Source organism: Paroedura picta, chromosome 10, assembly GCF_049243985.1.
Source record: "Paroedura picta isolate Pp20150507F chromosome 10, Ppicta_v3.0, whole genome shotgun sequence".
In the NCBI taxonomy this organism is placed as follows: domain Eukaryota; kingdom Metazoa; phylum Chordata; class Lepidosauria; order Squamata; family Gekkonidae; genus Paroedura; species Paroedura picta.
In genome coordinates, this window is record NC_135378.1 from 87,049,030 (window position 1) to 87,180,436 (window position 131,407).

General features: G+C 50.6%; 4 protein-coding genes across 19 annotated transcripts in view; all 4 read left to right on the forward strand.

Annotated features, from left to right (window-relative positions):
* Positions 1-1,057: 1,057 nt before the first annotated feature.
* Positions 1,058-56,128, forward strand: LOC143819562 (uncharacterized). 3 transcript variants are annotated; one of them, XM_077301327.1, is made up of 32 exons: positions 1,058-1,211; positions 3,310-4,729; positions 5,320-5,381; positions 14,233-14,274; positions 16,295-16,581; positions 19,040-19,285; positions 19,569-19,724; positions 20,020-20,160; positions 20,469-20,621; positions 20,949-21,047; positions 21,311-21,463; positions 22,220-22,375; positions 22,653-22,796; positions 24,166-25,060; positions 26,690-26,976; positions 28,043-28,149; positions 30,354-30,485; positions 31,123-31,251; positions 32,218-32,259; positions 32,440-32,580; positions 35,174-35,299; positions 37,490-37,621; positions 37,838-37,966; positions 39,071-39,112; positions 40,359-40,499; positions 41,592-41,717; positions 44,481-44,530; positions 47,311-48,652; positions 49,138-49,191; positions 50,395-53,773; positions 54,847-54,965; positions 55,854-56,128. In XM_077301327.1, exons 2-32 carry the CDS (start codon positions 3,704-3,706, stop codon positions 55,929-55,931), a joined length of 10,116 nt encoding a protein of 3,371 aa, XP_077157442.1. In that variant the 5' UTR covers positions 1,058-1,211; positions 3,310-3,703; the 3' UTR covers positions 55,932-56,128. The 3 variants fall into 3 exon arrangements, with proteins under 3 accessions (XP_077157442.1, XP_077157443.1, XP_077157444.1); XM_077301328.1 differs by having other exon boundaries at positions 20,475-20,621; XM_077301329.1 differs by lacking the exons at positions 1,058-1,211; positions 3,310-4,729; positions 5,320-5,381 and adding an exon at positions 12,458-12,520.
* LOC143819564 (uncharacterized) lies at positions 5,395-11,275 on the forward strand. The gene is made up of 2 exons (XM_077301339.1): positions 5,395-8,004; positions 11,115-11,275. Exon 1 carries the CDS (start codon positions 6,200-6,202, stop codon positions 7,961-7,963), a length of 1,764 nt encoding a protein of 587 aa, XP_077157454.1. The 5' UTR covers positions 5,395-6,199; the 3' UTR covers positions 7,964-8,004; positions 11,115-11,275.
* Positions 56,129-57,653: 1,525 nt separating the features above from the next.
* Positions 57,654-87,530, forward strand: LOC143819563 (uncharacterized). 8 transcript variants are annotated; one of them, XM_077301331.1, is made up of 23 exons: positions 57,654-57,776; positions 58,803-60,255; positions 60,890-60,951; positions 62,695-62,736; positions 64,649-65,310; positions 66,336-67,376; positions 72,394-72,534; positions 73,107-73,253; positions 73,508-73,666; positions 74,050-74,229; positions 74,534-74,671; positions 75,130-75,270; positions 75,586-75,720; positions 76,501-77,355; positions 78,699-79,583; positions 79,800-80,705; positions 82,108-82,263; positions 82,792-82,947; positions 83,104-83,259; positions 83,720-83,875; positions 84,034-84,189; positions 84,527-84,670; positions 85,747-87,530. In XM_077301331.1, the coding sequence occupies exons 2-23, from the start codon at positions 59,200-59,202 to the stop codon at positions 86,322-86,324; spliced, it is 8,052 nt and encodes a 2,683-aa protein (XP_077157446.1). In that variant the 5' UTR covers positions 57,654-57,776; positions 58,803-59,199; the 3' UTR covers positions 86,325-87,530. The 8 variants fall into 8 exon arrangements, with proteins under 8 accessions (XP_077157446.1, XP_077157448.1, XP_077157449.1 ...); XM_077301333.1 differs by having other exon boundaries at positions 75,589-75,720; XM_077301334.1 differs by having other exon boundaries at positions 74,068-74,229.
* Positions 87,531-95,857: 8,327 nt separating this feature from the next.
* Positions 95,858-131,407, forward strand: part of DYSF (dysferlin) — a 111,213-nt gene continuing 75,663 nt past the window's right edge. For 2 of the 7 annotated variants that reach the window (XM_077301343.1, XM_077301341.1), the window contains exons 1-23: positions 95,866-96,224; positions 100,511-100,566; positions 102,532-102,623; positions 107,349-107,454; positions 109,625-109,739; positions 110,006-110,193; positions 111,258-111,386; positions 112,247-112,309; positions 113,312-113,362; positions 113,881-113,911; positions 114,793-114,908; positions 115,195-115,321; positions 115,768-115,871; positions 116,547-116,615; positions 116,898-116,941; positions 117,719-117,801; positions 118,170-118,211; positions 120,088-120,203; positions 121,223-121,336; positions 121,627-121,804; positions 122,613-122,737; positions 124,027-124,133; positions 128,593-128,785. In XM_077301343.1, the coding sequence (XP_077157458.1) occupies positions 96,131-96,224; positions 100,511-100,566; positions 102,532-102,623; positions 107,349-107,454; positions 109,625-109,739; positions 110,006-110,193; positions 111,258-111,386; positions 112,247-112,309; positions 113,312-113,362; positions 113,881-113,911; positions 114,793-114,908; positions 115,195-115,321; positions 115,768-115,871; positions 116,547-116,615; positions 116,898-116,941; positions 117,719-117,801; positions 118,170-118,211; positions 120,088-120,203; positions 121,223-121,336; positions 121,627-121,804; positions 122,613-122,737; positions 124,027-124,133; positions 128,593-128,785 (2,343 nt within the window). In that variant the 5' untranslated portion in view covers positions 95,866-96,130. Of the gene's footprint in view, positions 96,225-98,361; positions 98,989-100,510; positions 100,567-102,531; positions 102,624-107,262; positions 107,455-109,624; positions 109,740-110,005; positions 110,194-111,257; positions 111,387-112,246; positions 112,310-113,311; positions 113,363-113,880; positions 113,912-114,792; positions 114,909-115,194; positions 115,322-115,767; positions 115,872-116,546; positions 116,616-116,897; positions 116,942-117,718; positions 117,802-118,169; positions 118,212-120,087; positions 120,204-121,222; positions 121,337-121,626; positions 121,805-122,612; positions 122,738-124,026; positions 124,134-128,592; positions 128,786-131,407 lie in introns of all 7 variants that reach the window. The other 5 variants (XM_077301345.1, XR_013225005.1, XM_077301340.1 and 2 more) reach the window with 5 other exon arrangements.

Consider the following 131,407-nt stretch of genomic DNA (forward strand, 5'->3'; position numbering starts at 1 on the left):
CTGGTACACGAGGAGGGGAGAGGCAGCCCTTTTCTTGCTTACTGGGAGCCCCCTCGGTTAATGATAGTGACTCCAATGTCCTGGCTCCAGAGCAGATTTCTTCAAGAGTGAATATGCAACTGTGCATTTCAAGGCCTTGTGACCACAAAGAGGCATAAACACAGGGTAAAGTTTAATACCCAAGCGGAGATGAAGCAACAGATATAAGGCCGGACCATGTTATCTCATTCTGGAACATAAGACCGATTGAGTAGGAAGCAAATACAATATCTGCTGTGTGTAAGTCAACACTTCATCTTGGTGGGATACAAGCGTTCCTGGGAGCTGATCAGCAGTGGGAAAAAAACAGCCTGTACCCGACTAGGGACTCCCTTCACATTGGACCGATGACCTCCACCCCCATCCCAGCAACCCACTCCCTCTGAAAGCCCGCTTTTATGATGGTCAGACTGACGAAGAGTGCTTGCACTCAAAGGCTGACTCCCTGAATAAATCTGTGTTGGTCTTAAAGGTGCCTGACTGGACTCTGATTTTGTTGTGCTACTTCAGACCAACATGGCTACGCATTTGAATCTATCCTTACCTGTCTTGTTGAGCTAAGTTCACGAATGCTGAATGAGCCCACCAATGTAAGGCGATTTGCTAAAAGCATCAAGACACTTCCCCTCCCCACCCCCACCCCCCCATACATGGAGCCGAAAGGACTAAGGGGATTGCTAGACGGGGAGGCGGCAGAGATGCTCAATAACTTTTTTGCTTCGGTCTTCACCGGGACAGAGAGCCTTAAGAACGGGACCCAGGTGAGGTGGCCGGAGATGGAGTGGCCAAGCTGTGGCTCTGCAGCGGTCCTGTCCACAGAATGCAATTCCCTCGAGCCTCTCCTGGGGCACCTAAAAGCGGGAGGGTGTTCTTTCTCCATCCAAGGGCGGGACAGGTTCAGGCCACCCCTCGCGCTGCATTCAGCAGCAGACGGAGGCTCTCCCCGGGACCGCGGCGGAGCAGGCAAGCCTTTCTCTTTGCGCATGCGCACGGAACCTCCTGCCGTCGCCGGGCAGCCGCAAGCGTCGCGCGAAGCCCACTCTCGGGTCCTCCTTGCCCCTACGGCTTCCCCGCTCCGCCTGCGCGTGCGCTGGGGGGCAAGCGACCAACCCTCCTCGCGCGTGCGCAGAGCCGTTGCGCTCTTCGGCTCTTTCCTGAGGGGGCGGCCTGAGGTAACTGGCGCGGGAACGGGGGCGCAAGAGGCCTGCCCTGCAGGGGGGTTGTGAGATGGGGGGTGGTGGTCTGCGGCGCGGGCCTGGCCCTGAGGTGGCCTCCTGGCGGTGTGCCGGGGGGGGGGGTGGGGATGTGGGGTTGACTGCCACTGGCCATGGAGGCTCCTCTCGCCCCCGGGCAGCCCCCCACCCCCGCGCCAGCGGCAGAAACTGAGAGGGGGAGGAGTGGACGGAGAGGACTATTGCAGGCCAGGCGTGGCCAATCAGGGGCTCTCCAGAGGCCCATGGACTACAATTCCCATGAGCCCGGGGGCTCATGGGAATTGTAGTCCATGGACCTCTGGAGAGCCCCTGATTGGCCACGCCTGGCACATCCTGTGGAGTTGCTGAGCCCTGCCCCGGGTTCATCCTTAGGAGACTTGCTGCTGGAGGCTCTAGGAATGAGATAAATGCACGGAGGGAGGACTAGTCTCTTAGTGGCTACTCTTGACCTTTGCTTTATTTAAGCTCCAGTAGTCATATACCGCCCTCCCTTGTGGCTCGGGGCGGTTTGCGGTGAAAGCCTTGGTAACTTGGTACAATGTCACATTTTGATTTGCAATGTGTTAACATTTTTCTGGCACCCCTGGAAATGCCCTCTTGGTGTAGAGTTAGGCGGAAGCTGAGAGTGGGGGCCTCGGATAATACGTATTTTAGAAGGTGGGCTCCGAATCCGATACTTTAGAAACGCTAGTTGGAGATACACTCAACCGGTTTTTCTTTGCCACCCAGCAAGCCTGTAGATGCTGATCTTGCACAAAAGAGCATTTCACACAGTCATTTGACCTCCGAGGAAGACCCCCGGGGGTCCAAATGCATCTGGTCTGTTCTGTCATGCACAGTTAGGAATATGTCGTTCTACTTTGGTTTTAATACATTGTATCAGTGCAGTTTGTTTAATAAATATTTGTAATGATTTTTTAATATTGTTTTGCATCTCAGCTTTTGGGTTCCTGAAAAACAGTTTAGAACAGTGAGAAGTTATAACATAATACAGCATAGGACGTCTTGGTATTAAGGGTCTGATTTAACCATCTACAGTGAATATTTGGTTCAGTTTGGTTCAGGTGCTAGCCACGGTGACTAAAGGGAACCCCCCCTCCCTCTTCAGTCAATCTTTGAATATCAGTGCCAGGAGGCAATGTGGGGGCTTCTTGTTGGCCCTCCAGAAGAACTGTTTCGTCATGATGATGATACAGAAGCACCTTAACTTCCTGTCCCTGCTGACCTGTTAATATACTTAGCATTAATGACAGAGAAATAGTTTTCCCTCAGGATTTTGTCATTAAATTGGTATCAGTATTTAGAAGAAGGAGAGTTGTTTTTATAGCCCACTTTTCACTACCAGAAGGACTCTCAAAGCAGCTTACTATCGCTTTCCCTCTCCCCACAACAGATACCCTGTGAGGCAGGTGGGGCCAAGAGAGCTCTGAGAGACACTGCTCTGTCAGGACAAGGTCACCCAGCTGGCTGCATGTGGATGAGTGGGGAATCAAATACTTCTTGCCAGTTTGGAAGTTGCAGCTCTTAACTGCTATACCACTTTTAGGTTAAATTCCATAAAGTTGTAGTACTTTTCAACACCACATCTTGGTTGTTATAGTTGCCAGTACTGAGTAGAATGTAAGATTTGATGTTGAGGTTCATTTATTCATTCTATTTATATACCCTCCACAAAGGCTCAGGGTGGTTCACAGGAAAGAGAAGCGATGCAGATAACTCAGTTTAACAATAATACGGTGATAATGGCAAGCAACATAATACAACAGTAGGGTTAGGGTTAGGGAGAACATTAAATTAACTCATACAGTGGGTTGGGCGAAACTGCAGTGGGTGCCATAGGAGGAAGGCTCAGGTTAAAAATCTGAAGTATTTAAATATTTCTGTCAGTTATCCTTGCTGATATAAAGATCATAGTTTTGGGAAATGGAAAAAATAAATTAAGCCTTTGTTTTAAATTCTTAGTTAGTTTTCCCCAAAACAACTGGTTTATAGATCGAATTTTCCTTACAGACTGTTTCATTAAAATGTCATCTAACATTTGTGTTTTAATTTTCAGCTTTGCAATATTCTTAGAAAGAAAGCGTGCAGCTTGTAGATCCTCTGAACTGTGGCATTGCCAGAGCATGTCTGCAGGGACCTCTCCCTTTTCAGTTTTTATTCTTACTATCACGGAATTGGATGTTCATTCAGTTTACAGAAGTCTGTAGTTGAACAAGATGTCCCTGAACACTTCTAGAGGAAAGATGACTTCAGGACCAAGGAGATCCAACCTTATGAGAGTTGCTTCCAGTTCTAGTGCCAGTACCAAGTGGTCTTCAAGGATAACCCTCTCCTGATCCTCCTTATGGATTACTCCAGTGATTAATGGGAACGGAAATTAGAGCAGCATTTGAAGTGTAGATGCTTAGGTTACTCAACACAAAAGGGAACCAAGTCAGGAAAGGATAAATATGGATCAAGTGGAGGAGGAAGAGGGCCATGACTTCTGTTGGGATAATCTATTTCCAAGGGAAAGAAACAGCCAGGAACAGTCCCCTTCAGGGGAGGCTGTGGATCCTACGGCAAGCTTTCCGAGCCCTGAGCGGAAGCCCTCTCCTTTGAACCTCTTAACAACCTTTGGCTTTTCCTTTGAACACTTGGAGGAACTTAGTCACTACCCACATGATCAACTAACACCTGAAAACATGACTGTACTCCTGCAGGCTATCCAAAAACACAAACTGGCTCCTAAGCTACCTCGTTTACCTTTGAAGAGCTCAGAAAAAGAAACTGTTTCAAGTGCTGATGGCTGTGGTCCCACGGTAAAGAAAAAAGTGATTGATTATGGGCATAAAAGCAAGTACGGATACAACGAAGGCCCCATGGAAATGAATGCCTCATCCATAGCGACCGATGAGGGCGTGGAAGGATGTCCAACACAGCAGCCCGAGTCTGTGCCTGCTGTGGCCTCCAGTGTCATTAGCAGTCCAAAGAACCCCACTAAAGAACTCATGCGACAGGCAGGGTCTACCCCAAACCTTCAGGCTTCTCCCCTTGTGGCTCCTGCCAAAAAAGCACCTTTAGCAGAACTTCAGGCACCGGCAAGAGTCCCAGCCATGATGCCCCCAGCAGTGTTACCCATGCCTCAGCCTGTGATACCTCCTGTCATCTTGCCTGTCCTTATGCCAGTTTTGAGCCAGCGCCCACCCCCTTTTGCTCCTGAGTTTCTAAGTAGGCATGGCAGTTATGAGCACACACTCGTGGCTGATTCATCTAGTCATCCATGTCGGACCGTGGATATCCAGGAGAGTTTTTGGAAGGAGGCAGAAGACCCTGGCACGGTGAAAGCATCTTGGCTTCCAGATTTTTCACAAACAGATAAAGAGAAGGAGAAAAAACTGCCTACCGCACCACAGATGTGTGATTACTATGCTGTGACCCCGAGAATATTTCCTCATGTTTGTTCTCTGTGTAATGAAGACTGTATAGATAAGAAGGTGAGTTCACCCCCCCCCCCAGCAGACATTGCTACTTGATACATTCTGGACATCATGCTACTGTTATTGATAGGATTTGTGCCCTATATCTCTCTGCAAAGAGACTCAAAGGGGGTTGCAGATAGGCTCCAGAATGCAAATTACCACACTAAATGACTAATACAACAAAACGGCAGGATAAACATTTTCTGCAGTGGCCCTTGTTGCTGAGGCTCAAGATGGATTTAAAAGGGAGTTAGACAGATTCATGGGATTTTCTCATCCACCCCCCCCAAAAAAAAACAATTTTCCTGAAAAAAAAAATCAATATATTTGAGAAGCCAAAATATTTCAGCTACAGGTTTGGTTTGGGTAGATCAGAATGCACAGCCTTACTAGCAACACAATTTGAGGGGGCTTGCTAAGTCTGAGGGGGAGGGGGAAACTGATCCAGAAGTGGATCTTGCTGGGTGCAGGCAGGTGAGTTCATTAGTTATCCACGACCATTCTGTCTTCTGTTTACATTCCATGATCTAGAGAGGCCTGAGTTAAGGCAAAACTGCTGTTTGAGTTGAGTTGACTTCATCTCTGTTTGTCTTTCTCTCTTGTAGGACTGGATTCAGCACCAGAATACCCTTCTGCACATTGTGAACTGTCGTTGGCTCCTCCAGCAGTAAGGACTTTCATTTACATTGTATGCTGAAATGGGCACCATACTTTTTACAGGTGGTCCTGTGATAGCCTATATTTTATTCAGCTGAAGAGGGTCATACGGTCCTGTGTCTACGCTCTTGTGTGTCTCCAAGTTTGTCTGAGGAAAGGTTTGATCTGTCTTCCTAAACTCAAACGGTCGGTCATAGAGGAAAAATGAGTTCTGTGGTCTGTCACATTCTCCGTGTTCAGCAGGTTCTTACAGATCATTGGCTACCGGTTATCTTCTGGATCAGGTTCAAGGTTTTGGTTTTGACCTTCAAGGCCATCTGTGATCTGGGTATATGAGGGACCGCCTATCACCCTATGCCCCCCACAGGGCCTTACACTCTGCGGGTGTCAGGATTGTAGAATCTCTGTCATAAATTAGCCTGAGTTCCTCCATGTCAGTTATATTACTAGATGGGGCCCGGCGCCTGCTAGTCCCGGCCTTGTAGTTTGTAAGCAATAAAATAGAATAGTGATGTTATGTTAACCTTATCTTGTTATGGGCAGAAAGGGCTGTTTGTCACCTCTTTCAAGGATGGGAGTTTGGAATCCTGTTTTGGTTTCACATATGTCTTTTCTCACTCACCTCCCCCCCTTGGGAACTGTCAAGTTTTGGGCGGGAGAAATGTATTGATAAGCTGAGGCAAATCTGGCTTCTAGTCAGATTTGACTTTTCAGTCCATTGCGTGTAGTGCTAATCAATAAAACTATTTTTCTTTTGAATAAGTTTTGTTGTGAGTTTCCTGTGCGCTTGACATCAAGTCAAATCTCACAACTCCTTTCACCTGCAAAATGCAGGGCGAGGGACATACTTTTTCTGATCAGGGAGAGGGCCTGGATTGGGACCTCTCCCAGGCCGAAGGCGCTGGTGCGGGGCCGCACAGCTCGGCCATGATGCGGGCTGTCTCGGGGGCAACCCCGGGACCCGAGGAATTTTTGGAACGTCACATCACCCAGCGCAGGCGGTTGTCAAAATACGACCGCCCTACTGGGGATGAACGTTGGCCGGAGCACCTGGGACTGCCTAGCTACGCGCTGGAGCCTGTGGGTGAGACACAGGACTTGCAGTACAAGCTGGACAGGGTGACTAACTGGCTGCAGGACCTCTCGGGTCGGCTGGATCCGGAGGAGAGACGCCGAACACAACGCCTGCTAAAGGACGTGCTCGGTGGGGGTGCACACGATACCAGTGCACGGAGAGAGAGCGGTGGGTTTGCACTGCAGGAGCACGGCATGGCGGCCGCGCAAGCAACGGCAGAGGCGGCTGAGGCGCTGGCCAGAGCCCGGGCTCAGCTAGAGATCGAAGCCGAGGCGGAAGCACGTGCAAGGGCGCAGAGGGAGAGAGAAGACGAAGGCGAGGAACGAGAGGACGAAGGTGGCGCTGGCGGCGACGGTGCTGGTGGAGACGGCGCGGACGGAGGCGAGGACGCAGCAGCGGCGGCGGCGGCACGGGCAGCGGCGGATGTCGCGGGAGCCGAGGCGGCGGCAGCAGCGGCGGCGCGTGAAGCAGCGCGAGCGGCCGCGCGAGCAGCAGCAGCGGCGCAGGCAGCGGAGCGAGCGAGAGTGGCGGCTGGGAGAGGGAGAGGCATTGGCCGGGGTGCAAGACCCCCGGCCCCGGCCCCAGCACCGGCGGACTGGGGCCCAGGGCGCCTACCTGCCCACCTCCGTGGAGTGGAAATGCGGAACACCTATAAGTTCAAGGCAAAGTTTTCTGGGGACCCCTCCGATTTCCCCACGTTCCTGGTGCACCTCCAAGCCTACATGATGGACATGGGGTTCACTTTCCAAGACGACGCCGAACGGGTGCGTTTCGTGGGGCAAGCCCTGGAAGGCAAAGCTGCCAAATGGTTCGTGGATTTGTACCGTTACCACCCCCAAGCCACCCGCGACTACAACCATTTCATGAGGGCCCTGCGCCAGATGTACGTGGAACCGTTTGAACGGGAGACTGCGGAGAAGAAACTCCGGGCTCACCGGCAAGGAAAGTTGTCCGTGGTTGAGTACGCCAGGGAATTTAAGGAGCTGGCTTCCTCTGTACCAGACTGGACGGAGCCCCAACGTGTGCTGGCGTTTGTAGGGGGCCTCAATCCCACTCTGGCTGACAAGTGCCTCCTCCTGGAAGACCCACTCACTGTCGAAGGGTGGGTCCAGCTGGCTGGAGAAATGGAAAACCGCTTGGAACGGGCCTCAATGGTGCAAGCCCTGGCCGGGAAAACCATGGCGAAGACTTCCACCCCGGTGAAGACCAAGCCCCGAACCAAATTGGAACCGGCGGAGCGCACTCGGCGCATGGAGAAAGGGCTGTGCTTGGGATGTGGCCAAGCCGGGCATTTCCTCGCACACTGCCCAACGAAAGCGGCATCAACCCCGAAAGCTGCGAGCAGCGCCCCATCGAAAGCCACGCCTGCCAAGAAAACCACCACCAAGAAAAGCACCAAATCTCTCCTGGTTCCAGTGGCTGCCGTGCCGGCGGTGGACGACTCGGAGGAGGGAAGCGGGCTGGAGGACGAGGATCAAGCTGAGGAGCAGTCGGGAAACGAGGACGGTCTGCTGTAAAGGCGCCCCGCCAGCAGGCCGCCAACAGGGGCAAACGCGTGGTGAGTGATTCCCCCTTGCTACTCCTACGTGCCAACCTTTCTAACCCCAAGTCGGGGAAAACGGTGGGAATCCGATGTATTGTGGACTCGGGGTGCACCCAATCCCTAGTGAGCCCGGCACTGGCCGAGACTTTGGGGGTGGGGAAAGTGGCACTGAAAGAACCCTTGCCAATCACCCAGTTAGATGGGAAATGCGCTCCCGGTGGGGAAGCCACGGCAAAGACTCGCCCCATGGACTTGGACATAAAAAAACATTGGGAGCAAATCCAACCTTTGGTGGCCCCTCACTCTGCCTTCCCATGCGTGTTGGGGTTGGATTGGCTGAGGGAACATGATCCCCTTGTGAAGTGGAAGGAAGGGACTGTGGAATTTACCTCCGCCGCTTGCGAGCAGCACACGCGGCAGCAGGGTCCTCCGAGATCCGGGGTGTTGGCTGCATTGGGGGTGGGGGTGGACGCGCTCCCTCCTGAATACCGGGACTTTGGTGATGTGTTCGCGGAGGTGGAGTGCAACCAGCTTCCCCCCCACCGCAAAACTGACTGTGCCATCGAATTAAAGAAGGGAGAGCCTCTCCCCAAAGCCAAACTGTATTCCATGAGCCCGCGAGAGATGGCAGAGCTTAGAGAATTTTTGGATAAGAACCTAGCGAGGGGTTTTATTAGACCAGCCACATCTTCCTTGGCAGCCCCGGTCCTTTTCGTTAAAAAGAAGGACGGTTCGCTAAGGTTGTGCACCGACTACCGCGGGTTGAACGCGGTCTCCACCTGCAACGCCTACCCGCTTCCCCTGATAAAAGACTTGCTGGGCCACTTGGGGAAGGCGCGCGTTTTTTCGAAACTGGACTTAAGGGAAGCCTACTATCGAGTTCGGATCAAGAAGGGGCATGAATATTTAACAGCTTTTAATACGCCCCTGGGGCAGTTTGAATACACCGTAATGCCGTTCGGCCTCGCCGGCGCTCCGGGCGTGTTCATGAATATGATAAATGAAATTATGCATGATTTATTGTACCAAGGGGTGTTGGTTTACATTGATGATATTCTTGTGTATTCAGAGAATGTTGAGAGTCATACAAAGCTGGTCCGCGAAGTGCTCCGCCGCTTGCGGAAGCACCAGTTGTTTGCTAAACTGTCAAAATGTGAGTTCCACCGCGAGGCAGTGGAGTTCTTGGGTTTCCGGGTCTCCCAGGCTGGGATCGAAATGGACCCTGGCAAAGTGCGTGATTTGCTGGCATGGGAGCCTCCCCGCACCAGGAGGCAATTACAAAGTTTCTTAGGATTCGCTAATTTTTACAGGACCTTCATCCCCAACTTTGCCAAGGTTGCGCTGCCCCTCACTGACTTGTTAAAAACCAAAGGGGGGAAGACGGCAAGCCGACCTGGGGCGCCTCTCCCTTGGACTCCCTCCTGTCAGGAGGCGTTTGATAAACTAAAGCTGTTATTCACGTCTGAACCTGTGTTGGCCCATGCCGACCCCTCTAAGCAATTTACAGTACAAGTAGATTCCTCGGACGTAGCAATGGGGGCCGTGATCCTCCAAGAGGGGGGGGACGGGAAATTGCACCCCCTGGCCTATTTATCAAAGAAATTTTCAGCGGCAGAAAGAAATTGGGCAATTTGGGAAAAAGAGGCGGCTGCAGTGAAATTGGCCCTTTCCACGTGGCGGCATTGGCTGGAGGGGTCCACAATCCCGTTTGTAGTCTGGACAGATCATAAAAACCTTCAGGCCCTCAAACAGCCCCGCTCGCTTTCAGCCAAACAAATGAGATGGGCGGAGTTTTTCGCTCGTTTCAACTTCTCCCTAAAGCATCTTCCTGGCAAACTGAATTTTTTGGCTGATGCACTATCGCGCCTGCCTCAGTACAACAGCAAACGAGACCCATTGGTAGATACCGTCTTTACTCCCGCCCAACTGGGGATGGCCGCTGTGACGCGCAGCCACACAAAGACTGTTACGCCCATCCCAGGGGGCTGGGTCCAAAAGGACTTGTCAACTGACCCAGAGTTTTGTTCCCTCCGCCCTGATTTGTCTGAGAAGGGGGGGCTCTTTTTCAAAGGCGAAAGACTCTTTGTGCCTGCCGCGGCCCGGGGGAAGGTTTTGAAACTTTGCCACGATGCCAAAACCGCTGGACATTTTGGTTTTGTGAAAACTCTGCACCTGGTCAGGAGACAGTACTGGTGGCCATCCTTGCGTAAAGATGTGGAGAAATATGTGCAGGGGTGCCCCATTTGTATTGCCTCAAAGCCAATTGGGGGCAAGAGGAAAGGACTTTTGCAGCCGCAGCCCACCCCCTCACGTCCATGGACTGATGTAACTATGGACTTTATTACAGACCTTCCCCCCAGCCAAGGGAATACTGTTATATGGGTTGTAGTGGATGCTTTTTCCAAACAGGCTCATTTCATCCCCTGCACGGGCGTGCCCTCAGCACCAAAGCTGGCCTCTCTTTTTATTAAACACGTGGTACGTCTGCACGGGATCCCGACACGTGTCCTGACGGATCGGGGCCCCCAGTTCGTTTCCAAGTTTTGGAGGGAGCTTCTTAAACTATTGGGTGTGGAGCAAGCCCTCACCTCGGGCTATCACCCGGAGTCAAATGGCCAGACCGAGAGAGTAAACCAAATCCTGGAGCAGTATTTACGCTGTTTTATCAACCACCAGCAGGATGATTGGGTTTCTTTATTGCCACTTGCTGAATTCGCCTATAACAATGGGGTCCACTCCTCAACGGGGGTATCGCCCTTCAAGGTGGTGTATGGGACTGATTTAGTGTCAGCCCCCACTTGGGGACTTAGCTCCGCAGAGGTCCCTGACATAAACAAATGGGCAGCCTCCATCAGTACGGGCTGGCCAGAAATCGTTGCTAGCCTCAAGGAAGCCAAAGATGCCTATAAGGCTCAAGCTGACAAGAAGAGGGTACCTGCCCCTGATTGGAAAGTGGGTGATTTAGCCTACCTGTCTACCAAGAACTTAAGGTGCCAGCAGAAATCCAGGAAACTTGGTCCAAAGTTTGTGGGACCATTTAAAGTGGTGAAATTGATAAATGCTGTGACTGTGGAGCTAGCTCTACCAAAAACTTATAGGAATGTGCATCCGGTTTTTCATTCCAGCCTGCTGCGAAGAGCTCCAGCCCCGGACGAGTGGCACCCTCCTCCATCTATGCCTGTTCCAATTTACATCGATAAGGACACCCACTATGAAGTCAACCAAATCTTAGACTCTCGCTTGCATAAGGGTCGCCTTCAATATTTGGTCGATTGGAAGGATTTCCCCTCTGGGGATAAAGAGTGGGTTGAGGCTGGAAATGTGAAGGCACCCCGCCTTCTCCGGGCTTTCCATCGAGCATTTCCTGATTGTCCTCGCCCGGTTGATGCCGGCTAGGTGGGGGAGTGAAGTTAGTTTTAATGCGGAGGGATGTCAGGATTGTAGAATCTCTGTCATAAATTAGCCTGAGTTCCTCCATGTCAGTTATATTACTAGATGGGGCCCGGCGCCTGCTAGTCCCGGCCTTGTAGTTTGTAAGCAATAAAATAGAATAGTGATGTTATGTTAACCTTATCTTGTTATGGGCAGAAAGGGCTGTTTGTCACCTCTTTCAAGGATGGGAGTTTGGAATCCTGTTTTGGTTTCACATATGTCTTTTCTCACTCACCTCCCCCCCTTGGGAACTGTCAAGTTTTGGGCGGGAGAAATGTATTGATAAGCTGAGGCAAATCTGGCTTCTAGTCAGATTTGACTTTTCAGTCCATTGCGTGTAGTGCTAATCAATAAAACTATTTTTCTTTTGAATAAGTTTTGTTGTGAGTTTCCTGTGCGCTTGACAGCGGGGGCTAACCTATTGGTCATTCCCGGTCTCAAGGAAGCTTGCCTGGCCTCAACAAGGGCCAGGGCCTTTTTGGTCCTGGCCCCAACCTGGTGGAATGAGCTCCCGGAAGAGCTGTGGGCCCTGCGGGAATTGTCATCATTCCGTAGGGCCTGCAAGACAGAGCTCTTCCGTCAGGCTTTCGGTTGAGGCCGGGCAGCAAGAAGATCTAGGCCCCCTCACAAATGTGACGGTTGCGTCTGTCGTTTGCCTCTTCCCTTTCCATTCTTAGGGGGTGTGGAATTGGGTTAGTTATATTGAATTTTGCCGCCATTCTTGTCTTAACTTTTTAATTAATTGTATTATATTTTATTGTGCTTTATTGTTTTAGGGGATTGGTTTTTATGTGACCCACCTCAAGCCTCTGGGGGGAGGTGGGATATAAATTAAATAATAATAATAGTAATAATCATCATCATCATCATCATCATCATCATCTAGGCCAGAAACATTGCAAGTGGGAAATGGTTAGGGAAGGTAGGTTGGTGGTTGGATAGGAATAGCATGAAAAATGAAGGCCTGAGAAGAGAATACACCTTGGAGCAATGGAGAGGACACGGATCTGCCAAAGCGCTGAAATTTACCCCTGATCTTTAGGAAGGAGGAAGAGTCCTGTGTTTAAAGATGAAGAATGCCCGTCCTCTGGCTGGAGAGGTGAATGTTGCTGAAACTTTTAGGGACAGTGTATAGAATAGCTGTGGTAGTAGTAGTATTTGCTATCCTTGGTTTCTCTTCAGACTCATTGTATTTCCCAAAGTGGAAAATTGAATTCATTCAATGGGGAGGGAAGTCTTCAAAATGAGTCATTGAGCATAAGGAGAAACTGAAGGGAAGGTAAAGAAATTCCCAAGCTCCATTCAGGAAGTTCAGAGGTTACATAAAAATGTCATAATAGAATCTCATCTAGAATGTATTAAAGAAATCTAAGAGGATGTCAGTGTGGCTGAATAGCAGTGTTAAAGAACCATAAAAGGCAAGATTTCCTTTTAAAAATTCTTGTCCAAAAGAGAAGGGGGGGGGAATTCTTGCTAAAAAAATGTAAGTTGGTCAGACAACAAAAAATGAACTGGGATAGTAAACACCTAATTATTAGAAGGTATCTTGGAAATCACGTGATTGGCCAGCATAATCTTGTCCCCCATAAACTGGTAGAAAACGTGCCTTAGTTGGAAGTCCCAAACACAGAGAAGGAAAACCCTTGTTGAGACCCATCTGCTGGTCTTCCCTTGAGATTGCTGCACCTGCATTAAGAATGAGAGGGGATGCAGCCAGGCTCCTGAAGGCCAGCAGGTGCGCTGTTGAGTTCACTGACATGCAGCTGAAAGGGGGGAGTTGTAAAGTCATGATGATGAGATTTAGTCATTAGAGGCTTACAAAGTCAGGATGATGTTGTACAGAAATTGGAGATTTTCCTCTTTAAAATTTGATTTCACTAATCTGACAGGTCTTCTTTGCGTATCCCCTTTGGTGCATGTAAAACCCGGAGGGTTGGTTTTGCGAGGCTATGTTCCTCTATACCTCATGGATGCAAGGTCTCTAAGCTGCTGGAACTTCCAGTAAAAGTGCAGCTTGCTTGGAAAGAGTATAGTGGGCTGCTTTTTTTGTATTGTGGGACAAAGAAGAGTGTGGGGGAGAAGACCCAAGTGAGCAAACACAGTTTGAACCACAATGGCCTGGGAATTAGACATGTAATGTTTTTATATGAATAATCCCTTTAGACTATTGTATATAATGTTTTTATGAAATGTTACCCACCCTGAGCACAACTGGAAGGGTGGGCTAAAACTAAATTTATTATTATTATTTATTCTCTTTGGGAACAGTTTGTTTTGCAATTTGCCTTGCTCGAGAAGCATTTCATTTTAAAACAAGGAATTCAGATGGCTACATAGTGTGGGTGGGTGGGTGGGTGAGAGACAGACAGACAGACAGACAGACTTATGGCAACCCTATAAACTAATTTCCTCCCAGACTGCTTATTGTTAACAGCCATGCTCAGGTCTTGCAACCTGAGAGCTGTGGCTTCCTTTGCTGCTGAGCCAGTTTCCCTCTTTTCCTGCTGCCTTCAGCTTTTCCTAGCATGATCATCTTCTGGGTCTGGGCTTCTCATAATGTGACCAAAGCACAATAGGCTCGGTTCAGTCATTTTTGCTTCTAGTGGGAGTTCAGGTTTGATTTAATTTGGCCAGATTACTGATAGATAGGTATTAATTGCATATGGCCTTAAGGCCATTACACAGCATAACTAAAACAATAAAATACAAGAATATAACCATATTTCTCCAGTTATTAATACATAAAAACTGTGAAAATAAAACAATATATAAGCTGTCTTGAAAGTACTGACATTCCTATTCTTGACACAGGTATCCAGACTGGACTCCTGAAACTCTGTCTTCACCCAGAAGGTAATTTTAAAACTCTGTTTCCTTGATAACTCTTAAGGTGAAAGAGTATTTTTCTCTTCTCTTATACTGAAGTTCTGGTGAATCAGTGTGTGATTTGGTGGTGAAGAAAATACTGAGCATGTATTATGTGCTTCTGGGAAAGGCCCCCGAGGCCTTGCAGTGCATTGATCTTTGGAGGCCTGGCCGCTGCTTTCTTGACTGTGGGCCATTTCCCACGGCGATCTTTGTTGCAAATTGTTTGCGGAATGAAAAATCGCCATTTAAAATAGTGGAATTCGTCGTTTTGCACACCTGGCTTTGTAGTGGAATCAGTTGCGTTTTTTAGCGTTTCCCACAGGCTTCCGGTCTCGGCAGAAATCGCTAGAAAGGAAGCGCTATTGCCAAGCTTGTCCCGCCCCTGGCCGTCAAGCAGCCAATGGGCAGCCGTTAGCATGCTCCCAAACAGCCCCTTTCCCTTTAAGAAAGCTTTTTTAAAAAAAAAAACAGACCCATAGCAACGAATCTACGTAGATTCCTTGCACTGGAGAGACCCATCCAGCTGCCTAATGTGATCTATCGTTTGATTGTATGATCGTTGGCACGCTGGCTCGAGTGATAAAAAAAAATTCCCCCCCCCCCCTTCTCACGGGCTCGATTTTCGGCTGAATTTATGTGTAAAAAATAAAGGGACTTTATTTCAGCAAACGGGCTTTTATGTGGTTTGTGCTTAGTGACTAAAGGTGAAGGACTGAAGCCAGGGAAGCCTCTAAACAGAAAGAGGCTCGCCGGTGCGTTTATCCCCGCTCGCTCCGAGAAAAAAAAATGGCGATCGCTTCGCCGGAAGTTTGGAGGAGAGATCCAGGGGGAGGGACTTTGAAGAACCAGCTACAATGGTAACGCACAGGTCTTTAGCGCTACTGTTGCAGATTGGTTGCAGGAGTGTATCGCTATCCGGAGGGTGAATCCACTTTTCTGGATTCCCCTGAAAGCGCCACAACGAAGCGCTTATTGCTGATCGGTTTCAGGATTGTTGCAGATTGTTGACGACGTCGTGCGTTATGGCAAATTAGTAGCGTTTTCAATCGGCAACCATTGTGCTATTTTTAAGCCGTGGGAAATGGCCCTGTGTCTTCTGAGGCTTCTCCGTTGGACATCACCTACGTGAAAATATGACTTTTGTCCTTCTGTTCTGCCTTTGAGCTCCTCCTACGTGAATGAACATAGTTTAGCTTCAGAGGATGTTGGTCTGGGTTAGAATAGCTGGAGTCTAGTTCAGTAGTGTCTTAACAAACCAGCAAGACCTTCAGGGTCCGAGCTTGCCAGCTAGCACAGGAGAGTCCTCCTAACATCTAGCCTATGCAAGATTACAATAAGTTCTCAATCTTGATTTGTTCATCCATTGACAATTCAGGTCTGCAACAAAGTAATATGTCACCCTTTCCACCTAATTTTGCATGTCAACACCCCGACTTTATTTCTGTTGAGGGAGAAAATCTTTCTTCCATCTCTTAAGACTGATCAAGTGATTTCTTTCATAGTGAACACATTTGAGAATCAAAGGATCATAGCGCTGGAAGGGACCTCCAGGGTCATCTAGTCCGGGGGTCGTCAACCCCCGGTCTGCGGCCCGGTATTGGGCCGCGAAGGCCTTGGTAGCAGGCCGCCAGCGGCCACGCCTGCCTCTCCCCCCACACACAGCGAGAAGCTCACCAGGCTGCGAGAGGAGCGGCTGCCAAAGCGGCCACTTCGCTCGCAACCCGGCTAGCTTCTTGCACCCAGAGGGGGGGGGGAAGAGGCAGGCGCGGCCCCCAGCACGCTGGCGGACACAAACGCGCATGTGCGGAGCTGCTGGCAGCTCCGCGCGTGCGCGTTTTCACCACCAGAGGCGTTAATGTGCATGTGTGGTGCCTGGGCCGCCGGCTCTTCCTCACCCCCGGAGGCTGATCTAGTCCAATCCCCAGTGGAATGCAGGAAATTCATCCCTATCTACCCACCCACAGTGACCCCAATGCCAATATTTTGGCACCTGCTTTTCCCATAGAAACAAAGATGACAGACAGGAGATGCAGGAATCAAGGCGGCGTTGTGCCAGTCCCAGCCCAAAACGCTCAAGACGCTCAAGCTCTGGCCATGCCAGGCATCGGACTCGGTCACAGTCAAGGAGCTCTGAGCGCCACAGGACAAGTCGACCCCGAAGCCGAAGTCCAAGGTGCCTTCCCAGTCCCAGACACCGGTCAAGGTCTCCACGGCAATCTTTGCATTCTAGCAGACAGTCTCAGAGTTCGGCCAGCAAGCAGAGAAGAGCAGGAAGCTCAGCAGGACTCACAGGTAACAATGTGGATATGACTGGAGCTTGTCTGCCCAGCTAGCTCTGTGTCTGAAAACCAAGGGTCCCCAACCTTTGTGCTCCTGTGGGCACCTCCGGAATAGTGACACGAGGTGGTGGGTGCATCTGCACAATGGCTGCCTCAAGATAGAGCCGACCCCCAACTCTGTTGATGCTTATTATCAGGACGGAGTTGTAGTTTGCAGGCTCTCTCTGCAAGGTGTCTCTTTGGCACCCTCTCCCCACATCAAGATGGGCCGCAGCCCCATAGATAAGGGGTTGGGGGTTGGGGGGGGGGTGGTCTGGGTCCTGTGGAAAGGTTGGGAAGACCCCTAAAGTACCATGAGCAGAAAGAACTCAGGCCGAATCCAATGGATCGCACCGTAGAGTCCATCAGAGGGGTGATGAGGAGGCAAAGATGATGGTGAAGGAAGATTATTTTATTATTTCCTAATTTATATACTACCCTCCCATACTGGCTGAATCTCACCCAGTGAACTTATTTAAGGCGACCCAGGGCTGCCTGTTGCTTGTGCCCAGCACTCTTGGTTTTGCTTTGAGGGTTTTCTGGTCTGAATTAGATGGTAGGTTTAAAAGGAAGGGGTATTTGAGTTCGAACTCTTTTCCAAGTTCTGTGGAGGATCTCAAGCGTGTTTCCCTGAATGCTGTTGACAGTGCCTTGGGATTGTGGAAGCCACTTCCTTCATGTTGAATCCTTGTCTGTGGTGGCAAAACCCTGCTGGGGAGGTGAAAGAGCATGTGGAGAAGACTCTTAAAACGTCCCACTTACAAGTGATGCCTTTCACCAATTTCAGTTTCACTCAAGGCTGGAATTTGGGGTGAAAGGGAGGATATTGGTTTTGACTGATGCTCTCTGGCTGCAGTTCGGTCAAGGCAGTCCATGACTGTTGATGTTTGAAGAAGAAGAAGGGTTGGTTCTTATCTGCCGCTTTTCTTTACCCAGAGGAGTCTCAAAGCAGCTTACATTCGCCTTCCCTTTCCTCTCTCCACAACAGGCACCCTGTGAGGGAGGGGAGGCTGAGAGAGCCCTGAGATTACTGCTCAGTCAGAACAGCTCTATCAGGACTGTGACTGGCTCAAGGTCACCCAGCTGGCTGCATGTGGGGAGCACGGAATCAAACACTGCTTGCCAGATTGGATGTCGGCACTCCTAACCACTACACCAAACTGGCTCTCTAGATCTGTCCCAGCATCTGATGTGGGTGTTATTTTGGTGGGTCATTTGTGATCCCTGTCAGGGCATGAATCCATATGCCCAAAGAATGCCAACAAGTCACAGAGACGCCAGAGTTCGACCCTCCCTGTAGGCAAGCCGGCCACAGAACGAGCTATTTCACTGAGGGGCATCTCTGCTTTTAGAGGCACTAGTCAGTCCTCTGAATCCCAGGCAACCTCCGGGGAAGACCAAGGCCCTTGGGCCCTGTTGTTGGCCCTGCACCCTGTGAGACAGGGTGCTGGGCTAGAGGGGCCACTGCTCTGCTCCAGGAGGACCCTTCTTATGTTCTTATGACTTATGCACCACAGTGGGCTCGCAGCTGGGCTTGGAGGAGTCAATAGCTCTGGAGTGGCATGGGCAGGAAAGCTTGACGTGGATGATGCTTGTGCCCGCAGTACAGAATCTAGCAGCTCTGGGTCAGATCCCAGATGTATTCCTCTTTCATCTGCGGGGAGACGATTTGGTACATACTATAGAGCAGTGGTCCCCAACCTTTTTTAGGCTGGGGACCAGCAGGGCAACTGCCCCGCCCGTGCATCGTGCATGCGCAGCCCGCCCGCGCATCGCGCATGAGTGGCCGCGCATGCGACATGTGCGGCCAAAATCGCGCATGCGTGCAAGTGCCATGCATGCGCGATTTTGGCCGCGCATGCGCAATGCGCCAGCACGGCCCAGATTCCCTCTCCCCCCCTCCCACAGTAAGAAGCTTCCCGGGCCACAAGCTTGCGGCCTGGGAAGTTTTTTACTGCGGGGGGGGGGTGGCGTGGAGAGGGAACCGCGGCCCAGCGCCATGGCCTTCGCAGCCCGGCACCAGGCCGCGGCCCACAGGTTGGAGACCACTGCTATAGAGTTTGGAATATTTAGTTCTGTGAAGAGAACATTGCCCCTGCTTAGGGAACTGCTCCCCCAAGTCACAGTGGTTTGGTCAGAGCTAATACCCCAGGGAATGTGGCATGAAGTCAAAAGAGGGAAGCAGAGGAGGAGACTGAACACTGCTGTGGGAGAGTCTTTCCAAACACTGGGGGGAGATGTGATTCGACACCCTAATCTTTCGCACGAAAACCCTGAGTTGTATACTGATAACGCAAACCTGTCCGATGCTGGCCTTGACATATTTTTGGATGATCTAAAGAATGGGATTCTGGCTTCCCTGCGCCAGCTTAGCAGGGCAGCAAGCGGCCAACTCCACAAAGCCATGAGGTTACCTCCACTTGCTTCTCCAGCGGCTCCCTCCGTGAGTCAGAAGGTTGCGGCACAGGCGGACCAAGCGGTCTCGTCTTCCAAGGAAGCATCACGAATGCAGACGAGCGCTGGAGAGGCTGCTGTGAGCTCCCAGCCCGTGAGCAGCAAGGCAGAGACCTCTGGGGTGGGCCGCCCAAGTCCCCGGCCAGCAACACCTGGACCCTGCAAGGCCAAGAACCGAGGCGTGAAGCAGCAGCTGGTGCTTGGGAACAGTCCACCTCGCCCAGGTGAGTAACTGGTGTGTGTGTAGATGGGGTGGGCTGTTGATGTTCCCATGGCGGGATACGTGTGGCAGGGTTTGCACTCACCCTTTTGATTATTTGCCTTCCCACTTACATCTTGGTCAATCTGATTTTAATGGGGTTTTAATGGGGCTTTTAATATGGACAGTTGTAACCCACCATGAGCCAACTTGGAAGTGGCGGGCAAGAAGTCTAAACAATAAAATAAATAAAATGTTGAACTGAATGCCACAAAGTTCATTTTTCCACTGTTTTGTTTTCCTGCCAGGATTGGCTGACGTGAGCTCCCATCTTGTGGGCAGCAAGGCAGAGACGTCTGTTGTGGCCCATCCATGGATCCAGCCAGGAACACCTGCACCCTCCAAGCTCAAGATCCGAGGTCTGAAGCAGAAGCTGATTACTGGAAGTGTTCCTCCTTGCCCAGGTGGGGAATAGTTGATGGGAGTTTTTTGTGGTGTGTTTGTAGAGGGTTAAGTTGTTGATGTACGCGTGTCAGGTTTTCCACTCACCCTTTCGATTATTTGCCTTCCCACTTACAAAATGGGTAACAGAGATTCAGGCCACTCTATTGGTTTTTTCTAGCTCTCACAGTTGTGGAGAGGGCATACCTGTAATTCTTATCTCCACGTAACAGTGTCAAGCAGGTTCATAGTTTTGGTCAATCTTGAGTGGAATAAAGCAAAGGAATTATTTTCCCCACTATTTTGTTTTCCTGCCAGGAGAGGCTACTGTGAGCATCAAGGCAGAAACTTCTGGGTTGGCCCATCCAAGTCCCCAGACAGCAACATCCGGGCCCTGCAAGGCCAAGATCCGAGGGGTGAAGCAGAAGCTGGTAGCTGGAAGTGTTCCTCCTCGACCAGGTGAGTAAGCCTTTGTTCTTTTTTGTAGCGTGTGTCTGTAGAGGGGTGAGTTTTAGATGTCCACGCGGAGGGACCGGCGTGTGGGGGTCTGCACGCACCCTGTTGATCATTTGCCTTCCCCCTTAGAGAGGGCTTAACAGATAGGAGGCCCTCTCTTGGTGTTCTCTAGCTCTTAATAGGCTTCACAGTGGTGGAGCAGACATACCTGTAATAATGATCTGCGGGTGACCTCTCCTAGTTAGGTTCACTGTCTTGGTCAGTATTGAACTAAATGCCACAAAGGAATTCTTTGGCTCTTTCTCTGCCAGGAGCAGCTGCTTTGAGCTCCCAGCCTGTGAGAAGCAAGGCAGAAATCTCTGGTGTGGCGCGACCCCAGGCAGCAACATCCGGACCCTCCAAGGCCAGGATCCGGGGTGTGAAGCAGAAGCAGGCAGTTCCTGGAAATGTTCCTCCTCTCCCAGGTGAGAAGGCTACAAGACCTGTGGTTGAGGCCAGTAAAACGGCTAGAATATAATTGGCATTCCCCCCTGCATCGCACCCTACCTCGAGTTCTGGGGCTCTGGCCTTTACACTTACGGTATTTAGATTTTGATCATTTGCCTTCCTCCTCATAAAATGCTTAACAGGGAAGCACTCTCTTGATGTTTTCTAGCTCTGAATAGGCTTGACAGGTGTGAAGAGAGCATGCCGGTAATTCTGATCTGCAGGTAACCTTCCTAAGGTTAATTATCCTGGTCAATATTGAACTGAGTGCCACAAAGTTCATTTTCCCACTGTTTTCCTGCCAGGAAAGGCTGTTGTGAGCAGCAAGGCAGAATCCTCTGGTGTGGAGGAGAGCCAAGGTGTGGCGCAGAAGGTGGTTCTTGGAGGTGTTCCTCCTTGCCAAAGTGAGTAATTGCTGCTGTGTTTTGTTGTTTTGCTGTGTGTGGAGGGCTGATTCGTAGGTGTCCTCAAGGAGGGGTTTGCATGTTGTGGTTGATCATTTACCTTTCCCCTTTCAAAATGTTTAACACAGAACAGCCTCTTGGTCAGTAGGCTTCACAGGTGTGATTTGCAGGTGGTATTGATCAGGTTCACTGTCTTTGGCAATGTTGAATGGATTGTTGCAAAGGAATCATTTGGTTCTTCTTTTCACTAATTTGTCTGCCAGAAGCGGCTGCTGTGAGCTCCCAGCCTGTGAGAAGCAAGGCAGAAACTTCTGGGTTGGCCCCTCCAAGTCCCCAGACAGCAACATCTGGACCCTCCAAGGCCAAGATCCAAGGTGTGAAGCAGAAAGTTCCTGGAAGTGTTCCTCCTCTCCCAGGTGAGAAGGCTGCAAGGCCTGGGGTTGAGGCCAGTAAAATAGCTAATATCTCAATTGGCCTTCCTCCTGCATCACATGGGTCCAAAGGTCCTGGAGTTCTGGCCTTCACGCCTCTAGCTTTTGGGTTTTTATCAGTTTTAGCAGTATGGTATGATATGGTATGGTATGGTATGGTATGGTATGATATATAATAATATAATATAATATAATATAATATAATATAATATAATATAATATAATATAATATAATATAATATAATATAATATAATATAATATAATATAATATAATATAATATAATATAATATAATATAATATAATATAATATAATATAATATAATATAATATAATATAATATAATATAATATAATATAATATAATATAATATAATATAAATGTTGTTGTTAGATGTGAAGTCGTGTCCGACCCATCGCGACCCCATGGACAATGATCCTCCAGGCCTTCCTGTCCTCTCCCATTCCCCGGAATATATATATTCATTGATTGATGGGTTTTGTGTGTGTGTGCTGTGTTTGTAAAGAAGGGAGCGAGAGATGTTTTTGATCATTTGCCCCCCATAACAGAGATAGGAGGCCCTCTCTTGGTGCCGTATCTCTTAATAGGCTTCACAGGTGTACCTGTAATTCTCATCTCCAGGTAAACTTCCTAGTCAGGTTCATTGCCTTGGTCAATGTTGAACTGAATGCCACAAAGGAATTATTTGATTCATTTTTCCAATGTTTGTTTTTTCTGCCAGGAAAGGCTGCTGTGTGCCCCCAGCCTGTGAGCAGCAAGGCAGAAACCTTTGGTGTGGCCCGTCCAAGTCCCCAGACAGCAACATCCAGACTCTGCAAGGCCAAGATCCGAGGTGTGAAGCAGAAGCTGGTAGATGGAAGCATTTCTTCTTGCTCAGGTGAGTAATTGAAGTGTTTCTTGTGGTGTGTGTGTAAGCATGAGTTGTAAGTGTCCTCATGCAGGGATAGGCATTTTGGGGTTTACATTTAACCCTTTTGATCATTTGCCTTATAAAATGCTTATCAGATATACAGAGCAGTCTCTTGGACAGTAGACAAGTGTGGAGAGAGTATATCTATCAGGTAGCAGGTTCACTGTCTTTGTCCATGTTGAATGGAATGCCACAAAGGAATTCTTCAGTTCTTTTTCCTCCCACTATCTTGTTTTCCTGCCAGGTGAGGCTACTGTACACTCCCAAACTCTTAGAAGTAAGGCAGAAATCTCTGGTGTGGCCTGTCCAAGTCCCCATCAAGGAACATCTGGACCCTGCAAGGCAAAGAACCAGGATGTGGTACCCGGAAGCATTCCTTCAGGCCCAGGCAAGTACATAGTATATGAAAATGTACTTTGACTTTAGTTTTAATGGTGCTAAACTGATTTTGATTTGGGTGAATCAGTTTGACCAAATCCGACCCACATGCAACCAGCTGATGACTTTGGGCTTGCCACGACACTGATAAGGCTGTTCTGACTGAGCAGTAATATTGGGGCTCTCTCAGCCTTACCCACATCACAGGGTGTCTGTTGTGGGGAGAGGAAAGGGAAGGGGGTTGGAAGCTGCTCTGAGACTCCTTCGGGTAGAGAAAAGCGGCCTATAAAAATCAACTCTTCCTTCTTCTTCTTCAGTAATATCAGGGCTCTCTCAGCCCCACCTCCCTTACAGGGTGTCTGTTGTGGGGAGAGGGAAGGGGATTGGAAGCTGCTTTGAGACTCCTTTGGGTAGAGAAAAGCAGCATATAAGAACCACATCTTGTTCTGATTTGGATTCAGCCTAAATTGATTTGGGCCAAATCCAAAATGGTCTAAACTAGCAGTGAGAGCTTTAGGTGTCCATTTGGAGGGAGAATTTTCTGTGCTAAAGATTCCCTTCAGGCCCTGCTTTTGGACAGAAGCTAAGGAGTAATGGGGGCGTTCTTGCACTCACTTGCCTTCCCCCATAGAGAATGTTTCACAGGGGTACAGAGCAGTCTCTTGATGTTGTCCAGCTCGTGCTAGGCTTGGATGGTGTGGAGGCAGCATACCTGTAATCCTGAGCTACAGGTGACAGGGTTAATCGAGTTCAGTGTTTGGATGGTTGTTGGATTGAAGGGTGCTGGTCAAGTCCCAGCCGACTTCTGGTGGCCCCTTACGGTTTCCAGGGTGGTTTGAAAGAGGTGGTTTGCCATTGCCTAACTCTGGACTTGCTGGGGGGCCTCCCATCCCGGGCTAACCAGGGCCATCCCCGTTTGACTTCCAAGGTGCGATGAGATTCTGCTAACCTGAGCCATCCAGGTGAGGACTGTGAGACTGAGGGTGGAAAGTGTCTTCAGGTCGCAGCCTACTTGTGCTAACCCTGTAAACTTTTCAAGGGACGTGTGTGGCCTTGAGCAGAGGTCTGTTGACAATCCCTGCCTCTGCGTACCAACCCTCTGGGAGCCTCCCAGGCAGATGCAAAGCAGGACTGGCCCTCCTTAGCTCCCTACATCTGATGGGACCAGGCTTGGCTGGGCCATTCAAGGCCACAGGGGAGTCGTGTGCTTCTTTGGGTCACTCTCTTGCTTTGTCTGGTCTGGTCTTTGGAGGGCACAGAGCGGTGTTCTGCATTGCCTCCGCGGGCAATGAGTCAGATGCAGGCCTGTCTGCGCCTGATTCAGAAGTTTAACCTTCCAGTATGAAGTTAATTATGTTTTCTCCCTTCATTCCCTGCAGACCTTTTCAAGCCAGCTGCTAAACCTCGAGTCTGGGTTTGTGGAGGCTCTCTGGTCGTCTCCGCCCAGAAATGGGACCTGCAAAAGAGACAGTTTGGACAATTGGACTGGCTGCAGCAGAACATCACTCTGGAGTGGCACGGGCAGGAAGACCTGACCTGGGCTCAGCTGGTGGCCACAGTCCAGAAGCTGGCGGCTCAGGGCCAGGCCCCAGATGTATTGATCCTCCATCTGGGGGAGAAGGACTTGCTGAGCACTCCATGGCCTGCGTTAAGTCAGACAATAAGAAGAGAAGTGGGCTTACTTAAGGAGGCCTTCCCCAAAGTCAGGCTGATGTGGTCAGAGATGCTGCCACAGAACATCCGCCCTGCAGGAATGGAGGCTTGTAACGTGGAAGAGCTGCTGCGGGAAGCGAACTTGGTTGTGGGGGGCTTCATCTCCGGCCTGGGGGGCATGGTGATCAAGCACGGTGAAATTGCAAACTGCGTCTTCACATTGAACCTAGAAGGAGGCGGTTTGTCTTACATAGGCCTTGACCTGTTTTTGGAGGACATAAGGAACGCAGTTCGTGCTCATGTGCTCCAGTCTAGTGGAGCAGCCGGTGGTGGACTCCAGGGAGGCAGGAATGCCTCTCCGTTTGCCTCTTTAGCTGCTTCTGCTGGCCTGGGCACCATGAGCCAGGAGGCTGCGATAGAAGGGAATCAGACGGTATCGTCTTCCAAGGAAGCATCGGAAATACTGAGAAAAAGAAAGCAAAGAAAAAGAGGGTGTGAACACAGGGGCAAATGTGACGAAGCAGACAGGAAGGTCTGCTGTGAGCTCCCAGCTGGCTTCTTGGGTCAGCCACAAGAAAAAAATGCAGAAACACATATTTGGAAGGTTTCATTCCAGTTCAAGTGAGAGTCTTTCCTTTATTCTTTTCTCTTTTTCCATAGTGGTGTTATTCATGTGCTTGTCATCACTGAATGCTGCTTGTACAATTTCCATCAGGGGCTGCTTAGGGTGATAACTGCTTAGGGTCAGGCTGTCTCTCCTTCTGGCCAGACTTTCTTGTGTGAAGGCCTCCCCTTAATTTGTAGGCCTGGAAAGTATTTTGGCTTCTCTGGTGGGAAGCAAAGCATGGTACTGGCCACCACATGTTTCTGTGTGTCTCTATGTGTCTCTGTGCCCTTCCCCCTGCAAACTGTGCAGGCCAGATGAGGTTACTGGAATGTGAAGCAAAGGACTGTATTGTTTTTATGTCATGCAAGGAGCCAACATCCTCTGTTTCCCACAAGAGAGAGCAGACAGGTAGAAAGAAGACTTGTGTTAGGCCTCAGGGATGCGTTTGTGTTTCTGAGGAGCAGACTCAAAGGAGAGAATGAAGGCCTCACTTCTTTCTCCTTCACCTTTGTGATGCACAAACTGTCAGGGTCCGCCGGGTCTTTGCCACGCTTCGGGTCCGCCACGTTGTTCGGTGAGGGAGACCCGGGACTAGAAGGCTTTATCTGTAGGAAACAACGTCTCAGAATGGAGTCGGTATTCTCTCTCCCGCTCCTGGGTTCAGGGTAGTTCCGTCACTACGCCTCCAACCCCATCTCCTCATTGACGCTTCCTTAAGTAGCCTCTCTAGCCCCTGTCTCCACCCTCCGGGCTTCTCAGGCGGACCTCGCCCTTCCGGGACTCCGCGTCTCTCCGCCACCGCCCCGCCCTGGGTTTCTCCCTTGCTCTCCCCGCTTGTACTGACTGCCCCTGTGCTACCGTTTCCCCCACCCCTGGTGAACTGATTCCCCACATCACTTTATGTAAGTTTCGTATCCAAAGAGGGTCTGCCGGGATCTCTTCCTCTGGATCTTCCTTTCTTAGGTTTCCACTCCTGTCAGCAGGCTCCTTCTCCGGACCCCCCGCGCTGCCCAAACTAGTCGTCCTCGACACAAACAAATTAATTTTAAAAATGGGAAGCAATTCCAGCAGATTATCATCCCTTGTGTCTAGTTTGTCTGGATGAAGGAATGGCTGTTTCAGGATGCCCCAGATGGGTGCAGTTTACACCAAGGCAAGAAATTCAAGAGCGTCTCTTCTTAAGGCATCTTTGGAGGAAAAGCAGGAACGGCCAACCTTTCCCTACCCCAAAGCATAATTAGTCCTATCCCCACCTGAGCCAAGCCACACCCACTGACTCAAGCTTCAGGTACTACCCGCAGCAGCCTTTGGTAGCTGGGCGTCCAATTTTGTTGTCCTCATGAGTCTCTGGCCAGTCAGTTATTCCCTAGTAATAACATTGACCAAACGTGTCAATCACTTCATTTTAGATCAAAATGGGTAGCCATGTTAGTTTGCCGGTATCAGTAGGAAAGAGAAAATAATACATTAGCACTTTAAAAATGGCAAAATTTGTGGCAGGGTGTCGTTATTTCCCTCTAATTTTGCATTTTCATACCTGAACTTTATTTCCCCTATGAGAGAAAATGTTTTCCCCATCCTTTAAGACTTATCAGATGATGTGCTTAATAGTGAATGTATTATGGTACTTGCCTGTTTCACAGACATGAAAGTGACAAACAGGGGAGGCAGGAATCAAGGCACCGTTCTGCCAGTCCCAGCCCAAGACGCTCAAGACGCTCAAGCTCCGGCCATGCCAGGCATCGGACTCGGTCACAGTCAAGGAGCTCTGAGCGCCACAGGACAAGTCGACCCCGAAGCCGAAGTCCAAGGTGCCTTCCCAGTCCCAGACACCGGTCAAGGTCTCCACGGCAATCTTTGCATTCTAGCAGACAGTCTCAGAGTTCGGCCAGCAAGCAGAGAAGAGCAGGAAGCTCAGCAGGACTCACAGGTAACCATGTGGATATGACTGGAGCTTGTCTGCCCTGCTAGCTCTGTGTCTGAAAACCAAGGGTCCCCAACCTTTGTGCTCCTGTGGGCACCTCCGGAATAGTGACACGAGGTGGTGGGTGCATCTGCACAATGGCTGCCTCAAGATAGAGCCAACCCCCAACTCTGTTGATGCTTATTATCAGGACGGAGTTGTAGTTTGCAGGCTCTCTCTGCAAGGTGTCTCTTTGGCACCCTCTCCCCACATCAAGATGGGCCGCTGCCCCATAGATAAGGGGTTGGGGGTTGGGGGGGGGGTCTGGGTCCTGTAGAAAGGTTGGGAAGACCCCTAAAGTACCATGAGCAGAAAGAACTCAGGCCGAAACCAATGGATCCCACCATAGAGTCCATCAGAGGGGTCATGAGGTGGCAAAGATGGCGGCGAAGAAGGATTCTTTTTCACAGCCAGTGAATATATTTAAGGTGACTCAGGGTGACCCATTGCCTGCACCCAGCATTGGTGGCTGGAAAATGAAAATCTAATTCCTCTGAAGCACAATAAAATCAGAGTCCAGTCAGGCATTTTTAAGACCAATAAAGATTTATTCAGGGCGTGAGCTTTGGAGTGCAAGCACTCTTCCTCAGGCTATGTAAGGAGTTCATAGTCTAACGAAGAGTGCTTGCACTCCAAAGCTCACGCCCTGAAAAAATCTTTGTTGGTCTTAAAGGTGCTACTGGACTCTGATTTTATTGTGCTGCTTCAGACCAACACGACTACTCATTTGAATCTACTCTGAAGCAGTAACAGTACTGGTAGCTACATTATAATTGCAGCCACCCAATTGCAAACACATGCTCAAACATAATGTGCTTTATGAAAGTGAAGGAATATTCCTTCAACTCCAGAGCAAAGAACAGTGAGAATGAAGTAACAAAGCTCTCAGCAGTACAGAGTAGGTGGCTGGCATTATGTATATGTTGAGTTACTTCTGCCTAAGGCCACTGATTGGAGCAACTCTGTGTAGGTTTGCACTGTTAAACTCAGGGTGAGGTTAACCACGTGTTTGTTTCTTCTGTCTTTGTTACAGAGGGACAACATGCCAAGACAACTTGTTCCAAAATAAAGCATGACGAACGGAAGCAGACCTATCGTAGCTCCGACTTAATGTCCATGATTCAGCAGGTAGCAACACAGGTATTTACAGATAAGAATCAACAACGTGAGCAAACATACCCCCGGCAAGGTAATTCTGTGGCCAGAAAGGCCAAGTTCCATAGTGTGAAGATGGATTCAAATCCCCTGCGAGGCACTGCTAAGAGCACCGAGGCTGAGCATAAGAGTCTGGGAAGTCCTTGCCCCAAGACAGGCACCTCTTTGAGTAGTAAAGCAAAGAACAAACCTGAAGCTCAGTTCATGCCAAATGCATACCCCGCTTACCACCCATGTGATGTTTCCCTTTTACACAAATAAGGGGGCATTCTTTTGCGTTAACAAGTCACACTACAACACAAACCTTTTGAGGGCAAATTAAAATTGTCAGCATTCTCTGTGTAGACCTAGGATCAGTTTCCGCGGTTGTTTCTGGGGGTTGTTGAGGATTTTTGTATTGTAAACTTGGGAATTTTTAATCGTAATCCTGAATGGTATACTGCAATCAGAATCATACAGAGCTGGGAGAGATCCCAGAGGGCCATCCAGTTCAACCCCCCACCTTCTCGAGGACTTATAAATGACACACTCCTAACAGGTGCTCATCCAATCTTCTCCTAAAAACTTCCAATGAAGGCAACTCCAGCACCCTCTGAGACAACGTATTCTATCTACAAACAGGCTGAATCTTTCCTATAATTTGAACCCATTTCTCCTGGTCCTTGTCTCCTCTGAGCCTGCACAGAAGGGCGGTATACAAATTAAATTTAAGAATTAAAATAAAAAATAAAACTGCAGAAAACAAATTGCCCCCCTCTTCAACATGTCTTCCTTTAATGTAGTTACATATCCTTGCCCTCCTCTTCTTCAGGCTACACATTCCCAACTCTGTCAGCCTTTAATTGTAAGGCATGGATTCTAACATCTCCACCATCCCGGTCTGAATCTGTTCCATTTGCCAATATCCTTCTTAAACTGCAGCACCCAGAACGGCAGGCAATATTCCAGATGAGTAACCAATGCGGGACAGAGTGGCATGATAACTTCCCTTGCTCGAGTCTAGAGGCTGTGCTCCTAGCAATGCCGCCTAATATTGCATTAGCCTTCGTAGCTGTCCTATTGCACTATTGGCTCATATTCGACTTCTTGTCCACCAGAACTCCTAAGTCCCTTTCACATGTCCTCCTATCAAGCCAGGAATTCCCCTATATTTATGCGTCACATTTGTATTACCCTAATGTAATGCACTTCTCCCTCTGGAGTAACTAGAAACCCTGGTTCAGAATAACTACTTGGGGGTATTACCCACCCTACCCAATTTAGTGTCAACTGCAAATTTGATCAATGTACCCTCTACTGTCTCATCCAAATCATTAACAAAAATATTAAACAATACCAGTCCCAGCACAGAACCCTGCGGTACATTGCTAGTCACACCCCTTGAAGACACGTCATTGATGGTTTCTGTCAGTCAGGCAATTACAAATCCATTTAATTGTGACCTTATTATACCCAGTATTTATTTATTTATTACATTTCTATACTGCCACTCCCAGCATAGCCGCTCACGACGGTTGACAAAGAATTGGCAGAGGAAATCTCAGAACCTTTAGCCATCTTTAAACAGCCCCGTGGCGCGGAGCGCTACGAACTGAATAAAGGAGTAAGGGCACTGTGGGAGGAGTTAGAGCGGGCCCTGTCCGGGATAAAAACTCGGAGGGGCCAATCAGGCAAAGCGGCTCCTGATTGGCCCCTCCAAGTGTCCATCCCGGCCCAAGCAGGCAATCGCGCGGCTCCCCATTCCCTGCTTCACCCGCACAGACAGCCACGGGTGAGTGGTGGGCCTGGAAGCCTTCTCCCGGCCGGCGGAGCTCCGCCGGCTGGGAGAAGGCTCGAGAGAGCCTCGGGGGGCGGGTGGGCCTGGCCGCCTTCTCCGGGGACTCCCGTCCGTTCTTCCGACGGAGCACCGAAAATGGCCGCCGACAGAACCGCCAGCCAGCCGAGGATGCCCCGCCGCCACCGCCACCCGCCACCGCACGCCCTCAACGACGGCTCCGGTAAGGTTCGCTCCCTTCCTGCCTGCTGCCCTGTCCTTCCCATTCTAGCGCCCATTGTATTTGGGTTACAATGGGCTCTTTTCCTAGTTATCTATAATTATCTAAAAACAATGGGATAATGACTGTACAGCAGCAATGCCCATTCTGTCGAATGAGGTGCCACACTTGCTTCACCCTGTTTATTTGTTCCAGGGAGAAGAGGAGACCTGCGTGGTGGTGATTTCTAATCTACCTGAGGCAGGGTTGTCTCTGGATGAAATTTCCAACCTTATCAAGCCTTTTGGAGGACTGAAAGATGTTTTAATATTGTCTTCACATAAGAAGGTATTACAGCAATTTTGGGGGGGCCTTTCTGTAGGAAAATGGAAATGCCTCTCTTTTCTTTTCTTTTCTTTTCTTTCCTTTCCTTTCCTTTCCTTTCCTTTCCTTTCCTTTCCTTTCCTTTCCTTTCCTTTCCTTTCCTTTCCTTTCCTTTCCTTTCCTTTCCTTTCCTTTCCTTTCCTTTTCATCTTTTCTTCTTTTCTTTTCTTTTTTCTTTTCTTTTCTATTGCCTAATGTTCTTAATAAAAATGAATCACCGCATGTTGCTTTAGCTGACCTGGTTCCAGATGCAGTAGAAAAGAACTCCTTAGTGTCTAACAAACTTTGCTGCTCCCTTCTTTGGACGGCTTATTTATTTATTTATTTATTTATTTATATTTATATTTTTATACCGCCCTTCCCTACGGCTCTGGGCGGTTTACATAAAACATTTTTCAACATTCACATAGAACACTATCAAAATCAATATCAAAATCAATATAACAATATAACAATAACAACAACATATAAACTGAAACAATTAGAACGGCACTTCAACAATAACTTGACAATCCCTCAGTCGGTTCGTTCCCTCAGTCTGGGGGGCACCTGTAGGTGTTATGGCTCAGTCGGCCCCACCTGTTTTCTTGTTTTTCAAAAGGCATACCTAGAAGTAAATCAGAAATCTGCAGACTCCTTGGTGAAGTTTTACGCTTCCATTCCAGTGTGGGTGGAAACAAGACAGCTGAGCATTAGTATGGCACCCGAATTCAAGGATCTAAAAGACGAGGTCAGTGAATTTAAACCATTTAAGAATATCATGATTTGTTTGGAGCTGCTTTTTCTTCTTTCGCCTTATGTAAACTCTTACTTTATCCAATCTATTTGGTTGCTGTTAGGTCTTTATGTAATGCCAGATGGGATGATCTGAGAGGGTGACCTCAGTGTCTCTGTCTCCTGGCTGATCTAGTAAATACTCATTGTGTTTCCATCCGAGGAATAATCCCAGACATTCTTGTAGGCTACCGGAGCCACAATAAGCAGGAGTCCACGGTCTCTGTGTGTATTGACCCCCCAATACCTCCTGTCGTTAACAGCCTTGCAGACGGATGGTGGAGTCTGTCCGTCTCATGCTGCGTCTTCCTCTTTTCCCCCTCCCGTCCACGTTTTCTAGCATGATTGTCTTTTCCAGTGACTCTTCTCATCGTGTTTTAAAGACTGATGAGATTTTATTCCAGTGTATGCTCTTATGGGATAGAGCCTGTTTCATCCAATGCTTGTAGCGGGTCCTTACTAGGCAGACCCTTAGAGGTGCAGTAGAGGTCGTGTGTGCCTGTGTTTGTTTTTTAAAGATACCATCCGAAGTAGTAATAATTATCCTTTTCTCTGTTGCTGCTTGGCCTGTTAGCATCTGCAAACAGCTGAGGCATCTCACTTTGTAAGAGCTTCATGAAGACACTGCTCCTGGATGAGCCTGTCTAATGGGGGTGCGTGTGCACACGGGAGTGTGGAAAGCCTTCTGTGGGCTGGCTGTTTAGATTTCCCAATTCAAAACGTGTAGCCGTCTGTTTGTGAAATGTAGTTGTATAACATGGATTATCTTTTATTTTGAGCCTGGAGGAGATTATGTCCCGTTATTATTTTACATACGTATTGTTAATGCATAAATACCACAATGCATGATGCATAAATACCACAACAATGAATAGACAACAGATTTAGTTCACTAACTGAATTGTTCTTGTCTATTCTGTAGGAAGCTATATTTATTTCTATGATTAAGGACGCCAATCCAAAGGTAAGTACACTTTGTTGTCTCATCTGGGTTGGTCCTGTTTACTTGTGACCCATCTAGATCCTTCTGGGGTGAGATGGGAAAGGAATAAGTGATACAGTCCTTGTTTTCATTGGGGAAATTGGGCAAAAGCCTCTAACTCGTGGAGTTGCTGACTGACATATGTGCATTTTCGTTCATCAGGCGAATGTGGAAGCTCTGCATGCACAATTTGTGCATCTTGGCAACTTGCCTGACGGTGGGTACTCTGAACTCGAAATACTGTGCATCGGGCTTCGATTTGGACGAGTGGATCACTACGTGGTGATAAGCAATAAGAGAAAGGTGAACAGAAAACTCTCCTCTTGCAGAAGGATTCTCTTGTAGCCTCTCCGGGACATCATGATGTGAATATCTTGCATTTAGGCTCTCGCCTTCTCTGATTGTATAGCAGTATGCCACCCATCAGGGAGGGGGGGGGCTGCCATGGTGGGAAAGAGCTGTGAGCCCACAGTGGCAGAAGTTTTTCGTTATGTTTTAGAGAAGAGCGTCCAACTTGTAGGACAACTTTGTTCTTGTGACCTGGCCAGCTACAGCCCTGTCTCACACCTGGCATTTCTGGGAAGGTAGTGGATACACTGGATGGAACTTCAGTCTTTCCAGTCCGGCTTCCAACCTGGCCATGGGGTGGAAATAGCACTGGTAGCCTTGGCAGAGGTCTTCGGTACCAGCTGGAACAAGGCGATTTGGTGCTGTTGATACCGTTAGACTTGTCAGCAGCATTCGATACAGTCATGAGCTTCTTGCTCACTGCCTTGCCGATTCAGGTATCCAGAGTACAGCCCTAAAATGGCTACTCTCCTTTCTCCAAGGTCAATGGCAAAAGTGGTAATTGGGGAGAACCGATCACAACCCTGTGAACTCAAATGTGGAATACCACAGGGAGCTATAATCTCCTCAGCATATTCAACACTTTCATTCGCCCTCCTGCCCTGTTGGTCTGAAGCTACAGCTTGAGTTGTCACCAATAAGCAAATGACAGCCAGCTCAATCTCCTAATGGATGGTCAGCCTGATACTCCCCAGATTGGCTGGCCAGGTGCCTGGTGGCTGTAGTAGAATGGTTTCAGCATAGTCGCGTGACACTCATCCCCTCAACGATGGAGGTTCTTTGGGCAGGCGGGAAAGGGTCAGACCAGGAAGCAAATCTCCCCAGCCTGAACCGTGCTCAACTTACAATAATGCAGTTGGTGAGGAACTGGGTGTGACCTTTGACGCTTCCTTAACAATAGAAGCTGAGATAATGGGGCTAGTGCAGCTGGCATTCTTCCATCTCCACCAAGCAAAGCTACTAGTGCCCTAACTGATCCCAGAATACCTCACCACAGTGATCCATGCTGCAGTCACCTCTAGACTGGATTACTGCAACTTGCTCTATCCAGACCTTCTCTTATCCCTGCTCCAGAAATTACAGTTGGCCCAAAATGTGGCTGCCCGACTGTTTCCCAAATACCACGGAGAGTACATCTTACACCACTCCTTCAGCACCTGCACTGGATACCAGTTGAATACTGGGTCATATTTAAGGTACTGGTGCTCACCTTCAACCTCATGTGCGGCCAGTGTCCTGCATACTTCAAGGACCGTCTGTTTGTCCATAACAGCTTTTCCCAACCTTTTTACCCTTGGGAAACCCCTGAGAGATTCTCCGGGCTTTGAGAACCCCTAGAAGCGGTATGAATTTAGGGTCGGGCGCTTTGCCATCCAAAGTGGACGTTTGCACCCGAAGCAGCCAGCGGCGCGTTGTGGGGGTGGGGGAGGGGAGGTGGTGGTGGGTGCACATGCGCAGGCACAGAGCTCTGCGCCTGCATGTGTGTGCACACTGGTGTGCCGCTGCCTGTGCCTCCCCCTCCCTCTGCACCATGGTGCTGGCTGCTTCAGGCACGGCCACTTCGGAAGCTGAAGTGCCCAACCCTAGACGTGATCGTGCAGAATATGGTTGGGAAGCATCGCTGTGAATATGCACCCCGGGGTCCCTTATACTTCCCCTCCAGGCCCACCATTGGCCATTTTGGGAGGGGTTTGATATGACCATATATGGTCATATACCTGATCTATGTTTAGAACATTAAAAAGATATATAAAAAATTATTTACCTTCCATTCATTTGGGAATCCCGGGGCCGTCAAGAAACCCCAGGGTTTCATGAAACCCTGCTTCAGAAAGCTGGTCTATATTCCCTGAAGACCGACTCGCTCTATATATTCGAACCACCTGGTAATCCCTGGCCCCAAAGAAAGCCACCTGGCCTTGACCAGAGCCAGAGCCAGAGCCTTCTCCTCCGCACGCTCAACCCAGTGGAATGAGCTCTCCAATGAGATCAAGGCCCTACTGGAACTCAGACAGTTCCGTAGAACCTGCAAAATGGATCTCTTCCACCAGGCTTTTGGATAAGACTGACAATGAGGACCCAAATCCAGGCCAACCACCAGGAAACTGCAACACCAGCAGCATCAGCAGTCCCCCACCTGTTAGCTGTCTGTTATATGCTATACCAATTATATCTCCTTTTTCAATTGAATACAGTGTATTTTTTTTCTAGTTATATGTTCCATGTACATCGGCCCAAAATGTCAAGTGAGGGGTGGCATAAAAGTCACATGAATAAATTAAATAAAAATTAAATAGACTTGATTCTAGCAGCACCTTTCAGGCCAATAAGTGTTTTGGGATATCAGTTTTCAAGAGTCAGCTCTCCTGAAAGTCTGGTTGGCCTCTAAGAAACTAACTGTTCTGCTGCAAACCAACAGGGCTGCGTGCTGAGAGTCCCCAGTGGTGGTGCTGCTGCTGCTGCTGGGCCCATGTAACTCAAATTGTGGTCTGCACAAATCCGTACTTCCACGCTAACGTTATTCATTTAAAAAAAAAAAACTTTCCAGGCGATCCTTCTGTTGGACAGCGCAAAGTCAGCTGCATCCATGTGTCGCTTTCTGAAAAACTCTCCTTACAGTCTGCGGCAATCAGAGCTGACGTTCTCACGATCACCAAAGATTGACCCTTTGCCAGTAAGTGAACTTTGCTTTTCTATGTAGGGGTTGTTCTCACTGACAAGACCTGACTGTAGGAATTGGAATTCTGTCAAGTATGACTTGTGGAGTGGGATGTTCAGGGACATTTCCAGGGCAAATTTCATGACAAAAGGGTTGCCTTGTGTCATCCTGTCCTCTTCATAAGAACATAAGAGAAGCCATAAGAGAGCCAGTTTGGTGTAGTGGTTAAGAGTGCGGACTTCTAATCTGGCATGCCGGGTTCGAATCTGCACTCCCCACATGCAGCCAGCTGGGTGACCTTGGGCTCGCCACAGATAAAGCTGTTCTGACCGGGCAGTGATATCAGGGCTCTCTCAGCCTCACCCACCCCACAGGGTGTCTGTTGTGGGGAGAGGAATGGGAAGGCGACTGTAAGCCCCTTTGAGCCTCCTTCGGGTAGGGAAAAGCGGCATATAAGAACCAACTCTTCTTCTTCTTCAGTAACATCAGGGCTCTCTCAGCCTCACCCACCTCACAGGGTGTCTGTTGTGGGGAGAGGAATGGGAAGGTGACTGTAAGCCCCTTTGAGCCTCCTTCAGGTAGGGAAAAGCGGCATATAAGAACCAACTCTTCTTCTTCTTCAGTAACATCAGGGCTCTCTCAGCCTCACCCACCTCACAGGGTGTCTGTTGTGGGGAGAGGAAAGGGAAGGCGACTGGAAGCCGCTTTGAGCCTCCTTCGGGTAGGGAAAAGCGGCATATAAGAACCAACTTCTTCTTCATATTGGATCAGTCCCTGTGTAGCACACATCCCAAATCCAGTGGGTGTCAACAGGTGGTCTCCCAGCTGGGCCAGTAGTCCTCCCAATGCTGTCCCAGGCAGAATGATCCATCTGTCCCAGGGGTGGCCAGACTGTGGGTCTCCAGATGTCCATGCACTACAAATCCCATGAGTCTGGCAGGGGCTCATGGGAATTTTTGTCCATCGATATCTGGAGAGTCAGTTTGCCCATCCCTTATGGGTAAGGACCACTGATGGACCCCTGCTCCATATGATCATCCAGTCCCCTGTTGAAGTGGTCAGTGCTTGTAGCTACCACCACTTCCTGCAGGAGTGAATGAATAATAAATATTAAATAAAGAATAATAAATGTTATTCTTATTACCTGCCTTTCCCTGGTAGGCTCAGGGCAGGCAACAGAACAATTGGAGCATTCATATACAGTTTCCAAAGTGTAAATAGAGAGGTGCCCACCCACAAAGACATGACTAACGTGGGCCTATCTAGACTAAAGTCCCCACACCAATAAGCAATAAGATCTGCACAAATCCTCCAATCACAGAATTTCAATCTAGGGAATGAATGGCTGCAGACATGGATGAAGTCAGTCCCACCTGATAACCATTACATGATAAACACCAACAAGAGGTGTTTACTTTCATGCAAAGTATGGAAGACTTTGACATTTGTTGACATTTGTGGAGACCTATTGTTTAAATGGATCTAGTACCAGGTCCAAAATGCGATTGTGGTACGGCCCCCAAACTGTTTTCCATCTATTACAGGGATGTTAGCATCGTACTTTCCGGGGAAATGTGATGGAGCTCTTGATGCTCTCCCCAGCTGTAATTGAATGGATTGAAAACTTAGATATTATTATTTAGGGGGATTGCCCAATTGGTCTACTTAACCTACTTGGCTACATATTTTATATTATTATGTGCTCCTGCCACCCTAGCTAATCTTCCGTGTAGCTGAAGATACTGGAATAGAAGTTTTAAACATTTGTGTTAATTCAGGCTCAGCTATACCAGTAGCCTTTACTCTGATCTGTGTTCCGCTTAAATAATACCCGAAGAATACCAGCAAGGTATGTCAGGTGTTCTGCAATCATAAGAAAGAGATCATGAGTTCCTCCAACATGCCATTGTTGACACCTTCAAAAAAGTACCACGTGACATTATTGATTTGCATTTATAAGCCACTTTGCAACATAAATCTTTTGAGGTGGTTCACAAATAAATCATCAGCACCAACTACGTAGAGCTAGGACCAATCTTGGATGTAGTTTCTGGGGTATACTGAAGCTTTTAATATTCAGTTAAGAAATTTGGAGGATTGTACCATCCCTGGATGAGGTGTTGGAATAATTCCTATACAACGGCACCCCCCCCCCACCCCATTGAGTGGGGTGCAGCATTTGATTGACCCTGTTTACTGTTCCAGGGAGAAGAAGAGACCTGCGTGGTGGTGATTTCTGACCTGCCTGAGGCAGGGTTGTCTCTGGATGAAATTTCCAACTTAATCAAGCCCTTTGGAGAGCTGAAAGATGTTTTAATTCTGTCTTCACATCAAAAGGTATTTCAACAATTCCTGTAGAGCAATTCCGTCGGAAAAGGAAATGGTTCCTTTTTGGCAGTGCCTAATGCTCTTTATACTCCCAGATATGCTTGGAAGGAGCCACAGGTCTAGTAGAACCTTAATATCTGACAGAATCTGTTGCAGAATGTCAGCTTCCACGAGTCACTGCTGACTTCCTCAGGTGATTTATGCCTGTTTCTTGTTTTTCAAAAGGCATACCTAGAAGTAAGTCAGAGGTCTGCAGACTCCTTGGTGAAGTTTTATGCCTGTATTCCAGTGTGGGTGAAGACAAGACAGCTGTGCATTCGTATGGTACCTGAATTCATGGATCTGAAAGACGAAGTAAGTGAATGAAAGGATTTAAGAATATCAACAGAATTGTTTGGAGCTGCTTTTTCTTCTTTCGCCTCATGTAAACTCTTAGCCAATCCATTTGGTTGTGGTTGAGTCTTGAAGCAGTAATGCCAGATGGGATGATCTGAGAGGGTGACCTCAGGGTCTCCGTGTGCTGGCTGATCTAGTAAAATACTCATTGTGTTTCCATCTGAGGAATAATCTCAGAAATTCTTGTAGGCTACCGGAGCCAAAATAAGTAGGTGTCCAGGATCTGTGTGTGTCAAGTGCTGTCAAGTCATTTTTGATTTACAGTGACCCTCTTCATTAATGATCCCCCAATACCGCCTAGAATAGAATCATAGAGTTGGAAGGGGACCTCATGGGTCATCTAGTCCAACCCCCTGCACTATGCAGGACACTCAAAACCCTATCGCTCATCCACTGTCACCTGCCACCCCTTTGAACCCTCACAGAATCAGCCTCTGGGTGGCAAGTGCCGTGCCACGCTGCCGGGGAAGGGGAGGGAGGTGTGCCTGCTGGTTTGCAGGTGCCAGCGCCCACGCCTCCCTCTCCCCCCCTACCTCGGTCCCAGGGTCTCCCTCTGCCCCCCCACCGGTCCCCAGCCTGAAAAAGTTTGGGGACCGCTGCTCTATATGGCACCCTTTTAAATACATGAAGATGGTTGTCAGATCCCCTCTCAGTCATCTCCTCACCAGGCTAAACAGACCAAGCTCCCCCAACCTTTCTTCATACGTCTTGGTCTCCAAACCCCTCACCATCTTTGTTGCCCTCTTCTGGACATGCTCCAGTTTGTCTACATCCCTCTTGAACTGGAGTGCCCAAAACTGAACACAGGACTCCAAGTGAGGCCGAACCAGAGCAAAGTAAAGCAGTACCATCACCTCCCGTGATCTGGACGCGATACTCCATTTGATTTAACCCAAAATCCCATTTGCCTTTTTAGCCTGTTGTTAACAGCCTTGCAGACTGAGGGCCTGATATTTTGTCCAGTTATTATTATTCATAAATATTGTTAATGCATAAATACTGTAAAAATAAATAGACAACAGATTTAGTTCACTAACTGAATTGTTCTGGTCCATTCTGTAGGAAGCTATATTTATTTCTATGATTAAGGACGCCAATCCAAAGGTAAGTACTCTTTGTTGTACCATCTGGGTTTGTCTTGTTTACTTGTGACCCATCTAGATCCTTCTGGGGTGAGATGGGAAAGGAATAAGTGATATAGTCCTTGTTTTCATTGGGGAAATTCAGGACTTTTTGTGTTCTTTATTCAAATTATCAGCTGTCCCTCTGTGCATCCAGTCTCTGTGTGGTGTACATCTGTTTCTGCATCAATGTTAAAATCATAATATAAAAACAGTAATAGTAAATTACAATCTTTCTCAGTGCTCTGTCTCAGTATATCTGAGGAAGCATGGCATGTTCAAGGGGGGTCGGGGATGTTGTTTGTCTGTGCAATCTGACCTGTTTGTCTTTGTATCCACCATGTGCCTGACAGAATAGCGCCATTCTACAAGCCTTGTGCTGGTTGAGGCCAGTTGCACTTCTGGGGGAGCACTGAAAAGAAATTGCTATGGAATATTTTCTCAATGAGTAAAATGCTTCTGAAGAATTTTTTTTTTAATTGTATAGTATGAAAAGTTCTCGGGGCTTTCTCAGTTTTCCCAACGGAAAAATAAGGCTCTGTGGTGGTGGATGGGGGCGGGATGGGGGGGACCTCTAATGAAATGTTTTATTTTTGAGTGAGAAAACCTTGTCTCAAAAACCTTTTCAGTCATTCCAAATATAGAGCATATATAAGAGTCTGAAGACCTTTCTTTAATGAAAATACTGGTGCATTTGAGAGAGCCTTTGCGGTGGGGATGAAGAACTCTTACCCTGTAGATGTATCCAAGATTTTTTAAAATTTGCATATAAATAAGTACAATTTTATATGCTAAGTTATCAATAATCCATTTCTTCTTGTGTAGTAAAGAGGTTTCCATTGGATAAGAAAGGAAGTATTGCATATACTCCAGTTTCGTCCCAAATTTCCATTTATGCTAGGGGGGAATTTCTACCACAGGTTCAAAATTTCCAGAACCTTTAGAGCTGTACCCTTGCCTTGACTTTAAGAATAAAAATAATGTATTCACAACAACCAACAACAGGGCTGAGGTCAGAGTTGTAGAGTTATAAGGTTGCAAAAGAGTTCCATAAGCCTCCACCGAAGAATAGGGATGAATGGCTGAGGGGTTTTCTACTGGGCTGGCTGCACAGCTGCAGCTTCAGCTGATGTGAAAATCCCTCCCAGAGGGTGAGTCCATTGAATCCTCTGCAGAAACCTCTAACCCTTGGAGGTCCTGACCGACATATGTGCATTTTTGTTCATTAGGTGAATGTGGAAGCTCTACATGCACAGCTTGTGCATCTTGGCAACCTGCCAGACAGTGGATACACGAAACTCGAAATACTGTGCATCGGGCTTCGATTTGGACGAGTGGATCACTACGTGGTGATAAGCAATAAGAGAAAGGTGAACAGAAAACTCTCCTCTTGCAGACAGATCCTAATCATGATGTGAATAACTGGCATTCAGGCCTTCTGTGACTGTGTATAGCAGTATGCCATCCACTGGGAAAAGGGGCTGCTTGGTGGAAAAGAGCTGTGAGCTGACAGCGGCAGAAGTTTTTAGTTATGTCATAGAGAAGAGCATCCAACTTGTAGGTCAAATTTGTTCTTGTGTGGTACAAATAGGTTTGAAACTACCAGCAGGATATAAACTTGCAATAGTTTATTAACGACAACAACAATCTCATTCATTCGTTCGTTCGTTCGTTCGTTCATTCATAGATTTGTTTCCTGATGCTATTGGGGAACTGTCTTGTGGTGGGTTACAATCACAGAACATGAAACCCATAATCATAAAACATAAGACCCTGAAATTAAAACCCACAATTACAATATCTTATTTATAAAAATGCATTTATATCCCGCCCTTCTGCATTGTTCAGGGTGGGTAACAATATTTAAAAACATACAAAGTTAAAATTTAAAAACTACAATTTGCCACTAGCTGAAATTTCCCAGACAGGGTTTTTTGTAAGGAGCCAATCTTCCAGCAATGAGGTCAGCCTCGTTGGCCTCTAAGGTGTTGTCAGGATTGCAGACTTGTAAATAAAACATCACTCTATTGAAAGATGGTTGTTTATTCAAGCAGATCTCCCTGGACTCACATAGACGAATCTGACGAATGCAAGACAAACCCCTGCTCTTATGCCAGCAGTTTTCTCACCTTCCCCAGACCCGTTAAGGTTCACGTTACAAGCAGATATAATAGTCAGAGATGCAGGTTAGCGGCAAGCTGTGACCGTGGAGAAGGCGCCTAACACTAACAGCCAGACAGAAGGAGAAACGGGAGTACTTTTCAAAATAGTTACATACAGGTTCAGAGTACAGTAATCAATCATGGCAGAAACCCGGGGATTCTGACAGTTGTGCTGTTAGACTTGAAACTAGCTGATATTTCTCAGTGGTGCTGCTGGGTCCACCTAACTCAAATTATGGTCTGCACAAATCAGTAATTCCAGGCTAACTTTATATCATGTGTTAAAATATACCTTTTCAGGCAATTCTTCAGTTGGACAGTGCAGAGTCAGCTGCATCCATGTGCCGCTTTCTGAAAAGCTCCCCTTACAGTCTGCGGGAGTCGGAGCTGACATTCTCACGATCCCCAAAGATTGACCCTTTGCCAGTAAGCGAACTTTCTTGAGTCCCTACTTGCTCGTTTGCCTTTCTGAGTCAGGGCAGGCGACTGAAAGGAAGCCTGAACTCCGGATATTGATGCTGCTTAGTTTCTCTTGCCCTCCTTTCTGCTGCTTTTGTTGCCGTTCTTAAGTGCTTTTCCTACCTGACTGTAGGAATTGGACTTGTGTCAAGTATGACTTGTGGAGTGGATGCTCAGGGACATTTCCAGGGCAGATTTCATGACAAAAGGGTGGCCGTATGGCATTCCGGTCTCTTCATAAGAACATAAGAGAAGCCATGTTGGATCAGGCCAATGGCCCATCTAGTCCAACAGTCTGGACAACACAGTGGCCCAAACCCAGTGGGTTCCATTGGAAGGTCCACCAACAGGGCCAGAGGTCCACTCACTGTTGCCCCCCAAGCGCCCAAGAATACAGAGCATCATTGCCCCAGACACAGTGGTCCATCTTTAAGTATTTGAAAGGTTGTCACTTGGAGGAGGGCAGGATGCTGTTCCCAATGGCTGCAGAGGAGAGGACACGCAGTAATGGGTTTAAACTTCAAGTACAACGATATAGGCTAGATATCAGGAAAAAGTTTTTCACAGTCAGAGTAGTTCAGCAGTGGAATCGGCTGCCTAAGGAGGTGGTGAGCTCCCCCTCACTGGAAGTCTTCAAGCAAAGGTTGGATACACACTTTTCTTGGATGCTTTAGGATGCTTAGGGCTGATCCTGCGTTGAGCAGGGGGTTGGACTAGATGGCCTGTGTGGCCCCTTCCAACTCTATGATTCTTTGATTCTGTCTATATATTGTGTCTAATAGCGACTGATGGCCCTTTGCCCCATGTGATTAATCAATCCCCTTTTCTGTGCATGTCGCTGCCACGACTGCCTGTGGCTGTGAATTCTACTTTTTTTTCACCCAAGGGGTAAATAATGATTTGCTTTTGTGTTCATTAATTTTATCAAGTGCCCACCAGTTCTTGTATTCTGCCTCCTCTTATCTATTTTGTTATCTTGCACATAGAATTTGGGTTCAGAAAATGGGAAATGTTGCTAAAGCACTGATATATAAGCAGTTCTGAACATGGTCTCAGAATGTGGATTTAAAAAAAATCAGCATGGATTGTTGTGGGTTTTCCCTGCTTTGTGGCTGTGGTCTGGTAGTTTTTGTTCCTGATATTTTGCCATAACTCTGGCTGGCGTCTTCAGAGGTACCATCAAATGGTACACATTTTTTGGTTCTGCCTGATTTATATTATTTCCAATTATACACATTGTTATTTTCATAATCTTTCATATCTAGAATTTCTTGAATTTACTATTCTTCGATTCTAAAAACTCATTTTCATTCAAGGAAATTAGGATTTTTTCTTTCAAATGCTTAATTTCAGATTCCAATTTTGAACTTTCAGTCATTGCTGTTTCAATTAATAGTACCATTAAACCCATGGAACATTTTTTTGAAGAAGAAGAAGAAGAAGAGTTGGTTCTTATATGCCGCTTTTCCCTACCCGAAGGAGGCTCAAAGCGGCTTACAGTCGCCTTCCCATTCCTCTCCCCACAACAGACACCCTGTGGGGTGGGTGAGGCTGAGAGAGCCCTGATATCACTGCCCGGTCAGAACAGGTTTATCTTTATCTGTGGCGAGCCCAAGGTCACCCAGCTGGCTGCCTGTGGGGGAGCGCAGAATCGAACCCGGCATGCCAGATTAGAAGTCGGCACTCCTAACCATTACACCAAACTGGCTCTGAAATTACAAACCATCTGTCCTTAAACTTATCATTATAATGAAACATATCTGCGGCTTTATTCATACAAAATCCTCTAGGTATGATTTTATTTCTGCAATAATCTCTCTGTGCCCCTTCACGTGCCTCTATCTTAATTTTTCTAAAGATAGATTCAAGTGGGTAGCCATATTGGTCTGAAGCAGCACAACAAAACAAAATCAGAGTGAGGAAGAGTGCTTGCACTTGAAAGCTCATGCCTTGAATAAATCTTTGTTGGTCTTAAAGGTGTCACTTGGCTCTCTGATTTCGTTTTGTTAATTTTTCATAAGTTAGACTTTTTGAAATCTTCTCATACATCATTTCCCCTAGGGTGCATATTTGACTCAAAAAATGTGGTTGATTAGAATATGCACCCTATATGTTAACCAATATAGCTATTTAATGTGTTACAAGCCTCATTTGTAATTGTAATTGGTAATAGTAATTTCTTATCTCCTGTTAATTCTCACAGCCACCATCATGTGAGATAGGTCAGGCTGAGAGGGAGTGACTGGTCTATGATCACCCAGTGATTATAATAAGCCAGTGAAAAGAAGGTTGGAAGGGAAAGAGGTCAAGCAGGGGTGAGGGCAGAGGTGGTGGTGCTCACCTCCCCCCCCTCCAGTCGTATGAGCTCTGTAGGGGCGGCTGAAGCAGTAATTGCATCCTCTAATCTTTCTGCTGAAGGGGAGGAGGAGTGGGGACAGGTTTCCCTCTTTACGCCCTGCCCCTTTCTAGTCAGGAGGTGACTAGCAAGCAAGACACGGTTTCTGTAGTCAGTACTCTCCAGATACAACTTATGGGCATCCTGGTGGCAAAAGGGTTGGGGAAGAAGGCTATGGAGAGTTGGAAGGGGGGATTTGGGGGTTGGCGTGCACGAGGTCACCTTCTGCAGCACATCTTGTGTGACCCTGCTTCATAGCCTTATATTTGCACCAGGAGTATTTTTTAATGCTCTTCTTGGACTTCACACTTTAAAGCTTGGATGTTTTGTTACAGGTTGAAGTCACAAGAAAGGAAGTGAAAAAACAGGAGCCAAGCAACGAGAGGTATAATTTATTAATGTCTAAAGGTAGGAGGTATACGTGTGTGTATGTGAGAGAGAGATTGAAACCCATGATCAGACCAAGTATGTGGTTAATCCCTTCCTCGCTTGCTGTTTAGGACCGCATGCTGCTGTCTTACACTTTCTGTTTTCTCCCCTTCCACATGTCCTGTTTTGGCCTTAGAATCATAGAATAATAGAGTTGGACCCCCATGGGTCATCTAGTCCAACCCCCTTTTCCAGATCTTGTCCTCTGTGATTCAGTCTTCAAGCAGACTTCTGTGTGGCCCATGGCCAAGTCCCGAGCTTGGCTATGGCTGCTGAGTTGCTTGTGTGTAGTACAGCAAACTCCAGCAAATAGAAACAACCCTTTTAGGCACAGGTGCGGCTTCAGTCTTATGCAGGATTTGACAATAACCCTTTGGTAGAGAAATATTTTCTGTTCTCAAATACGTCATTTGCAGCATAAATCTCATTTCTAGATGCTTACAAAGCTGTATAGCCTGTAGATGGACTGAAATGTATTTCAGCCAACAAGGGCCTCCTCTACAGTTAACGTTAATTCTTGCATAGAATGCTGGGGGCTACATAGAAACTCTGTGAAATACCTTCATGGCTAACAAGTGGGACCTCAATAAGAATAGGTGACTGCAGCTTACCTGGAAGAAAGTCACCTGGAAGAAAGTCATGTGGAAAGTCACCCAGAGAGACCTGCATGTTTTCTTATACAGTTCAGTGAAACTTGTTTGAAAACATACCCTTAGTTTGAAGAAGGCTTAATGCAAATCCACTTATGAGGTATCACACAGGCATCTGCTCCAGTGTTTTGCAGACCATTGCCCCAAGTCTTTTTTTCTGAAAGCAGCTGCAAGCTGCGTTTACAACAATGGGAATGTGATTACATTTTTTGTCATGATACAATTTCACATAAAGGCTTAAATTCCAATTGGGATCTAAATTGTTTTTTATCAACCAAAAAAAAAAACACATTGTCTGCATCCATGGCCCTTTAACTAAGGATATTAGTCACACCTGTACATAATTTGTGGGGTATCTGCTTATCTTTAAAATGCAGTGTTTAGCATTCTTTTAGTGGATGTGTTAGGAAATACAACCTTGGAGCAGATTCCTGTGGGATACCTTATAACTGGATTTGTATTAAGCCTTCTTCAAACTGAGGTATGTCTTGAAACAAGTTTCATTGAATTGTATAAGCTTATGAATAACATGTTCCTATGGACAAAATTGTTAATGTGAATAAATACATGTAGAGAGAATATATAGAGAGGAGTAATCACTGAAGAAATATTGGAGACTTATTTGAGAGACTTATTGAGCACATAAGAATTGATTTGTCAGCCTCCTGATTTCCTTAACTTTTTTGTGGACTTCTTCATGAGGAATCATAAGTTTGCTGAATCTGAGTACTTGCCTGTTCAAATCTGCCCCAAAAGAGGCTCCTGCCTTGTGTGTCTCAAAGAGAATGCACACAGCTATTTGTAGTCAAGAATATTGTGATCCTGACCCTTGGATTCCAGTTCCTTATATGGCAGTACGGAGATGTGCTTCATTCCAGACAGCAGCCTTTCAAATGGAAAGGGGAGGAGCTTCGTTCTCGAGTTTTGTAACTATACTACCGGCATTGCAGTCAGAAGATCCGAGGGTGTTCTTATTTTATTTTTGCTTCAAGGTGGAGAGATTTTAATTGCTTTGGTTCACTTTAGTGAACTGTGCAAGAGTTCTGGAGTGTGGTCACTCTAGTTGACTGCAGGGGGGGCCAAATTGTTGCCCTCTGATATCCTGCTCTATGTAACCATTCATCTCTTTTGCTGGTTGTGGTATGGAGGCCGTTTTTCTTCGGCTAAGAGACCATCACCCCTCTGCTGGTTTGGCTGGACATAGAGCGACGAGACATGGCCAGCCAGTCCCCCTGTTGATTGAATAAAGGCAGACGAGCACTTCTGTGGTCACATGCCTTCCACCCACCACTTCCTTTTAAAAAACCTCTTAAGCAAATGCTTTAAAAAACAACCACTCATCACTTACATACTTGTGTAATCTTTGTGTATTATCGAGTTTCTACTGTCTTGGAAGTAGTGACATCTCAGCATCCTTTCTTGGGTTGGGGGTCGCAATGGAAGCTTTGGAGGAATTTGCTATCTTCCATAGATTACTATGGAGGGTTATTCTCTTCATGGCCTGCTTGCAGCCACTGGTTGGAAACGGGGTCCTGGACTAGAGGGGCCCTCTGATTGCCTTTACCTTCTTTGTTGTAAGTCGAACATCTTTGAAGTACTGTAGTACTTGAGCAATACTGCCAGAAGGCTGAAAAACAGTCAAGGCTTTGCTAGTGCGTGTGTATGTATGGATATTTCCGCTTCCTGTGGTTGTTCCCCTTTCAGGTATATGGGCAGCAGCCTATTAAGTGCCCATGTTTCCCAGGCAGGGACTAGAGGATGGTGGCTCTCTCTCTATGTACGTGTCCAGTGTGACTTCCTAAAGTCATACGTGTAAGAATGCCCTGCCTGCTCCGGGGTCCGTAGGGCACACACCTATTTAAAGAGCATCACCTTCAAAGAAAGCATACCTCAGGTCGTGTGCTGAAATCATGCTGAAGTGGCTTAGCCACCTGTGTAGACTAAGGCTCATTTGGCTGTTAGGTTAGCAATCCCAATGCTGAGCTCTAATGCATCAGGAATCCCCACCGTTGGCGTCAAGAGGTTATTTATTACTGTGGAGTTCTCAACATAGCTTGATTTCTTCTGTTTTTTTAAATACATTTAGCCCGGACTTGAAAAAAATTCCCGAAGGATCAGGATTGGTGCACACAGCTTCCGTTCCTTCAGCAAAGCCCGCTGAGGCCAAGGAGGAGCCCATTTGTAAGTTGAAGGTTGCGACGGCAGAAGTGAAGAAGGAACCTTCTGAGAAGACGGAATGTGAAGCTCTGTCAAAGCCATCAGAGACGGCAACTTCGGAAGGCAAGTTGGCAGCACTGACCACCGAAGTAGGGGATTTGAGTTCATCTGAACTAAAATCTGAAAAACCAGTTGCTCTGGCTTCGGGCCTAGGAGAGGAAGAAAAGGTTACAGATACGGCTTTGGCTGAATTTCTGGGAAATACGTCTCCCGTTGCAACAGGGGGCAAAGATGAAGAGTCAGCTGGGCCTGCTGCTGAGCTCTCAGAAGGGTTGAAGGGCACGGCCGGAATCGGAGGGACAGGAGCAGGTCCTGCCAAGACAGAGCAAGGAGTGGAGGCAGCTCCTGCCATCTGTGAGACAGTGTCCCTGGGCTCTACAGAAGCTCCAGTGGAGGAACTGTCGGGGGAAGACCTACAATCCAACACCAGGCTGGTGCCTCCAGGACCAGGTCATGCAGATGCACCAAGGAACCTCGCTGAAATGTCTACCGGTGAGGTGGAGGGGATGGTAGACAAGGAGCCTGAGAATCCCTCATCCGCAACGGAAGGCAGCATGGAGGTGGAAGCTGAGACAGTTGTGCCTGAGCCTACAGAACCCGCGAAGGAGAAGCCTGAGCTACAGTCGGGCAAGGCTGAGGCAGCCTCAGAGAAGCAGCCCGAAGTGCTGGCATCAAATGACAAGCCAGCCCAGGAGGAGAAACTTGAAAGGAAGGCAGATGACAGAAGTCCTGAGCAAGGTTTGCCCAAGTCACAGCCAAGGAAGGAAATGGGACAAGGCCAGCTAGAGGGCTCTAGGAAAGGTGATGTGCTTGCTACGGTCTTGGCACCCAGTGCAGAAGCAACTTCCGTTAGTAAAACCATCTTGAAAGCTTTGATGTCTGTTCCAAATATATCAAAGAAAAGAACTGTGACACGAAGGAAGGAAGAGCAGAAGCCTGCCGCAAAGCCCGGAACCAGGAGCAGCACAGTTGCCGAGAAGAAACCGGTGCCAAAAGAAGCAAGTCAGCAGAGACCGACTATCAGCAGGTCAAAGTTGCCAGACAGCAAACCTAAAGTGAAACTGAGTTCTCTCGTTGTTAAGGTAGGCAATGGGAAGAGTTCATCACAGCAAGACAAAGACTCCCAAGTGGAACCTAAAGGTAGCTCAAAGCAAACTCAAGAGCAAGAGGCTCGATCATCCACCGTGAAGCTTGACAGCAACAAAGAAAAGGTGAGGAGGGCTAAGGTGCTGGCTCGTGTCTAGCTTGATAACTAATGCTGGCGCTTCTTCCAGACCATGAAACAGAGGTGCAGGCAACTAGTCTGTGCCCAGCCCCTTTCCCCCCTCCTGTCCAATGTTTCCTTTAGCAAAGCACATTCACAAAAGGGGCATGCGAGGTTGTCCGTGGCACATTTCGGAATCATCTTGTAGGTAGATGGATGGGTTTGATGGGCCAGCCACGTTGGTGCTCTGTCTCCTTGTGAGGTGATACTTCCAGTGGTGAGTCCTAAAATGCCCTGCTGCAGAGCCATGCGGAGAAGAAATGGCACACGCAGGGTAGCTGATGGATCCAAGGAGCGGTTGGCATGGTTTCAACTTGCTTACGAATATGATTGGTGTCATTTCAGGCTAAAGGCACGGCATTATGTACTGGACTTCTGGGAAGCCAATTGTTTGACTTTTGGCTCTTTGTTTTGCTTTCTCTGACTTTTCAGGTATTTCCTGGGAGAAATAGTAGAAGTTCTCACAGGTGCACAAATCCAAACGAGGTAAGGAAGCAGAGTCTTGGATTCCCGTATTGCAGTTGTGTAAGTGCATAGAGGTGTGATGGGGAAGACTCGGAGATGAGTGTGTGTGAATGAGTGAGCCTTCTTTTTCGATGTGGTCCAGATTCACTCTGGGAATAGAGCTGCTCATCCCCGCTTTGAAGGACTTGCTGGCTTGAGTTTTGCATCCAGCAGAGTCCCACAATAATGAACGTAACAGAGCTCCTAGCCAGATGTTAAAGAAGCACTGCGACGTGAAAATGGGGGCATGAGAGAACTTGATTGAGAACATCCCAGGGACGTCAGCAGTTAGGGTGCCATCAAGCATACAGCTAGAACACCCATGTTAAGATGCCAGCTTTCAGATGCCCTATATGTAAACCGCCACGAGCTGGCATTGCTGTGAGTGGTGGTATATATAAAGATAAAGATAAAATAAAGACGCACTCTATGGAGCGTGTATAACTCAGGAAGGGAGCATGGGGAGTGCATGAGGGTGCAGGAGAGGCTTGCTGCTGTGTCTCTGAGCAGTGGCTCCAATGTCCAGGGGTGCCAGTCCTCTGGTCAGCCGGGAATCTAGATTCTGCATGTGGGGTGGGGTGGGGGAGTCAAGATCCTTGAGCCAGCCAGGGACTGGAGTTGTTACACCAACATTCAGAGTTTGGAGAAGATAAGAAAGGTGTTCGGCCTTTGTTGCTGACAATGGAGGAAGAGAAAGGCATCTTAATGAGTGAAGGGGTGTGCATCCTTGATTGGTGGGAATGATCACTGTTCAGTAATGTGCGTTGTCCTATTAACATTTTCAGGCTACATATTTGGAGTGACTTTATATGCATCTCCATGTATATATCACTGATTCTGATTTTATAGTGTGCTAATTCATTTCTTAGAGGCCCAGATTCACTGCTGGGATCTCATCCTGCCCGTATCTCTCCATGATGTGAGATCAGGGTGGTTTCTCTTGGTCTGCTGACATTCTGCCTGCATTCTGCAGATTGTTCCAGACTTCCTTAGGGGTCTTCATGTGACTGGGAGAGAATTGCTGATCTTGGTCCCCCCGTAAATGGAGATAAAGATGGAATCCTGTCTGTCACTTAGGGCTGTTGTTTCTGCCTAGCGCTCTCTTTTGCATTACTGTCGCCATCCAGAAAACTGCTCCTGTTCACTGATTGGTTCCCGTTTTCTTGATTGTTTAATGTTTTCCAGGAAGAAGAGCTTTTCCCCTTTAACTTGGATGAGTTTGTTACTGTGGATGAAGTTACAGATGAAGTGGACTCTCCCTCCCAGCCTAGAAGGAACCCTCTCAGGGGTAAGAGGAAGGATGCTGCCCGTGAGCCCAGCTCCAAGCGAAGGAAGGCCAAGACCTCTGATGACCATGGAGCTGCTGGGCAGGAGCTCTCCTTTGTCACATTGGATGAGATTGGGGAGGACGAAGGTGGGATGGGCCAAGCGGCAGAACATCTGGAGGGCATGCCAGATCCCCAAGCGCTGGTCACTGTTGACGAAGTGAATGACGAGGAAGAACTCATCTCCATAGTGGCCCGGGATCCACAGTCACTTGTTACTTTGGATGAGATCTCTGAGCAAGAAGACCCTGCTGCTCATGAGACCATGAAAGAAACAGGTGGTGAGCCAGACCTTAAAGCAGAGCCCTTAGTAACGGTGGATGAAATTGGAGAAGTGGAAGAGCTACCTCTGAATGAGCTTTCACATTTGAAAACTGAGACCTCGAACAACAGGCGAGAAGAGAAGCAGGTGCTTTTAGTCCCTGGAGACCTCCTTTCTTCCCAGGCGCTAGAAGACCCAAGCACTTTGTTTACAGTGGATGAGATCCACGAGGACAGTGAGAATCAGCCTCTGGTGACGTTGGATGAAGTGACTGAAGAGGAGGATGACTTCCTGGAAGGAGAGTTTAACTTTGTTACTGTTGATGAAGTTGGCAGCAAGGATGAGGAGGAAGAAAAAGTCACTGTTATAATAACAAATATGAACAAGTTGGTTGCCACAACAGTCCTTGAAGAAGACATTCCAGCTGCAGTTGCGGAACCAACGGAGGGTTTTCTTTTGGCTGTGGATCAAGAAGAAACAGCAATTCTAGATGCGGAAGATGTTCCTGAGGAAAACAAGGTACCTGGGGCTCCGAAGGAAGCTACTGAAAAGGAGAGTGTAGTTGCAGAAGTATGCACACTGGCAACGTCTTCTGAAGAACGTGGGGTGGCTCAAGTGGCAGAATGTCTGGAGGCTATGCCAAATCCCCAGGAGTTGGTAACCACTAGTGAAGTGCATAATCATGAAGATCTCATCTCCGATGTGGCCCAAGATTCACAGATTTCTGAGCAAGAAGACCCTTCTGCTCCGGTTAAAGAAGCAGACAACAAGCCAGACCTTAAAACAGAGCCCTTAGTAACGATGGATAAAATTGGAGAACTTCTTTTGAACCAACCTTCTCATTTTAAGACTGATGCCTGGAACAACAGGCAAGAAGAAAAGCAGGTGCTTTTAGACCCTGGAGATCTCCTTTCTTCCCAGGTGCCAGAAGACCCAAGCGCTTTAGTCACGGTGGATGAGATCTATGAGGACAGCAGTGATCAGCCCCGAGTGACTTTGGATGAAGTGACTGAAGAGGACAATGGCTTCCTGGAAGGAGAGCTTAACTTTGTTATTGTTGATGAAGTGGGCAGCAAGGATGAGGAAGAAGAAAAGGTCACTGTTACAGGAGCAAATATGGACCAGCTGGTTGCCACAAGAGTCCCGGAAAAAGAGACCGCAGCTGCAGTCCCTGAACCGACAGAGAGTTTACCATTGACTCACAAGCAAGAAGCAGCAGCAATTCTAGATGAAGTCTCAAGAGGGAAAAAAGCATGTCCTGCAGCGGAGCTTCCAGAGGAAAGTAAGGCCTTTGAGGCTCTAATAGACATTGCTGAAAAGGAGAATGCTGCTGCAGAAATAGATACACAGGAAATGACCTTTGTAGAAGGTGGGGTGGCCCGAGTCCCAGGACATCTGGAAGCCATGCCAGATCTCCAGGTGTTGGTCACTGTGGATGAAGTGAGCAATGAGGAAGAGCTCACCTCTGAAGTGGCCCGGGATCCACTGTCTTTTGTAACTTTGGATGAGATCTCTGAGCAAGAAGACCCTGCTGCTCACGAAACGGACAGTGAGCCAGACCTTAAAGCAGAATCCCTGGTAGTGGTAGATGAAACTGGAGAAGTGGAAGAGCTACCTCTGAAGCAATCTTCTCATTTTAAGACTGACACCTTGAATGACAAGAGAAAAGATAAGCGGGTGCTTGAAGATCTTTGGGGTCTCCTTTCTTCCCAAGGACCAGAAGACCCAAGCACTTTTGTTGCTGTGGATGAGATCCAGGAGGACAGCAGTAATCGGCTTCTGGTGATGTTGGGTGAAGTGACCGAAGAAGACAATGAATTCTTGGGAAAAGAGTTTAACTTTGTTACTGTTGATGAAGTTGGCAGCGAGGATGAGACAGAAGAAAAGCTCACTGTTACAGGAACAAGTATGGAGGAGCTCAATGTCACAACAGTCCCAGGAAAAAAGACTGCAGTTGCTGAATCAACAGAGAGTTTACCATCAGTGGATGAGCAAGAAGAAACAGCGGTTTTAGATGAAGCCTCCCAGGGAGAGAAAGCAAGTCTTGTGGAGAATGTTCCTGAGGAAAATAAGGCACCTGGGCCTCCTATGGAAGCTGCTGAAAAGGAGAGTGCAGCTGCAGAAATATTTACACAGGGAACTTGCTCTGTGGGAGGTGGGATGGCTCAAGTGGCAGAGCGTCTGGAAGCTCTGCTAGATCATCAACAGTTGGTCACTGTTGATGAAGTTTACAATGAGGAAGAACTCTTCTCAGGAGCGGCCTGGGACCCAAAGTCACTTGTCACTTTGGATGAGATTTCTGAGCAAGAAGACCCTGCAGCTCATGAGACTGTGAAAGAAGCAGATGGCGAGCCAGACTTTAAATCAGAGACCTTGGTAAGGATGGATGAAATCAGAGAAGTAGAAGAGCTTCCTCTGAACCAACCTTTGCATTTTAAGACCAGGCGAGAAGAAAAGCAGGTGCTTTTAGACCCTGGTGACCTCCTTTTTTCCCAGGTGCCAGAAGACCCAAGCACTTTAGTCACAGTGGATGAGATCTATGAGGACAGTGATGATCAGCCCCGGGTGACTCTGGATGAAGTGACTGAAGAAGATGTTGACTTCCTGGAAGGAGAGCTTAACTTTGTCACTCTTGATGAAGTTGGCAATGAGGATGATGAAGAAGAAGAAAACGTCAGTGTTATAAAAACAAGTACAGACAAGATAGTTCTGGAAAAAGAGACTGCAGTCCATGAACCGGCAGAGGGTTCACCATCGGCTGACAAGCAAAGAAAAACAGGAAGAAATTCAGGAGAGAAAGTGTGTTCTGCTGAGAAGGTTCCTGAGGGAAATAAGGCATCTGCTGAAACGGAGAGGGTTGCTGCAGAAAGAGAGACCCAGGAACCCACCTCAGTAGAAGCTGAGAAGGGTGAAGGAGGGGAAGGTTTGGAACAAACCCTAGCGGATGGGACTGAACAAGGGGAGCCACCTTCAGCTGGTAGGTAATTAGTCTTAGTTGCCCGCAAATGAGGTGAAACCTAGGTCCTTAATCCTTTCTCTTTATCAGAAGAGCCAGCTTGGACTTACAATTAAGAGGGGAAGCCTGTAGTCTGGAGAGGCAGGTTTAATTCCCTACCCCTGTGCAGCCAGTTGGGTGACCTTGGTCACAGGGTGTCCTTTGCAAGGAGGCCAAGGGAAGGCGATTGGTAGCCGCTCGGAGAGGCCTTTGGGCAGTACTGGCTGCACCTGAGACCAGTTTGCAGTCCCCAGCTGCCACTGAAGATAACAAGTGTACTGAGAGGAATGGGCCATCAGGAGTCCCTCCTGCCTTCCTGGAGCCTTCTAGAATAATTCCAGACTCCACTGTAGGGAAGAGCAAGAGAGCAGGAGCTCTTCAAAGACTATCAAATTCGTGGTAGGGTAGAAGTTCCTTCCTTGCTGTTTTCTGCTGCTACAAACAGACTAATCCAGCTGCCCTTTTTGAACTCCACTGGGAAAACTAACTAAAATGAACATATGAACGGTCTCCCAAATCCGTTCAGCATTTGAAGGCTGGTGGAATCCCCATAGGTCACTTTTGGGGGTCTGGTATCCTTCTTTAAAGAATAAATCTCTTTTGTTTAGAAGATTTTAATGGAGAGGGGGAGATGCAGAGCATAGACAAGTGCGTTTTTTATTCCCTGTATCACTATTGAGAGTAGATAAATAACTCCCACCAATTGGCTTCATCAGGGGAATCTGTAATGTGTGATAACCACACTGTTTACATAAATACAGTTACAATTATACAAAAGATATTAAAAGTTAAAATCCAAGTCTTAAAGTACCAGTTTCAGACAAAACTGCTGGAGTGTATTCTGTCCATAAGATTGCATAAGGAAAAAAAAAGTAAGATAAGGTAAAACTTTCCAGCACCTCATTCCAATTTTTGGATATTTAACAGAGTATATTTGTAATAGATAGTTACCAAGCACCTTCTTAAAGGTAGACATGAGAATCTTTCTCCTTGTCCCTAGCAAAAGGAAGGGCTTGTGTTGCTCTTTTTAAGTCTCTTTGCACGTTTGCTTTCAGATATAGACTTCCTTGTCCCAAAAGCTGGCTTTTTCTGTCAGATTTGTTCCTGCTTCAGTGTGGATGAGCCATCTATGAAAAGCCACTGCCAGTCTGCGCTTCACCAGCAAAACAAGAAGGTCAGGGCTTTTTGTTTCCTTTGGCATCTTTTAAAGTCCTCATTTTGTTTCACTCCAGACATTTGTACCTCACCTTTTTCCTTATCCAGAGTTCAGAACAAATGAAACCTGCCAAGACAGCCCTGTTTGGCACACCATATCAATAACAATACATCCTTGGCATATGCATGGAGTGCCTCGCAGTTTGCATCCGTGGGCTCTCTGACTGCATCTTCAAGTGGGCAGGCAGTCTTTTTAGCAAAGGCCAAAAGGCGCTGTCCTCTTGCAAAGGCAACTCTTATCAATATTTTCAAAACACTTTCCCTTGTATAGCTCTTCCTTTTTCATAATGCAACTTTCCACGGGCAATTTCTCTCCAAAGGCAAAATATGCAAGGCTTATTCATGCAAAAATCAGGGGAAAAGAATCTGGTTCATTTCTTACTTTACTAAAGCATCCTTCAAAGCCTTCTTTAAAAAGAATTGTTTTCAAATGCCTCAATGGTGAAAATGAAAGACACATGAATATATTTGAGAAAATGTTGAACAAGAGTTTACAAAAAAGGGTGCCTGTTGTGGGGAGAGGAAAGGGAAGGGGAATGTGAGCCGCTTTGAGCCTCTTTCAGGTAGAGAAAAGCGGCGTATGAGAACCAACTCTTCTTCTAAAGCAGAAGGAATTTTTTATTTATTTGGAATAATAATGTGACTGACACTAGAGGTTCCTAAATTCACGTGAAAAATCTTCAGTTAAAAAAGTATGCTACAGAACACTACATTTATCTCTTATTTCCGCTTTCCAAAACACAAAAACCAGCACCACTCTTCCCAGAAAAAGCTTCTTCCCATTGGTGGTGATTCCCCTCCCACTTTTCCCTTTGTCTCAAGAGCTGTGAATGTGTCTTTTCTGCAGAAGTTCATGAACAAGAAGGCCGAAGAGGAGGAGAAAAAGGAAAGTGACGGGGACTCTGCACAAGAGAGTTCAAGGTGATGATCAAGATGTGAGCCACACAGTCTTTAGGGCCCCCATCAGATCCATGTTTAGTTTAGTTCCGTCAACTTGCAGACTTTTGTGTTGTGTATATACCAGCCTCATTATAGGGTAAGAATTGTGTGATGGCTTATGATAGCTTTGTGTAACGGCCCTGACATAATTTAAATAAACCTTACTCTGTAGACAAAGCAAAATACCTGTGGTGTGTGTGTTCTTAATAAATTTAATTTTTTTGGGGGGGGGGAAGTATAAATGATAGGTAAAACAAATAATAGATTATAGATGAATCTTGCATTGCAATATTACTTATTACATTTTCTAATATCCATTCTTATTATCAATAGTAATTATTTTGTTTCTGATGTAAACGTGCCTTAAGATACGTTCTGTCTTACCACAAATCATATAACTACCAGTTTTAAATCCAAGATATTACATAAAACATTAATTTAAAAAAAATCTTTAAAAATACTCCATCAGCCGTTAGTTATTACTTATACTTGTTAGACACACTACATAGTATAAAAGTTATGTATTACCTAGAACTTAAAAACATGTTTAATATTTCATTTATCTATTTGTTCTATATTTATACACACACACACAATTCCCTCTTCAGGGATACCAATTCAGGACAGTTCACAAGAAGTTACAAATTACAGTAAAACATAGTAAGAACAAAACAAATCTATACACTATTAGCTTTGGCTGGGATCTAGCTTCCTCCCAATTAACATGAAGCATACACACACACACACACACACACACACACACTTAAAACTTAGTTTTCAAAAATGCAATATTAAGGGTGCTTTTCCCATGTTAAAGGAAAGGAAATTACTATAGACATGGGTGTAAATAGTTTTGAGTTAATCTATTTTAAAAGGATTAATCTTAAAATGTGTTAATGTTTTTGGACATAAATGGCAGTAAATATTTCTTGCTGACCAGATGTAAGTCAATACAGAGGCTCATAAACAATAAACAAATTCTGAATAAAACTGGGTAAAGCTGGATATTTTTATGGTATTTCACTATCGATTAATATATTCCATATATTTTCCAGTATATTCCATAAAGGCATAAATCTCTACTACATTTCACTAACAAAAATTATATCAGTACTAATATATTTGTCCAAACTACAAATTAAGAATAATATATTCTTGCATTGTCCAGAAATATTTCCCTCCAACTTCTATGCTTTAATTTCATGTTTTGTACAAAGTTTTATACAATATAATTGACGTTATAAATGTTGGCATTGAAAGTTGGCAATAAAATAAAGCGTAAACCCATTCTCCATAAGGTCTTCTACTCCCAAGTGTCGCTGCCATTGATGTGAGCGCTCTCCATGCATTCACTTGATATGCCGCTTGAGTGAAATAGGGGGCGGTCCCCGCGGTGGCCAGTGGCCCCGGCCTTTGAAAAGCCACTCTGCGCCCAGCCCAGCGGGCAGCCTCATGTGGTCCGTCGCCCCTCCTTTGCTTCCCCGCCTATAAAACCAGGCGGCGGCGGCGGCAGCAGCAGCAGCGCCCACTGAATCCCCCCGGGGACCCCCTCCCGCATTCAGGACTATAATAATAATAACAACAACAGGAGCCTAATTCCAGGCTCCCTCCGCCCTCCTCCCCTCCCTCCGGGTCAGCCTGGTGGGTCTGGGGGCGCCCTGCCTGGCCCCACCCCCCAGTCGCCGGAAGTGTCGCGCGAAGCCCACTCGCGGCTCCTCTTCCCCTACGGCTTCCCCGCTCCGCCTGCGCGTGCGCCGCCGAGGTCGGCCCGCCCTCCTGGCGCGTGCGCAGAGCCGTTGCGCTCTCGGCTGGTTCTGAGCGGCGGCCTGAGGTAACCGGCGCGGGAACGGGGGCGCGGGGGGGGGGAGGCTTGCCCTGCGGGGGGGGGGGGTTGTGAGGCGGGGGGCGGCGGGAAGACCTCCAGCTCGACGCCCTCCGGAGGTCCCGCCAGCGGCAGCGCAGAAAGGCCGCTCTCCGCTGACTGCCCCTGGCCATGGAGGCTCTCCTCGGTCCCGGCCGGGAATCCCTCCTCATCCGTCTCCGTTTCGCCCCCCCCCTTCCCCCCCCCGGGGCTTGGCTGCGAAGTCGCCTTTCTGGTCCGATCTCCCCCCCCCCCCTTGGAGGCTTTTCCGACCAGGGGGGGCGGCCGTGTGGGCCTGAGTCCCGGCAGGCACTTTAAATTAATTTAACTAATTAATTAATTAAATTTATGCTCCGACCTTATGAAAAGCCTTGGGCACGGCCAGGTATATAACGTCTACTGGGTTGCTGTTGTCAGAGGACATGTCTGTTGGTAGCGACTAACCATAATAACTAAAGGGGACCTCCCCATTCAGAGGCATTCAACCCCTGAATATCAGTGTGTGTGTGTGTGGGGGGGGGATATTGTGTGTGTATGTGTGGGAAATATTGTACCCTGTTGTCAGCCCGCCAGAGGACGGCTTGGTCCTGGAGTAGTGAACGCAATGGACCACAGATCTGCCCCAGCAGGTTTCTGCCTTCAACAGACTGCATTAACAACAGAGGAGTAGCTTTTTTTGCCTAGCAGCTTCATTAAATTGCTGTCAGTATTTCAGTAGAAGTCAATAAAGTTACAGTGCTTTTCGGCTCCATACCTTCGTTGTCATGATTGTCAGTACTGAGTAGAATTTAAGGTTTTATGTTTAGGTTAAAAATCCATATTTGTGTCACTTAATTTTGCTGATATAGGAACCATGGTTTCAAGAAATGGACAAAACAAATGAAGCCCTTGGCTTAAATTCTTAGTTATTCCCCAAAACAACTAGTTTATAGATTGGATTTTCCTTACACACTGTTTCATTAAAATGTCGTCTAACATTTGTGTTTTAATTTTCAGCTATGCAATATTCTTGCAAAGAAAACTATAGCGTGTGGATCCTCTGAACAGTGACGTTGCAAGAGCATGACTGCCAGGACCTCTCCCTTTCCAGTTTTTATTCCTTCAGTTTACAGAATTCTGTAGTTGTCTTATGCCTTGTTGAACAAGATGTCCCTGGACACTTCCTTGTTTAACTCTAGAGGAAACATAACTTCAGGACCAAGGAGACCCAATCTCCTGTGAGCTGTTTATGGTTGCAGAGCCAGAACCAAGGTAGTCTTCAAGGATAACTCTCTCCTGGTCCTCCCTCGGGATTACTCCAGTGATGAATGGGAACGGAAATTAGGGCTGGATTTCAGGTGTGGATCCTTAGGTTACCACACACAGAAGGGAACTAAGACAGGAAAGGAAGAATATGGATCAAATGCAGAAGGAAGAGAGCCAGGCTTCCTGCTGGGATAAACTATTTCTAGTTGAAAGGAACAGTCAGAAACCGTCCCCTTCAGGAGAGGCTGCAGATCATAAAACAAACATTCCGAGCCCCGACCTGAAGCCCTCTCATTTGAACCTTTTGACCACCTTTGGATTATCCATTGAAGACTTGGAGGAACTTAGTCACTACCCAGATGATCAGCTGACACCTGAAAACATGCCCGTATTGTTTCTGGCTATCCAAAAGCGCAAACTGGCTTCTAAGGGACCTCCTTTACCTTTGAAGAGCACAGAAAAAGCAACCATTTCAACTGCTGATGGCCTTAATCCCACGGTAGAGAAAACAGTGATTGATTACAGGCATAAAAGCAAGTATGGATACAACGAAGGCCCCAAGGAAGGGAATGCCTCATCCATAGCGAAGGACATGAGCATGGAAGGATGTCCAACCCAGCAGCCCGAGTCTGTGCCTGCGATGGCCTCCAGTGTCATTAGCAGTCCAAAGAACCCCACTAAAGAACTCATGCGACAGGCAGGCTCTCAGGCAAGTGCACCAAACCTTCAGGCTTCTCTCCTTGTGGCTCCTGCAGAAAAGGCGCCTTTAGCAGAACATGGGGTATCGGCAGGAGTCCCATCTATGATGCTCCCAGTGGTGCCTCCCGTGCCTCCGTCTGTGATGCCTCCTGCCCTCCCATCCAACCTTATGGAAGCTATGAACCAGCGCCTGCCCCCTTTTACTCCTGAGCAAGTTGAGTTTCTAAGTAGGCATTGCAGATACGAACACGCCCCCAGGGCTGATCCACCTAATTGTCTGTATCAGACAATGGGTGGCCAGAAGACTTTTCGGAAGGCGCCAGAAGACCCCGTTAAGTCCCCTTTTGGCACGGTGAAAGCATCTTGGCTTCCAGATTTCTCACAAACAGATAAGCAGAAGGAGAAGAAATTGCCTACCGCACCACAGATGTGCGATTACTATTCTGTGACTCCGAGAATATTTCCACATTTGTGTTCTCTGTGTAATAAAGATTGTCTAGATAAGGTGAGTTAACCTCCCCCCCCCCAACATACAATTTGTACATGATATATTCTGGACATCATGCTACAGTTATTTGTTTATGGGGTTTGTGTGCACCATTTCTCAGCAAAGGATCCCAATTACATCACAGACAGGTAGACACCAGAATGCAAATTACCACATTAAATAACCAACAAATAAAACACCTTGAAGTTGTAAGCTGGAGCTCTTCCGCCAAGCTTTTTGTTGGGGCCAGTGATGCTATAGCATCTAATGGGCCCTCCCCCTTTAAAAAACATCCCCAAGTCTGCATCGTAACTTGGCAATAGGCCTATTCAAAGGGATAACACTAGAAATACTATCTAATCAATGTTGCTGTTAGATGTAGATGGTTTAAATGGTTTTAAAATGTATTATTTTAATTCTACTATTGTTTTATTTGATGTTGCATCCCTTAGCTGGCCTGCCAGGAGGGCAGTATATAAATAGATTGATTAATTAATTAACTAATTCTTAAGAGGCCGTACAACATAGGCCTCCGACTGGAAGCCACAGGATAAGGGCAAAGAGCACTTTGAATCATGCCTCTTTTCCCACGCAGGTTTTTACCCTCTTGCATTTGCGGCTGTCTGTCTGTCTGTCTGTCTGTCTCTTGTAGGACTGGACTCAGCACCTGAATTCCCTGCAGCACAAAGAGAACTGTCGTTGGCTCCTCTGGCAGTAAGGACTTTCATTTCCATTGTACACTGAAATGACTGACAATATGGTTGCTACAGTTTTTGCAGGTGATCCTGTAACACCCTGCATTTGATTCAGCTGAAGAGGGCCACATATCCTGTGTTCAAGTTTCTGCGGGTCTCCTAATGTGTCTGAGAAAAGGGTTGAGGCTGTCCTTCTCAACCTGGATGGTTGGTCGTAGGTGAAAGACGAGTTCTGCAGTCTGTCACACTCTCTGCGTTCAGCAGTTCTTGCAGATGTAGGCCAGAGACGTGGGCCTACTGAGAGTCAGCGCTGAGGAAGGGGGTTATGCAAGTGAGAAATGGTTAGGAGAAGCAGACTGGGGGTTAGATAGGGATAGTGTTGAAATGTGAAGGTTTGGGAAGAGAACACACCTTGGAGCAATGGAGAGGGCATGGATCTGCCAAAGCGCTGAAATTTACCCCTGATCTTTAGGAAGGAGGAAGAGTCTTGTGTTTAAAGATGAAGAATGCCCGTCCTCTGGGTGGAGAAGTGAATGTTGCTGAAACCTTTATGGACAGTGTATAGAATAGCTGTGGTAGTAGTAGTATTTGCTACCTGTTCTTTCTCTTCAGACTCATTGTATTTCCCAAAGTGGAAAATTGATTTGGAAATTCAGCATTCAGTTTCTGAAGAGGAAAGTCTTCAAAATGACTCGATGATCTTATGGAGAAATTGAAGGGAAGGTAAAGGAATTACTAGATGCCATTCAGGAAGTTATTTCAAAACACTCTAATAGGATCTAATCGAGAATGTATTTAAAAAGTCCAAGAGAATGTCAACATTTGTAAATAGCAGTCAGGTCAGTAAAACCACGAAAGGCAAGTTTTCTGTCCAAAGGCAAGTCCTGTCCAAAAGAGAATTCTCACAAAAGAATGTAAACCGGACAACAAAAAATGAACTGAGTCAATTGTTGAGGGCATGAAAACAGCCAAACATAACACCTAATAATTATTAGAAGGTATCTTGGAACTCATGTGATTGGCCAGCATAATCTTGTCCCCCATAAGCTGGTAGAAAACATGCCTTAGTTGGAAGTCCCAAACACATGCAGCTGAAAGGGGGAGTTGTAAAGTTATGATGATGAGATTTAGTCATTAGAGGCTTACAAAGTCAGGATGATGTACAGAAATTGAAGATTTTCTTCCTTAAAATTTGATTTCACTAATCTGACAGGTCTTCTTTGCGTATCCCCTTTGGTGCATGTAAAACCCGGAGGGTTGGTTTTGTGAGGCTATGTTCCTCTATACCTCATGGATGCAAGGTCTCTAAGCTGCTGGAACTCCAGGCCGCTTGACTTGGTAAAGGTGCAGCTTGCTTGGAAAGAGTATAGTGGGCTGCAAAGAAGAGTGTGTGGGAGAGGCTCCAGGAGAACAAACACTGCTTGAACCACAGTAGCCTGGGAATCCTCTTGGGAACAGTTTCTAAACCCTATGAACTAATTTCTACCCAGACAGCTTATTGTTAACAACCATGTTCAGGTCTTGCAACCTGAGAGCTGTGGCTTCCTTTATTGCTGAGCCAGTCCACCTCCTGTTGGGTTTCCCTCTTTTCCTGCTGCCTTCAGCTTTTCCTAGCATGATCGCCTTCTCCAGTGGGTCTGGTTTTCACAAAACTGAAGCTCAGTTCAGTCATTTTTGTTTCTAGGGAGAGAGCAGGTTTGATTTGATTTAGCTGGGTTGATTAGATTTGGCTACATTACTGACATTTCTATTCTTGAAACAGGTATCCAGACTGGACTCCTAAAATTCCCACTTCACCCAAAAGGTAATTTTTAAACTCTGTTTCCTTAATAACAATTAAGGTGAAAAGAGCCAGCTTGGTGTAGTGGTTAAGAGTGTGGACTTCTAATCTGGTGAGCCAGGTTTGATTCCCTGCTCCTCCTCCACCTACAGCCAGCTGGGTGACCTTGGGCTCACCACAGCGTTGATAAAGCTGTTCTGACCGAGCAGGAATCTCAGGGCTCTCTCAGCCTCCCCTCCCTCACAGGATGTCTGTTGTGGGGAGAGGAAAGGGAAGGCGATTGGAAGCCTCTTTGAGAAGCCGCTTTGACCAACTCCTCCTCCTCTTCTTTCTTCTTTCTTTCTTCTTTCTTCTTCTTCTCCTCCCTCCTCCCTCCTCCCTTCTCCTCCTCCTTCCCCTCCTCCCTCCCTCCCTCCTCCTCCTCCTCCTCCTTCTTCTTCTTGGTGAAGAAAATACTGAGCATGTATTATGTGCTTCTGGGAAAGGCCCCTGAGGCCTTGCAGTGCATTGCTTCTTGGAGGCCTGGCCGCTGCTCTCTTAAATCCACAGCAAGTGTCCTGTGTGGATTCTCCACTGAACATCAGTTTAGTATTGGGGTTAAGACCAGTGGCCTCTAATCTGGAGTACTGAGATTGATTCCTCACTCCTCCTCCACATGAAGGCAGCTGGCTGACCTTGAGCCAGTCACAGGATTCTCAGAGCGCTCTTAGCCCTGCCTACCTCACAGGGTGAGGCACAGAGGGCAATTGTGAGCAGCTTTGAGTCTTCTTCAGGTAGTAAATAAATCTAGTAACAAGCATTCTCGCCCCTTATGTGGGTGGGGCTGGCAAGACCTGGCAATAAGCACCTCGCCGTGCTGCTGCAGCTGCCTGTCTTCCAAGGCCCCTGTGGACAGCGCGAGAGAGAACCGTTAGCTCGTGTCTTTTTCTGTTGCCCTTTTAACTCTTATATTGGTTTTAAACTTCTGAGGTCAGTGTTTGGTGAAGGGAAATGTCAGTCTGATGACTTTCAAGTAGTTTTCCTCATGTCCAGTCAGAATCCAGAAGTGATTGAAGCTGTTGCTGAATGCAATATATTTTAATGCCCAATACAATTTGTCTTGTAGCTGTTACTGAGTCTGTTGACTAAATTGTTTTTGTATGCCAATAAAGGCTTTACTATGCTAAAAGAACGCAGTTTAGTGTCAGAGGGTTTCCATGTTGGTCTTGAGTGGAATAATTAAAGCAATTCTTTCTCAACTTTTTTACTGTTGAGAAACCCTAGAAGTGGCGTGATCACACGGAATATGGTTGGGAAGCAGAGCTGCATGCACACCTGGTGCCCCTTCCCTTCCTACCCCACCAGGCCCATCATTGGCTGGTGGTGGTGGTGGTGGCAGGGGTCACAGTGACCATATATGGTTACATCACCCAATAAATATTTTTAAAATGTATATATAAAATTATCTAACTCCCACCCGTCCAGGAAACCTTTCCAGGGCCATCAAGAAGCCCCAGGGTGTCATGAAACCCTGGCTGAGAAAGCCTGCTCTAACAGAGCCATTTAATTCATTTCTGCTTTTAGTCTCTGATACAAGCACTTCCAAGCTTATAATTAACTTTCCCATAGCAATGTTGCAAGCCAAGGATCTGCTCATTCTTCATATTGCAAGATTTATTTCTGAGCATTCATTGAACAGTTCACAGTTATCTCACTTAAGTGTGTGAGTTAAGTGCTGAAATGGTGAAAATAAGTTCTCAAGCTTACTTGTTCAACCATTGACAGTTCAGGTCTGCAACAAAGTAATATGTCACCCTTTCTTTCTAATTTTGCATGTTAACTTCCAGGCTTTTTCCATTGAGGGACAAAATCTTTTTTCCATCGTTTCAAATTGATCAGGTGATTTCTTTCATACTGAACATATTTGAGAATACTTTGTTATCTACTCGTTCCACAGATACGAAGATGACAGACAGGAGAGGAATGAATCAAGGCAGCGTTCTGCCAGTCCTAGCCCAAAACGTTCAAGACGCTCAAGCTCCGGCCATGCCAGGCATTGGTCTCGGTCACGATCAAGGAGCTCTGGACGTTACAGGACAAGTCGACCCCGAAGCCGAAGTCCAAGGTGCCTTCCAAGTCCCAGACACCAGTCAAGGACTCGGTCAAATTCTCCACGGGAATCTTTGCATTCTAGTAGACGGTCACGATCAAGGAGCTCTGGGCATCACAGGACAAGTCGACTAAGAAGTCCAAGTCCAAGGCACCTTCCAAGTCCTAGACACCAGTCAAGGTCTCCATGGAGATCTTCACACTCAAGTAGACGGTCACGATCAAGGAGCTCTGGGTGTCACAGGACAAGTCAACCAAGAAGTCGAAGTCCACGGTGTCTTCCGAGTCCTAGACACCGGTCAAGGACTCGGTCAAGATCTCCATGGCAATCTTCGCATTCCAGTAGACGGTCACGATCAAGGAGCTCTGGATATCACAGGACAAATCAACCAAGAAGTCACAGTTCAAGACAACCTTCAAGGTCTCCACAGCAATCATTGCCTTCTGGTAGATGGTCTCAAAGTTCTTCCAGCAAGGAGAGAAGATCAGAAAGCTCAACTAAATCTACAGGTAAGAAGATGAATAGCACTAATTAGCTGAAATTCTGGAGCTCATCTGTCCAGTTAGCTTTATGTCTAAAGCAAGGGTTTCCAACCTTTTTGTACTTCTGGGTAACCCTGGAATAGTTATACTGGGTGGTGAGTATAGCTAGAAGAAGAAAAAGAAGAAGAGTTGGTTCTTATATGCCACATTTCTCCACCAGATGGAATTTCAAAGCGACTTCCCTTCCTCTCCCCTCAACAGACTCCCTGCGAGGAAAGTGAGGTTGAAAGAGCCCGATATTACTGAAGAAGAAGAGTTGGTTCTTATATGCCACTTTTCTCCACCTGGAGTCTCAAAGTGGCTTCTAATCGCCTTCCCTTCCTCTCCCCACAACAGACACCCTTTGAGGGAAGTGAGGCTGAGAGAGCCCTGATATTACTGAAGACGAACAGGAGTTGGTTCTTATATGCCGGTTTTCTCTGCCCAAAGGAGTCTCAAAGCGGCTTACAGTCGCCTTCCCATTCCTCTCCCCACAACCGAACCCCTGTAAGGGAGGTGAGACTGAGAGAGCCCTGACAGTCCTGCTCGGTCAGAACAGCTTTATCAGTGCTGTGGCGAGCCCAAGGTCACCTAGCTGGCTGCAAGTGGAGGAGCGAGGAATCATACCCAGCTCGCCAGATTAGAAGTCTGCACTCCTAACCACTGGCTCTCTACAAAATGGCTGCCCCAAGAGACCGAGCCAACCCCCAAGTGGTTGAGTCTCTGTTGATGGTTTGCAAGGTCTCTGCAAGTTGTCTCCTTGGCACCTTCTCTCCATGTCAAGGTGGGCCCAAACCCCGTGCGTTAGGGGGGTGCTGGTCTCTCTGGAAAAGTTGGGAAGATGGCTAGAGCACCACTGGTGGAAGACTCAGACTGAATCCAGTGGATCATCTCATAGAGGTCCACCAGAGGGGCGATGAGGTGGCAAAAGTACAGTCAAATTTACTCTCAAAGTTTAACTCAGGGTGAGGCTAACCACCTGTTTGTTTGTTCCGTCCTTGTTATGCCTACAGAGGATCGATATGCCAAGAAACCTGGTTCCCAAAAAAGGTCTGATGAAAGGCAGCGGACCCACAGGAGTTCCGGCTGCCGGGAAAAGGGGCATGAAGATTTGGAGCGGACAAGGCAGGAAACTCCAAAACAGAAGCTGTCTGCGAATGAGACTGGAAACCAAAAGCAGACACGTGATAAGCTGGTACCAGGACAGTCATGTGAAGAGCTTGAACGCTCAGCATTGGCTTCCCTCACAGAAAAAAGTATCCTTCAGGCCATGGCGCAGCTTCAGGCTCACAGGACAGCAGATGGAACACTCAACCAAGAACCGAATTCTGCAGACCTCATCTCTGTGATCCAGCAGGTTGCAACACAGGTAATTACAACAGTCTTAGATTCCAGGGAAGCATCAACAACACAAGCAAGCACAAGTGTAAGAGATTCAGCTTCCAATAAACTTAATTCTGTGGCCAGGAAGGCCAAGACTCAAAGTGTGAAGATGGATTCAAGTCTCCGGCAAGGCACTGCTAATACCACCAAGGCTGAACGTAAAAGTCTGGGGAGTCCTTGCCCCAAGAAAGGTACCTCTTTGAACAGTAAGGCAAAGGCCAAAAACAAGGCAGGTCTGTGCCCTGAGAAAAGCAGCAAGGCAATGGCCGAGTGTGCAGACAGTCCGTGCATCCAGCAGGGCACTGCTGCGAGTGGCAAGAATGAGGCCCCGCATGCTGTAGCTCAGGAGCCTGGACAAGGCATTGCATCAAGCAGCAAGGCAGTGAATGGCAGTATGGTGGATCTTTCGCCCCACGCAGACACTGCTGTGTGCAGCAGGAATCAAGATGAGGCTGGTTGTAGTCTGAATGAGGGCACAGCTGGAAACAGCGAGGCAGAGAGGCTGCCAGTGACAGATCCTGTTCCCAGCCAAGGGACTGTTGCTGGTGGGAAGACAGAGAACAAATGCCAGGGAGATCCTGGCTCCCAGCAAGGCATTGATCCAAACAGTCAAGCAAGGAGCCAAGATACAGAGATGGAACTGGCACCTGGAAGTGTTTGTCCTTATTCAGGTGAGGAACTAGGGATTCCCCCCCCCTACAGGTTGGTGATATATTGGTTAATGTAAATGAGGAGTGTTCTGCAACAGAAATGTCTTTTCTTACTGTCTTTATATCACTGTCATTAGCATCATCATTTGTTATGGCCTGAGACCCTCGTACCTTTAACACCACATGATGTTCCCATCATCTCAGAATTTATTGAATGTCTTTGGTTGACAAACGGTCTGCCTTGAGTCAACAAGGGTGAGGACCTAAATGGTAGTGGTCCCTGTCCTGTGGAACTAGAAGAAGAAGAGTTGGTTCTTAGATGCCGCTTTTCTCTACCTGAAGGAGGCTCAAACCAGCTTACAATCAACTTCTCTTTCCTCTCCCCACAACAGACAGCCTGTGAGGGAGGGGAGGCTGAGAGAGCCCTGAGATTACTGAAGAAGAAAAAGAGTTGGTTCTTAGATGCCTGTTTTCTCTATCTGAAGGAGGCTCAAAGTGGCTTTCAATCACCTTCCCTTTCCTCTCCCCACAAGAGACACCCTGTGAGGTGGGTGAAGCTGAGAGAGCCCTGATATCACTGCTCGGTCAGAACAGTTTTATCAGTGCCGTGGCGAGCCCAAGGTCACCCAGCTGGTTGCATGTGGGGGAGCGCAGAATCGAACCCGGCTCGCCAGATTAGAAGTCCACACTCCTAACCACTACACCAAACTGGCTCTCTGAAGAAGTAATCTGAAAAAGTGTGGACAGGGAAGCTACTCTTTTTTGGGTGGCCTTGGGGTGATTGTGATCATAGAATCCTAGAATCATAGAGTTGGAAGGGACCTCCTGGGTCATCTAGTCCAACCCCCTGCACTATGCAGGACACTCCCAACCCTATCGCTCATCTACTGTAACTTGCCACCACTTGAACCTTCACAGAATCAGCCTCTCTGTCCAGACAAGAGGCAAACTCTGCTCATGTCTTCACCAACCAGATAGTGGACAGGGATAGATTTTTCATTGTTCTATATTCTCACTGGTGGAATTTAAGCAGTGACTGGAGAGGGGGTTAGACTAGATGGCTTGTTTGGCTCCATGATTCTGTTTTTCAGTCTTGTGTATCAGGTTATCAGTTGCATTTTGCATATTATTTTGCATATTATTAGGTGTTTCAATTCTACTACAAGGGAGAAGGAGCTGGATATAAATTTGGTCACAGTCAGCCAGCAACTTAGTTCTGAGTGAGTCTCAAGACCTGGTGAGAGATGTAGTGGTTATTACACCAGTTGAGAACAGTGACCAAATTCTATTAAGTTCAGCATTCAGGTCAATGGAAAGTTACCCTTAAAGTCCAAAACTGTAACATATGAAATAAAAACAGGACACTTTACACAAATGAGCGGAGAGCGACGAAGATGATCTGGGGCCAAGGGACCAAGCCCTATGAAGATAGGTTGAGGGACTTGGGAATGTTCAGCCTGGAGAAAAGGAGGTTGAGAGGGGACATGATAGCCCTCTTTAGGTATTTGAAAGGTTGTCATTTGGAGGAGGGCAGGATGCTGTTTCCGTTGGCTGCAGAGGAAAGGACACGCAGTAATGGGTTTAAACTTCAAGTACAACGATATAGGCTAGATATCAGGGAAAAAATTTCTACAGTCAGAGTAGTTCAGCAGTGGAATAGGCTGCCTAAGGAGGTGGTGAGCTCCCCCTCACTGGCAGTCTTCAAGCAAAGGTTGGATACACACTTTTCTTGGATGCTTTAGGATCCTTAGGGCTGATCCTGCGTAGAGCAGGGGGTTGGACTAGATGGCCTGCATGGCCCCTTCCAACTCTATGATTCTGTGATTCTATGATTCTAGTACAAAGGAAGCTGAAGGGGAAACATGAGAGTCAAATCCCTGGAGGAAGTTTAGAGAAAGTGCCAGAAAGTGCTGGCCTCTCTGCAGAAGTAGAGGAAGCTTTGCCTTTCCAGGAAGATCTGGAAATCCCCACCCCACCCCTAGGCTTGCTAAAGGGAAAGTAACGATGTATATATTGTTTTTGTTTTTTTAAAACAATTTTTATTGGTTGTCAAAATTACACATGAAGAGGGAAGAATATGGAGGGGAAAGGGAAGGGGTCTAATAACAACTTGATAATACATTGAAACTAATGTTCTTGCCCAGTTTTAATCATAATCACTTACGCATATACTTAGACCTATTGCCTATTTGTTGATAAATTCCAGATAGTAATTCCAGTGCTCTTGAAATCGGTCTTCTGTTGGCCAAATTAGTTAATTTGGCCATTCTGCAAAGCTACCGAATCAGATGTAGGGAAGAGGTTCTGATGTTCTCACCGTCCGTGTTCTGGCACTGCTGAGAAAAGCCTTTGAGGCACAGGGAGTTCTGTTGCTGCCTGGCAGCCTCAGGGTGTGAATCACATGCCTTTTTTCAGCATCTCGCTCAGACGCTTGAGCTTTAGGCCCAGATTAATGTTGGTTCCCTTTTAATTTTCTGTAGGGTCTCCTGGACAAGTCTCTAAGCCTCTAGTTTGGATTTATGGAGACTCTCTGGTGGTGTCAGCCCAGAAACGGGCGTCCGGCACCACAGTGGGCTCGCAGCTGGGCTTGGAGGAGTCGATAGCTCTGGAGTGGCATGGGCAGGAAAGCTTGACGTGCACGATGCTTGTGCCCGCAGTACAGAATCTAGCAACTCTGGGTCAGATCCCAGATGTATTCCTCTTTCATCTGCGGGGAGACGATTTGGTACATACTATAGAGTTCGGAATATTTAGTTCTGTGAAGAGAACATTGCCCCTGCTTAGGGAACTGCTCCCCCAAGTCACAGTGGTTTGGTCAGAGCTAATACCCCAGGGAATGTGGCATGAAGTCAAAAGAGGGAAGCAGAGGAGAAGACTGAACACTGCTGTGGGAGAGTCTTTCCAAACGCTGGGGGGAGATGTGATTCGACACCCTAATCTTTCGCACGAAAACCCTGAGTTGTATACTGATAACGCAAACCTGTCCGATGCTGGCCTTGACATATTCGAACTCTCAGCCTCATGGGCAGAGCTTTCAGACTGCATGACTGCTGCCTTACCACTCTGCGCCACAAGAGGCTCCTTTGCCTTCCCCCTTACAAGGTGCTTAACAGTCTTTTAGTAGAGTTTACAGGTTGGATGTAGTTATATGCAAGGGAAAAAAAACGACTGTTTCAGATTCAGCCTGAAGCAATTCAGTTCATCCAGATCGTAATTGATTTGGTGCCATTGAAACTCTTCATAAATTGGACTCTTCATAAATTCTCATCATAGGCAATAATGGAGGTCACATGGAGCACTATATTTGGGTGACCCTAGAATTGGACCTCCTGGTCTAATCTTTTTGCAACTTGAGGATTCTTTTGGGAAGGAGCTCCTGCAGCCGTACTTCAAGTTTGATGCATCTACCTCAACACCTACCTAAATGCAGAATTATACCTTTATCACTATTAAAATTCATTTTAATCTTTTTAGCACAGTTTCCCAGCCTATCAAGATCATTCTGTATCTTGATATTGTTTTCTGCTTTGTTCCTAGTTTAGCATCATCCAGATCATTTATGAATATGTTGAACAACACATGGCCCAGGACAGATCCCTGAGGCGTTCCACTTGTCACTCTTCTCCAAGAGGATGATGCACCATTAACAATCAGTTTTTGGGTGTTATCTGTCTACCAGTTTTCAATCCACTTAACAGTAATAGGATCCATACTGCATTTTACCAACTTGTCACCAAGAATATAATGAGGAACCTTATCAAAAGCTTTTCTGAGATTGAGATAAACTATACCCACAGCATTCCCCTGATCCAGCAAGATAGTAACTTTCTCAAAAAAAGGGATGTTTAGTTTGACATGACTTCTTCTTGAGAAAGTCATGTTGACTTAGTAATCACAGCCATCTGCTCTAGCTGCTCAAGGACTGTTTGATGATTTGATCAAAAATTTTACTAGCTATAGCATTGGTTCTCAGCCTGGGGGCTGGGACCCCTTCGGGGGTTGAATTACTCTTTCACAGGGGTCATGGCAGGGCAAGCAGCTTGGCTGCGGGGGGGCACCATCCACCCAACAGCCTTGCAGGGTAGATCAAGAGAGTGTTTGTCTGTCTGGAGCAGTGGAAAAGAGTGAGATCGGCATGGTGGGACAAGAAGCAGAACTGAACTGAGAAATCCTGGGGGGGGGGAACAATTTATATACAATCATGAACCATGGATCTTCACGCCATTAGTCAGTTTCAGTTTAATTTCTATGAAAGAACCCTTGCATAACTTTATGGTTGGGGGTCGCCCCAACATGAGGGGCTGTATTAAAGGATGGCGGCATTAGGAACGTTGAGAACCACTGAGCTATAGGCATCAAGCTAATGGGTTGGTAGTTACCCGGATCCTTCTTTTCCCCCTTGAAGATGGGGACAACATTGGCTCGTCTCCAATCTTCTGGCACTTCACCTGTTCTCCAAGAATTGTCAAAAATGCTGGACAGGGGCTCAGAAATTACATCCGCAAGTTCTTTCTGTACCCTTAGATGCAATTCATTTGGCCCAGAGGACTTAGTGTCATTTTTAAAAACTAGTTGTTTATGGGCTGCCCCTACAGTGATCCTAGGCTGCAATTCTCATCCCTCATCCGTGAAATGATTTTGCCACAATGAGCCTGGTTTCCCTCACAAGAGAAGACTGAGAAGTAGGAATTGAGCAGCTCAGCCCTCTCTTCATCACCTGTTACGTTGTCAGTTTCTGGTCCACGCAGTGGTCCTACAATGTCCTTACTATTTTTCTTACTTTGAACATAACTAAATAACTTTTTTGTTGTGTTTAGCATTTCTCACTGGCCTTACCTCATATCAAGCTTTAGGCTGATTCGGGCACTTTTTTACCAATCCAAATCAAATCTCACGTGCTTAGTTTGAAGACTGCATACCTGTAATTCTGATTTGGATGTAACCTTCTTACTCAGGTTCACTATCCTGGTCAATGTTGAACTGAAAGCCACAAAGTAATTCTTCAGTTCATTTTTCCACTGTTTTGTTTTCCTGCCAGGAGAGGCTACTGTGAGCATCAAGGCAGAAACTTCTGGCTTGGCCCATCCTAGTCCCCAGACAGCAACATCCGGGCCCTGCAAGGCCAAGATCCGAGGGGTGAAGCAGAAGCTGGTAGCTGGAAGTGTTCCTCCTCAACCAGGTGAGTAAGCTTTTGTTCTTTTTTGTAGTGTGTGTCTGTAGAGGGGTGAGTTTTAGATGTCCACGCGGAGGGACCGGCGTGTGGGGGTCTGCACGCACCCTGTTGATCATTTGCCTTCCCCCTTAGAGAGGGCTTAACAGATAGGAGGCCCCCTCTTGGTGTTCTCTAGCCCTTAATAGGCTTCACAGTGGTGGAGCAGACATACCTGTAATAAGGATCTGCGGGTGACCTCTCCTAGTTAGGTTCACTGTCTTGGTCAGTATTTTATTATTTGTATTTATTTATTTGGATTTTTATACCGCCCATTCTTTGCGGCTCTGGGCGGTTTACATGGAATGTTGCATAAATTTAAATGGAACATTATAACAATCGATAGCATACAAATTTCAATAGAACATCATAACACAATCTATCAAGTAACAATTCACAAGACAACATGAATAACAACAACATTGGGGAGATCAAATTGTTCAGTCATGGAAGGGCGTCTGAGGGCCCAGCAGATGTTCCTAGTCGGTCAATAATATTGAACTGAATGCCACAAAGGAATTCTTCGGCTCTTTTCCTGCCAGGAGAGGCTGCTGTGAGCTCCCAGTCTGTGAACAGCAAGGCAGAAATCTCTGGTGTGTCGCAACCCCAGGCAGCATCACCTGGACCCTCCAAGGCCAAGAAGCGAGGTGTGAAGCAGAAGCCAGTAGCTGGAAGCAGTCCTCGTCCAGGTGAATAATCATAGATGTGTTTTAGGCAGCCATTCTCAACCTTTTATTGACCATGTCCCATGAAATACCTCTGTTCAGGAGGCTGCACTGTGAGCTAGGTTGAAAAAGGCCTAAGATAAGAATGAACTAACTAAATGTTACTTGTATTTTATATATGCGAGACAGATTTCTAGAACATTTGCACAAGAGAAGCATGGACAGAATGCCACAAAAAAAATCTTTTTTTCACTTTTTAATAATTTTTTGCTTGCCAGGAGAGACTGCTGTAAACTCCAAGCCTGTGAGCAGGAGCAAGGCAGAAACCTCTGGGTTAGCCGGACCAAGTCCCCAGACTGCAACATCTGGAATCTGCAAGGCCAGGAACCAAGGGGTAAAGCAGAAGCCAGTAGCTAGAAGTGTTCCTCCTTGCCCAGGTGAGTAATTGTGTGTGTGGCTTTGTGATGTAGGTGTGTGTAGAGTAGTGAGTTGTAGATGGCCATGTTTCACGTTGGGATTTGCATTCACCCTTTTGATCATTTGCCTTCCCCCTTATACTGCACTGCACCACAAATTGCAGTGTAGACAGCCCAAAGCCACAAGGGAGGGCGGTATATAAATGCAATAAAATAATAATAAAGCACAATACTTAACAGGGATACAGAGCACGTTGTCTCGCTCCCAGTAGATTTCACAGATGTGCAGAGAGCATACCTATAATTCTGATCGGCACATAACGGTGTTGTACAGTCCACTGCCTTGGTCAGTGTTGAATGTGATGCTGCAAAGGAATTCTTTAGTTCTTTTTTTCACTTTTTAGTAATTCTTTGCCTGCCAGGAGAGGCTGCTGTGAGCTCCCAGACTATAAACAGCACCAAGGCAGAAACCTCACCTGTTGCCGGTCAGAGTCCCCAGCCAGAAAAAACACCCGGGCCCTGCAAGGCCAAGAACCAAGATGAGGAGCAGAAGGTGGTAGCTGGAAGTGCTTCTTTTTGCTCAGGCAAGTAATCGTTGGTGTGGGTTTTTTGTTAACTGTGTTTGTGTGGAGTGGTGAGTTGCTGATGTCCACAGGTTGGGGTTTGTAGTCGCTCTTTCTTCCATTTGCCCCCCCCCCTTATAAAATGCTTAACAGGGATACAGTTCATGTTTTCTAGCTCTGTGGATTTCACAGGTATGGAGCGCATATCTGTCATTCTGATTTGCTGGTAATATTGGCGATCAGATTCACCATCTTGGTCAATGTTAAACTGAATGCCGTGAAGGAATCCTTCAGTTCATTTTCCACTGTCATGTTTTTCTGCCAGGAGAGGTTGCTGTGAGCCCCCAGACTGTAAGCAGCAAGTTAGACACCTCTGGTGTGGCTCGTCCAAGTCCCCAGTCAGCAACATCTGGACCCTGCAAGGCCAAAACCCATGATGTGCAGCAGAAGCCAGTACTTGGAAGTGTGTCATTTTGACGTGTTTTGTTTTGAAAACAAAGTAATAGTATAGAGGGGATATAGAAAGGAAAAGGGAATATATAACGTTATTGCGCCCATAATTGAGGAGGTTGAACTCCATCTTCTGGGGTGTTTGCTACTCCTCCTAATTTGGTGTCATCTGGAAATTTAGTGAGGAGTCCTTCCACCCCCTCATCCAGATCCAGATCATAGATAAAACCATTAAAAAGTACTGGACCAGTACCAAGCCCTGTGGCACCCCACTGCTCACCTCCCATCAGTCTGTTGATATACCGTTGATAACTACTCTTTGGGTGCAGTCACGTAGTGTTTTCTAGCTCACAGTAGACTTCACAGGTGTGGAGAGAGCATACCTGTAATTCTGCTCTACAGGTAACAATGTTGATCAGGTTCACCGTGCCCCAAAGGAATTTGCTGTTTCACTGTCTTTTTTCTGCCCAGGAGAGGCTGTTGTGAGCTCCCAGCTTATGAACAGCAAGGCAGAAACCTCTGAAGTGGCTGGTCCAAGTCCCCAACCAGGAGCATCCAAAAACCAGGATGTGAAACAGAAATTTGTAGCTGGACACGTTCCTCCTGGCCATGGTGAGCAATTGTTGATCTTTGTTCTTGTGGTGTGTGTGGAGGGGTGAGTTGAAGATGCCCATGTGGAGGGATATGTATGTTGGGGCTTCCACTTAACTCCTTTCATCGTTTCCCTTTCCCCTTATCAAATGCTTAACGGAGATATCAGCCTCTTGGAGTTTTCTAGCTCTCAGTAGGCTTCACAGGTGCGGAGAGAGCATACCTGTAATTCTGATGTGCAGGTCGATCAGGTTAACTACCTTGGTCAACGTTGAACTGGATGCTGCAAAGAAATTCTTCGTTTCTTTTTTTTTTAGTATTTTGTTTTCCTACCAGGAGACGGTGCTGCGAGCACCCAACCTGTGAGCATCAGGGCAGAAACATCTGAAATGGCTGGTCCAAATTCCCAGCTGGGAACATCCGGACCTTGCAATGCTGAGAACCGGGATGTGGTAGCTGGAAACATCCCAGGCGAGTAATCGTTGATAGAGTTTCCTCCATAGAGAATGTTTCACAGGGGTACAGAGCAGTCTCTTGATGTTGTCCAGCTCGTGCTAGGCTTGGATGATGTGGAGGCAGCATACCTGTAATCCTGAGCTACAGGTGACTGTGTTAATCAAGTTCAGTGTTTGGATGGTTGTTGGATTGAAGGGTGCTGGTCAAGTCACAGCCGACTTCTGGTGGCCCCTTACGGTTTCCAGGGTGGTTTGAAAGAGGTGGTTTGCCATTGCCTAACTCTGGACTTGCTGGGGGGCCTCCCATCCCGGGCTAACCAGGGCCATCCCCGTTTGACTTCCAAGGTGCGATGAGATTCTGCTAACCTGGGCCATCCAGGTGAGGACTGTGAGACTGAGGGTGGAAAGTGTCTTCAGGTCGCAGCCTACTTGTGCTAACCCTGTAAACTTTTCAAGGGACGTGTGTGGCCTTGAGCAGAGGTCTGTTGACAATCCCTGCCTCTGCGTACCAACCCTCTGGGAGCCTCCCAGGCAGATATGAAGCAGGACTGGCCCTCCGTAGCTCCCTACATCTGATGGGACCAGGCTTGGCTGGGCCATTCGAGGCCACAGGGGAGTCGTGTGCTTCTTTGGGTCACTCTCCTGCTTTGTCTGGTCTGGTCTTTGGAGGGCACAGAGCGGTGTTCTGCATTGCCTCCGCAGGCAATGAGTCAGATGCAGGCCTGTCTGTGCCTGATTCAGAGGTTTAACCTTCCAGTATGAAGTTAATTATGTTTTCTCCCTTCATTCCCTGCAGACCTTTTCAAGCCAGCTGCTAAACCTCGAGTCTGGGTTTGTGGAGGCTCTCTGGTCGTCTCCGCCCAGAAATGGGACCTGCAAAAGAGACAGTTTGGACAATTGGACTGGCTGCAGCAGAACATCACTCTGGAGTGGCACGGGCAGGAAGACCTGACCTGGGCTCAGCTGGTGGCCACAGTCCAGAAGCTGGCGGCTCAGGGCCAGGCCCCAGATGTATTGATCCTCCATCTGGGGGAGAAGGACTTGCTGAGCACTCCATGGCCTGCGTTAAGTCAGACAATAAGAAGAGAAGTGGGCTTACTTAAGGAGGCCTTCCCCAAAGTCAGGCTGATGTGGTCAGAGATGCTGCCACAGAACATCCGCCCTGCAGGAATGGAGGCTTGTAACGTGGAAGAGCTGCTGCGGGAAGCGAACTTGGTTGTGGGGGGCTTCATCTCCGGCCTGGGGGGCATGGTGATCAAGCACGGTGAAATTGCAAACTGCGTCTTCACATTGAACCTAGAAGGAGGCGGTTTGTCTTACATCGGCCTTGACCTGTTTTTGGAGGACATAAGGAACGCAGTTCGTGCTCATGTGCTCCAGTCTAGTGGAGCAGCCGGTGGTGGACTCCAGGGAGGCAGGAATGCCTCTCCGTTTGCCTCTTTAGCTGCTTCTGCCGGCCTGGGCACCATGAGCCAGGAGGCTGCGATAGAAGGGAATCAGACGGTGTCGTCTTCCAAGGAAGCATCGCAAACGCCAACGAACACAGGAAGGTCTGCTGTGAGCTCCCAGCTGGCTTCTTGGGTCAGCCACAGGAAAGAGATGCAGACAGTGGGGCAGAAACACATGGTTGGAAAGTTTCGTTTCTGTTCAAGTGAGAATTTTTCTTTCTTTTATTCTTTTCTCTTTTTCCATAGTGGTGTTATTCATGTGCTTGCCATCACTGAATGTTGCTTGTGAGATTTCCACCAGGGGCTGCTTAGGAACCAAAAGGCCAGGCTGTCACTCCTTCTGGTCAGACTTTCTTGTGTGAAGGCTTCTCCTTAATTTGTAGGCCTGGAAAGTGTTTAGGCTTCTCTGCTGTTCTCAGTATGGGGCAAGCCTAAGAGCAACCCCATCATTCAGGAGCAATTGCCAAGGTGATAACTATTACTGTTAAAAAGAATCCCCATACTTAGAATAGCGAGCAGTCACTGAAGAAGACTCAGAAAAATGGCTTTATTGACTACCTGGGACCCCGTTCTGATTGCTTAAGTTTTTCAAAGTGTCCTTGATATAAGGTTATTTGGAATTATATACTTGAGAGATCACTCAGCATTTAGCCTTTTCCTTTATGTTCGATCTTGGCTAGCTATAAGGAAATGGTGATTCCTTTATTGAGGCAGTCATGGTCAGCTGACAGCACTTCCGGGGTTCATCAAAGCTCAAAAAATACTTTAGGGGTTCCTTCATGGTCAAAAGGTTGAAGAAGGTTGCGCCAAGAGACAAGGACAAATGGATTCCCACTGTAGCTCTGTTTGAAGAACTGAGTAGAGACTCATGAAAACTCACACCCGGCACAAATTTTATTTATTTATTATTATATTTATATACCGCCCTCCCCGAGGGCTCAGGGCGGTTTACAGAAAACAGGAAGAGATACAATTAACATATGGTAACAGGTAACAGTAATAACAATATAACAATAATAACAAGATCATCATAAACAATAACATTATAAATAGAAATTGCGAGAGTCTCAGCTCAACTCTTACTGTGACCCAGTGGGTTAAACCGATCAGCGTTGGTTGCAGGGGGGGAGCTTGGGGGCCAACTGGAAGCAGTGGTTTGGGTCTACCTCAACCAAATGCCTGGCGGAGGAGCTCCCTTTTGCAGGCCCTGTGGAACTGTTTAGGTTCTGTTTAGGTTTTGTTTGTCTTTAAGGTGCTACTGGACTCTTTACACTTCGCTTATGTATTTAGTTAGTTAGTTAATTTATTGTACTTATAATTAAATTTCTATACTGCCTCTCCAGGTATCTACCTGCTATGAGTGGTTTACATCATTCAAACAAATAATAATTTCAATACCTAAAAGAGTTAAAAACAGTTAAAATCACCTTGAACCTGCATCAACTAAGAACCTTGATTTCTGTATTTCCCCCTGCCTCCCACACGGGTGGTTTGTTCTTAGGCTGCTGATTTAGTACCTCTTTTCCTTCCCCTAATTTTTCTTCAGGAAGTTCTGATAGACCTGGAAGCAGCTCTAAGCCTCGACTGTGGATTTGTGGCGACGCCATGGTCATCTCTGCCCAGAAGCGGGCGTCTAGCACGGCAGCGGGCTCCCAGCTGGGCCTGGAGCAGAGAGCCGTCCTGGAGTGGCATGGGCAAGAAAAGCTGAAGTGGATTCAGCTCCTGCCCTTCCTACATAATCTGGTAACTTGGCATCAGGCCCCAGATGTGTTAATCATTCATTTTGGGGATGAAGATTTAGCACGCGCCTTTGACCATAACTTAAGCGACAGAGTGATAAGAGAGTTGGTCCTGCTTAAAACACTTTTCCCCAGCATCCCATTGATTTGGTCAGGGATCATCCCACGGAGCAGCTGGCATGAAAAAAGAGCAGATATGATACGGACAGCAGTGCACAAAGTGGTGGGAGGGTCTGTCAGACGCCATGGGGGTCATGTGATTGAACACCTTAGAATTTCATCCAAAGACCCCAAGTTGCATCTTGATGAAGCTAATCTGTCTCATGCTGGCCTGGACATATTTTTGGAAGACATCAGGAGTGGAATTCTCACTTACATGCTCAAGTGTAGCAGAAGGACAGGTGACGGACTCAAAGAAGGTATGAGCCTGCCTCCACCCTCCTCCCCAGCCACTCCCTCTGGCCTTCCCTTCGGGAGTCGGGAGTCTGTGACACAGGAGGACGAAGTGGTCTCGTCTTCAGAGGACGCCTCAAGAATGCAGACGAGTGCTGGAGAGGCTCCTGTGAGCAGCAAGGCAGAGACCTCTGGGGTGGGCTGTCCAAGTCCCCAGCCAGGAACATCTGGAACCTTCAGGACAGAGAACCGAGATGTAGAGCAGAACCTGGTATTTGGAAATGTTTCTCTTTGCTCAGGTGAGTAATTGTTGGAGGACACTGCCTGTTGGAGGTGTGGGGGGGGGACGTTTTGAGGTGAACCTCCAATCTCAAGAAAGTAGTACAATTGGGCTCTATCCAGGTGGAATCAAAGGAAAAGTTCTTTATCTCATATCTTCCCTTTCTGGTTTGGCTGGGAAGGAGGTCTGAGGACTCACTTTTTGTGTTTTCTATCTTCCCTCCACCTTTCTGCAGGATCTGCTGGGCATCTCTCTAAGCCTCGCATATGGCTATGTGGGCATTCTTTGGTCAATGCAGCTCAGGAACGGGCTTTCGCCACCAGCACAGGCTTCCAGCTGGGGCTGGACGAGAGGATTGTTTTGGAATGGCACGGCTGGTACGGCTTGACGTGGGCTCAGCTCATTCCCTACCTACAGGATCTGGCAACGTGGCTGCAGCCCCCAGATGTGTTGATCCTCCATCTTGGAGAGAGCGATATAATGTTCACCATATACATAGGTTTTCTAATTGAAACCATACAAAGGGAACTATTCCTGGTTAAGGAGCTTTTCCCCAATGTCAAAGTGGTGTGGTCGGAGATGATGCCGTGGGGAAACTGGCTGGAATTGCCCAGCGCGTCAAGTAAAAAAGAGTCACTTCGGAAAGTGAACCTTGATGTAGGGCAGTATGTTAAGGACCATGGAGGCGCCGTGGTCAAACACCCTAGGATTTCATTTGAAGACCTTGAGCTGTATACTTGCCAAGCCAAGCTGTCTGATGCTGGCCTGGACATATTTTTGGAAGACATAAAGCATGGGATTCTTGCTCACCTGGTCCAGTCTGGCGGGGCAGCAAGAAAGGAATTTGAAGAAGGCACGAGATTATCTCCTTCTGCCTCGCCAGCTGCTCCCACTAGCCTTTCCTCCATGAGTGGGGAGATCACCCGGGAGGATGAGGCAGTCTCATCAACCAAGGAAGTATCAGGTATGCAGATAAGCACCAGAGCGACTGCTGTGAGCCCCCAGCCGGTCAGCAACAAGGCAGAAACCTCTTATGTGGCCAGTCCAAGTTCCCAGCCAGGAACATTTGGAGCCTTCAGGACAGAGAACCAAGATGTGGAGCAGCAGACACTGGCATTTCAAAGCATTCCTCCTTGCCTAGGTGAGTCACTGGCAATGGATTTGTGTGTATATGCATGTGTGTTTATGGGGGCTGAGCGATGGATGTGGAGAGATGCATGTGGAATTTCACTCACCTGTTTAATCATAGATGCACAGAGCTGGAAAGGGGTGTGAGGATCATCTGGCACAACTCCCTGCTAAAGGAAAGAAATTCAAAGCTCCTACCCCCCCCCCCAACTCCCAGCAACTCCTGCTCTATGCCCAAAGAGAGCCATCTTGGTGTAGTGGTTAGGAGTGTGGCCTTCTAATCTGGCGAGCCGGGTTTGATTCCCCACTCCTCCCCCACATGTAACCACATGTAAAGGGTGACCTTGGGCCCGCCACAGCACTGATAAAGCTATTCTGACCTAGCAGTAATCTCAGGGCTCTCTCAGACTCCCCTACCTCACAGGGGTCTGCTGTGCGGAGAGAAAAGGGAAGGTGATTGTAAGACGCTTTGAGACTCCTTCGGGTAGAGAAAAGCGGCATCTGAGAACCAACTCTTCTTCTTCTTCAGTAATATCAGGGCTCTCTCAGCCTCCCCTCTTGAGTTCTGTTGTGGGGAGAGGAAAGGGAAGGCGAGTGTCCTCCTCCTCCTCCTCCTCCTCCTCCTCCTCCTACTACTACTACTAAAACCTTTAGTATCCTCCATCTTTGAAGGCTTAAATTCAGATGGCTTTGCTTGAGCCAGCTCATCACTGCTTCCAGGCAGCTGGCTCATGTCTGGGGATGAGTCAGGACGGCTTTCCATCATGAGGGAAAGCTGGGTGTCATCAGCATACTGAGGATATCCCAGTCCAAGCCTCCTATTAAGGACTCTATACTTCTTTTAAAACGGCCCAAAATTGCCTTTAGTAGGAGTCTACTAAGACTCCTAGATCCTTTTTCACACATACTCCTGCCAAGGCAGGTCTCCCCATCCTACAATGATGCATTTGATCTATCACTATTAAAATTCATTTTAGCCCAGTTTTCTAGCCTGCCAAGATCATCCTGGATCTTGATTCTGTCTTCTGCTGGGTTTACTACCCCTCTTAGTTTAGTATCATCTGCAAATTTAATAAGCACCTCTTCTGTTCCTTCCTCCAAATTGTTTATGATCCTTGAGGCACTCCACTTGTCACTTTTCTCCAGGAGACTGATGAACCATTAACAAGCACCCTTTGGGTGCAATCTGTTAAACCAGTTATTGATCCACCTAACAGTAATAGGATCCATACCATAGTTTACCAACTTATCAACAAGAAGTCCTGGAAGCTTCATTTCTGTTCTTGCCTGCATATAATGGGCTCTTGTAAAAGTGCCCCTCCCCACACATTTTGAGTGTTCTTATCTCGTTATTGGCATCTGACTGGCTGCAAAGGAATACTTCAGTTCATCTTTTCACTAATTTGTTTTCCTAGGAGAGGCTGCTATGAGCTCCCAGCCTGTGAGCGGAAAGGCAGATACCTCTGATGCTTCTGGTCCAGGTCCCCAGTCAGGAATGCCTGGAGCCAGCAAGGTCAAGCACCAAAACGAGGACCAGAAGCCGGTAACTGAAAGTTTTGTTCCTTGCACAGGTAAGTCACTCTTCATGTGTTTGTGGTGTGTGTGTGTGTGGGTGGGTGTGTATGTAGTGAGTGGTTGATGTTCCCAGGGAGGGATATGCACATCAGGGTTTGCACTCACCATTTTAATCATTTGCCTTCTTTGCTTAAAAGAGGAACAGGGCAGTCTTTTGGTGTTTTCTAGATCTCAGTAGATGTTGCAGGTGTGAAGGCAGCAAACCAGTAAATCTGATCTGCAGGCAATACTTTAGATCGGTGGTCCCCAACCACCAGGCCGCGGCCTGGTGCCGGGCCGCGGCTCCCTTCCTCTGCAGGGCTGCGCTGGCCGCACATGCGCTTTTGCGCCATGGGTGGCTGCAAACGCGCATGCGCGGCACTCCCACGCATGCGCAGCATGCGAGGCTGGGCGATCACCCTCCCCTGCTGCTGCTGGTCCACAGCCTGAAAAAGGTTGCGGACGACTGCTTTAGATCAAGTTCACTGTCTTAGTATTGAGCAGAATGCCCCAAAGACATTTTGGTACATTATTTTCACTGCCAGGAGAGGGTGCTGTGAGCTCCGCACCTGTGAGCATCAAGGCAGAAAGCTCTGAAGTGGCCATTCCGAGTCCCCAACCGGGAACATCCAGGCCCTGCAAGGTTGAGAACCAGGATGAGGAACAGAAGCTGGTAGCTGGAAGTGCTTCTCCTTGCCCAGGTGAGCAATTGGGGTTCTTCCCCCTTATAAAATGCTTAGTAAAGGTACAGGCTCGCCTCTTGATTTTTTACATCTCTTAATAGACTTTACAGTTTTGAACTGCTGCAAAGGAATTCTTCACTTCTTCCCCCCCCCCCTTATTTATCTTCCTGCCAGGAGAGGGTGCTGTGAGCTCCCCACCTGTGAAAATTAAGGCAGAAACCTCTGAAGTGGCCGTTCCAAGTCCCCAGCCGGGAACATCCGGGCCCTGCAAGGTTGAGAACCAGGATGAGGAACAGAAGCTGGTAGCTGGAAGTGCTTCTCCTTCCCCAGGTGAGTAATTGCTAATTGTGTGTGTGTGTGTGTGTAGAGGGGTGAATTGCTCTTGTCCCCCTGGAGGAATATGGCTGTCAGGGTTTGCGCTCACCCTTTAGATCAAGGGTCCCCAACCTGAGGCCCGTGGGCCGCATGCAGTCCCCGACCTCTTTCTGTGCTACCCTTGACTTGGACATCAAAGCTTTGGCTAATAGAAAACAGCCACAAAAATCACACTGACTAGGTAAGCATGTGTAGCTAAATAAAAGGACTCCACAGTAAGATACTGTTCCAAAATAGATTGCTTTAAAGTTAACATTAATTCATTTTCCTTTGAATATTTACTTTTGATCTAAATAAGTAGGCTGATGTTCAGGTGTTGATCAGGCTCAGTGTCTTGGTCGGTCTTGAACAGAGTGCTGCAAAGGAATTCTTCACTTCTTCCCCCCCCCCCCCCCCTTATTTATCTTCCTGCCAGGAGAGGGTGCTGTGAGCTCCCCACCTGTGAGCATCAAGGCAGAAAGCTCTGAAGTGGCCATTCCGAGTCCCCAGCCGGGAACATCCAGGCCCTGCAAGGTTGAGAACCAGGATGAGGAACAGAAGCTGGTAGCTGGAAATGCTTTTCCTTGCCCAGGTGAGCAATTGGGGTTCTTCCCCCTTATAAAATGCTTAGCAAAGGTACAGGCTCGCCTCTTGATTTTTTACATCTCTTAGTAGACTTTACAGTTTTGAACTGCTGCAAAGGAATTCTTCACTTCTTCCCCCCCCCCCCCTTATTTATCTTCCTGCCAGGAGAGGGTGCTGTGAGCTCCCCACCTGTGAGCATCAAGGCAGAAACCTCTGAAGTGGCCATTCCGAGTCCCCAGCCGGGAACATCCAGGCCCTGCAAGGTTGAGAACCGGGATGAGGAACAGAAGCTGGTAGCTGGAAGTGCTTCTCCTTGCCCAGGTGAGTAATTGCTAATTGTGTGTGTGTGTGTGTGTGTGTGTGTGTGTGTAGAGAGGGGAGTCGCTGATACCCCCCTGGAGGATTATGGGCATCAGGGTTTCTGCTCATCCTTTTGATGATTTGTCTTTCCCCTTATAAAATGTTTAGCAAAGGTACAGGCTCACCTTTTGATTTTTTGTATCTCTTAGTAGACTTTACAGGTTTGAAGGGAGCATACCTGTAATTCTGATGTTCAGGTAACAGAGTAGATCAGGCTCAGTGTCTTGGTTGGTCTTGAACTGAGTGCTGCAAAGGAATTCTTCACTTCTCCCCCCTCCCTTATTTGTCCTCCTGCCAGGAGAGGGTGCTGTGAGCTCCCCACCTGTGAGCATCAAGGCAGAAACCTCTGAAGTGGCCATTCCGAGTCCCCAGCCGGGAACATCCGGGCCCTGCAAGGTTGAGAACCAGGAGCTGGTAGCTGGAAGCGTTTCTCCTTGTCCAAGTGAGTAATCAGCTGGTGTGTGAACATAGCGTAGGAATGTTTTAAAGGCATTCTCTTCAGATTCATTGAAGGAAAGGGGTGATACTTAATAAAACCCTCCATGTAGCCACATGGTGGAAGGGAAGGCAGCATGGCCTCGCCTGATCATGTCCAGTCTTGGAAGCTAAGCACACTCGGTCCTTGGGAGGCACCCAGGGAGACTCTGCAGAGGAAGACGATGGCAGAGGGCCTCTTCTGGCCTGCTTTGAAAGCCCCTTCCTGGGGGCACCCAAAGTTGGCTGCGGCTTGTCTGCATTTCACAAACAGAGAGATTTGTCAGTTTCCCTGTCCTGAGGGATAGCTAGGACCAGACTGGACTGCTTGTGTCCGCCCCCCCCCCCCCCCGAAGGCCCAGGCAGAGATTAGGCAAGCGGCATGGCCAGAGGCTGGATGGAGGGGGATGGAGGCAAGGCCGTACCCAGAAAAGCTCCAGCCGCAGCATGCTGTGGGGCTAGCAGGCTCAGGCTGCAGATTGCACCTGGGCTGGGGCCTCTGCAGGAGGGGTCTCCTGGAGCTGAGAGCTGGAAGTATTGGTCCTTCACCCTGACCCCTGCTTGGGATGGGTCTGGTCCTTCCCTAGGTGGGCCTGCCCCTGGTGGCAAGCAAAGTGAATTTGGGCCAATGACCTCCTTCCTGTGGGCATATCCTTCCTGTGCCTCTCCCTCCCTTTGTGCCTGCCTGCCTGCCTGCCTGCCTGGACAGGCCCCTCCCTGCCCTGCCATGAAGTTCTTCCTGATGTGTGGCTTGTAAAAAGGAAAACTCTAGAGGGTGTTGCAGCCCGAACTCCATGCTTGTGCTGGCACAGATATTCGGGCACCTGCCTCTGCAGACTGTTTGGGGCCCTGCTGACTCTAGTGAAGCAGGGAGGTCCTTTCCTGCATGTCATGCTTAAGCTGTGCCTCTGAAGGGCCTGGGGCAGCCCATCGCCTTGGCTGCAGACGACCTGCGTGGCATACACGTGTGTGGTCACATGACTGTGGCAGAGAGCAACCTTGTGGCTTTTCCCTCCTCCTCCTCCTCCTCCTCATGTCCTGCAGAACAAGAAGCCCCCAGGTGGCGAGTGTGGGTTTGCGGGCACTCTGTGGTTGTCTCTGCCGAGCAGCAGGCGTCTGGCACTGGAGCAGGCCCCCAGCTGGGCCTGGAGGGGGACGTCGTTCTGGAATGGCACGGGCAGGAAGACCTCACCTGGACTCGGCTGGTGCCCACATTGCAGAGCCTGGCAGCTCAGGGTCAGGCCCCCGATGTGCTGATTATCCATCTGGGCGAGAAGGACTTAGAGAGTCACCGCGGGGCTCACTTAAGCGGTACCATCAGAAAGGAGCTGGTGCTTGTGAAGGACCTTTTCCCCCAGGTCCGGATCCTGTGGTCCAACCTGCTCTTGAGGAGGCGGGGGGCTGGCCGGACGGGATCTCGCATGGCGAACCGGGCCCGTACGATGGTGAACCTCGAGGTGGGGTCGTTCATTGGCACGCTTGGCGGGGCAGTCCTCGAGCACGGGGCAATTCCACACACAGATCCTGATTTCTACGTCGATGGAGACAGCCTCTCTCGCCGAGGTCTTGACGTGTTTTTGGAGGACGTTAAAAACGGGATTCTTGCCCACTTGCCTTCTTGATAGCGCAAGGAAGGTGGACGAGTCAGAAGTTAGTTCCAGGTTCCCACACAGGCAGGTATTTTTCAGGGAACCCCTTGATCTGGAATATGATGTTAATCCATTGAAATAGGCTTACCTCCCTATTCAGGGAAAAGTGGCGAGACAGCCAGGCATTCCTGCCGCCCCTTGTCAGGTTCCAGTGTCCATCCTGAGGGGCCGGGGTAGAGGGTGTAGCCCTCCCCTGGGACTGGGATGCTGGATGTTGAGAGTCGGGCTGGGCACAGGAAGAGGCAGTGCAGAAGGATGCTTCCGCCCCACCCCCCTTCCCAGAAGCTTCACTGCCGAATAAATCAGTGATCGTCACAAATACTTCGTGTGCAGAAATGCTTTTTATTTCCCTGCAGATAAGAATCCTGTACAAAATACTAGAATGTCCCACTCCTACTAGTGCAGTGAGCACCACTCCAAAGGTGCGGGGGGCGAAGGGGCCTCTAGAGTGAGTGCAGAGGCTCAGAGCTGCCTGCCCGCGTTGGGCCAGAGTGGCGATTCTGCCAGGGAGACTCCCGTGCTTAGCTGGCCAGGGACCTGAAATGGAATCTTGGGACTATGCAAAGAGGATAGTGTGGGGGTCGGGGGCAGAGGCAGAGGCCAAGGCAACTGGCCCCCCACTCCCTCTGAAACTGGGGTTGTCCATTCTGACAGTGCTTGGCTCCCCCACTCCCCCCCCCACACTTTTTTTTTAAAGGCTGCAAGCTGGGATGATACTCGCCAATATTGTGCCATCCAGTTCTTGCTTCTTCCCGTCCTCATGCACAGATTCCATCCTTTACTGTCTCTCTTCCTGAGTGTAACTTAAGGCGTTCTATGGCAGAGCCCACATGGGGAGTGTGTTTCCTAAGGCAAATGCCCTGCATAGGTGAAATATTGGGGTGCAGAGACTTTATGAGACCCACATTTTGATGTTCTACTCCAAAAATCCATCGGATAATCTGCAGGAACACAACGCACTTTGGCAGCCTCACCAGGTGATCTGGACAGAAACAGAATAGTGACCCCCACTTCCTCCACGCCCACCCAGGGCAGACTGGCCTTCCAGCTTGCTAGAGCAATTCCTGGAGGGCTGGTAGCAAGGCTGCAAGGGCCACCTGTTGATCACGGCAGCCAGCAGGGGGGTTGACAAGAAAGAGTGCCGAGAGGGAAAGAGGCCAGCTAAGGGGATGGCCAAGGGTGGTGGTGGGGGGGGGGGGGGGAGAGGCTAACCCTTCCTGAGACCCCTTCCATGAGATTTCTCTGGGCCACTCCAGTAGCTCCAGCCTGGCCCAGTTGGCTGGGACAGAAACCCATGGCTTTTAAGGCAGCCCCAAAGATGCTACTTCTCTAGAGAGCCTGCTCTGCTTTGGAGTGCAACCCTGCCCAAGCTTACTGGAGGTAAATCCCACTGAATCACCAGAATTGCCTGGCAGAGGGGAAAGAGGAAATGTTTTCTCCCAAAAATTCTGAAGCAAAAAGAATCCAAGTTCCCCTCCTCTGGGGTGTGTGTGTGTGTGGGGGGCTTTAAGAGGTAACCTTTTCAGCCCTTCACAGGCTGGAGGTAGCACAGCTGCAGCAATCCCTGCTGGGATTCTAGGCTCTGGGAAGGGGATTTCTGACACTTGTAAGAAAAATTATTTTGTGAAATGAAGGGGGAGCATTTTAGGGGATTACTTGAAAATAAGATTGGAAAGTTCTGTCTAATTAAAGCAACCACTCTCTTGCTTTCCTTACTTGATCGCTCCTTTCTTCATCTGCACCTCAGTAGGAGAGGGGGCTTGAGGCTCCTCCGCCATCCTCCACCCTGGGTGAGCTGGTCAAGTCCCTCGCGCAGAGATCAGCCACCCGCACCTGAGGTACGATGCCAGCCACTGCTTAGTTCCCTCCTCTCCCCACCCCCTTCTGTAATCGTCTGCATGAAAATGAGGAAGATGCATCTGAGGAGGTGAGGTGTGACTCATGTTGGAATAAACACTGCTTGATCCCGGTCTGTGGATCAGTCGGTACCGGTCCGCGGCTCCTCCTCGTCCTCCTCCCCCCCAGCTGCTGCCTTGGGGGCTGCCCTGACAGGGGCTCAGGCGGCAGCGACGTCCCTCGGCAAAAGACTACCCCCCCCGGGCCTCAGTAAAATTGTCAAGCGTTGACCAGTCCCTGGTGATGAAAAGGTTGCACATGTACACATTAGAAATTTTAAAAAATGTGAACAATAGAATTAAAGGACTATGAAAGGCAAGTAGTACCCATGACTGTCAAGCTAACTCCAATTGCACTTTTTAAGACCAACACAGATGTAGTCAAGGAGTGGATTTTGGAGTGCTCTCGAAAGCTCCCACCTTGAATAAATCTTGGTTGGTCTTAAAGGTGCTGTTGGAATCAATGTTTGCTGTGCTACTTCAGGCCAACAGGGCTACCCACTGGAATCCTTGTAAAGCTGAAATAGAGACAGCAATTATTTCTGTTGTGGCCGGTCACTACTTGCTCCTCTTGGTAATGTCTCAGTGTTGAATAGGAATCTCAGAGCTTCTCCTTGCATCTCATGGCCTTTTGCAGGATAAGCAATTCTCATCTCCCCAAACCTGCACTCTGTGGCTTTAGGGAAACCAGTCTCTCTTAACGCCCGGTGTGGGTTGGGCTAGGAGAGGGTCCCACTGGGGCCCAGCAGGTGTTGCTAGAAAGTGGGCAGAGGCAGGCAGGACTTCCATTTGGCGCTGGGGGAGATTTTAAAAAAGTTGCTTTGGCAGCAGCTGTCCCCACAAGACAAGGGTCTTCTCTTCATGACTGAAGGAAAGCTGTGGGGATGCACAAAAACATGTTCACACAGTATGTTCCTGTTAAGAGCTTTTGGCTGAAACATTGAAGAGTTGGTATCAGTTGTGGCCTTATTCCCTGATATATTATTTACATGGTGTTTTATTTGCACATATATAAATGGATCCTTTTGAACTTGTCCATTGGGTTTTCATGGCAAAGATACTGGAGTGGTTTGCCATTTTCTTTTCCAGTGGATCACCTTTTGTCAGAGCTCTCAGCTATGACCTGTCCGTCTTGGGTGGCCCTGCACGGCATAGCTCATAGCTTCACTGAGCTACGCAAGCCCCCTGCCACGGCAAGGCAGCGATCCTTGAAGGGGGATCTCTGGTGCTGGAGAAGACTCTTGCGAGTCCCTTGGACTGCAAGGCGAACAAACCGGTCAGTCCTAGAGGAGATCAGCCCGGACTGCTCCTTAGAAGGCCAGATCCTGAAGATTAAACTCAAATACTTTGGCCACCTCATGAGAAGGAAGGACTCCCTGGAGAAGAGCCTAATGCTGGGAGCGATCGAGGGCAAAAGAAGAAGGGGGTGACAGAGAACGAGGTGGCTGGATGGAGTCACTGAAGCAGTTGGTGCAAACTTAAATGGACTCCGGGGAATGGTAGAGGACAGGAAGGCCTGGAGGATCATTGTCCATGGGGTCGCAATGGGTTGGACACAACTTCGCACCTAACAACAACAACAACTGGAGCCTGGAGGGTCTAATTTCAAGGTCAGCAGCCTCCTTAACCTCCACCACAGATTCTCGAGACGCCAACAGAAGGCACCAAGCCTTCTTCTCTGCCAAGCACTGGCTCTTTCTAACCTGCATTATCCTTCAGTACCCAGATCCCTGCCCTTTCTCCTCTGGGATAGCTTGGCCTGGTCTGGCCAGGTACAGCAATCTTCACAGTTCTTTCAAACAACCAAAACTAGGGGAGGATACAAGGTCCAAAGTCAACTCTGTCCGAGGGTCAAGATTCCAGAGGTCAGGCAAGCATGAAGTAGCTGATGTCTGGCCATAAGGCGAGCGCTTCTCCTTTTAGCCTGCAGCTCTGCTCTAAGCCTGTGCCTTCATGCAGGTGATCTTGGAGGGCTGGAACAGGCAGCTGGCTTCCATCTGCTGAATCAGAGTTGGGGGTTGGGGGTGACTCTGTACAGGCTCTGGGCCTGCTTGTTACCTCCTCTTGTTTTTCAGCTTCTGCTGCCTCTGCCCCGGCCATGCTGGCCCCTTCCTCCTCCTCGACATTGCTGAGCCCTGGCTGACTCATGACGGGTTGGTTGGTGTGTGTTCCTCTGTCGGTCTTCCTTTCTTTCTGCACGTCAGGTTGATTCCCAGGTCCCGCTTCCATGTGGAAGTTTCTCGGGAGACAGCCACACTTGTGTGATGCCTTGCTCCCTCCAGCTACAGTTGGAAGCCCTTCTGGCATGCAGGATGCGCTCAGTAGCTACTTGTCTTCTAAGATAGATTCAGATGGGTCGCCGTGTTGGTCTGAAGCAGCACAATGAAATCAGAGTCCAGCCAGGCACCTTTAAGACCCACAAAGTCCATCGGCATCTTTGGTAAGACCTGTGGATGCTGCCGACTGCTTCAGTCAGGCCCAGCAATACTCATCCCCTGGTTCCTTCTGCCTCTGGGCTCTCTCACTAGCCCTGCCTGGGAACTCATCCCCCCCCCCCTCTCTCTCCGTATGTGCAAGGCTTGAGGGAGTCTTGTCCCGGTGCCTGGAAAATGCACATGAAAGCTTCTACCCCAGCATTAAATGTTGCAGGACTGAACGGAACCCCTGGATCCTGTTGCTTCAGACCAACACAGGGGCCCACCTGAATCTAGCCTGGCTCTTAGAATCCAGCCGCTGGAGCATCCGGGCCTGGCCAAGGGCACTGGGGCTTCAAGGCCTGCCCTTGCAGGGGCCATAGTGGATCCCCTTTTGGAATCCATCTCTCGCCCCCAGGGAGCACAGGGCGGGTGGGTTGGTTCCCCTTTAAGAGCAGCTCGCCTGTCACCCGAGCCCCGTGCCAAGTCCCAAGTCGGCTGAGCTGGCTTCAGGAGCAGGAGGCAGACAGGCCAGGGCAGCTTGCACACTTCGGAGTCCAGAGAACCGGACTGGCCGCAGGGAGGGCCGTCCCTTCCGGAGCCCGGCAGAATGTTGCGGGTTTTCATCCTCCACGCGCAGAACGTCCAGACCCCGACACTGACATCAGCGATGCTTATTGCTCCGTCGTCTTTGAAGGTAAGAAGGCGTGGGGGGAGGGGCAGTGATGGGAGACCCCAAAGGAAGAAGGCCAAAGCGGAGGGCCTGGGGGAGGGGGGCAGGGCCCAGAAATCTCAGGGGGGGGGACTTTGGGGCAGACGGTCGCCTCTCTCCTCCATCCCTGCCGCGGCTGGAAACCACGGGGAATTCAGCTCTCTGCTGTGTCTATTTGCAGACTGCCAAATGCTTGGCAAGCAATCGATACAAACATCCCAAGTCCCCGGGGAGGCGTGGCTTCGCTTTTTAATTGTGCTCCTGGCCCCACTCTGAAGGGGGAGGGGAGGGGCGGGGGGTCCCAGGTCTGTCCTCCACTTTGCCCCGGAGCAGACCTGGGACATTTATCTGGGGGGGGGAGGGGAAATGTATCGGTCAGGCGCCTTGTCCAATTCGTCCTCAAGGTCAAAATGGGTTTGCCTCCCCCCCCCCATTTTTTTAGTTGTGTAAAGTATTAAGGATAAAAGATCAAGAAAGAGGTGCAAGAATGAAAAGACAATATAAAAGATGCACAGAAGCACTTCAGTTACATTTTAAGTTTTTCTGCAACAGAAAGAACATTGCTAGGCTGGGCTCTCAGGCCCTGGCCTCTAGGCTTGCCAACTCTGGGTTGGAAAGTCCTGGAGATTTGGGAGCGGAGCCTGCGGTGTGTGATCCCGTGGAGTCCAGCCTGCAAACGGATCTCTGCGGCTGGAGATGCATCTCCAGACGTCTCCAGATCCCACCTGGATGTTAGCCATATCCCGCTTAGGGAAGGGTCCCGTAATAGGACCCTGCATGCTGGGCCCAGGCCCCGAAAGGGGCCACGGAGACAGAATCCCACCTAACACCTTGAAGCCTCATTGCAAAACACTCTTTCTTACATAGCGCACAATTAGGAGCTCCAGAAAAAATGAATCCAGGGAGACAAGTAAGGATGCCAGCCTCCAGGGGGGGCCTGGGGATCCTCCAGAATGACAGCTCTTCCCCAGACAAGAGAGAAGAGCTCCCCTGGAGGAATGGGTGCTTGGGAGGGTGGATTAGGGAGGCCGGTCCCCAGGAGGGACAAGAGGATCCCCTGGAATTCCAGCTCCTCTCCAGACTGCAGAGCTCAGTTCCCCTGGAGAAAAGGGCTGCTTGGGAGGGGGACTCAGGGATGCCAGCCTCCAGGGGGGGCCTGGGGATCCTCCAGAATGACAGCTCTTCCCCCAGACAAGAGAGATGAGTTCCCCTGGAGGAAATGGGTGCTTGGGAGGGTGGGATTAGGGAGGCCCGGTCCCCAGGAGGGACAAGAGGATCCCCTGGAATTCCAGCTCCTCTCCAGACTGCAGAGCTCAGTTCCCCTGGAGAAAAGGGCTGCTTGGGAGAGGGGACTCTGTGGCCTTGGACCCCACTGTGGCCCCTGTCCCCCCCATGCTCCGTTCCAAATCTCCAGGAGTTTCCTAAACTGTACCAGCCCCCCCCCCCCCCGATGGGCAGGGTAGTCTGGCAGCCCTAGAGACGAGAAGTGCTTGGCAGGACAGGACAGAACCGGACCTGGACTTGGAAGCTCCGAAGCCTCTGAGGGCAGGGCAGGAGGAACGGACACCGTCGTTGGGTCGGAGGTCACTCTGCTTCGGAGAGCTCTGCAGGGAGCCGGAGTTAAAAGCTGGAAGGGTCTATCCAGCAGCACGTTAGAGACCCCCAGACTTCCAGGATGCAAGCCTTCAAGTTTCAAGCTTGTCTGATGCCAGGTGCCTGAGGAAGGGAGCTTCACCTTTCAAAAGCTCATCCCCTCACATTCTTCTTTGTGAAGAAAGATGTTTGTGCTGTGGAGGCTGAAGGGACATTTTAACAGTTTATCTCCCTCTGGCCAGAAACCCGCCAGGGAGGGGGAAGCCCATCAACTACTCACCATCCTACAAATGCCTCGGCCAGGGGTGGCCAAACTGTGGCTCTCCAGATGCCCATGGACTACAATTCCCACGAGCCCCTGCCAGCAGCATGTTGTTAATTTATTGGGTGACACACACCCAACATGCACCCTCCCTGCCCAGATGGCCATTGATGGGCCTGGAATTTGCAGCTAGTGCAAAATGTGGCTGCTAGGGCCTTCCAGGAACGTCTTGGAGGACCCACATGCAGCCTGTGCTGAAGCGTTGGCTACCAGTCACAGCCCAGATCAAAGTGTTGGTATGAACCTTCAAGGCCATCTGCTGGCTGGGCTCCTCGAGTCTGTGGGACCACCGACCTCCTTATGCCCCACACAGGGCTTCACGCTCTGCGGGGATGAACCTTTGGAGGTTTCCAGCCTGAGGGAGGTTCTCCTGGCCTCGACCAGGGACAGGGCCTTTTCGGTCCTGGGCCCCACCTGGTGGAATGAGGTCCCCAGAAAGCTGTAGGCCCTGTTGGAACTTTCTCAGTTCTGCAGGACCTGCAAAATGGAGCTCTTCCGCCAGGCTTTTGGTGGAGGCCAGGGCATGGGAGATCCAGCCCCTCTCAGAAGATGGTCCCTCAGAAGATCCGGCCCCTGTCCTCCTGAGAGGGTCCCCCTGAGGCATGGGGTTTGGTATCGGTGGTCTGGAACCTGGGAAACGGGAGAGAGTTGTTGCTGTCAGGGGGTGGCTTTAGCTGGGGTTTTATGGGCTTTTATGGTGGGGAGTTGTTTTGTCGACTGCCAGGAGCCATTTGGGGGTGGCAGCATAGAAATTGCAAAACCAACCAGCCCTGTTCTCCAGGGAAATTGATTCCTGAAGTCTGGAGGTGAATTGTGAAGCTCAGAGATCCCCAGGGCCCACCTGGAGGCTGGCATCCCTACACCAGTCCTACAACTTCCCCAGCTCCCAAACAAGTTCCAGGATTTTGGGATTATTTCCTTTGGCAGCATCAGTCCCGGAAGGCCCCGCATAAGCAGCAGCTGCGGCCGAGCAGCCCGGTCTGTGGCAGATCTCTTGACAGGGCGTGGGGCTGCCGGGGGCTTTGGGCACCTGCTGCCCATCCGAGCAGGTGGTTCTGGGCAGGAGGGTCCAGGAGCTGGACTCAGGCAGCTTTGCGTTTCGGCAGCCGACTGTGATGCACGGGGCCTCTGGGGGTGGGGTGTGGCTCAAGAGGGCAGCCGGCGCTCTGCTCTCTGGCATATTCTCTGCCGCGTCTGAGCGAGGGACGTCTGGGAACAGGTGCTGGGAAAGACCCTTCTCCGCCTGGGGCCGGGAGGCCTGCTCCCACTTGCTGGAGCTAGGCGCCAGTAGCCAAGGCAGGGCAGCTGTGCAAGCCAGCTGAAGGCAGGCCGCCTCTAGTGCTGCAAGGCACAGCCGGGGGACAGAACCTCGCCCCTCCCGCTCTATTTATAGCCCCCTCTCCTCACCCGGCAGCCAGCTTGAGCGCCTGTTTGAGGTGGAGCTGGAATAGCCTTTGCCGTGTCGGGCACCGGGCCACGACCCATCTGCACAGAGCGGCCAACCTCCAGGCGAGGCCTGGAGTTCTTCAGGAATTGGAACTCATCTCCAGGCTGCAGAGATCAGTCCCTCTGCAAGACCCCCCCCATGGAAACCCCCTTTCCTGTGCTCTTTTTGGCCCCAGCTGAGATGCTGTGAGTCTGCAGGCAGGTGGGGTTGCCTGCAGAGCAGGAGGCAGCTCAGGGGACGCAGAGGAGGAGAACCAGGTGCTGCGGATTCAAAAGACAGGACCTGTCCCACCAGCCTAAAAACCTTCAGGAGGGAGCCAGAGTCTTGCCGTGATTGGCATGCTGAGCAGGTGGCACCCCCAGCGCAGCACCGGCCTGACTCCTCTCCTCCCTTCACTTTTGGAGAGGCCGCGTAGCTGGTCAAGCTGCAGAATAGCTTGAGTCAGGAGAGGGATTCACAAACCTTCCAATGTCCACTATTTGTTGCTTAAAAATTGCCCACCCCATTGCTGCAAAAGTAATGTGGTAGGGCTGTGTGTGTGTGAGACACTTCCCTTTGTGTTAATGTTTTTGCTTTCCAGTTGCAGCTTTGATGAGGCCTCAGCAGAGCTGGGTGACTTTTTAAGTGATTCACTCTTGCCCTTGATTCTGCCCCCCCCCCCTTCATAGGCCCTGTCCCCAGTTTGATCCCAGTTCATTTGGGAGCCTGAGAGACCAGTGGAAAGCAGTGCTGAGGGGACCCAGGCCGGCAGGTCGAGGGTCCCTGGGTCTGGTGCCCACCTGTGTCCAGCGGAGGGGCACCAGGAAGGGGCGCTGGAGAAGCGAGTGGGCGCCCCCCCCCCTTACCCTGGAGCTGCGCGCTCGGCAGGGATGGAAACGCAAGCCGTGCCGGTACGGGGAAAGGGCCCCGATTCGCCCTCGACCGGCCACTCTAGGCGGCAGGATCTGGCGCTGGAGGGCGTTTGGTTTGGCCCCCGGGGCGCATCAGGTCCAGCTGGTGCCCCCCCCCCCCCGCTACCCGAATGTCATTTTCAAGGGTCCGCTCGGGGGCATGGCCACGGGCGAGGGGGGAGAGGGGAGGAGGGGGTCTCTTGCCCGGCCGCCGAGGGGGGGGCCGCTTCAATGGCCCTTTGCAGGGCTCTGGGTCTCTCCTGTGCTAGGACGGCTGGCCCTTCCAGGCGGGGCCGGGAGCCCTGCGGGAGGGATGGCAACGGGGATGCAACTAGGCCCCTCCCGCCGGGGCCGGCCTCAGGATCCCCGCCCCTGCTCCGGCCAGCCCTGCTGGTGGGGCTGGTGCGTCCGGCCGGAGGCGGTGCCGGGCGGGGCTCGCTCGGTGGCTCCTCTCGCTGCCGCTGCTGCTGTTGCCGCTGCCGGCCGAGCGGAGCGCGGAGGGCGCCATGCTGCGCTGCCTGGTCCAGCGGGGCTGCTGCCTGCCCGGCGGGGAGAAGAGCGACAAGCCCAGCGACCCGGTGGCCAGCCTGACCTTCCGAGGTGAGCCCGGGAGGGGAGGGGAGGGGAGGGGAGGGGGCGGGGAGGCGCTGCATTCTGGAGGGCTCAGCGGCTGGGGCTGCCAACCTCCCGGGGAAAACCTCCCAGAATAACACGTGTTCTCCAGGCCTCCCTGATCGGCGTTTGTGGAGAGAATGGCAAAACCTTTGGCAGACTGGAGCCTCCCCTCCTCTCCCCCATAAGTCACCAGGAATTTCCCTACCTGGAGTTGGCAACTCTAGGCCCAGTAGGGCTTCAGGCTCCTCTTGGGCGCCCACCTGCCTTCAGGAAGCTGCCTGCTTTGGCCATGGCCCCATCACTGTGACCCTCAGGGCAAGTCTGCTCCCTGGGGGAATGGGTCTCTGGTCCCCCTGAATCCCAGGAACTCATCCAGAGATGGCTGGCTGGGTGAGGGTGGGAGGGTGGGGGAGACAGAAGTGGATCCGCATTGTGGAAGAGATTTGTGGTGGCTGTGGTGTTGGGACGGGTGTGGGTCAGTGGCAGATCCTGCACTTGGCCTGCAGAAGGTCCCAGGTGAAGTCCTCGGCATCTCCAGCTGGAAGGACCAGGCAGGGGGTGATGGGAAAGACCTTTGGCTGCCTGAGAGAGACTTTGGCGAGCGGCTGCCGGTCTGAGCTGACAATCCTGCTTTAATGGGCCAAGGGTCAGATTCAGTATCAGGCAGCTCCATGAGGACCAACCAAGTTCTAGTCAAGGCAGAAGCTTTCGTGTTGGTGCAGGCTTTTGCATACCCGCACACAACATTTTCTTCCTAGAATAAAACTTTATGGAGGCAGCAGGACAAACTTTGAGTCCAGAGACACCTCGAAGACTGGCAAAGTCACACCCCTTGGGGGGCACGCACATGAAACCTGGTTGGCTTGGTTGGCTTTCAGGGTGCCCCTGGACTCTAAGTAGTTCTGCTGCTGCAGACTGACCCACTGACCCCCAGGAGTTGGGGCTCCTGTGGATGTCAGTGGGGGGGGGGCAGAAGCCCAATGCCCAAAATCACAATCAATATGACAGAACTCCTGGGATTCTGACATCCTGGCCCTTCCCACTCGAGAGGCCGGGGGCTGGCTCCACCTGGGCAGTGCATGCCCTGCTCTGCCTCCCTGAACTTTGCATGCTCCCCCCCCCCATCCGTCCATCTGAGAGGCACCCCATAAGCTGGGCTCTGTCTCCTGGCACAGCACCTGGTCTGCGGAGATGCATTTATTCTTGCATTTGCTTGTTTATCTCTTGCATTTCTCCACAGCCGCGTTTCAAAGCAGCTTGGAACGTTGTTTCCATTTCCGTCTTCTCCTGACACCCCTCCCTGTGAGGTAGGCCAGGCTGTGAGAATGTGGTGGACCCAGGTCCTCCAGCAAGCCTCTGGGGTGGAAGTGAGGACTCGGGCCCCAGGTCGGCCAAGGTTCTAGTTCCGCATTTATTTATTATCCGGTTTTTATGCTGCCCTTCCTCAGCTGTTCAGGGCAGCTCACAAACAATAAAACAAGATGAAAAATTCAGCATTAAAATCCACGATACATTATCAAACCCCCCCTTCCCCCAGTTTCTGTGTCCATCTGTCACCCTCCCCCCATCTGGAGAGCCCCCTAGGCAGGGCCTGCTCCCCCGCCCCCCTAGTCGTACGTGGCCCACCCTTGAGACTGTGGGGGCTGTTTCCCCTGACATCTGGGCTGCCCGTGCTTTTCACAGAGTGCCGTTCCAGGGCAGTGGGTTGGGGCAAGAGGCAGGGTGGAAATGGGATGTGGAGCTCCAGGCTGCCAGCCGCAGCTTGCTCTTATGTGTGCCCTGCTCCCCCCCCCACGTCTCCAGGGAGGGGCGTCTGTCCCTCTGGAACATAAACCGGCCAGCGCTGGAGTGTCCAGGGGTACGTCTGTGGTGCAGCAGCCTCATTTGGAGCCCCGTGGGCAGTTCTGTTTGTCCCTGTATCTCAGGAGGGACATTGCAGAGCTGCTGAAAGCCAAGATGATTCAGGGCTTGGAGCCCCTCCCCCAGAGGAATGGCTGGGGGGGGGGCGTTTGGAGAAATGGGTGCAAAGATAGAAGTTTGTCAAATTATGTATGGGGCAGAGAAAGCAGAGCGAGGGGGCTTTTTTGATGCTTTCTCCTTCTCCCAAAATACCTTCATGCAGGGGTCCTCAATGAAGTTGGTGCACAACACTCAAGATAGGAAAAATGAAATAACTGTGCTGCAAAATGTTATTTCAGAGGAATTAGGGATGCCAGCAAGCACAGATTGGATGAGAAGGACATTTAACAGGCTCGTGGAGGGGGTCTGACCGTGGAACCTCCACATGTGGAGGCAGTCAACCTCTCAGTTCCAGAGCCGAAGGGTCCTGGATTCTGTGCCCTGTTTTTGGCCCTCCAGGGCCACTGTGGAAACACTGTGAAGTCAGCCGTCGGTCTGATGCAGCCAGCCTCTTTGTTTGCTTCTCTTCTTCTTCCTTTAGCCGTTTCACTGCAAGGCAGACAGAACTGCTGCCTACAAGCTCTTGGGAAGACCCTCATGGTGTGCAAAAAACTGCATTTCCCCCTTGCCTTAATTAGGGATTGGCATGGGATGTGTGGACTTGTTCAGGGAGTAACTGTGGGAAAAGGTTGATCAGATTTCTGAGAATTCCCCACCAAAACGAGAACATGGACACACACAACGGAACTGGCGAGCAGCGGACCCTGAAAGGATGCCTTTTCACACACTCCGAATTTGGAGCCTCCACTGGGGAATGAGACCCTGGACGGACTTTCTTTGATCTGATCAAGTGCGTAGATAAAGACAGGGAGCTGTGTTGTGTTGGTCCGTCCGCAGCGGGAGAGAAGAGCCAGAGTCCAGCAGCACCTCCAAGACTACCGGACTTTGGGGCAGGAGAGGAGCTCTCGGGAGTCACGGTTCACTTTTTTAGATAGACGCCCTCCTTTTGTGTGTGTGTGTGTGTGTGTGTGTGTGGGTTTGGTGCAACGGGTGCTGCTGAGTGACCATATATAGCCGGTTTTCCCTGGCGCTGGGCTGGGAGAGCAAGAGGCAGCCGCACAGTTTGCCAGACAGACTTTTCCCGCCGTTGGGGCGCTGCGGGTGTTCGGATGCTGGCCCTGATGCTGCCTTTGCTTTCCCTTTTCCACGTCCTGATAGGCCCTTGGGGGGGGGGGGGTGCTTAGGGATGTCCTGGAATTAGAGCTCGCCTCCAGACCCTGGAGAAAACAGATGCTTGGGGGTGGGGTGGGGGCTATAGGGCATTGCACCCCACTGTAGTCTCTGCACTGCCCAACCTCTACCCCCAAATCCCCAGGCGTTTCCCAACCGTGATCTGCCCCCCCCCCCCCCCACGGGAGTCCTAGGCACGAGGAATGCAGCTCAGCTGCTTGTGGATGCTGGAAGCCAGTCGGGGTCTGCTCAGCCAGGCCAGGCCTTCGGAGGGGACCTTTTCGGCCGTGGTTGATAGCTGGACTGTTCCAGATATGCCCTGCTTGCCCCAGGCTTAGTTGGGGTCTCTCTCTCTCTGCCTCGCGTGCTTGCCCTGTGACCTTGGAATTGGTTGCCAACGTCCAGGTGGGGCCTGGACATTTCCTGGCCTTATACTGGTTCTCCAGCTGACAGAGGGCAGGGGCCCAGGAGAAAATGGCTGCTTTAGGGGGTGGGCTACTTTGTTCTAAAATTCTGTCAGCTATAGATGACAAGCTGATGGGTTGGTGGTCATTTTCCTCCTTCTTGAAATGGGGACAAGATTTGCCCACCTGCAATCTTCTGGCACCTCACCTGTTCTCCAAGAAGGGTCAAAAATAATGGACAGAGGCTCAGAAATTACATCTGCAAATTCTTTTAGTGCTCTTGGGTGCAATTCTTCAGGCCCAGAGGATTTGGTTTCCTTTAAAGAAACTCGGCGTCTATGGACTAGCCCTCCAGTGATCCTGGGCCTCAACTCCCCTCCCTCATCAGGTGAAGCGATTCTGCCAGTTGAGGGCGATTCCCCTCGCAAGAGAAGTAGGAATTGAGCAGTGCAGCCCTCTCACCGGTTACAGGTTCGCTCCCTGGTCCCTGCAGTGGTCCTGTCATAATGGCATGAAGGTCTCACTCCAGGAATTTCCAGACCAGAGTTGGCAGCCTTCTCACCTGGCTGCGTAGGATGGGCCGGATTCCCTCTTCTTCCGTGGCAGGAATTGGGCTGCAGATGACTAACCGTGAACCCTGAGAACAGCCCAAAAGGCCCTGTGAAATACTGAGCCAGGGAGGGGCCTGCCTTGTGTCACTCCCAGGACTCCCTGACCCTCCTGTGATTTTTTCCCCAGGGGTGAAGAAGAGAACCAAGGTGATTAAGAACAGCATCAACCCTGTGTGGAACGAGGTGAGCTGCCAGCTGGCCTGCTGCTCCCTGAGCATCGGACGGGTCTCGTCGGAGGAGTCGAAAAAGACAAACCGTGTGGGGGGAAAAAGACCGAATGGAAATCAGCCAAAGCAATGTGTAATCTTTCTGTTTGTTTGTGTTGAATTAAGCCACAATCACTGAGCAAACATGTACCGAAAAAGATAAAATGACTTCTGCGTAGTGATTGTGGCTTAATTAAACGTGAACAAACAGAAAGATTGCACATTGCTTTGGCTGATTTCCATTCGGCCTTTTTTTGCCTACACGGTTTGTCTTTTTTGACTGCTTATCACCGTGGACTCCCCATTGTTTGACTGGGTTTTACTTGAAAGGTCACAAACTCAACAGCGACACACAGAGAGAGTACAGCAAACCAAATACAAAAACCTCCTATGTAAGCAAGGCCAAATTTTTCCGAAAATGCTGACAGTATCACTACAAATTTACATCAAAAAGCCAACAATTCATATTTAAGGTGCAAAACGGTGCAAAGTGGCTTTTCTTTTCTGGCACAGGGTCCCCAGCAGGGCACCAGCCCCCCCTCACAGTCTGTAGCTTCTCTGGCTTTCACAAAGTTGCAGTTGTTGCATGACAGACTTGCAGAAACGTGGCAATGTCCTTAAACTTGCAGGACAGGACAAGAATTCCAGATATTTCTGGTTTCACAACGGCCTCCTCATCTGTTCAGAAGATTGCCCGGTTGTCCTGATAGCTTGGTAGACATGATGAATTCTTCTGTGACCAGCAGGTCTTCCTTCCCAGGAACCATCACTCTAGTGAGGGGTAGTCAAACTGCGGTCCTCCAGATGTCCATGGACTACAATTCCCAGGAGCCCCCTGCCAGCATTCGCTGGCAGGGGGCTCCTGGGAATTGTAGTCCACGGACATCTGTAGGGCCGCAGTTTGACTACCCCTACTCTAGTCGCTGTAGTGTATTTGTCTGTTAAATATGAACTCTTGGCTTTGCTTGGTACATTTGTTGTGATACTGTCAGCATTTCTGGAAAAAACATTGGCCTTGCTTATGTACTGGGTTTCTGTATTTGGGTCTTACTTGAGCCAGCGTTTACAAAGGGTGGCCCTTCTAACAGCTCCAGGCCCTGCAAGGTGTGAGTACTAATTTGTCTCTGAGAATATGCAGAATGCCTTTATCCCCCCCATGGCAGCTGGGCGGCAGGGGGTGGGGTGGGGGAATGGGGTAGAGCGATGCTGAGCAGCTGGCCTGGGGCTGGATGTAGACGGTGGGGCGGGGGGGGGGGCTGGGGGTGGCCAGCGGCGCTGCCAACCCCCAGGCTAGGGCTGGCAATCTCCCAGAATTGCAGCTGATCTCCAGCTGACAGGGCTTGGTTCCCCTGGAGAAAGCAGCTGCTTTGGAGGGTCGATCATATTGCAGCGTATGAGGTTCCCCCTTCCAAACCCCTGTCTGCCCAGGCTCTGCCTCCAGGAGTTTCCAGGTCTGGAGTTGGCAACCCTAGTGCCTCAGAGCCCCAAAGATGCAGCTGTGGGAGAGATCAGCTGCTCACTCCTGGCCTTTGGGGAGAGTCGAGGAATGAGGGTTGGGGGAATCCTGATCACTGGGGGTGGGGCGGGGGCGGGGCTGATGCTGCTGGGTCCCATCCCTGCATTGGGAAACTCCTGAGGATTGGGGGGGGGTGACACCAGGGGAGGACAGCGACCTCAGTGGAGTCCACCCTCCAAAGCAGCCATTCTCTCCAGGGGCACTGATTGCTGTCGTAAATCCAGGAGAACTCCAGGTCCTGGGTGGAGATTGGTAACCGTAGAGGCATCTCTTAAAGAGACAGGGAGGTGCTCCTGGAAGCTGGAGTCCAGGGCTCATCCACAGCGCCTGAGGTTTACCCTGTTTGACAGCTGTGCCTTCAGCAGCTGCTTGTCCTGCTGGTGTCTGACCCCCCTCCTCCCCTCCCCTCCCTCTCTTTCCCTGCAGGGCTTTGAGTGGGACCTGAAAGGCATCCCCCTGGACCGGAATGCTGAGCTACACGTGGTGGTCAAGGACCATGAGACCATGGGAAGGAACAGGTAGGCAGCCGTGCCTGTGACTCGCCCTGGCGCTCCGCTCTGCTTGCGTCTGGCCTGGCGGGAGGCAGAATCTTGAACGCGAAGAGCAAACTCACCCCGGGAAGGGCTTTGGCTGAATGAGGCCTTTGGTCCCTCCAAGTCGGGGGTCTCTGCTCCCAGGGGCAGCCGCTCTCCGCAAGGCCGAGGCCTTCCCCATCAGCTGAGCTACGGACCCTCCCCGACACTACAGAGACCCATGAAGTTCTCTCCTACTGGAACAGTCTGCTCAGGCCAGCTGCAGCTCTGCAGGGTCTCAGCCTGAGGTCTTTGAGAGCCAGCCGGACATCGTGGTTAAGAGCAGCGGCCTCTGATCTGGAGAACAGAGTTTGAATCCCCACTCCTCTTCCTTGGGCTAGTCACAGTTCTCTTAGGGCTGTTCTTGCAGAGCAGTTCTCTCAGAGCTCTCTCAGCACTGTTAGCTCACAGGGTGTCTACTGTGGGGAGAGGAAGGGAAAGGGGCTTGTAAGCCGTTTTTGGACTCCTTTGGGTAGAGAAAAAATGGGCATAAAAACCCGCCTCCTTTTATGCCAATCAATACCTGGCAGCTCTCCAAGGCCTCATGCAAAGGTCTCTCCCACCCCTCCTGCCTAGACCTTTCCCCTGGAGCTTGAAGGGGGACCTTCTGCATGCTAAGCACAGGTTCTTCACTGAGGGCTGCCCTTCCCCTGCAGGCCCCTTTCACTGGTTGGTTCCCGCAGCCCCAAACACGACCTTTGCTAGTGTGCCTGGCCCATGCCAACCGCAGGCCTCCTGCTCCTGGCCGCTCTGTGTGTGTGTGTGTGTGTGCGTGCGTGTGTGTGTGTGTCTCAGGAATTCCCCACAAGAGAGCTGGGAAATGCCTGTCATTTCTGGTGCTCTGCAGAGTTCGTGGGGTGGGCAGTGGAGGCGGTGGCTGAAAGGGATCTTTATCTTGTTGAGAGACGTGGACACAATTCTAGGAAAAGGAGAGAAAGCAGACCTGATAGTGGGTGGCACCGAGCGGCTGCTGCCTTCAGCGCAGGATCGGAGCCCCTTGGCTCCTCAAGGCTTTGCCAGGGCTGCTGGTCAGATTTCCTGGCTGGAGAAGGGCACAAACAGGAAAATTCCAGGTCTTCAAGCAGCGGCTGGACAGATCCTTCTCCTGGATGCTGGAGGCTGATCCTGCCCTGAGCAGGACGTGGGACTAGATGGCCTGGATGGCCCCTTCCCACTCTAGGATTCTAGGAGTCTAGTTCAGCAGTGGAAGGGGCTGCCTAAGGAGGTGGGGAGCTCCCCCTCACTGGTGGTCTTCAAGCAGCGGCTGGACAGACCCTTCTCCTGGGTTACTTGAGGCTGATCCTGCACTGAGCAGGGGGTGGACTAGATGCCCTCAGTGGCGCCTTCCCACTCTAGGATTCTAGGAGTCTAGTTTAGCAGTGGAAGGGGCTGCCTGAGGAGGTGGGGAGCTCCCCCTCACTGGCCACCTTCAAGCAGCGGCTGGACAGATCCTTCTCCTGGATGCTGGAGGCTGATCCTGCACTGAGCAGGGGGTGGGACTAGATGGCCTGCATGGCCCCTTCCCACTCTAGGATTCTAGGAGTCTAGTTCATCAGGGGAATGGGCTGCCTCAGGAGGTGGGGAGCTCCCCCTCACTGGTGGTCTTCAAGCAGCGTCTGGACAAATCCTTTTCCTGGGTGCTGGAGGCTGATCCTACACTGAGCAGGGGTGGGACTAGATGGTCTCTGTGGACCCTTCCCAGGATTCTAGGAGCCTGGAGCCTGGCAACCCTTTGAATAGGTCCTGGGCCCGCCAGGCGAGGGGAGTGCTGCATGAGAATAGCCGTCTCTAAGGAGGATATCCAGGAATAGCCGGGATGATTCAGCAGGAGGGAATCCAGAACCGTTGGCTCTGGGGGCCGAGTTAGGAGGGGGGGGGCAACCTGGCTGGGGGAAGCCTGCTTGACAAGAACCACGGAGGAGCTTGAGAACTGAGCAAGCAAAGTTTCACGGCCCTTTTGTTGGGCTTTGGGGCTGGTTTCGGTCTTTTGGCTCATAAATCAGGAAGGTAAAGGGGGCTGGCCACAGGTTAACTCTTAACTTTTCTTCCTCTTGGCCTCTCTGCCCTGTGGCTGGCCCTCCAGCACACACATGCTCTGCAGACACACGGAGAGTCAGATGCAAGAGGGAAAATCCCTCAGCAGACCTGCACAGGTCGCCATCCTCCAGGTGGGGCCAGGAGATGTTCTGCAATTACAATTACTCCCCGGGCTCTAGAGATCTGTCACCTGGAGGAAACGGCTGCTTGGAGGGCGGACTCTGTGCTGGTCTACTCTGCGGAGGTCCTTCCCCAAATGCTGTCCTCTCCAGGCTCCACCCCCAGTCCCCAGGAGTCTCCAACCCAGAGTTGGCAACCATAGAGGGCTCTGTCAGCTAGAGCAGCGGTAGTCAACCTGTGGTCCTCCAGATGTTCATGGACTACAATTCCCATGAGCCCCTGCCAGCAAATGGTCATAGAATCATAGAGTTGGAAGGGGCCATACAGGCCATCTAGTCCAACCCCCTGCTCTACGCAGGATCAGCCCAAAGCATCCTAAAGCATCCAAGATGGTGGCAGGGGCTCATGGGAATTGTAGTCCATAAACATCTGGAGGACCACAGGTTGACTACCCCTGAGTTAGAGGGCTCCCAACATGGGCCTCAAATGCGTTCTTAATTTTCCAGTTTTTTTTCTGGGCAGGATATGCAAGTGTGTATTAAAATCAGGAAAGCGGAAGGTAGCGTCTTGGGCGTGGGGCCTGGATGGAGGGCACAGGCCATCTTTTCTGGCAATGGTGAATTGGCTGCCTGGTCCAGCTCTCCTGTTCTTTGCAGGGTGGTCTCATCGAGGGGCACCATTACGGTCTGTAAGCAGTTCTGTGGGCTCGGGGAAGATGCCTTGGTTGCCCCTGGGGGGCCATTTCCCACCGGTCGGCTGAGTTGCCATGAAGTCATGGAACGTCCCCAGGTGTCCTGATGCCCGGCTGGCCAGAGGGAGGGCACGTAGCAACCCGGAGTGGGACTGAAAGGCCGGCTTAGAAGAGGGAGCCATCCCATAGTGTGTTCTGTCAGGAAAGCTTTCTGGGCTTGGCCAAGCGGGCCCTGGACAGTCTTCAGCTTCTCAACCCCCCCCCCCCCCCCCGTTCTTGTCCTGTCTGTGCTCTCTGGCCTGGGCCGCTTTGACAGCCGTGCCGGAGACGCTGGGCCAGGACACTTAATGAAGCTGGGGGCAGGGGGCAGGGGGGAGGGGGGAGGGGGGCTGGTTCAGGAACGAAAGGAGCAGGATGGGAACTTGGCCCGGGCGGAATGACTGTTCCTCCTCCACATACAATGCTGGGAAGCGGAGACGGGAAGTGATCCACGAAGGACCCTCCAGAAGCAGCCCCGTGGAGGAGGGGATCCGGCTGCGGGGTGCGAAGAGACGCTCCCAGGGCCCAGAAGGTGCCCGGAAGGAGGCTATTTTTGCCCTTCCTATTTTAAAATTGGATTAAGTCCCTGGACTGTTTCTCGGTCCTCAGTTGGAGCCACTCCGGTTCCCTGTCAAGTCTGCTTCTCCCCAGGGAACTAGATTAGGAACCACATTTCCCTTCTTTTCCTATCAGCCTTTGGCATAATATCCTAAGGGGGGTAAACAGGTTTTGGTTACAGGCGTTGACTTCCAGACCGGCAGCTGCATCAGTCTAAGGCAGCACAAACACCCTGGCAGGCGCGGTTGGGTGTACAGGGTTGCCCTTAGGGTTGCCAGCCTCCAGGTGCAGTTAGGGATTACATCTCCAGGCTGCAGAGATCACTTTCCCTGGATTAATTGCAGCTTGGGGGGAGCGGGGGCTGGAACATCACATCTCTGCTGGGCCCCCCTCCCCACACCTCAAACTGTGTTCCCTCCAGCCTCTTTGGACAAATCTCCAGGGATTTCCCAGGTGGGAGTTGGCAACCCTATGTGATGCTCTCCAAAATGTTTACAGAGGAAAATAGCTAGAGTTTCTCAATGACAAAAGATATATGCAATTGTCTTAATACTTAATCCATGAAGCCTGTTTGGAGTGTTATCCTGGAGTGGGTGGTAGAGGTGGGGGAGATTGGAAAGAAAAAGATGTGCTTCTGAGCATGCGCAGAAAGCATTTCCTTTGCTTTGGGACGAAGGTGCTGGTCTGTGCCACCCTCATGTGGGGTAGAGAAAAGACTTCCAAGGCAGAAACCTTTTCTTCCAGGGAGGGCCGTGCTTCAGACCTTGCCCCAGATGATTCAAACTGAACTGCTGGTCTGGAGAAGTCTGAGAGACCTTCTGGCCCAGGCTGAGGGTTGCCAGCTCTGGTCTGGGAAATACCTGGGGATTTTGGAGTGAGGCTGCGGAGAGGAGATTTGGGCATGTGGGTGGTGGTGGTGGGGGGGAACTTTTCCACTCATGACCTGGGATCCAGCAGGCATTTCTGCAGACAGAAGGAGCCAAACATGACCTTCCTGCCTCCTCCTCCTCCTCCGGTTGCAGCCCAAAATGCCGAGCTGAGGAGGCCAGAGACCCCTGGAACAGTGGGGGGGGGGGGGAGGGATCAGTGAGAACAGCTTCCTTGCTTTCTGAGAGATCCTCCCAAAACGAACATTTGCAGAGTTCTTCAATGTCCCTTTGGAAAGTCCGGCCCTGGCCTCCGTCTTGTGCCTGTGCCGGCCCCACGCCTCCTGGCTCTTTCTCCAGGTTCCTGGGTGAGGCCCACGTGCCCCTTCGAGAGGTCCTGGCTTCCCCACACCTGGCGGCCAGCTTCAATGCCCCTCTGCTGGACGCCAAGCAGCAGAGCACCGGGGTAAGTGTCTTGCGGGGGTGGGGCTGGCTCAGAAACGGGGCCGGGGCCAGCGGTTGTGTGTATGTGGGGGGGGGGGCTGGCCCGAGGATGCCTGTGATCTCGCCCCTAACCGCTGGGCTTCCACGCTCACTTTGAGGCCAGGCCCTGGCAGGGGAAGAGAGGCTGGGCGTGCTTTGGGGTCGTGGCTGTGCTTGTAGATTAAGGCGGGTTGGCCTGAAGCAGCAGAACACGGTTGGAGTCCACTCCGGGGGCCCCTTGAAGACCAGCAGAGTAGGAGGACTCTGGGGGTCCACTGCTGTGTGAACGCACCCCCTGCGCCGTCCCCAGGCTCGACCCCCCCCCCGAAACCTCCAGGAATTTTAATAGTCTTTCGTTTTATATTTGTTAAATGTATTGTTTTCATAGAATTAGATATTGTTTAAGCCACCCCGAGATGGTATTATTGAGAGGGGCGATATATAAATCTCCAAATAAATAAATAAAGGGCAGAGCTGGCAGCAGGGTGAGGGACCCTGGGGATGAGTCTTCCTGGAAAACGGCGGCTGCACAGATGAGTCCCGGCTTCCGCTTCCGCTCTGGACCGAGAGTGGCTGAGGCCCCCTTCTTCCTCTCCGGTCGCTGCAGGGCACGGAAGGAGCCCCTCTGGGGATCGGGCTTGCATTGATGGCCGGGCGAAGGGGAAGTCATTGTGGACCTGACTCAGAGGGGAGGATGTTTTTCTGCAGGGACGGGAGAATTTCGCACTTAGGCTGTTCCGCTGGGTGGGGAGTTCCTTCCGGCCGCCTTTGTTCCATTGCTCCGCTCTCCCCTCCCCGTGCAGGAGCTCTGAACCCAGGAGTCCCAGAAGTGGAAACCGGTGGCGGCAGACAGCAGCCCGCTCTGCCCTCATGCCTTGCCAACTCTGGCCTGGGGAATTCCAGGGGATTGGGGGGCAGGGCCCATGGAGAGGGCAAATTGGAGAGGGATCTCACCTACAGACTGTGGCAGACCTCAGAAACTGCAGCCTCTGTAGAAATCTAAAAAAGCAGAATTGAAGCACAGCCGAAGCCTGAGCGTGGCACAGTCACACAGGAGGGTCCTGCTTACAGCCGGCTGCACATTCAGGGGTCTGCGTGTGAGTCTGAAGCAGCAGAACGAAGATTGAGTCCAGGGGTGCCTTGAAAGCCAGCAGAGTTTTATTCCAGGTAGACGTTTCTGGGTGCACCTGAAACTCGGGTCTTGAATTAAACTTGCTTGGCCTTCAAGGTGCCCCTGGACTCAGTCTCTGTTCTGCAGTGAGCTGGACCCTGCATGGCGGTGTCCAGTCCCGGTGAGTTTACAGGGAGTGGAAAAGGGGTTCTTCTTGTCCGTGCCGTCCAGACGAATGAGCAGGCAGCTGTGGAGAGGCTCCTGCAACCAGCGAGGCTCCTCTGTGGCGAATCAGGCAGGTTGTCAAGGCCCGGGAGCGGCCCTGATCCTGAGCTCCTTGAACTAGAGAGGCTGCAGGCACCTGGTTGGGCACATGGAAGCAACCTTGATCTGTTTGTCCCCATCCCGGACTTTGGGACGGGAGGTCGAGCACTCCCACCTAGTGTTGGATTCGTAAATTGCAGGTCCTTAACCCCCAGCAAGCCAGGCAGGGAGCCTTTGTGGAATTCCTGAGTTTCTACTAGAGGTGAACTTTTCTAGCTCTATGGGACTCTGAAGGCATCTCTCAGCAAAGACTCCTCTTCTGCCAGCAGATTAAAGTTTTAAAAGTTTCTTTGGGTCTCAGTGTGGGGGTGCTCAGTGGTGCGTAAAATGCCACCAAGTGACAGCTGACTTCTGGCAACACCAGTGAGGGGCTTTCGAGACAAGCCAGACCTATCCGAGCTCAGAGCATGCTGTGGATCATACTGCAAAGGCTGAACTCGGCATGGGCAGGCGGGTGGGTGACCCCTTGCCCAATACAAGGAGGGTTGGCTTCAGGCTGACCCTGCCCTGAGCAGGGGGTGGGACTGGATGGCCTCTGTGGCCCCTTCCCACTCTTCCCATTCTGTTGCCCCCTTGTAAAATAAAACTGCACCAAAGTACAATGAAGTTGCCTTGTGCAAGCTGCCTGGCGGTGGACTGAGCGGTGGGGGAGCCAGGGGGCTCTCTTCAGATGCTCCCCCCCCCCGCCCTTCCTGACAGCTCCTTGCCTCCTTCTCAGGCCTCTCTCATCCTGCAAGTCTCCTACTCCCCCCCTCCCGGGGCCGCTCCTTCCTTCCTTCCGCCTGCCCCCCTGGAGCCCAGCCCGACCCCTGTGGACGTGGACAGTGTCCCAGGTGAGTGGCGTCTCCCCCTGGCTCTTTCCAGGGGCTTCCCCCAGAGCAGCCCCCTCGCCCCAGAAGAGCCACTATAACACCCTGCATTGGACTGGAGGCCACCCCGAAGGCTGCCCAAACGTTTGGGGAATATCAGGGTGGGGGAGGTTGTGTGGAGCTGGGGGGGGGCCTCTTCTGCACCCTCCGAGGCAGGCTGTGGGGCCAATGAGGCCTCCCATGCTCAGTCTCTCTGGTACAAAGACGTGTTTCCTTTGCTGGTGTTCCAGACGCAGCCGGGGAGGAAGAGGGGGAGGAGCCCCTGGGGACCGGGGAGGAGGCAGAGCCTTCGTCGGGGCCAGCAGCACCTGATCAGCCCTCCCTCCCCAAGAAGCCTTCAGCACACCCGGTTCAGGGGACCAAGAGGAGACAAAGCACTTCCAGAAAGCTGCTGTCCAACAAACCGCAGGACTTCCAGGTGACCAGCCCTCCAGGCCGGCCCCAATCGCTCCCTTGCTGTCTGGACCCGTGAAAGCCACCGTCTTCTGGTTTGACCGCCTGGCCTCTGGGGCAGGGATTTCAAAAGAGGGGGGCTCTCCCCAAGCTCCTTGTATGGCCAGATTCTGAGCCTAACTCCCTCCACCCCTCTTCTGGCCAGTTAAAATGCATTTCGGGGTTGCTGGATTAATGTTTGGTGGTGGAGAGTGGGTTCTTACGAGACAGTCCGAGGTGGCTGGCCCTTTGCATGCCTCATGACAGGGACAACCCTCCTGGTCAGTCCTTGGGTGAGAGGTCACCCAGGTCACCCAGGCCAGCCAGGTCAGGGTAGATTAACTTATAGACCCCCGAGTCTGTTTGCTTTATTTCTCCTGTGCAGGCTAAGAGAGGGGAGGGGAAGGGACCCTGACGTTGAGGTCCCACTGCTGAGACCCTGCCCGGCTTGTCCTGTTTCTCCTCTGGCTTTTGAGAGCACATTTCTGCACATGCTCCTATCATTGTCTGGGGTCACGAGAGCCAGAAACGTGACTGGCCAGGCAGGGATGTGGGGCATTTTCATGCTGCAACTGTGAGGGGTCTTTGGGGCCAAAGTGATAGGAGACTGCTGGGTTGGCTGCGGAGGGTCTTCCAGGGTGTGTGGCCAAAGTGACCGCAGCCACACCGCCTGGCAAGCCCACAACCACCTCTTGACTGTGGCCACGAAAGCCTCGTCCAGGATGTGCCGTGCTTTAGCATGTGCTGTGAAGGGCCATCTCTGCATCGCCTCTGCAGGCATTTCCCTGTTTCTTTGGGAGTGGGTCTCTGTACCTGTCCTGCAGGGCATGCGCAGGTGTCCCACCTGGAACATGACAGGGAGGTGTGCTCCCAGGAAGCCTGGTGCCTGTTGGTTCCCTTTCCCCCGGTGTCTGCAGGGGCTTGGGGCTGTCTCACGCTCTCAGCCTTGGCTCTTGCTGAGGGGGCGTGGCTTTCTCCTCTGGTGGAGCCTGGCGTACTCGGACCTGGCATCTGGGCAACAGCTGGCCTTCCTCTTCCGTGCTCTTCTAGATCAGGGTGCGAATCATTGAAGGACGGCAGCTCCCTGGAGTCAACATCAAGCCTGTGGTGAAGGTCACGGCTGCTGGGCAGACCAAGAGAACCAGGATCCGGAAAGGGAACGGTCCCCTTTTTGAGGAGGTGAGGAAGAGTCGGAAGCGCAGAAAGAGAGTTGCATTTAGTGCTGCGGCTGCCCGGGGGGGATGCAGCACTGCATTCTGCAGCACGAGGAAGGCCCTTGCAGGTCCAGACTTCCACACAGAGCTGCCAGCTGGAGGTTTGCGGGTGGAGCCAGAGAAGGGCGGGTTTGGAGAGGGAGGGAGGGGAGTGTGTGCATTCCTGGGACATCTGGAGATCAGTAGTGGCAGCAAGAATCCACTTGATTTTCTGACCCGCTCCTCCCATGACGTCAAAGGGGGGGGTGTGATTCAGTAGAGGGCATCTTCTTGTGGAGTGGCCCCCACAGATCCAAAGAACAACCCCTGTGGATGTTCCTTTAGCCCAGTGGCTCTGAACCTGGGGATCAGGACCCCTTTTGGGGTTGAACAGCCCTTTCACAGGGGTTGCAGCAGGGCAAGCAGCTTTGCCTGGGGGGGGAGGCATCCATACAACAGCCTTGCAGGGTAGATTGAGATATTTGTCTGTCTGGAGCAGTGGAAAAGGGCGAGATTGGCCTGGTGGAACAAGAGGCAGAACTGAACTGAGAAACCCTGGGGAAAAAACCCACTTTATAGACAATCCTGAACCATGGATTTTCACGCCATGGGTCAGTTTTGGTTTAATTTCTGTGAAAGAACCCTTGCAGAATTTATGATTGGGGGTCACCCCTACATGCGGAACTGTATTGAAGGGTCGTGGCACGAGGAAGGTTGAGATCCACTGATTTAGGGGTCTGCGCAGGCCGGCTTCCCTGTGGTGCATTGTGGGTAAGGGCGTCTACCCGTCTCCTGTGATTTTCGTGCTGTCCCGGAGGCCACCCAGCATCTTCTTCTCTTCCCCAGACCTTTTTCTTCAACGTCTTTGAGTCTCCCCTGGACTTGTTTGACGAACCCATTTTCATCACGGTAAGTTTGGGAGAGGGCGTGTACGTGCCCCGCCGTCCTCGAGGGAGGGCGCCTGGCTGATGGGGCTCACATGAGACTCAGGGTGGAGTTCTGGCTAGACGGCCGGACTGGAATCTGGGAGACCCTGGTTCGAATCCCGACTCTGCCGTAGAGCGACTTTAGGCCACTCCCACCCTCTCAGCCTGGCCTACCCTGCAGGTGTGCTGGGAGGATTAAAGGGAGAAGAGGAGGATGCCGTAAGCCGCTTGGGGCGAAGAGGGGGGGGGTGCAGATGAGTGAAGTCATTTGTTTTCAGACTTTTTGCCTGCTGCTCAATGTGGGCTGGCCTGGGGGGAGCGGGAGGGTGCTTCCGTTTCCCACCTGGACTGGTCCGTCTTGCTTGTCGTCTGTCGGTGGCTGGAAACCATCCGACTCCTTTGAGACCGACCTGCCAAGTCACTGAATGTTCACCTTCTGAAATGCTGCTACATTCAGCCGCAAAACATAAGCCGACATTAAAGCACAAAGATTTGAAACATGTTGCCAAAATTCAAAACCTAACTTTTTCTGATTGGATAAATATGTGAACCAAGCTAATATGAAATGTACTAAATTCTGACAAAAACAGAGAAGTTAGTAAATTTCGTATTAGTTTTGTTCACATATCCAATCAGAAAAGGTTGGGTTTTGAATTTTGGCAACATGAGATAAACTGTATTTTTTTAAATTAAAATATCTATATTCCTACCTTTGCCCTGAGCATCTCGACTGAAGGAGGGTAATATTTACTGCTGACATCCAGAGGGGAGAAATTTTGGTGGCCAAAACAGTTTGAGCTCACATAGTCGATTTCTGCCATAGCTGGAATGCAACGGCCCTCAACCCGGCCCAGGGAGAGAGGCCAGGCACAGGCTGCCCCGCTCAGAAGCCTGGAAATCCACGTTCCCCCAAAGACCCCACCTAAAAGAAAGAGAAATTGCAAGAGCTGCTATTGCTGCACTAAATTCTGGTTTTCTGTTTCAGGTGTTTGATTCCCGTTCTCTTCGGACTGACTCCGTCATTGGGGAATTTCGGGTAATGGTGCCCTTTATTTCATTGCAGAAAGGGATCCGCATGTTTGGCTTTCTTTCGCACAGTCAGGGCCCTGTTTAGCTGGTTTGCCACCTGCAAGTGGGTCTCTGCTGGCAAAAGCAGGGCAAGCTTGTTCTGAGCACTGAGATAAGCTTCTCGATCCACCCGGGAGAACAGCCCCAGGAGGCGAAAATGGACGCCAAAGATCCTGGTGGCCCAGCAGCCCTTGGAACGAGTGGGGGTTTGCTGTGCAAATTTACTCAGAAGTCTTAATAGAGCCCATGTGGCATCGTGGTCACTAGTGGTCAGGTTTGGACTCCCCACGCTTCTTCCCCATGCAGCCAGCTGGGGGACCTGGGCCAGTCCCAGTTCTCTCAGAGCTCTCTCAGTCTCACGTACCTCACAGGGTGTCTGCTGTGGGGGGAGGCGGGGAAGGCGATCGGAAGCTGCTTTGGGGCTCCCTGTAGATTTCTGAAACTCCACGAGAAACTTCCTAAGTGCTCCTTGGTTTGAATTTACAGATGGACGTTGGGACAATTTATGCTGAACCCAGTGAGTGTCTTGGAAACAACACGCGTCCCACAGCCCAGGGAAATCCTGGGATGCTGCATTTTGCTGCTTCTGTCGAAAGCAGAAACTCCCAAATGTTTTAAATGGAGACTTTTCAAATGGGGTGGGAGAGAGATGCTGACTTGGAGGAGGTCTGTGTGTGTGTGTGTGTGTGGGGGGGGAGAAGGCCATTCAAAAAGACGTTGATGAATTCGTAGCTCTTGAAGAACAGTCTGGTTGCTGGGGGTTGGGGGTGGGCAGGGGCAGCATCTAGAGTCAAAGGCAGACTGCAGTACCCTTAAGAGCAGAAGTAGGGTTTCCAACCTCCAGGTCAGGCCTGGAGATCGCCTAGTGTTCCAGCTGACCTCCAGCCTACCAAGATCAGCTCCCCTGGAGAAAGTGACTGAACTCTACGGCATGAGACCCCAGGGACACTCCCCCAATCCCCAGGTGTTTCCCCCTGAGTTGGCAACCCTAAGCAGAAGGGAGGGTCTGGGCAGCTGCCCACTGAGAGGAAAGGGGCCCCTTGTTTAAGGGTGGTCCACCTCCAAGTGGAGGCCTCAGAGAGTGGATGACCACAGAGAGTGGCCTCCGGACCACAGAGATCAGTCCCCCTGGAGAGAACGGCCGCTTGGGACTCCGGGGCCCAGGACCCCACAGAGATCTCTCCCTTCCCCAAACCCTGCCCTCTCTGGGGTTCTCCCACCCTGGGGTTGACGGCCCTCGTAAATGGTGTGGGCCCCCATCTGCCCGGTTGCCCTGCCGCTTTGGCTGTTGCAGCCCCCAGGCTCCGTCGGGGATGGTCGACGGGGCCCCCACTGGCCCTCTGGGCTGGCCGGTGTCCGTGTGGTTTTCGTCCTGCATCTCCGGGACGATTCTTCCAGGGCACTGCTTCCCCCGAAAGTGGCTGCTGCTCTCAGACCCGGAGGATTTCTCGGCCGGCGCAAGAGGCTACTTGAAGGCCAGCCTGCACGTCCTGGGGCCTGGCGATGAAGCACCCGTGAGTAGGGGGCTGCCACGATTTGGGGGAGGGGGAGTGGTGGGCTAGAGGAAACCTGGGTCACCTCCAGCCTCTCTGCTCTTTGCTCTCTTGGTCGGGGCAGGGGGTGGAAAGAAGCCATGTGGCCTCCAGGGAAGGGGTGGGGGTGGGAGGGGGGGCTTGTGGGGAGAGGTCCCTTCTCGTGCCCCTGCTCAGTTGCTTCCAAGGCCCCTCTCTGCTCTCAGCAGCCCTTTCCTGCTTCTTCCTCTTTGGCCTTCTCTCGGGTGACGTTTCGTCTGCTTGGCAGATGGAGAGAAAGGAAGGGGCTGACGAGAAGGACGACATCGAGGGCAACCTCCTCCGGCCGGCCGGGGTGTGTCTCCGAGGGGCCCACTTCTCCCTCCGGGTCTACAGAGCCGAAGACCTGCCCCAGAGTGAGTGGGTCCGAGTGGGGATGCCTGAGGCTGACCCTGCACTGACCAGGGGGTGGGACTAGATGGCCTTCATGGCCCCTTCCCGCTCTAGGGTTCTGTTCTATGCTTCTAAAAAGAGGGTGTGTTGGGTTTTTTAAAGAGTAGCTTTGACTGTTATATTCAGATGAGGAGGAGATTGAGAGAATCTGGTTGCTTTTCAATCTATCTTTGTTATTATTATTACATCAACAGTCCTTTCTTTTCTGTCTATTTCTTCCTTTTCTAAAATAAACCACCTCCTAGCCCCCCCAGTTCAGTTTCCCGCTGGGTCCCTTTCCTGTTAGCATAACCGAAGTGTTGAGGGTGACCCTCTTATGGATTTGAAGGATGGGCGGGTGGTCCATCTGTAGCCCCTCCGCTGCAGAAAGCCTTTTCCTGACCCCCCTCCGGTTTCTCTTCCTTTCCAGTGGACGATGCCATCTTGGATGGTGTCAGGCAAATCTTTGGGTTTGACAGCAACAAGAAGAATTTGGTGGATCCTTTTGTGGAAGTTACCTTTGCTGGCAAAACGGTAAGTCCAGTAGTTGATTCTCTTCATAAATAAATTCCCTTTTAAAACTCTGTCAACAGGGTTCTGGGTTTGCAGAGTTTAAATCTGCAAAGAGGGGGAACGCGCCAGACTGGTTAAAAGAATAAAATAGTTTAAATAAGAAGTAACAACTTTGTGTAGAAAGAAGAGAGACACCTAGCCAACCTCTTCTGTGTCTTCATTCTGCTCAGCTGCTGTTCTGGAGGCAAGCAGGGAGGATGTGTGCTCAAAAGAGCACAAAGTCTCCCATTCAGCCAGTCAGGACACAAAAGGAGATCCTTTGGAAAATATCAGGAAGTTCCTGATCTAACTATGCTCAATCCACACCAACTCTGATGCCCCCTGCAGGACATTCTCTATATTCTGTTCACTCATGCATACTGCAGGTCTTGGATATGCCCACAGAAAACACCTTAGCTCCAGCTTTTCTGGTCGTGGTAGCTTGTATTTCTTGAAGGAAATATATTTTCCAGAATTACCGCCTAAATTCCCTGGTTGCCTTGGCAGCTGAAGCTTTTCTCATTAAGGCAACGCCAAGAGCCACGGACTGCTGAGCCTCCCTCCAGATTTAGCTTCTGTGCTAATCCTTGGTCCTGAGGGTTGATTGACAGCGATGAAGTGGATGTCTTGACCCTGGCTCTTCCCTTCTTTCCTCAGCTCTGCAGCAAGGTCCTGGAGAAGACCGCCAACCCTCAGTGGAATCAAAGCATCACCCTACCTGCCCTGGTGAGCAAAGGGGGTTGGCTTCTTCTGGAGGCTCCTTGGTTGGTTCTCTCCTCTGGGTGGGACGAGCCTCATCTTGGCTGGCAGAAAGTCCCAGGTTCAATCCCCGGCATCTCCAGTTAGAAGGACCAGGCAGCAGGGGATGTGACAGACCTGCACTTAGGACCCTGGAGAGCAGCTGCCAGTCTGAGTAGACAAGACCGGCCTTGAGGGACCTGGGCTCTGATGCAGCATAGGGCAGTCTCATGCGTCCCCTGACCTTTTCTCCTCTCCCCCTCTCCCTAGTTTCCTTCCATGTGTGAGAAGATGAGGATCCGGGTTATGGACTGGTGAGTTCGAAACGAAGTCGCCAATATGAGGAGCTGAAAGCAAAGCAGGGCTTAATTTTATGAGAGGCAAATGGGAAGGAGAACCTGTTCTGGTCTGGGCTGTCCTAGAGGGACAAGCTGAAGGTGCTGGGAATATCTGGCTGGATGCATAAAGGGATGCCAGGCACAGAAGGGAGCACCTGCAGGAGTCAGGACCTGGCACCCGTCCTGGAGGCCCCTTCCCACTCCGAGATTAAATACATCAATAAGCCAGCAGGCAAGTGGAGAGGTGGGGACCCCTCCTCTCTTTAGTGCGGCAACTGCCTCTCTCCTTGCTTATCTTTCTCCTTGACTCCAAGATGGAAATGGCTCCTTGTGCCAAACCAGCTCCTCCCTCCCAAAGTCAAAGGAGCTCCACCCTCACTCACCACCCCAAAAGCCCTGGGTGCAACTTCCCAGCTGAGAACGCGTCTTGGGGCATGACGTTACCTGGGGATCTGGCCCTTCTGGGAGGGTTTCTGAAGCCCTGGTGTTTGTGCAAGCAAAGGGTACCGGTCGGCTACGCAGCCAAACACAGTTTGAGCCCAGGGACACCTTGAAGACCAGCCAAGCTCAATCTGGACATAAATGTTTGTGCGCATGCACACTTCTTCCTACTGAGATCTAGAAGGATCTGAAGAAGCGCATGCCCAGGAAAGCTTCTACCCAGAATTGAACTCGGCTGGTCTTCCAGGTGTCCCTGGACTCCCAATCCAGTGGCTGAAAACATTTCAAGAAAAATGCTTGTTTCCCTTTCAGGGATCGTGTCACTCACAATGACGTGGTTGGCACCAGCTACCTGTGCATGTCTCGGATCTCGGCCCCGGGAGGGGAGCTGGAAGGTATTCTGTCACAAGTCTGGATCCTCAGAAATGGGGGGGGGGGGGGCGGGATGAGGCCTGTGGGGCTTTGTTTGAAAAATCTTGAGCAGGAAGTTTTGCCAGTAACTGGCTGGCATCTTCAGAGGCAGGACATGGCAAGATGGGAATTGCTCTTTGCCAAAGAGGTAGGACATGGCAAGATGGACCGTCTCCATGCCAGCCCTTTGGAGGGGGGGAGATTCTCACCTTGCCATGTTCTGCCTCTGACGACGCCAGCCACTGTTGAACTGTCAGGGATTAAAACAGCCCGGAAACCCCACAACAGCCAATGGCCTCTGGCTGTGAAAGACGCTTTCCTCTGACTCTTTCTCCGTCTCTTTCTGCCTCAGACGAGCCCCCCGCCCTCGCAAAGTTCCCCAAAGCAGGCGCCCGTATGTTCCTCGGCATGCCGCCCCCTCTGCCGCTCTTCCCTGCACGGCCCCTGGAGAAGTTCTGCCCCTCTTCCCCGCATTGTTGTTTGGGGCCTGCTAAGATTGTCGACTGGGGTTGGGGGCCGGAAACTGCCTTGTCCAAAGGGCCGCCTCGGAGACGCGGCTTCACTCAGCCTCCTCCTGCGCAGGCCGTGCATGTCTGTTCCGGGGGGGGGGGGGGGTGGAGGGAATTTGAGACTGGGGCATGGGCTTCACTGGTGAACCGGATCTTGGCCTCGCAGGGAGCCTTCTTTGAGTCTTTGCTTGCATGTGAGGGTGGCAGGTGGAGAGGGGAGGAAGGGGGAAAGGGGGGAGGGGGTGTCCTCTATAGATTTGCTGCTTCGGCGGCTCAGTCTGCTTAATTAATTCATTTATTTGCACCATTTGTGTCCTGCCTTTCTGCCCTTGCAAGACAGCTAACCCTTGACAAAATGCATGATAAAATAGCATTATGAACATATATCCCTGACATGTGCACTTGTATTCTGATATGTCATTACATTTCCCCCCTAACATATATCATGACCTTTATTAAAATATAAGAGTTAAAACTAGAATTAAAATATCTGTGTAAAGTGCTGTCAAGTCACAACCAACTTCCAAGGCAAGGGAGAAGCAGAGCCATGGCCTTCCTCTGCAGAGCCTTTCTTGGTGGTCTCCCATCCAAGGACTGACTTAATGGTGACCTCAGCAAGGGGCTTCCAAGGCAAGGGAGAAGCAGAGGGCACTCATGGCCAGTCATGAGTAGAAACGGACCTTTCAAGGAGGCAGAGCTTTTATACTACTCAGGACAAGGCTGCAACCAATCAGTTCTGGTCTCTCTCCTGTGCACCTGACCTGGAAGCTTTTATAGGCAACTGGGAGTGTCACATGACTCATCCTGGCCTATTGGTGCAAAGCACTTTCCTAGCTGAAAATCCCTCCTTTGGCCACTGCAGGGCAGTGGTGACCAGGCGGAATCCCCAAGCTCAGAGCAGGAGAACAGAGTCCTTCTTGGACGCCCTCCTCAACATTATCCTTGGTGGAGTTGGTCAGCCAGGATTCTCCAGCTATTCCATGGCTGCTCAGCTGTCTTGACAAAGAGTCTCTGTGAACTGAATATTTGTAATTTGTCATAGAGTCATAGAACCATGGAAGGGGCCATACAGGCCATCTAGTCCAACCCCCTGCTTAACACAGGATCAGCCCTCAGCATCCTAAAGCATCCAAGAAAAGTGTGTATCCAACCTTTGCTTGAAGACTGCCAGTGAGGGGGAGCTCACCACCTCCTTAGGCAGCCTATTCCACTGCTGAACTACTCTGACTGTGAAAAACTTTTTCCTGATATCTAGCCTATATCGTTGTACTTGTAGTTTAAACCCATTGCTGCGTGTCCTCTCCTCTGTCCCCTAATGTTGTTTCAATTCAGGAATGAGTGCCTGTCGGTTGACCTTTCCTGGTGTGGATCGTTTTTGATTTTTAAAACGTGCTTGTTGCTTTTTGTGTGCTCGAAATTGCCTGCAACTATCAACAGTCTAAAGTATTTGAATCTGTTAATGAAGGGGAAATTTGAGAAATTTTCAATATCTATGAAGATTTTTGTTTCCACTTTAAAGCCTGAAGTCCCTCTAGTGACTCATTTGGGGCCAGTTTGGCTGTGTGTATGTGTGTGTGTGTGTGTGTGTGTGTGTCCTGAGACATCTAGATGGACTTTGGGGCTGAGGGAGAGCTGCCGGGAGAGCCTTCTTGGGGGCTAAGAGAGCCTTGCATGGATTCCCTGCATGAGTGTTGACAAACTACCTCCATAGCCTCAAGCTAACACTCTCTCTCTCTTCCTCTCTCCCTGGTGTCCCCTCAGTTGATGACGCGTTGGGTTTCTTGCCAACCTTTGGTCCGTGTTTCATCAACCTGTACGGAAGCCCACGAGAGTTCACGGGATTTCCGGACCCCTATGAAGAGCTCAACATGGGCAAGGTGAAGTGACGGCCTTTGAAGTTCTGTTCGTGCCCCAGGGGGGCCCCAGGGGGCTGACCACCACTGTCCTCTGGCCCAGCCTGGCCTCAGTGTTGTTGTCTTCCCTCACCTTGACAGGGATGGTCTGTGGTCAGGAGGGAAACTCCTGAAGGGCTGCAAAGTTTCAAGGAGAATGCCCAGATTGGGGTGTCATTTATCAACTGCTGGGCAGGTCCTTCAGAGGCAAAATAGAACCTGCACCCGCAGGGATACTCTAATCTTTGATTACCAGATTTGTATTATTTTGCTGCACAATTCAAAGTGGTTCTCCCTGCAACTCTTCCAGTTGCTCTGCCCTGGCTTGGTTTCCCCTGTAGAGAAATATAGATGCACGGGGGAACCAATATGGCAATACAATATCCAAAATGGACTTATATGGAGTCTTCTGTCTTCAGTAATTCTTTATTCTTGATAATTTCACACAAGTCCCAATGTGTTTCTCCTTATAGCTTTTTCAAGGGATGATGGTGTTCATATTTTAGGACCGACTTTATAAAAGACGCATCTGCAGTGCCACAAGCTACATTTAGCTATTGTTAGGATGGCTTTACACTCTGTCAAGAGATTATTTTATAAAGTCGGTCCTAAAATATGAACACCGTTGTCCCTTGAAAAACCTATAAGGCGAAACACATTGGGACTTGTGTGAAATTATCAAGAATAAAGAATTACTGAAGATAGGAGTCCATTTTGGGTATTTTATTGCCATATTGGTTCCCCAGTGTGTCTATATTTCTCTATATTGTTTCTTCACTGGGACCCGCCCCTCCCAGTTCATTGTTTTTCGTTCCCCCCATGACAAGTACGGACCTTCCTCTCATGAGGTCGGGGACTCACACAAGAGTCATGTGTTCATGGGATGTTCGGCTTTTGTTCGAACGGGGTTTGTTGGAAGCGGGTGTTGTGGGGAGACACTGCTCTGCCCTGCCCACCCCAAAACATCTCTTCTCACGCTGCCGTCTGCTCTCGTTGTCCCAAAGGGAGAGGGTATCGCCTATCGGGGGAGGCTGCTGGTGGAACTGGAGACCAAGTTGGCAGATCACGTGGAGCAGAAGGTGGAGGAGATCCCTGCGGATGACATTCTGCGGGTGGAGGTAACGGGCCCTCCCGGCAGCCTTGGCTTTCCACACACCGTTCTCCTCCTCCCATACGTGCAGGTTAATGATGGGCCTGCCGCGGGTGGTTGCCTGAGGGATGGGGGCCCCTTTTCTCGATCTGCCTCCGGCCGGGCCTGGCAGGCCTTTCAGAATAATTGCAGGATGCCCTCAGCCACAGGGCACAGGGAGGCCCTGATCTTTCAAGCAGTGCAGTTTCGAAGGAGAGGGGAAGAGTCCCTGGGAGGCAATTCCTGCACCCTCTCTCTCTCTCCCCCCACGTGTGGCAGAAGTACCTGCGGAGGAGGAAGTTCTGCCTCTTTGCTGCCTTCTATTCGGCCACCATGCTGCAGGATGTGGATGACGCCATCCAATTTGAGGTCAGCATCGGCAACTACGGGAACAAGTTCGACAGCACCTGCCTGCCCTTGGCCTCCACCACCCAGTTCAGCAGGGCTGTGTTTGACGGTAAGGGGGGGGGGCGGGCAGGAAGGCCGGGAGGGCGACGAGGGGGTCCTGAGATTTGGCTGGGCTTCCCCGACTTCCAGCTCGGCCGAGGTCCCTGCCTGAGGCCTGCCCGGCTTCTTCTCCCCTCCCTTTCTTTGGAAAAGGACTCCACAGTGCAAGACTTTATACCAACTGTTCAAATTGGATATAAGAACATCTTTTTCAGAATGATATCTTTGTAAAGCGGAAGACAAAAATGAAACAGCCAGCTTGGAGTATTGATCAAGAGCAGCAGGCTCTAATCCTGGGAGCAGGGTCTGGTTCCCTCCTCTTCCTTCTCCATGCAGCCTGCTGGGTGACCTTGGGCCAGCTGCAGTTCTCTCAGAGCTATAATCTCAGAGCAGTTCTCTTAGAGCTCTCCTTCCTCACAGGGTGTCCATTGAGGGGAGAGGAAGGGAAGGTGATAGTTAGTCACTTTGAGACTCCTTCAGGTAGGGGAAAGCGGGGTTCTTCTGCATTCCCAGTCCAGTGCTCTTTTGAAGAATCCTAAAGGTGGCCCCATCGTGACTCCCCCTCAGAGCAGGGGTCTCAGCAGCAGCCCTCAGGCACGGTAGCGAGGGAAGGAAGAGCCCACCCTCCTCAGGAGAGACCTGGGCCTGCACACACCTGATGCTGCGGCTTTGGCCTTGGCCTTTTGGCACCCTCTCCGGCCCAGGGCTCAGCATGTTGGGGTGCAGGGGCATCCTTTGTAAGCTCCCAGGCCAGGACTCGGGGGATGGGTTTTGGTCGTGGGGCGGCTGGCTGAAGCCCTCCGGTGTCTCCCTGGCAGGCTGCCAGTACTACTACCTGCCGTGGGGCAACGTGAAGCCCGTGGTCGTGCTCTCCTCCTACTGGGAAGACATCAGCCACCGGACGGACGTGCAGAACCTGCTGGCTGGGGCTGCGGATCGCCTGGTGAGTGGAGCTCTTCGGACGTGTTGTGGGAGGGGGAGGCGGGAATCGCCACTTGGGCTGATCCGCGTGTCCCGCTGGCCCCAAGCGGTCTGCAACGCAATCCTGCCCAGGCTGAGCTCGACCCCATTGGCCCTTGGCAAGCGGGTTCCTCCATTTGGGGGAAAAGCCGGCCCTGGCTGGCGGCCCCCCGAAGCAGCCCTCTCCTGCCCTGCCTGCATGTCCTGCTTGGGCCCCCTTGTGGTCCTGGAGGAGAGCACAGTCCTGCTGGGCCGGCGGGTGGGAAGAATTTCTGGAGGGGTCCGGGGCAGGAGACCCGCAGGGGTGGCGTTCCATGCCCTCCCTCTGCGTAGCAGCCCTGCCCTTCCTGGGCGCCTCCCATCCGGCCTGACCCTGGCTAGCTTCAGGGATCTGGTGAGGCTGGGCTCTCCTGGGCCGTCCAGGACACGGCAAAAGGCACACAGAGGTCTTTGCCATTGCCTGGCCTCCATGCAGCAAGTTTCCCCGGGTCTGGTAAGCCCCTGGCTTCTGAGAGCCCGAAAAAGGAGAGGAGGAGAAGAGTTGGTTTTAGATCCCGCTTTCCCCTTTCTGAAGGAGTCTCCAAGTGGCTGACAGCCACCTTCCCTTCCTCTCCCCATCACAAACGCCCTGTGAAGTAGGTGGGGCTGAGAGAGCTTGGGAAGAACTGTTCTATGAGAACAGCTCTAAAAGAACTGTGAGGAGGCCAAGGTCACCCTGCTGGCTGCATGTGGAGGAGGAAGAGTGGGGAATCGGTCATGGCTCGCCAGATTAGAGGCCGCCACTCATGAGGCCCAGTTGGGTGCAAACTGAGGGATCTCCACCCCCCCCCCCTGCATCCTGAAGAGGTTCAGGCATCACCTTGATTCTATAGAGCGCAGAAACCGGCTGGTAGGTGACCGGGTCGGAGCCCATTTGTGTCTTCGGTTTATTCCGGAAGACAACAGGAAACCTGCCCTGGCTTTGAGCCGAGCGGGGGGAAGGAGTGGTTGCTTTCAGAGTGATTTTTCAGGAACGGCCCACCTGGACTCAGCTCCCCTGCATCGTAGGTCTACTGCACCGAGGGCCCCAGGGGGTGGCTGGGGTGGGGCTAGCAGGAGCGCCCCTCACGGTGTCCGGCCGGCCGCCCTTGAGAGAGAGCAGAGCTCTTTCTGCCCTTGACCCGCGAGTGGCCGTCCGAGGACCCCTTGGCCTGGCGCTCGAGACCGCAAGGGCGGCCGGAATGAGGGAGGTCCCGGGAGTGAAGCCGCGTGTGGTTTTTGTGCTCTGCGCAGGAAGCGAACCTGGACCTGGTCCACCGTGCCCTGCAAGCCAAGTGCTCAGCCCTTGACTTGGACACCCTGGTCGCCCGCTTGATTGATGAGATCATCGTGGACTGCAGGTACGGGCCTCGGAGGCCGCCCGCCCGCCCGCCCGCCTCTCTGCGGCTTTCATTGCGAGGTTTGTTTGGCTTGGACGGGGCCCCCGGCGCTGCAGAATGTCGCCCATTGGCGAGAGCTCCCGTGAAGGTGGCCGAGCCAAGGCACGGAGTTGAAAAGGTGATATTCGAGGCAGGCCATAAATTTCCCCTCGGCCTACCTGAATGGGCCTCATTGTCCTTGGGCCGGGCCGTTCCGACAGGCCGTCTGCCGAGGCCGGCTCCTCGCTTGGGGGGTGGGACGGCCTCCGGCTGGCGGTCCCCAGCCTCGCTGTCATCAATCGGTTACATAGCGTCTAAAGTTCAAAGCGCCTGAGAAATCTCCGTCTTGATCTTCCCCGTAGCCGCCCTGTGAAGTCCCTCCAGGATTGTTTCCCCCTCTGCCGGTTGCAGCCATGGGGCTGAGGAGGGGTGGGGAAAGCGATAGCCCCCCCCCAGCTCCTGAAGGTGGCCTCAGGGGGAAACCAGGAGCCCAAGCGTGGCAGAAGCCCTGTGGGTGGGCTTACTTGCAAGTAAAATGGAGGGGCTTGCTTACCCCCCCCCACCCCCCCCCCCGAACCAAAGGAGTGGGAGATTGCAGTGTAAGACTCAGGCGGCCACCAGGTGGGTCTGAAGCTGCAGAACCACAGAGTTTGGGTCCGGGGCCCCTTGAAGAGCAGCCAGTTTACTTCTGGGTCTGAGCTTCTGTGTGCAGCCACACTTGGTCCGGTGCCAGTGGGGCAGCCTAGATGGGCAACTTCTGCTCTTGAGAGGGAGAGGTGTTGAGAGGGAGCCTTTGGACCCTTTCAAACTGTTCCAGGAAGAGTGGCTTCACCGTGCCCTCGCTCGGGCCCCGGACACCCACCATGTGGGCAACGGGAGGTGGGTGCCGGCTCCCAAGGGCCTTGGGGCCCCTAAGGTCTGAAACCCGAGGGTGCGTGCAGGCAGAAGTGGCCCGGTCCATTGTCAGGAGCTGCTCCATCTTCTGTCCTTTTCCTTCCATGGCAGCATGGCTGGTCCTGATCCGTACCGAGAGCCAGCTAGGCATAGTGGTTAGGAGGGGTGGCCTCTAATCGGGAGAACCAGGTTCGATTCCCTGCCCCTCCTCCTCATGCAGCCAGATGGGTGGCCTTTAGCCAGCTCAGTTTTCTCAGAGCTCTCTCAGCCCCCTCCTACCTCACAGGGTGTCTTTTGTGGGGAGAGGAAAGGAAAAGTATTTGTCAGCTGCTCTGAGACTCCTTCAGGTGGTAAAAAACTGGCTTCCAAAAGGCAGCGCCTCCTCTTCTGCTGGGCCGGTACAGCTGCTTCCCCCCTTAGAAGAAGAGTTGGTTCTTATGTGCCGCTTTTCCCTACCCGAAGGAGGCTCAAGGGGGCTTCCAGTCGCCTTCCCTTTCCTCTCCCCACAACAGACACCCTGTGGGGTGGGTGAGGCTGAGAGAGATCTGATATCACTTCTCGGTCAGAACAGTTTTCTCAGTGCCGTGGCGAGCCCAAAGTCATCAGCTGGCTGCATGTGGGGGAGCGCAGAATTGAACCCGGCATGCCAGATTATAAATTCACACTCCTAACCGCTACACCAAACTGTCTCTCTTAAAAAAACCTACAGGGGAGCTCCAGTCCCAGTTCTCCCAGCGTCTTGCCTAATGTTGTTCCCGGCAGAACATTTTCCAGATGCAGTCTAGTACGGTTGCCAAACTGGCCAAGGAATTTCTGGACTTTTGGGGGTGGTGCCTTGTGGGGGGGGATCTGGGGAGTGATTTCACCCCGAATCTATGCCATACCGTGCAGCCTGCCTTCTGTTGCTGCCATTCTGGGGAACTGATCTGTCTGGCGAGCAGATATAATTCCAGGAGAACTCCAGGCCCCACCTGGAGGTTGGCAAGGCCAGCTGGGGGACACTGGTGAGTTGTGTGGATTCCCAGCTTGCCCATTAAGCCCATTCAGCGGTGCCATTAGCAGCTGGTTCCGACTCGCACCAAGAAAGCGGGGCGCCCAGGGGGATCTCTGGAAGGCCTCCCCTCTTGGAAGTGGGGTCGGGGTGCTGGCTTGGCCTTGGGAAGTTCCAGGAGATCTGGGGCAGAGCCTCAGGAAGGCAGAAGGAGAAGTAAGAGGGGAGGGAGCTCAGGGGGTGCATAATCCCAGAGCTCAGGGGGCGCATAATCTCAGGGGGCGCATAATCCCATAACCCCCCCCTTCCTTTAAGAAATAAGCTTCTGGGGGGCCTCCTGTGGGATCGCTTGCTAATTTCCATTTGACCCGTGGACAATTTCTCTAGCGTTTCCACCTGGAGGTTGGGCACCATAAAGGGGGAGGGTGCGGGGGCACCCCCTGGCTGTGTTGCCCCAAGCAGGCTCCCGCTTGGCCCTCAGTGGGCTGTGTGGATGCCCATTGTGGGGGCTAACACATGTGGGGGTGGGAGGGAGCTTTGGGGAGTCTCTGCCCCCCAGTCTTTATGGGGCCCCTGCTGGACTCTGGCTCTTTCCTGCCGCTCCACCCAGACTCAAGCGGCCGCTCGCCTTCTGCCCGTCGCTGCCCCTGCGTGGGATTGGTCTTGCTGGCACAGCAGAGATGCGCCTTCCGTACAGTTGCCACCTCCAGGATGGGAACTCCTGGAGATTTGGGGGTGGGGGCTGGGGAGGAGAGGGAAAGGGCCCCAGTGGGATGGCATGCCGTACAGCCCCCCTCCCCAGCTGCTGCTCTTCTGTGGTGTGGAGGCCACTGGATATTCTGGGAGAGCTCCAGACCCCACCTGGAGGTTGGCAGCCCCAACTCCTCCCTCTGTCACTTGCCCAAGGTGAGGGAATGAAGCCGCCAGCCTTCACTTGCCAAACCACACCGGCCGCCGTGCGGGAAACGGGGATGTTCTTTCCACCTTGTTTATTTCTTTTCGGAGCTCCCCGAAGGAACCGCTTCGGCCTCCCGCCTCCCTCCCTCCCCCCCCCCCAGCCTCTCCTTTACGGTGAGCTCGCCTAGAGCAGAGACTCCTTCCCGGGGCCATAAGCATGGCTCGGCTTCTGTGTGTGCCAGACGTGACCTGGGGCGAGTCCCAGGACTGGCGTTTCCCAGAGGTGAGGCTCCCTCCAAGAAAAACCCAATTAAACGGTGGGGAAATGTCAATGCAGGACTCTTCCAAAGCGGTGGTTTGTGCAGGCCAGGAACGGAGCAGCCCTGGCGGCAGAGGGGGAGGAGGAGGGGGAGGAGGAGGAGCTGCCTGGCCGTGGAAGCAGAAGCCGGACTTAGCTGTCCTGCAGGTTCCCAGCAGACGGCCAGGGGGATGCTGCTCAGATAGACTTCACTTGGAGCTGGAGCTGCAGCCAAGCATCCTCACAGGCTGGGCCTGGCAGGGCTGAGTCGGAGAGCCGCTCATGGCTAAAAGCCCTTGACTGTGTGACGTGACTACAAAGGAAAGGACATTTGGGAGAGGCCAGGGCAACCCCAAGCCGGCCTGCACAGCCGTAGCTTCCATTTGCACCAATGGGGCTTACTCTGTCAGGCTGCATCCTGCAGAGCTTCCCTTTTGCCCCAGGAGAGCCTTTCAAGAATGGGAGACGAATGCTCCCCCCCCCCTTTCCCCACCACACTGAGCACCACTCCTGGCCTGCATGGCTTGCTTCTCCACCTCCTTCCCAGACCACACCTGGAAGGGCCTCTGATCTGCAGGCTGCAAAGAGCAAAGCCCCCCCTAGATGAAAGGGAGGCTCGGAAGGGACCTGAGGAGGCCAGCTCTGGGCTGAGAAGTACCTGGAGACTTCGGGGGAGGGGGAGCTGAGAATGGGCAGGATCTGCCATGGGGCCTCAGGGAGGTATACCCCCAGGGAGCCCATCTTCCGAAGCAGCCATTTTCTCCAGGGGAATTGACCTCCGTCACCTGGAGATGAGCGATAATTCCAGGCCCCCCCCCCAGGTCCCATGTACCTCCCTAAATGGGCTACAACCTTCTAATCTGCTGAGGTTCCTCCCCTGCCCAAATCTACCTTCCACAAATTCCCTATCACATCTCCATGAATTTTCCAACCTAGAGCTGCCCAGCAGTGGAAGGGGCTGCCTAGGGAGGTGGGCAGCTTCCCCTCACTGGGGGTCTTCAAGCAGCGGCTGGACAGATCCTTCTCCTGGATGCTTGAGGCTGACCCTGCCCTGAGCAGGGGGTGGGACTAGATGGCCTCTATGGCCCCTTCCCACTCTAGGATTCCATGATTTTGCAGACTGCTGGGGAAGGCCATTGTTCCGGTACCTTTCAACCCCAGCAGTCTCTATTGTATTTATGGGTGCAAGAGGGCGAAGGTCAGGGTGCCTCCACTCCCCTAATGAAGGTCATCTGTGGCGGGTCAAGGAGCCTGGGAGGCGTTGGGGGCAGGCAGCCCACTGGTTTGCTCCGTCCTTCTCTCTCTGGGCGGGACAAGCAAGGGCTGCGGGTGCAATCCATAGCTGCAGTTTCCTCCCTCAGCCAGCCGCTGGTGGACGTTGCCCAGAAGCCCTCCGGCACCCACTTGGACCACTACCTGCACCACTTCCGCACCACCCACCTGAGGCAGATCACCCAGGCAGCCTTGAGGCTGAAGCACGGAGATTCTGACCTGCAGGTGGTGCTGGATCAGGCGGAAGACTGGCTCTCCAGGCTGAAATCCATGGCAGAGGAGGTAGGTGGGCGACCTGTCTTGGAGGGACGGAGAATTTCCCCCAATGCTTTTGGTTTTCATCGGCTTTACGGGGTGAATCCCAAAGGTCTGGCTGGCAGCGAGCAGGAGGAGGGGCCATTTCTGTTGCAGCCACAACCCACCCCCCACCCCCCGCTCTCATCCCTCAGGTCTCTGGGATTTTCCCATCCCAAAAGAGGGCAACTCCGTTGAGAGCTGCTGGGGCATGGAGGTTGAAGACAGGTGGTCTCTGATCACTCAGCCCCTCCTGCCTCCAGGGGGTCTGTTGTGGGGAGAGGAAAGGGAAGGCGACTGGAAGCCCCTTGGAGACTCCCTTGGGCAGTGAAAGGCGGGGTATAAAAAAAAAACCTTTCTTGGAGAACTGGTTTGATTCCTCACTCCTCTTCCACGGGCACCCAGCTGGGTGACTTTGGGCCAGTCACAGTTCTCTTAGAATTATTCTGGCAAAGCAGTTCTCCTAGAAGTCTCTCAGCCTGACTTTACAGGGTATCTGTTGTGGGGTGAAGAAGCGAAAGGTGTTTCTAAACTGCTTGGGACTTCTTCAGGCTTTCCTTGAGGCTGAGAGAGCCCTGAGATTCCTGCTTGGTCAGAGCAGTTTTCTCAGTGCTGTGTTGAGCCCAGCGTCACCCAGCTGGCTGCATGTGGAGGAGGAGCAGGAATCAAACCCATCTCGCCAGGCTAGAAGCCCGCCCTCCCAGCCCCTCCTCCAGGCTGGCTCCTGGGAGTGTGGCCAGCTACAGTAGGGTGGCCCAATCCAGGTTGGGAACCCCCTGGGGATTTGGGGATGGAGCCCAGGGAGGTCCCCTTAGTGGGGTCTGATGCCACAGAGCCCCCTTTTCCATAGCAGCCATCTTCTCCAGGGAACAGAACTTCGTGGTCTGGAAATGAGCTGCAATTTCCAGGGGATCTCCAGGCCCCAAACTGGGGACATGTGGAGGGGGACTGGGGGGGCCGTGGTGGAGCTGTCTGTCCGGCTCACTGAGAGGCCTGTGCTGCCCCCGGGGGGCTGGCCATTTGGGGAGACTGGAGCAGCAGCAGGCTCTGCCCGGGGGCAGCCCAGCCCGCAGCTCCGGGAGAGAACATTTGGTCCTCGAGAGGCGTCCCTGGCACTCCAGGGCACTCTCTGCTGCCAAGGCTGGGGGGGGGGGGGTTGGCGGCCCTTTCTCCTTGGCAGGGAGCCCTCTGCTGCCTCTGGCAGGGGCCAGACTGCTCTCCACCAGCTGTGTGCTGCCATAGACCCCAGAGGGAGGGGAAGGAACCCTGCAAACGGAAAGGCAGCCCGCAAGGCTGTTGTCTGGGGGATTCGAGAGGCCTCTTCCCTCCCCTGCACTCCCCGGCTGCTGGCTGCGGGGCCTGTGGGTCCCGGGCTCTAAAGGATGCAAACACACCCGGTGCTCAGAGCTCAAGCTCTCTGTTTGGCCCAGCGACACATAAATAACTTCCTCAAAGGAAAGGCGGCGAATCGTGAAGCGAGAACCAAGTACGAGATGAGGAGGCAGGGAGAGGGTCCCGTGGCACCACACTCCAGGGGCTAAACATGTTGGGATGCCGTAGAACAGCTGGATTCAACCTCTGAATCCCAACCTCTGAATCCCAGGGCTCAGAGGCCAAATCAGGAGAAGGCCTCGACCTCCGTGCCCTGTTTTTGGTCCTCCAGAGCCATTGGCTGACGCTGTGGGAGACGGACAAGCCTATCTGGTCCTGCAGGGCTCTGCTGACATTCTGAAGCCCTTTTGGCTCCATGCTAGACTTTAAAGCAAGGGTAGTCAAACTGCGGCCCTCCAGATGTCCATGGGCTACAATTCCCAGGAGCCCCTGCCAGCATTCGCTGGCAGGGGCTTCTGGGAATTGTAGTCATGGACATCTGGAGGGCCGCAGTTTGACTACCCCTGCTTTAAAGCCTCCACCTTTCCCTTCAAGGCAAGCATGCCGCCTTTTGGATCCACCCCATTCTTCTTATTAGCACAAAAACTAAATATTCGTTTCCCTTGCTGGCTACGTTTAAACTAACAAGCTATTAACGGGTGTCCGGCAACTAGTAGCTCCTTGCCATGCCAAGAGATCAGTGCTAATTGAATTGTCCGTCTTCTAACGATCAAAGAAGGGCCCTCCTCTTCTTAGTTGAAACCAGGGCTGGCCAAAGAGAAGACCATGGCGAGACACCGTTTGGCCACCCTTGGTTAAAACAAACAAGACGTGTCCCCCTCTTAGCCCTAGCCAGTCCAGACCCCGTTAGCAGCATCGATGTAGAGTTAGATTTTCCTCTCCCCAAGGTGCATCACCTTATGCTTACTTGCACAAAATATAATTGACCACGTTGATGCTCGCTCACCCAATTTGGGGAGATATTCCAGGTTTTTTTTTTGCAATCACCCCTGGTTTTCACCATCCTGAACAAGTTTCTTCCTCGAGCAACCCGTGTTCCCCAAAGGCCCAGCGGCTTTCCTGGCTGGCTTTGTGCGCCGGATACATTTGAAGAAGTGCTAATTGTCTTGAATTTTTTTTTTAGTAATCTCCTCTTAATGTTCTTTTCTTGTTTGTCGGCTTGACTGCCCCCTGCCTTTGCTCCTTTCAATTCCCTCATTCGGATAAACCTTCCACGTT

Coding starts and splice junctions, on each gene's coding strand:
- LOC143819563 (XM_077301331.1), top strand. CDS start 59,200: ATGGATCAAATGCAGAAGGAAGAGAGCCAGGCTTCCTGCTGGGATAAA. Junction 74,230..74,533: donor AAGTGCTTCTTTTTGCTCAG/GCAAGTAATCGT, acceptor TTTTTCTGCCAG/GAGAGGTTGCTGTGAGCCCC. Junction 83,876..84,033: donor AAATGCTTTTCCTTGCCCAG/GTGAGCAATTGG, acceptor TCTTCCTGCCAG/GAGAGGGTGCTGTGAGCTCC.
- LOC143819562 (XM_077301327.1), top strand. CDS start 3,704: ATGGATCAAGTGGAGGAGGAAGAGGGCCATGACTTCTGTTGGGATAAT. Junction 22,376..22,652: donor AAGCATTTCTTCTTGCTCAG/GTGAGTAATTGA, acceptor TTTTCCTGCCAG/GTGAGGCTACTGTACACTCC. Junction 25,061..26,689: donor AAGGTTTCATTCCAGTTCAA/GTGAGAGTCTTT, acceptor CCTGTTTCACAG/ACATGAAAGTGACAAACAGG.
- LOC143819564 (XM_077301339.1), top strand. CDS start 6,200: ATGCAGGGCGAGGGACATACTTTTTCTGATCAGGGAGAGGGCCTGGAT.